At 35.4% G+C, this 144,179-nt stretch overlaps 3 protein-coding genes across 4 annotated transcripts; 2 read left to right on the forward strand and 1 right to left on the reverse strand.

The window, feature by feature from the left end:
• The first annotated feature begins 1,559 nt into the window (after positions 1-1,559).
• On the forward strand, positions 1,560-6,868 carry LOC132550089 (translation initiation factor eIF-2B subunit alpha-like). The gene is made up of 9 exons (XM_060214102.1): positions 1,560-1,633; positions 2,234-2,335; positions 2,763-2,902; positions 3,251-3,367; positions 3,620-3,732; positions 4,137-4,205; positions 5,008-5,083; positions 5,869-5,994; positions 6,512-6,868. Exons 1-9 carry the CDS (start codon positions 1,621-1,623, stop codon positions 6,665-6,667), a joined length of 912 nt encoding a protein of 303 aa, XP_060070085.1. The 5' UTR covers positions 1,560-1,620; the 3' UTR covers positions 6,668-6,868.
• A 3,990-nt stretch (positions 6,869-10,858) lies between these two features.
• On the reverse strand, positions 10,859-44,303 carry LOC132550138 (DNA excision repair protein ERCC-6-like). The gene is made up of 22 exons (XM_060214155.1): positions 44,186-44,303; positions 43,600-43,790; positions 41,587-41,786; positions 40,740-40,865; positions 40,181-40,346; positions 38,821-38,946; positions 37,665-37,757; positions 37,233-37,417; positions 36,674-36,779; positions 35,996-36,114; positions 35,554-35,767; positions 34,265-34,378; positions 33,795-33,843; positions 31,831-32,020; positions 18,279-18,427; positions 17,811-17,941; positions 16,738-16,918; positions 16,387-16,547; positions 13,927-14,141; positions 12,629-13,821; positions 11,802-11,862; positions 10,859-11,188 (listed from the first exon to the last, which is right to left on the reverse strand). Exons 1-22 carry the CDS (start codon positions 44,301-44,303, stop codon positions 11,065-11,067), a joined length of 4,212 nt encoding a protein of 1,403 aa, XP_060070138.1. The 3' UTR covers positions 10,859-11,064.
• Positions 44,304-45,587: 1,284 nt separating this feature from the next.
• Positions 45,588-61,877, forward strand: LOC132550087 (BRCA1-associated protein-like). Of its 2 annotated transcripts, XM_060214101.1 has the most exons (16): positions 45,588-45,714; positions 46,770-46,952; positions 47,455-47,902; positions 49,374-49,484; positions 50,097-50,175; positions 50,493-50,606; positions 52,077-52,142; positions 52,841-52,923; positions 55,480-55,494; positions 55,651-55,711; positions 56,290-56,357; positions 56,624-56,807; positions 57,154-57,243; positions 59,190-59,303; positions 59,586-59,732; positions 60,059-61,877. In XM_060214101.1, the coding sequence occupies exons 1-16, from the start codon at positions 45,633-45,635 to the stop codon at positions 60,236-60,238; spliced, it is 2,025 nt and encodes a 674-aa protein (XP_060070084.1). In that variant the 5' UTR covers positions 45,588-45,632; the 3' UTR covers positions 60,239-61,877. The 2 variants fall into 2 exon arrangements, with proteins under 2 accessions (XP_060070084.1, XP_060070083.1); XM_060214100.1 differs by lacking the exon at positions 55,480-55,494 and having other exon boundaries at positions 55,636-55,711.
• Positions 61,878-144,179: the final 82,302 nt, after the last annotated feature.

The following is a 144,179-nucleotide window of genomic DNA, read 5'->3' on the forward strand; positions in this document are numbered from 1 at the left end:
AAAAAAATACACAGTATTCCGTTTAGATCAACTCAAAACACTAGACTCCGTTGGTTACAATTCAGGATTAATCACTTTATATTAACAACCAACTTATATGCATACAAAATTGGTATTTCAAATAACCCTAACTGTAATTTTTGTAATAGAGATAGGGAGACAATTGTTCACATGTTATGGGAATGTAGTGAAGTTCAAAATTTTTTTGTCAGTTTTGAATCACTATTAGACGTTCTTACAATAGTGTTTCCTATAAATAAAGAATCTATCTTATTCGGTCTGGTAAATGATACCGGCATCTACAATCGAGTAGATAATGAAGTACTTCTTATTATCAAATCTTATATCTATAGAACCAGAACTGTACATAGGACATTATCGGTAATGGCTTTATTTAATGTTATAAAAGAAAACTATACTGTCCAAAAGTCCATTTCAACTGGTAAAGGTAATTCTTCCTTACAAATCTTTTCAAATGAATGGAGTAAATGGAAAAAACTAACAGATATTGCTTAAAACTCGGCAGTTTTCAGGCTGATGACTTCTTCATCTATCCCATTTTTTATATACATAAACTCAATACTGTTCCTTCCATATCATGCGTGTTCTAATTTCTCCTTTGTCGTTCTTCTCAATGCCTTCCTCTTGTCTTCTGCTCTTACACTTGTTACTACTAACGCATACTTCTCTTCTATTTTCTTTTTCTTTTTTTTTCTTTCTTGTATGCTTTGCAACACAGTTGTTTTGTTGTAGAAGTATTTGATTATTTCCATGGGTTGCGGAAGCCCTCCTCTTAGATAAATATCTCAGAATATATGATAATTACTTATTTTTTTCTCTCTTACTCTATTCTATTCTTTCACTTTCTTCTTCCTAAAAAAAAAAAAAAAAAACCCACAATGTACTGTAACACTTCTATACCTCCTCACAACAACATTTCTCTATGATAATATTATAAATGTAAGTATGCCGATATAGCTAATATGATTAACCACTTTAGAAGTGGTTTGCTGATTTTGATATTTATACACCTGTAATATATAGTTGTATACCTACACTGTATTTGATTTACAGGTGTGGTTGTAGGTACATGTACGTAAGCTTGTATGTGCGAGTATGTACATGATGCATATATATATTTATTATATTTGCTGTTAGGTGTACGGTGCACGTATGCTTTATGTGTACATATTATGTGTTTATATGCAAGTATTCTCTTGATGTACATCTGTATGTGTGTGGTCAAGTATACATGCAATCATGGAGGTGAAAATGTTTGTGTTGAGGAGTGTTTCTCACATGTATAACTGTATCAGTTCATTTCATTGAATAAAAAAAAATAATTATAAAAAAAAAAAATTAGGCCCTTGACATCACTGACGAGCCAGCTCTACAAGAACGAAACAACTGTATGTTGCAGTTTCATTAATTGTTTGACTCTACTGAATCTGATTGCAAATTTGTGTTAAACGACCATATTGTGTGTCTTTGAAGATATTATGGATACGTGCATGTAAAAATGTATCGGGCGTGAATTAGTACTACGTCTATTTTCAGAGTGAACTTCCGGTTCACGGAAACAAGCACCGGCCTTAGAGCATTTACCAACGTGCTGCCATCATGGACAGAGATGGTAATATAGATTTTAAAAATAGACAAAACATAACAGTATACAGTACAACGATTTTGTGGTCAGACATTAGATGTTGTTTGTAGGCAACTTGTGTTATCTTTAATTAACTCTAGTTTACAGCTGCTCAACGAATTGTCTCTTGCGGTGATATTTAAAAAAAATTAAACGAACCCGAATGATAATGATAATAATATGAATATATATATATAAGGTCATAGAAGTGTACGTTGATTTTTGCGGAGCTTACCTGTGTGTAGATTTGAGGGCTTGGTGCAAATTATTATGGTGGTCAGCTGAAACTGTAAACGAATAATATGTCAGATGAGTTAGATATTGCATCAGAAGTTGTAATTGTTCCATATCGTTTTGTGTTTTTTTTTATTCATAGCCGGTCAACATTAGCATTTAGGCGAATTGTTCTTTACATTTCGTAAATAAGTAAAATAAGTTCTGTTTTTTATTGAGGTGGGGAGGGGGGCAATAAAAAACTGTTTTAAGGGGAAGAATATCTTTATTTAATGACCATGTCTTTCCTTTGCTCCTTAGAAATACATACATCATGGTGTTTGGTCATGAGGAAATGATTTTCTTTTTCAACAGGTATACTGTCCTACTTCAGTAATCTGGTCCATGCAGACCCTGACATGTCTGCTGCAGTGGCTGCAATTAAGACGCTATTGCACTTCCTGGAGGTCAACAAAAGTAAGAGAACTTTAATATTCCTTACTTAACAGATTTTTTCTAAAACATTTCGCTGACTTAATGGTTATTTAAGAGTCAATGAACTGAAAAAGTGTAATAGCAATTCAGTAAATCATTTTCCTCCTTACTCTGAAAATATTTTTTCATGTTGAAAAGAATGATAAGAAATGCTAAACTTTTAGAACAAATTAGAAAAAAGAAAGCACTTCTTTCAAAAGCTGTCAATTTTATTGTCACGCTAACTTCATAAGACGGTCCAAAATGAAAGTCAATTGACATCATATTACACCTTCATAAATTTATAAGATGCAGCCTTCAGTATGAACTTGTGAGATATTGCAACAAAACGTTGATATTGTGTATCTACACCCCATAAATGAAATTGAGGTTAAGATTGAAGTGTGAAAGGATCTGTCTGTACTTACAGTGGATACTCTGTCAGAGATGCGTGACCGAATGAAGGATGCAATATTGACACTGACTGAAACAGACAGTAGTACCACATCTATTTCTTCTGCTGGTGAACTGTTTCTACGCTTCATTACACTTGCCACACTTGAACATTCAGTAAGGATTATTTCAATGCTGGAATTTGGAAAGCAGTCTATTTCCTTTATGTAGAAAAAAAAAAGAAAACATATATTTCATAAAAATACTTGTGGTCACAGTGCCTAAGTAGTCCATTTCAAATTAGTACAGCTGAAAATTACTATTGCCTTCATAGTGAAATTCTGATACCTCGACTAAATGCGTTTTGGCTTTGATTCTGTTAATTCTGAAGTTCTGTTGTATAATATTACCTAGTACCCATTTTGTTTACCCTTTAGGTATGAAAAGTGATTAATAAAGTCAATATGATAATCAAAATAATATGGAGCTGATGATAAACCTTGGTATATAAACTTCTTTTTCCAGACAATTCAGGAGTGCCAGAGAATTCTAGTCAAAAGAGGGAACTTATTTTTGCAGAAAGTTTCAGATTCTCGTCAGAAGATAGCCAGACAGGCTCATCCCTTCATACGGGATGGTGCAGTAAGTTTTTAGGAATTAAAAAAAAATAAGAAGTAAAAATTACATACATTTACACACAAAAGTCAGAAAGTTGTCATCAGTATCTTTTAAAGTTGAACATTTTAAAAATTCTTTTTGCTTCAATTATAGATTTTTTATGATTGTCTATAAATACAGTGTAGCTCACATGCAAATTAGGAAATATTAATGTAAAACATTAGTGACAGAATTGTAATATATGAAGCTTTATTACACATGATTCTTGTTTTGCAGACAATTCTGACCCATTCAAAATCAAGAGTAGTATTACAAGTGTTGAAGGAAGCAGCTGAAGCAAAGAAACGCTTCAATGTGTACATCACAGAATCTCTACCAGATAATTCAGGGTAAGGAAAATTGTCATCAAGAAATTTGTTAAGGCCATATGCTCCCTAAAGTAAGAGTAATCCCCCCTTAGAATAACAAGGACAGTTTTGACATTAGACTGGTGTGATAAGAGTTATGAAAATAAAAATTACATAATGATCTCATATTGCTTTATAGCCTGTCTTGACCTTTATCAACATGTAATATGCTGATACATGACTAGGGCAGTTTTGATTAATAGCAGTTCAGCATATGCATTAAACCCTTGTATCCAGAAAGTAAATTTTAAAGGCCCCACTTCCATGTCAGATTGTAACACTTCAATTTGATAAATATATGTGTTGTTTTCATCTCATTTATGTGTTATTTTTGCTGTAAGATGATACTTTAAGGAGGCTTCAAATACATTATTTTTCCCCAACAGCCGTGAGGTCTCTAAGGAATTGATAGATATGGGGATTCCAACAACGGTAGTCCTAGATGCTGCTGTTGGGTAAGTTTACAGTGATGTTTCAAAATATTTTCAATATAATGGCTTAAATCGTTTTTGTGTTGTTAAGAATAATACTCCAGTTTAGTGGAGTTATGGTCAAACTCATTTACCTGTTTTTCGAGGCTTTGATAATAAATCAAAGTATTTTTGCATTGTGTTTTGTAAATCTTGTCTCTCTATAGCTAAAAGTAGAACCAAAACCTTGAGTGGCAAGTTAATTTTCTTTTTGACATCCACATCAAAGTTTTGAAGTTGCATTATCTCAGTTTCTCAGAAAGTATCAGTAGACAGGTGAGAAGTTACATATAGTTTGTTAACAGGCTTTACAACTCAATTCAGGTCAAAAATAGATACCAGGTATTTGGAAATTGGATAAAATGTACATGTATGTTATGTTTGGAAGTTCACACAATTATTCTATCACAAATAAAGGACTAGAATAAAAACAACTGAACCATGTATATTAAATATAAACTTTATTTTTGTTTTACAACAATTTTGAAATAAGTTATTAGCCAACTTACATAAATTATACTTGTTGGCCTGATGTAAGTGCACAAAGGTTTTATTGTGGGAAGAAAGAGCAGTACTTAGGGAAATCCCACATGGTCAGACAAGTCTTCACAAGTTTTTTTCACAAAATAAAATCTTAGGCATCTACATGAAAGGCAAGTGAATTAACACTGCACCACATGACCACCCATACAGATGAATGTAAATCAATGAGTGAAGAAAGTTTAAGAATGTTATTATGTTTTAGGATAACACATTTACTCTGTGATATGTTTTATTTTGATGACAGATATGTGATGGAGAAGGTGGACATGGTTTTAGTTGGAGCGGAGGGTGTAGTAGAGAGTGGAGGGATCATTAACAAGGTAAACGATGCACTAGATAGTAGGTTGAGTCTTGATAAGATTTTGTCCAAACTTACATATTATTTTACTCATTCATCAAAATTACCAATGTGTCTTGGAATGTTTCATACTGATTGGGAATGTTTGTCTCTCTGAATACAGATTGATGTCCCTGTGTTTATTAATGATAAGTGTTTTGATGAATTAAAATATGAACAAAGACTTAGGTTATAGAAATACAAACTAAAGGTGAAATAGGACCATCTTGTGCTAATTCCTTAAACTGATGATATAAAGTATCTGTTCATTTTAATTCATCTACCAATAAGTTTTCATAAAAGTATAATTATATTATCTTGATAGTGCAAACAATTGTATTACACAGAAATTTTACATGTTTGCAGTGGTAAGTCAGTGTGGAGTGAAAGGTGAATGCTATTTAAAGAAAATATATATCTGTTTCTTGAAAGACACAGGAAAAATATCATCAAGGGAGATAATTTTACTACAAAAGCAAGTAGAATATGTTGAGATTAAAGTGTTTAATTGGGACATCATGTGATTCAAATACACCATCCAAATATGGACTATTTCGTTATTTGAAATGTTTCCCTGATGAATTATCAATTTCTATTTGACTCAATAGCTATATATTTTGTTCTTATTTGACAATAAATGAAATTTTTATTACTAGGGTAAATAAAATGACATGAATATGTTTTATGATTAATTTCACATCTTATTTATCAGAAGTCATGGATTCAATTCTGAGGAAATTTTGATTATTTTTTATCATTCATTTCCAGATTGGTACATACACATTAGCAATTTCAGCTAAGGCTATGAATAAGCCAGTTTATGTTGTTGCTGAGAGTTTCAAATTCACCCGTCTTTTTCCACTTAACCAACAAGATGTACCTAATCAGTTTAAGGTTGGTTTTGTTGATTGTTTCCCATGATTGTAAAGCAATAAATGTATACTTAAATATATTACCCAGGTGTTGTATTTCGATATAGATTACATATATAAATGTATCATTGAGATAACTTTCTGTACAAAGTAAAAAATACAATGTTTTAACTAATTGAACATTGATTGTTTTTGGGAGAAACAGATCAGTTACATTTGGTGCAGTTATAAATTTATTAGCATTCTTAACATACTTGATTAGATGAAGAAAATATGACATCTGATTGTGTAGTTTCATAAATCACATTTGACTCGGATACAAATATATCCTTTTCGTAGAATAATGATTGAAAAAAACAATTTTAATCACATAATCTTGGTTCCATTTTGACAAGCTCTATCTTTGAGTTTAAAGTTATTAAATCTTAACTCCATGTTGCTTAGCCCTGCTATGATACCACATAATTCAATGTCTCTATCAGCATTAAACCATCTGATGTTTAAAATTCATTGATAAGTTGTTCTTGTGTATATTCCAGTATCATGCAAGCACACTACGTACGACGACGGACCTATCCAAGGAGCATCCCCTGGTAGACTATACTCCTCCGTCTTATATCACACTTCTCTTCACAGACCTCGGTGTACTCACACCCTCCGCCATCTCAGACGAGCTAATCAAACTCTATTGCTGACATCCATTAAAGCATCCAGGATGTTTGTTTGTCCAGGTTATTCAACAAGTGATAAACTCTATAAAGATTATGATTTTTGACCTTGGTACACTTATTAAGAGAAATAAAAAAAATGAAATACAAACACACTTAAGAATTTGCATATTTATTGTTGTCAATAATTGTATGACCAAAAGTAATAAAGTGACAAGTTTCATTGTTGATATTGGTTTCATTTGATTTTTTTCACAGTTAAACAAGAATCCTAAAACTTGGTGTATACATTGGTAATACTAAGAAGATGTGCATTTACCAAATTCAGGCCCACAACCTCTCACTGAGTTATTGCCCTTTGTTAGAATTTCATATCTGGAGCATAATTTGCTTACATTTAAACCATGATAATGAAACTTGACCTCTTTGACACCTGTGACCTTGAAAGTAAGTCAAGGTAATTAATTTTAACAAAACTGATAGCCCTTCATCCCAGTATGCTAATGGCCAAACTTAAGAACCCTGAGCCTTTTGGTTATTGAGAAGAAGTGGTTTGAATTGAAAGTTTATGCACAGTGGATTGCAGACGGTGGATGATGACGGATGAAACACAATGGCTGTAGGTCATCCTGACTCTTCAGGTCAGTTGACCTAACAAGAGGGCCATGGCCCTGAATGGTCATGGTGGTCTGACAAATCTTATGAATTAATTTGAACATTCCTTGAAAGTATCAGAAATCAGTGGTAGGTTCTGTGCATGAAAAACAGTTGCACAATCATGTTACAAAATAGTTTCTGTGATTACCATGTTCTTTCCTTTAAAAGAAATCCAAATCCAAATATTATTTTCATTGGTGTGAATGAAACATGAGAAGAAGTTCAGACTATTTGTTCTAGTTGAGTTATGTTTAATTTTTGACCAAAGTGTAAAACTAAGATTTAGTCAGGACAATCTCAGGATCACTTCATGCATGTTTGATATCATTGGCACTCCCTGATAATGTTTCAGGCCAAGTTTGATTGGAATCTACCTAGGCACTAAGAAGGAGTTGCATTTTGAAATGAAATATTGTCTAACCTCCCCTTTTGCAGTCCCTCAGGGTCAAATAGACTTTCTAAATTTAAGCAATGGTTCTTATCCCAAAATGATGTTATGTACCACACTTGAGGCCCACCCCCCAAAAAGTGCCTAGGGGTGGAATCAATTTTCTGAATTTAAGAATTATTTGCCAACCCCTTCTGATGTTATGGACAAAATTTGAATGAAATGCATTCAAGCATTAAGAAAAAGTACCATTTTAAAGCAAAATATTGACTTTACCATTTAGGTCCCTAGCTTTCAAATCAGCCTTCTGAATTTGAGAAATGATAAACCACCTACAATAATGTTTCACACAAAAGTTGGTTGAAATCTACCCAGGCATTACACAGGATTAGAGGTTTAAAGCAAAGTATTGTATAACTTCCCTTTTGGGACTCCATTCCCAGGTCCCTAGGGGTCAAATCAAACTTCTGAATTAAAGAAATGATCCCCCACTCTCAATGACAGAATTTGGTTTAAATCTGCCGAGGCACAAGGCAGAACTAGTGTTTTAAATGAAAAGTTTACCAACGCATACAGTGGCACACAACAGCAATAGGTCATATTGACCTTAAAAATGAAAGGGTGTGGGAGTGGGCTTTGATAGTTTATATTGTACACTGGCACATGATCATCATTTTTAATTGATCAAATTAGGTACAAGTAACTGAGTCATTATAAAACTATAAAATTCCATTTAATTGGAAAAACGACAAACACACAAGTAAATTATTTCATCAGTTTATTTTTAACAGCATACATGTACCTGATATGAAATTTGTAGCATGATATCCATTACATTTATTTGTAACTCAAATATGTCACATTATTACAATATAAACAAAAAGAATTACAACAATTATATCTTATTGTGAACACACTGCTGCTTTACACTGTGAAAATTTCTTAGCAATGCTGCTACAGCAAAACCTGCTCTGGAGGATTTTTTCTTTGTTTGCATGTATTTATTGGAGTGGTAAAAGCAAATGAATGTAGCAGTGATGCCAGCTTGTTGAAATCGTGAAAATAATACATCCACCTGATATTTCTTTACTTATGACCTTTATTTGAAAGTTCCAATTTCAGTTTTGGATTATATATAGTTAAGTAATGTTCATATATCCCGTTGCGATAACTAACATATTCAAAAGAGTAGATTAAAAGGTCCTTTCACTGGATGACCCTTTAAAACATCCTGTCACCCTTGAATTTGAAAGCCATGACCAGATAATATTTGACAAGTGTTTGGTGATGCTGATGTATACTGCAGCTGTACTTTGGTACTGATAAACATAAATAAAACAACTTAATAATTATCGTGTCATTCCAGATGACAGATATATCCTGATTTGTGTAAAACATGCAATTATGAAATTTACATTGTACCAAATATAAACATACTAATGTACATTAAAACGAAACAATTATAACACACTGCTTATCAAAACTAACTTGTATATTGAGATCTAGGTCATACCAAACTTTAGCCCTCTATAAAACATGATATTTGAAATATAATGAGTAATGAAGAGCAAATTACAATCTCACCTTTATTTATAGTAACATTGACCTAAATACTGATCTGACTTGTGACTACCGTGAACTGTATTTGAGGCACATACTTTTGCTGCCTGGTCATATTTCTGACTGAGAACATAAATGTTGAAAAGGTTTACAATCAAATGTATGATTACTATACATATTTATGGGGAAACATTTGCCTGGAGTTTTTTCTCTCCTATAATGGCTGTTTTTCCCTAAGACAACCAGGACATCAGTTATCTCCCATTCTGTTGGTAGTTTTTTTTTATTTTCTCATTAGAATCTTAGATCTGTATAATTATGGTATTTTTTTATTCTCACTTGACAGAAGTCACACATCACTGACTACAATAGATACATTGTAAGATTGACTTTAAATATTGGATCAAAACAAGATAACAGGATGTTTACACCATATTTAATATCAACAAAACTGTTCAGACAATTAACAATTGTTTCACATGCAGACTTCAGACATCCATTTCCATGTGGATAGAGAACAGGAGAGCTAGCCTCAATAGTTCACAAACCATCTGAATAACTTGTTCGTAGGCAGACTTCACATATCCATTGCCCTGTGAATGGTGAGTGCGAGAGCTTGTGTTGAAGGTTCAGAACAGATCTCAAGGGCTAGTTTACATACAGATTTCACACATTCATTGCCATGTGGATGGTGAGTGCAAGAGCTTGTGTTGATGGTTCAGGACAGATCTCAAGGGCTAGTTCACATACAGATTTCACACATCCATTGCCCTGTGAATGGTGAGCGCGAGAGCTTGTGTTGAAGGTTCAGGACAGATCTCAAGGGCTAGTTCACATACAGATTTCACACATCCATTGCCCTGTGAATGGTGAGCGCGAGAGCTTGTGTTGAAGGTTCAGGACAGATCTCAAGGGCTAGTTCACATACAGATTTCACACATCCATTGCCCTGTGAATGGTGAGCGCGAGAGCTTGTGTTGAAGGTTCAGGACAGATCTCAAGGGCTAGTTCACATACAGATTTCACACATCCATTGCCCTGTGAATGGTGAGCGCGAGAGCTTGTGTTGAAGGTTCAGGACAGATCTCAAGGGCTAGTTTACATAGATTTCACACATCCATTGCCCTGTGAATGGTGAGCGCGAGAGCTTGTGTTGAAGGTTCAGGACAGATCTCAAGGGCTAGTTCACATACAGATTTCACACATCCATTGCCCTGTGAATGGTGAGCGCGAGAGCTTGTGTTGAAGGTTCAGGACAGATCTCAAGGGCTAGTTTACATAGATTTCACACATCCATTGCCCTGTGAATGGTGAGCGTGAGAGCTTGTGTTGAAGGTTCAGGACAGATCTCAAGGGCTAGTTTACATACAGATTTCACACATCCATTGCCCTGTGAATGGTGAGCGCGAGAGCTTGTGTTGAAGGTTCAGGACAGATCTCAAGGGCTAGTTCACATACAGATTTCACACATCCATTGCCCTGTGAATGGTGAGCGCGAGAGCTTGTGTTGAAGGTTCAGGACAGATCTCAAGGGCTAGTTTACATACAGATTTCACACATCCATTGCCCTGTGAATGGTGAGTGCGAGAGCTTGTGTTGAAGGTTCAGGACAGATCTCAAGGGCTAGTTTACATACAGATTTCACACATCCATTTCCCTGTGAATGGTGAGCGCGAGAGCTTGTGTTGAAGGTTCAGGACAGATCTCAAGGGCTAGTTTACATACAGATTTCACACATCCATTGCCCTGTGAATGGTGAGCGCGAGAGCTTGTGTTGAAGGTTCAGGACAGATCTCAAGGGCTAGTTTACATACAGATTTCACACATCCATTGCCCTGTGAATGGTGAGCGCGAGAGCTTGTGTTGAAGGTTCAGGACAGATCTCAATTGCTTGTAGTACATTTGCCAAAGCCTCTTCATATTTACCAGATTTCAAAAGTGATCTAGAAAAAAAATTATCAGGTAATGATATTAAAGATATTTTTCAAAGTAATTTAAGATTGGCTTACAATCATATACTGTATATAAAATATTAGTGGGTAGATTCTCTAACTAACACACTCTTTCAACAGTAGAAAATCATGTGGACACCACATGACTATATGCATTATTCTCCCCTCTGAAGTGTTGTGTTGCAGCATACTGATGTGGTTTGTCTACAGTTACAGAGATAACAACAGATTTTATGTAGCAGGCATTTCATATTCAAAACAGCACTATAAAAGTGATCACTTTATCAATTATGGTACCTGATGATTTTAGCAACCAAGAGACAATGAAGTCCTTGGATTGTATAACTGTATATATCCTCCAATAATCACAGGATGCCCACATGTACCCACTGACACAAAGTAGGACAGTGGTATAGTATAAATGTAACAAATATATGAATTTACAAAATCCATTTCTGCTAAAAAGTCCTGTTAATTTTTAATTATTTATCATTTTGAACACAACAGAATTTGTGAACTGAGCTTTCCCCACAAAATCAATTAAAAAAAAAAAAAAAAAATGACTTTCCAATAGTGAGACTGCCTACATCAACTATGTACTCACCTGCCCGAGTTGATAAGCTCTTTATACATTGTCTTCATATCTTCTGGAAGTCTGTCAAACTCTGAAACATGATGTTGATGGTAAACTTAAATGTTCTGGTATTTTAAATAAACACTATGTTAACAAGTCATACAACATGTTCATCTAGTCTAAAAAAAAGTTTTTGAGCCTGAATAACTTGACGTAAATACTTGGCCTGACATTGACATCTGACTAACCTGACCTTGACATTTGACTAACCTGACCTTGACATTTGACTAACCTGACCTTGACATTTGACTAGTCTGACCTTGACATTTGACTAGTCTGACTTTGTCCTTTTAAGCATGACATTGACATATGACTTACATTGCCAAGGTTTTTCTTATCTGATTATGACACAATTAATAATGTGATTTTGTTTGATTTTATTTCTAAACTTTTGCCTCATTAAAGTAGATCATTTTTCCTTTCAACCCCTGGCATTTTACACGATCTAACCCATATTCACTTTGTCTAACCAAATCTTTAAACTTCCATGTAACCTGACTCAGATATTTTATCATTTTAGTCTAATTTAGCTTCTGATATCTGAAGTAATACAGCCCTCAACTTAATAAACACAGTCCCTAAAATTACATCTAATCTGACACCAGTACTTTGTTCTGATTTAACCTCTGACCTACAACATTATCTGAATCCATTATTTCAATCTAATTTAAGCTCTGGTCTTCTATCTAAACCCAATCCATTATTTCTGTCTAATTTAACCTCTGACCTACAACTAATTAAACCCTAAACATTTGTATGTCCTCTTTTGAGATAAAGCCCTGTATCCTATGATTTACCTGACTTCTGAGACTTTGTACTTCTGTCCTCCTCTTCTTCACTTGTCTCAACTTCCTCACTGTAGTCACTTTCATCTCCACTTTCCTCTTCTTCATCATTGATAAAACCACTTAAGTCGGAGTCCTCTGCTTCACTTTCATCAGTTTCTTCATCTTCATTCCATTTAACAGACTTTTTATGTTGTGTTTCTGTATTTTCATCATCAGAGCTTTCATCCCTTAAGACATCATGGATTTCCTTTGGTTCTCTACTTGAGGTATAATTTTCTTCAGATAAGCTATCATCTTCACGATCCTCAACATTTTCATCTTCATCTGAACTTTCAATCACTTTTTTTGTAGAATGTTTGTTTGAAGTCTCTCTAGCGTCAATATCACCTGAATCTTCCGAATATTTCTCATCAGTCCTTTCTTCATCAGAACTTTCTATCACAGCTTTTCGCACCTTTTTCTGTCTTGTCATCGTTGGTAAGGGACTTTCTGTAGAAATGTTGTGATCAGAGTCATCCTTGTCTGACTCCACCACTACTGCTGCCTGACCTAGATAGGAATTTTCTATAGAGTTTCTTAGATCTGGTGTGTCATCTATAGACAACTCCTGTTCATCCTCACTAGAATTCACCACAACTGCTGTGTGTAAGTTTGACTTTGTGGGTTTCTGATCCACCGGAGAATCTCCAACAAAAGTCATGTAAAGATCATTCTTCCCTCCCTTATCTAGACTTGATAATTTGGGTGATGTTCCTTGATCAGATGAACTTGAACTATAAGAATTATTCTGTACATCAGGACTCTCTGTGGAGAAAGCCGAGAAGATGGTGGTATTTAGTGATATTTGTTTACGTACTTTCGGGGTGTTTGGATCTGATGTGTTTCTAAATAATGAAGACAAGGGTTTTGGCTCCACCTTAACAATGGGGCGTGATGCATCTGGCGATATGAATATCTCCTCGTCGACAACTGGACTATATTTACTTGACTTTGGTGTCCGTGACAACCAGGGACTGTGTGATACGCTCTTTCTCTTGTTATTTTTTCCTTTGGGTGTTGTCATTGCCATAGTTACAGGGGTTTTCTTTTTTAAACTACTAGGGGTTGTGCTACCATGATTGTTGGGAGTTATTGTCTCTCTCATTCCATTTTTATCCAAAGATTTTTCACTAGGTGTTTGTGTTACAGAATCATCCATTAAACTGGAGTCGTTTTTCACAGGTGATTTACTTTGTATGTTATCATTTTCTTCTATTTCACAATTAGAGTTATCTCCCTTGTATATTGAGCTCTCTAAACTTTCTGACTTGATGCTGCTGCTTTGTTGTATGTGGGTGTTGTCTGATATGTCAACTTCCTGTTTAATATCTACTTCCTCCTTAACAGCTATATAACTGTCCTTGTTTCTATCTCCTGACCATTTCTCATTATCTGAATAATTTCCATTCTGAATGGCTGGATTCTCTTCATCATCCGAATCAATCTCCACCACTTCATGTTCCTCCTCTGGAGGCTCAGTAATCTAAACATATGACATGAAGTAAGTATTTGTTAAGTATGGGGTGTTATATGTTAAAAGAATAAATGTAAGGAATAACCCAAATAACATATACTGCTTGAAAAACGACTCCTATAATTTATGGCTACTCCCACCTACACCACCTACACCCCACCTGATCTGTGACAGGACTTTGTTTTGAACATCCCACCTGATCTGTGACAGGACTTTGTTTTGAACACCCCACCTGATCTGTGACAGGACTTTGTTTTGAACACCCCACCTGATCTGTGACAGGACTTTGTTTTGAACACCCCACCTGATCTGTGACAGGACTTTGTTTTGAACACCCCACCTGATCTGTGATAGGACTTTGTTTTGAACACCCCACCTGATCTGTGACAGGACTTTGTTTTGAAGTGACATATAATGTACAGGTAAATAAGTATTTAAGGACATTTGATAAAGACTTTTGCATTTGTGTATCTCAATTTGGTTTCAAAGGCTTACTTCTGGAGAAATATAGGTTTACTTCTGGAGAAATATAGGTTTACTTCTGGAGAAATATAGGTTTGGAATATGTAGAATATAGGTTTGGGATATGTAGAATATAGGTTTGGGATATGTAGAATATAGGTTTGGGATATGTACTGGAGAAATATAGGTTTTTCTTCTGGAGAAATATAGGTTTACTTCTGGAGAAATATAGGTTTGAATATGTAGAATATAGGTGTGGGATATGTAGAATATAGGTTTGGGATATGTAGAATATAGGTTTGGGATATGTAGAATATAAGTTTACGATATGTAGAATATAGGTTTGGGATATGTAGAATATAGGTTTGGGATATGTAGAATATAGGTTTGAGATATTTACTGGAGAAATATAGGTTTACTTCTGGAGAAATATATGTTTACTTCTGGAGAAATATAGGTTTGAATATGTAGAATATAGGTGTGGGATATGTAGAATATAGGTTTGGGATATGTAGAATATAGGTTTGGGATATGTAGAATATAAGTTTACGATATGTAGAATATAGGTTTGGGATATGTAGAATATAGGTTTGAGATATTTACTGGAGAAATATAGGTTTACTTCTGGAGAAATATATGTTTGGGATATGTAGAAATATAGGTTTGGGATATGTAGAAATATAGGTTTGGGATATGTACTGGAGAAATATAGATTTGGAATATATAGAATATAGGTTTGGGATATGTAGAATATAAGTTTACGATATGTAGAATATAGGTTTGGGATATGTACTGGAGAATTATAGGTTTGGGTATATGTATAATATAGGTTTGGAATATGTAGAATATAGGTTTGGGATATGTACTGGAGAAATATAGGTTTGGGATATGTAGAATGTAGGTTTGGGATATGTACTTGAGAAATATAGGTTTACTTCTGGAGAAATATAGGTTTAGAATATGTAGAAATATAGGTTTGGAATATGTACTGGAGAAATATAGGTTTGGGATATGTGGAATATAGGTTTGGGATATGTACTGGAGAAATATAGGTTTGGAATATGTAGAATATAGGTTTGGGATATGTACTGGAGAATTATAGGTTTGGGATATGTAGAATGTAGGTTTGGGCTATGTACTGGAGACATATAGGTTTACTTCTGGAGAAATATAGGTTTGGAATATGTAGAAATATAGGTTTGGGATATGTACTGGAGAAATATAGGTTTACTTCTGGAGAAATATAGGTTTGGAATATGTAGAAATAAAGGTTTGGAACATGTAGAAATATAGGTTTGGAATATGTACTGGAGAAATATAGGTTTGGGATATGTAGAATATAGGTTTGGGATATGTTACATAGGAATATAGGTTTGTGTTGTGTTATATAGGAATATAGGTTGAGGATAGGTTATATAGGAATATAGGTTTGGGATATGTTATATAGGAATATAGGTTTGGGATATGTTATATAGGTTTAGGATATGTTATATAGGAATATAGGTTTGGTATATGTTATATAGGAAAATAGGTTTGGGATATGTTATATAGTAATATAGGTTTGGGATATGTTATATAGGAATATAGGTTTAGGATATGTTATATAGGAATATAGGTTTGGTATATGTTATATAGTAATATAGGTTTGGGATATGTTATATAGGAATATAGGTTTAGGATATGTGGAATATAGGTTTAGTATATGTTATATAGGAATATAGGGTTGTTTACTGGAGGAATTCAGTTTCAGGGTATAAAAGAAAAGTTTTTTTTTCAAATGTTTATGTACTACCTGTATAGATAAGTCAGCTATCTTCTCTTCAATGTCCTTGACCTCAGGGTCATCAGCAGAAGTATCCAAGATGATAGGGTCATCACTATCACCACCACTACCACCTGACTGATCATGTGACTCAACTGTTGTCAACTCAACACTCTCAGGCTCCACTTTATCTAAAATATTTTGTAATGAAAATCTTAATCCAGATCAAAGCTTGTACTCCGAGATATTAATGACAGTTAACACTTATTAATAGTAAGGCAGGCCCTTAAACCTTACCATAAGAAATCTTGAAATCAGGCTTTAAATCAAAATCCAGTTTGTGTAACACTATTAAGAACTTTTGTCTTATCATGTACTTACACTTTCTCTCAGGTGCCTCCTCTTCTGGCAAGGGAAAGGCTGGTATTTCACTTGGTCCAAACTTAAACTCGGGCAGTTCTCTGCTTGTTGCAGGTCTTGGATATTTTGAGAAACGTTCCTCAAGAGTTGATCCCTCTCCAAGCTCTGACTCCATTTGCAACAGCTGTTGTGCTTTCTGAACCTACAAGGAAAGTGTCAATAAATCTCCTGAAGTTTTATAAAGCATATATGTGCTTATTTTAGAAACAGAGAATTGAAACCCTATTCTTCCTCCTTGACCTATGCAGTTGTCCCCCCTTATCTTGTAATGTATGTAGTTATCTTCCCTTGTCCTATATTGTATGTATGAGTCTGATATTTTCCTCTATCCTTGTGTTGTTGTCTGCCCCTTATCCTGTAACATGTTTTTGCCTGTTTACCCTATACATGTTATTGTACCCTCTTATCCTGTGCTGTATGTAGTTGTCTCCCCTTACAATATATTGTATGTGGTTGTGTTACCTTACTCTTGTGTTTCCCTTACCCTGTGTTGTACATAGTAGTCTATCATTATCCTGTGTTTTATGTAGTTCTCCTCTATTATCTCTCATTGTATATAGCTGACTCCCTTTACCCTGTGTTATATGTTGTCTTCTCTTACCCTTTACTTCCCTTACTGTGTTGAGTGTAGTTATCTCCCTTTACCTTGTGTTGTATATAGTTTCACTCTTTACTCTGTGTTGTATATAATTGCCTCCCCTTACTCTGTGCTGTATATAGTTATCTCCCTTTACCCTGTGTTGTAAATAGTTGCCTCCCTTTACCCTGTGTTGTATAGAGTTGCCTCCCTTTACCCTGTATTGTATATAGTTTTCCCCCTTTACCCTGTGTTGTATATAGTTATCTCCCTTCACCCTGTGTTGTATAGACTTGCCTCCTTTTACCCTGTATTGTATATAGTTGCCTCCCTTTACCCTGTATTGTATATAGTTGCCTTCCTTTACCCTGTGTTGTATAGAGTTGCCTTCCTTTACGCTGTGTTGTATATAGTTGTCCCCCTTTACCCTGTGTTGTTAATAGTTGTCTCCCCTTACTCTGTGCTGTATATAGTCATTCCCTCCCAGGTGAGCCTTTGACACTGGTTCCTCCTGGTCTTCCAGCTGGTCATCCATAGATTCACTCTCCTTATTAAACATCAGGTCATGGTCACTGAGTCCAAACAGATCTACAACCAAATTAAGAAGCATGAAGCAGTTCATATCATTGTGCATATGATATCCCAGCATGGAATTCAGCCTAAATTTTTATTTGGGTGATTAATGATTTCTGATAAACTGACTGTATTACCTCTCCTATGCCTATCTATTTTAGTGAAATGTTAATTGATCTCCATTTCTTAAGAAACAAATTTTATTGTTAAACATTCGAGAACAGTTGACCAACTTCATTAATCTGAGGTAAGATATAACTAAGACATTAAATTTCAGTCACAGGAAGCAATAACAATGATTGCAGATGTTAACAGGGTAAATTAATCCATTTTTCACTTGAAAACAACTCACCAAGAGAGTGAAGGAATGCAATGTGAGCATCTAGAGAGGTGTCAGAGATACGACTTCCACGGTGCATCTCCTGTAACTGGACCTGGGTCTTAGAGTGACGAGGATTGTCCAGGATAAACAGTTCCCTTAACTCCTGCTTTGTGAAGTATCTGAAATAAATCACAATTACATACTTACATTTCCTTACTCTACTTTTACACAATTTGATTTTACGGTTATTATCATACTACTGGAATTACATATCAAGTTTTTTAAATCTTCAAACAGGTGGTTGATTTTAAGGCCCAACTTCTGATTCAAATTGTTTTGGAACCTAATAATTTAACATTATGACCTAAACTTGTTGTTTACTTCTGAAAATTTCCCTCACAAAAGGCTGTTTCTTTCAAAAATAAGATAATTAAAACAGCAGCTCTGATAGATATATCCCCACTACAAGATCTTTTTATTTTTAACTAAATCTGTTCATGAAAGGTTGATGACACATCTTGTACAAAAGCTGGAAAAGTTCAAACTTTGACCCTGATGACCACTAAATTCTGATCAATTGTGATGGTATGAATATGAAATCAATCTGTCTATAGGACTGACCATGACTTTGTTACTGTATTTATGAATATTTTAGAGATATTTCATATTTTTTCATTTGTTTGATCGCATTTCAGTCTGGATCATTTTTAAATCAATCATTTATTGGCCTAATGACCTTTCCTACTTTTCAAGGCTGATCAGACTAAGTAATGATAATAGTATCCATAATGTATTCTTAAGTTACCTTTAGCCACCCTACATCATCTTGAACCATGCTATGCCACATTGTATTACCCTGTTCCGTCTGGTACCACTCTATGCTACCCCGTGTCACCCTATGCCATCTGACACCACTCTATGCTACCTGGTGTCACCCTATTTCATCTGGTACCACTCTATGATACCTGGTGTCACCCTATGCTGTCTGGTATAACTCTATGCTACCTGGTGTCACCCTATTCTGTCTGGTACCATTCTATGCTACCTGGTGTCACCCTATTCTGTCTGGTACCATTCTATGCTACCTGGTGTCACTCTATTCCATCTGGCACAATTCTATGCTACCTGGTGTCACCCTATGCCATTTGGTACCACTCTATGCTACCTGGTGGCACCCTATGCTATCTGGTACCACTCTATGCTCCCTGATGTCACCCTATTCCATCTGGTACCACTATATGCTACCTGGTGGCACCTTATGCCATCTGGTACCACTCTATGCTATCTGGTGTCACCCTATGCCATCTGGCACCACTCTATGCTACCTGGTGTCACTCTATGCCATCTGTCACCACTATATGCTACCTGGTGTCACTCTATGCCATCTGTCACCACTATATGCTACCTGGTGTCACCATATTTCATCTGGCACCACTCTATGCTACTTGTTGTCACCCAATTCCATCTGGTACCACTCTATGCTACCTGGTGTCACCCTTTGCTGTCTGGTACCACTCTATGCTACCTGGTGTCACCCTATTCCGTCTGGTACCACTCTATGCTACCTGGCGTCACTCTATTCCATCTGGCACAACTCTATGCTACCTGATGTCACCATATTTCATCTGGCACCACTCTATGCTACCTGATGTCACCATATTTCATCTGGCACCACTCTATGCTTCTTGTTGTCACCCAATTCCATCTGGTACCACTCTATGCTACCTGGTGTCACCCTATGCTGTCTGGTATAACTCTATGCTACCTGGTGTCACCCTATTCCGTCTGGTACCACTCTATGCTACCTGGTGTCGTTCTATTCCATCTGACACAACTCTATGCTACCTGGTGTCACCCTATGCCATCTGGTACCACTCTATGCTACCTGATGTCACCCTATTCCATCTGGTACCACTATATGCTACCTGGTGGCACCTTATGCCATCTGGTACCACTCTATGCTACCTGGTGTCACCCTATGCCATCTGGCACCACTCTATGCTACCTGGTGTCACCCTATGCCATCTGACACCACTCTGTGCTACTTTGTGCCTTCCTACACCATCATGCTCCATTTGCCAATCTACCCAACCATATATAGAGGACCACTAATGTCTTGATTCAACCCATCTCTAATGATTTATAGTAAGAATGCATGTTCAGATTCAACTGTGGAACAATATCGTTCCCACAATTTATAGACATGATGGTTGTCTTATTTCCTTATCATTTTGTATTTACATATTTCCAATGGTTCATAATATATCTTGTATACTGCCAGTGCTTTAGGTGTACACACTCATGGACAAGACTTATTGACATATAAGCTGGAGCATAACGTATTGTCCCTCTACTGCAAAGAGGTAAAAAGAGAGTCTTAACATACTGTAAGTGCTTCAGCCTGTGCTTATTCATTCTTATATACTAGAACACTAACAATCCACCCTACTATCATTATAAAGGATTTTGTATTGTCCAAGACAGACTCTTTCTCCTAATCCATGTGTTAGCTACAAACTACAAACAGATGGTATATTATCCTGGCTTGGCTTACACATGGTCAGCATGCCAGCCAGCCAATCACTGTAGGCCCTCATCACCTGGGCAGCTAATTAACATATCATTAATACATGTCACTAATTAGATAAACTATTGATAGCAATTAACTGCATGGTGAGTAGCTTTAATAAAGCATGTTGTCTTTGTTACCACAGCAAGTCTTGTGATTCTATGTTCACAGTAATAAAAGCCAATTGGTATTTTAAGACAAAAATAAAATTACTTATAAGCTGTTAAAAGTATTGAGATACATGCATTTGAACTTGTAAAATTCAGAACATACAAGTATTGTACTTCAGGGATTCACAGCACTTAGTTTTATCAGCCTTATCAATTCTTTAAGATTGAAATTATTTTCATTGCTTCATTCGGAACAGAGCTAGTGGCAACTTAGAAAAACAATACCATTCTTCCATGTTAAATTATCAAGGATATTACATCTGTATCTTGGTTCATAATCATCAATTTAGACCATATATTGATATCTAAAATTGTCTTTCAAATTTGAGATATATTTTCTAGCAAATGGAAATATATAACACTGTTGCTGTGCATGTCAGAAATTGTAACCTTAATAGCTTATAAACTACCTGTTCAAATATTCTAAAACGTTGAACATGCCTGGTTTTTTTCAAAGATTGTCAAAAAAAGATTGGAATACATAACACAATGATAGATAATAGTAACATGCATATATACAACTAGGTTTCCGCAACATAAATGAATATTAGAATACTTGTATGTTTGTTATGCTTCAGAAGTACAAGTGAATAAAATTATGAGTAATTGTATGTTTGGTCTTTTGCTTCATTGTTGGCGAGATGAATTTAAGCAAACTGATGTGTTTGCTGGGTTTATTGACCTATGAAAAGTCAGGGTTTCTTTGTACTAGCTGGTAGCATCCTCACTGAACAATTTATGGGAGGCCCATTACATGTCATTAAAGGACACAACCACAACAGCAGATTGGTTCATTTCTCAGCTTCCTGAGAGACATAAATCACTGCAAGTACAAGAGAAGAAACAACATACCCCAGAAGTTCATCTAGGGTTATATAGGCAAAACCCTAACATATAATCATCATAGATATGTGTAGTCATGTTTAAATATTATTGTGCATAAAATGCCAACATCGTCAATTCATTCATTCGAAAAATTTTATTGAATTTGATATTATCACTTCAATATATCACTCTTACTGACGTGGTACAATACCCGTTTTTCAATATTATTATAATTCTGAAAAAAAATTAAACAAGCCCATATTGATTTTGTAGTAGTTCCTCATAATATCTGGTTTTCATCCAAAATACTCACAAAAAAAAAAAAAAAAACACCAAAAAAAATCTTTGGTAAGTTCATATATAATTAAATGCAATGTATTATTTTTTTTTTGTAAGTTTTGATTGGATTACCACTTGCACTCAGTGAGAAACTGAAATAAACACAAAAATACATATTTTGTAAAGGATGCATGTGGCAATTATATGACCTAAATATTAACCAAGTTGGACTTTCATATCAACAGATCTTGATGTATAATCTAAAGTGAAAGGTATGCTGACAGAACAAGGACTACAGTAAACCACACATATTTCAAGAGATATTGATTTTTGTGTTAATATGTGAGGAAAGTAAATAAAAAAATTCAAATCCCGAGAGATTAATTTTTACAAAAGATAACATGAATGAATGATATCCATGGTTATTTTGTCATTGATATCAGAGTCTTGTAGTGTCCATGCCTCTAATGGCTTCAAATCTGTGAATTCGAAATAATTTCTAAATCAGCATTAGCAAAATCATTATCGGAAGATGTCTAAAGAGGTACAAGAGTTTGCAAAATAAATCATTGATGAAAAATTATTAGTGTTCTATATGTCAATATTACATTGGTATTGTTTTGTGCTGGTATATATATTTCTACTCTAAAAGGATAAGCTGTAAGGGAATAAAATACTTGAAATTAATGAGACAAATCCTCGCAATACCTGGTAGGTTAAGATACATGATCAGAAAACATGAAACAGAAACAACCAGGGTTGCAATATCTCAGGCATTCTTTATACATTCAGTTTGAGAAAGAAGGTGAAAATGTATGCTTAATTCTATATGGTTGCAACCATATCAGTTCACTCCGAGCGAATAAAAAACAGCTCAATATCTTTTATTTTCTGATAGAAATTACCTTGACTTCTCTTTAAAACATCCCAAAAATATTACAATAAATAAATACGATAATTTTTTAAATGAACTTTTACATCATGTTATGATGTATATAAGTAAGTCAGTTACAGTCTACACCTGGTTTGATTTCTTTATCTACACATTCATGGGGTTCATACATGTACAGGGGCAGGGCTAATTGTAATCTATTACATAACAAGGTATTTACAGGTAAGTTAATCTCTTTAACTTAAGACCAGATTATCTAACATTGGACAAGACATTTAATTGAAGCATTCTGATATTGTGTAACTTGACAAACACACCTCGGTACATGTATATTTCTGTTTTAGAAAACAAAATTATTCAAAATTGAATATTGCTACATACAAAATTCTGTTTAACAAATTATGAACTATATTCACTTTGTTTAGGAATACAAAATGTTTGTTAAATAAAGAAACATACAAATTTATTTCAATTTTTCAAACATGTAATGAATCCGTTTTTTTCATGTACATGCAGTGATAAAAATTTTCATTAAATATGAATTATTTGTGTGTATCATCACAATAATGACCATATATGGAAGAAGGGATTTTTTTTTCTTTAAATCAGAAATGGAGAGGATGATTGTACATAAACTACTTTAGATAATATAATATGTATGAATCTTTTTTTTATACATCGAGTGGCAAATAAACACTATTTAATAACATCATGATAAGCACTTCATTCTAAACTGAAAAGTTTTCATGTGAACACCTCTTCAAGAAGCAAGTCCAAATCCAATTCCTAACATGAGTTCATACCATTCTGGGGAAATCATGAAAGCAATAGTTAACAGGACAGCAATGATGACCAGTGACTGGTGAGACAATTTTAATCAGTAGATTTATTTAGACTGGAAACAAGCAGACAAGAAAAGGAAAGCAACATGATAGAAAGGTCACCATGTAGAGATTGGAACTTTGTTGTAGATCAACTACAGAATAATTGTATGTATGATCTTTATATGATGACAGAATCAAGACAGAGACGTTAAAAATAAGAAAAAAGTGTTGAAATCTGTGCAAAAAAAAAAAAAAAAAGAATCAAGACAGGGAAAAAACAAAAAAGGAGAAAATGTTAAAATTCTTACTCCATAAAAGTTTCTTATACTTCCAACAATAGAATATTGATAGGTAAATAAATTTTCAGGTCATTTCAATGTTGGTATAGTAAGAGAGAGTAACACACCCTGGGTGGTGATATGAATAACATTAAAACAAAACAAAATATAGAACAATTCTGACTTGACAAAAGATACCTATCTGATGACTAGAAGATATTTATGCAGTTCAGTTGTCAGTGGGATTTTGTGGTCAGTTCACATGTCATTTTTTAATCTGACAAATTTTATAAGATGACACCAGTTGATGTATACTAGAACAAGAAATGGTAATACATATATTTACCAAGGCAGCCATTGTATGAGGATGACTAACCTGGGTACCATAGCAAAATGAGGTGACAAAGGGGGAAACAGTAAAAGAAATTAAAAATGAAACATGAAAAATACAATTTAGATAAATATAATATCAAATGAAAAGTACAAAAACAAATTTTGAGTCTGTAGATTAAATAAGAACATGTCAAGAAACATCTTATACAGTTCAATTGTTGATGATAAACAATTACCCTGTATGTTGCCTCAAAACCTCATATACTAGACATGCTCTTGTTTTGACTGTCTTGCTAATAGCTGTAGGGGGTCACTAGTGTATGCATAGAAACTGACCCCTAATAACATGTCCAGCTTGACCAATAACAAACACCCTAGGATTACAAGCAGGGGTGGCCCAAGCCAGCAGGCTGGCACTTCTTACACTCTAAGCTAACAAGAACCTTGCTGGCCTGACTGGTGCCCTAATCAGTACCATTGTTTCGAGGTTCCCTTTCACTGGCCTAGCTGTTAAGGTTTTAGGGTAGGGTGAAAAAGGGATCAGAATACAGGAGCTAAGAAGACATTGTTCTTGGCATTCTCCGAATACAATAAGACTAATTTACCAAGTTAAGAAGATAAAAAAGTTGCTTGGACTTGTATATGGCAGAAAGACCAAAGAGAAGAAAACAGGGAGCCAGCCAAACCTCTCCACACAGTCCTTGGACACCTGTGGTTGGACACACTAGCAACACTGAACAGAAAGGTCAGAATATCCATTTTTCTCTCTCTTTGTAATCTGCAACTAGGTAAGTAAGATTTTTCTTATTATTATGCACAACTATAACAATGTAAAAATATATGCACATCATGTTATCTAAAATGTGTACCAGGGCATATTATGTATTATATGTTCCAACTGTCATTAAACAGTGAAAAGTTTGTAAAGTTTAAAAAATTTGCAAACAAACTCGATCAAGTACCTTAGAATTGTACATGTAGCTTTAATTTCTAAATATTTAGTATTTTCCAATTTAATCATGCCTTACTTATTTCAATTTTCTGGAGGTTTGTAACCATCTAACAATATCACATTATTTTACGGACAAATGTAAGCCACTTACTACAGGGTTTTTAAAAATTTTGTATTTGAAATAGAGAGGTGAGAGTGAAAACTATTACACCTATACTTTACTAAGAAAGAACTTTATGTGATGCATTTTTCTACAATATTGATTTCATTTTATTTACATTTGTTGATAGATGATTTGTTGTAAATGACTTCAATATCTAAATCTCAATAGGTAAAAGAATGGGCATTATGGGTGGGCAGTTATATCTGTTATTATCAGAAAGAACCGAAAAACTTACTTTGTATTTTCTTGTATTAATTAATCATAAATATATATCAAGGGTGTATGATTACCTTACATTAACATTTTTTCTGAATAAAATTTACCAGACTTTATTCTGTTGTACAGAAATTGTAAATTTTGAGGTTATTGCAATAAGGTGTAAAAGTTTGTGATTTGTTGTGGGTTTTTTGTATTATTCTTCAATAAGAATTATTCTAAAGTCAGCATAAGCACAAAAATTCCAAGAATTTGTATCAGTTGATCTACAAGTTAATGTTAGCAGACATGTATAACTAGGGGCTGTTGTATTGTCTGTTGTAAGGCAAAATTGATCTTTTCATGTAGGAACATGTGAAAGCCCTGGGGCCCCTACTAAAGTGACATGCCTGTGATGTCTTTGTTACCCGTTGGCCCCTTTCAGTCCCAAAGAAAACACCTGTATACCTGTTATTTACCTGTATTATGTAATAACCCTTGCCCTTTGAGTGTGGGAACTGGCGAAGCATAATGTGGAAATATTTTTGTGACATGGATTTTTTTTGAGGATTTTTTTTTATCCAGAACATGAATGGACATACTGTATATATGTTAACATGAAAAATGAACAAAAAGACAAAATATTTTCATTAAAAAAAAAAAAAAATATCCTGATTCTTCTTTTTTTATGAATGCCATGTTAAATTAAATCATGATCTCCTTTCTATTCTGAAGTAAAAGAGTACAATCTGCAACATGTATATATTTGAGACTATGGATTAGAGGTTAGCTGGGATCAAGTTGATGACTGATATATAATGGCTCTGCACCAACTTGATGCCAGGCTGACCTCTGGTTTGCTACAACATATGCAGTATCAAGGTAATAAATCTGTGGTTATCTCCCTTGTGGGGCCCCATGTCAGGACAGAGAGGACAAAGGTGATTGTGTAACTTATCTGCAAGTACAAAAGTAATTGGTAGTCATAGTAACAGACAGAGAGGTAAACAACTGACCAAATCACACCTTTTAAAGGTGAAACAAATTACAAGCCATGTATGACTGGAGGGGAGACAACTGCCTGCAGGAAAAAACAAGTTTAGGGACAAAAGATCAAGATACAAAGTGATAACTAAATTAATGGTAAACCTGCATACCTGGTCCACTCTTTGTTAATTATGTATAGGTATGCCACACCTGGACTGACTCTTTTATTGCCAAAACAACAGAGATAAGTTTTACAGGTGTGCTACAAGAAAATCCTATCCCAGACAAATTCCTGGTCTTTGTTGCCATGTCAATTAAGTAGTAAATTTGCAGGACAAAGCAGGGATTTACAAAAGACCCTCTTAGTAAAATCTCAACAATCCAAACTCCTGGATTTCTGAAAACAGGATTTGCTAGGATCACATGGTTTTCACAACTTGTATTGTGTGAGCATGTGTAAACAACTCTAACCTAACCCAAGTCTGACCACACAAAACTTTGGAATACAGGTAGGCTCTACATGATTTCTCAAATTACTGAGATTCTCTATTTTGATTTATTTTACTTTCTTATACACGATTCTTGAAAGCTTCTGGTTTAATAAGATCTAAACCAACCTATATTGTGTTTTGTTGCTAAATAATGAAATGAAAATATCCTGAAAGTCTCTGTATTACATTTGGTGAAGGTTATAATTTGAAAACTGCACCAATGTGATGCCGGAGGGCTGTCATGGTAACACAACAACAGACTTCTTTATTTCAGTATAATACTAAAATTTCAATTAGATTTGAAGAATTTTTGTTCAATTTGATATTTGACCATCTGAGACTTAATTGAAGTTATAAAGGTATAGTTTGCATTTTCTATAAAATTCTGAATTGTGAATGTCACTTAAGATCCTTGGGATCTAATTGTGTGCTGATCATATTATACAATCTGCACCAATAAGATGCCAGGTGATGTTGTGTGGTAAATCTGGAGTCACACAAGTGAATAGAGCATAAAGGAAGTATCTTCCACATGTTTCTATCCCTTTGGAATAAAATGCTTTAATCAAGATAATGAAAATGTGTTTGAAATTGAGTGTGTAGTACTTTCACCAATAACATACAGAGGTTTAACAGGTAATAAGAAATAAAAGTGCTGACACCTTGTATCTGTAATGTGCATGTTGTTACACAAAGCAAGCACTTACAAATGCTGGGGGTCAACATCGAACTCCTGACTGACTTTTCCAGTGTAACTTGCTAGACAGATGACGATGAAATATATCAAATAAATTTCTTTTGTGATTTTTTTACAATCTTTAGATGCATGCTTTATAAACAAAACATTGTATTCCAGTTGATCAATGATTTTTGAGTTCTTGTTTGATTTCAGTTTTGCAAATATTTGATAATGATGTGCTATTTTCGAAGACCAAACTGCCCAGTGTTTCCCATTATTTGTAGAGTGATAGTGTGTTAACAAAACTAGCACTTACAAATGCTGGGGAATACTGCCAGTTATACTTCTGGTATATAACAGACTAGCCCATTGGTTTAAAGAATTCAGCTTTTCCGATTTTCTCGATGGCTGTTAAAGCTGTCTTAAGTTTTATATATAAAATAAGAATAAAACATTTCTATTAAATTAATTAATTTAGATAACAATGGTGTTGATTTTGTACTGTTTAATAATAATACAGAATAAATCTAGAAAGTTACTAATTAACATTTATTTTTCATTAATTTTCATAGTTTTTCCAGAAAAAAGTCTTTTCGTTATTTCTTCACAAATACATAATATCTAGAAATGAAAAAAGATATGAAAAAACAAATTACGGCTTTTCTCTATGAAAGATTTGGTTAAGGTATGGAACATGCTGGAAAGATTACACAACCTATAGTCAATGTGATAATGGTAGCTAATGCTGGTAGAAGGACCTGGGGTGTTCAGTAATTAATTCACAGGGGTTCTCTAGCCAACACTTACATGGCTGCGAGATAAGATTACAGCCTATAGACAGATCACAGTCACAATAGATCCCTGCTGGTCCCTAGCATCAGATTTGGGCTTGTGTATCCTAGCAACAAGCACTTACTGATGCTGGGGTCAGACTGAGGAATATTCTACATGGCTGTCAGTCTAGACTCTTAATCATACCATTACCACTGATAAAAGACTAATTCTTAAATCATAACCTTGCTTGCTATTTTAAGAAATATACCATTTTTGAAAAAAAAAGACCCAAAAATCTGCAGAATTAATCCTGATTATAGAATGGAATAAATTTCTTGTATAAAGATTCCTATATGCCTTATTCACCTTACTTGGTATGTTTAAAGCGTATTTTCAACACAAAGTTTTTTCATTGTGATATTAAAACTCTTTTCAGAATCAGAATTAAAAATCTATATTTTATAGGGACATTTTCATCAGGGTTGATTTTTTTTGATATGCTGTATTGTGCAGGGAAATTCAGTATAAAAATAGAGTGTTATAAAAACTAACAAACTACACATGTGGTCAGTCTTAGATGGCAATTAAGTAATCACTTGACCTACAAAAGTCCTCTTAAAGCATTTATTTACAAATAAAAACATACTAAAAGGTAAAAAAAAAAAATGCAATTTTCACAAACATTTATCTTAAGAATTTGAAACCAGTAATGTGAACATCACGTTTTAAAATAAAGGTTTTGACCAATCAGGGTAAAGGGCTTTATGATTTCCTGTTCATATGATCAGTTGGTGGTTGGGGAAGTACATGAACTCTACTGCAATGGCAATGGTGATTTCAAATAATTGAAAGCATTTTGGCCTTAAAAAAATATGACTGTTATATGTGATTTTGTCTTTTAATACAAGATAATGTCCAGTTTTCTACAAATACTGTTTGAGATGTGTGATATGTAATCATAATAATGGTAAGACAGTGAGCCGACACATCCAGCACACTGAAGCATATACAGTAAATCTTAAACTTTTATCTCGGTGATAAGACAAAAATGGATGAAAGAAGCTGCAGGGAACAGGAAACCCACCACCTTCCCAGGATATGTGATGTGCTGGTGAGATTATGAATACTAGCACTTACATATGCTGGGGATATAATGGGTGCTTAGCAACAAGACTTATACTGACACTACAGGGCTTCTAGTGTCTCTATGACTACTAGGCTTCTACTGCCTCTACAACTACAGGGCTTCAACTGTCTCTACAACTACAGGGCTTCTAGTGTCTCTACAACTACAGGGCTTCTAGTGTCTCTACAACTTAAGGGCTTCAACTGTCTCGACTAACTAGAGGTTTTCTAGTGTCTCTACAACTACATGGCTTCTACTGTCTACAACTACAGGGCTTCTAGTGTCTCAACAACTACAGGGCTTCTACTGTCTACAACTACTGGGCTTTAACTGTCTCCCAACTTTTTGACTTCTACTGCCTCTACAACTACAGGGCTTCAACTGTCTCTACAACTACAGGGCTTCTAGTGTCTCTACAACTACAGGGCTTCTAGTGTCTCTACAAACACAGGATGTCTACTGTCTAGGGCAAAGTCAGCAAAAAAGAAAAGAATACAAAAAACATAATCTAAAACAATAGATGTCATAGTGTTAGCTTAAACTACAAATTGTGTATCAACTTCTTTAACATAAGAGACTGATGGTCAGCAGATTTATTATCCGAAATTATTGAACCATTGTTTCTTGATCTTCATGTATTTATACTGGAAACAATTTATATTTTTCATGGATTTGTGGAGAGATGTATTCATTTTATCCATTGAATAATTAACTGATTTAAACTACCAAACTTTCAAAAAATAAGAGTCTGCATCCGGTAAGTGTAAGTCACTGATTCACCTTCATAAAATATGATATATTTGAGGTATTTTTTGGCTAGCTGTTTGGTATTTAATCTGATTGGGCATGTGGAATTTGCATTTGAGCTAGTAAAATTTTAGACCCCTGTAAAGGTATTTTTAAAATCTGTCCTGAATGGGTACTTAGTGTTGATTTTAGTCACTTAGGCTGCTTTTGTGAAACCCAGTTGAAACAGTTGGGGTGGTCTGGAATTATTCTATGATACACGAAAATGCACATGTACTAATGTTGGAACTGATATATGTAAAGTTCAAAATGCACAATTTCAGAATTTCCTGTCAAGTATAAAACAATGAACCAAAAATAAAATACCAACCAGTTTAAGTCATACTTAATAACATAATGCTTCTGGAAATATGTGTGTGCACCAACCCTGCTTCAAGGCAAAAATCTGAAAACTTACAATATTCAGCAAAGCTGTTTCAGACAGGTATCTCTGAACCCTTAAAGTTGCAAGTGCCAAACATTCAACAATCCATCCTTGATTCCGACCTCTACCTTGTTTCATGCATGTTCAACTGTTCCCACCATTTCAACTGCTTATTAAAAGCCACCCTTTTACATTTTTTACTGATGTCTTGTAAATTAACTGTAAAAGTTTTTGATATTGCCCTGTGTCAGTGCTTGATGTTGCCCTTTAATTACCTGTATGGGTTTTTGATGTTGCCCTGTATTGGTACTTGATGTTGCCCTGTATCAGTGCTTGATGTTGCCCTTTAATTACCTGTATGGGTTTTTGATGTTGCCCTGTATTGGTACTTGATGTTGCCCTGTATCAGTGCTTGATGTTGCCCTTTAGTTACCTGTATGGGTTTTTGATGTTGCCCTGTATTGGTATTTGATGTTGCCCTGTATCAGTGCTTAATGTTGCCCTTTAATTACCTGTATGGGTTTTTGGTGTTGCCCTGTATTGGTATTTGATGTTGCCCTGCATCAGTACTTGGTGTTGTCCTGTATTGGTACTTGATGTTGCCCTGTATCAGTACTTGGTTTTGCCCTGTATCGGTACTTGATGTTGCCCTTTAATTACCTGTATCAGTACTTGATGTTGCCCTGTATCAGTACTTGATGTTGCCCTGTATCGGTACTTGATATTGCCCTGTGTCAGTACTTGATGTTGCCCTTTAATTACCTGTATGGAATTTTGTTGTTGCCCTGTATCGGTACTTGATGTTGCCCTTTAATTACCTGTATGGAATTTTGGTGTTGCCCTGTATTGGTACTTGATGTTGCCGTTTATTTACCTGTATGGGTTTTTGGTGTTGCCTGTTGTCTGGCGTGTGATGGAATCTTTGAACACCTGTCGTCTATAGATTTTCTCCTCCACTGTACCACATGTAATGAGGCGATAGATGACCACATTTTTGTCCTGACCAATACGGAATACCCTGTCTACAGCCTGAGCATCTGTTGCCGGATTCCAACTTGGATCAACTGATAAAACAAGAAAACACATTAAAATGGACCAGGTTGTATGTATGGGGTAAATATTTCAAGTAATGTGTGTGATTCACCCTCTCATTGGCCTTCTTATAGAATCTAACCCATAAAATACATAGAGAATACATGGCCAGTATCTTAAAATATCAGCTGTATTTTGGTGAGGGAGAAGAGACAAAAGTGGTGAGCCATGGCAAGCTACTTTTGTCTTTCTGTCCTGAACCAAAATACAGCTTATATTTTCAGACACTGACCATGTGTTCTCTTTATCCTGCAGCATTGATTGAAAATCAGACTATTGAAACAAACAGATTTGTTGTTTAATCTGTTTTTACCTGATGTTGACGTTGCAATGAATTGTGTGGAAATATAGTTCCAAACGTCATCAGACATAAAAGCGATTTATGAATTTTAATAAATCAGTATGTTCATTACAACTTGTAAAATCACCTATTTCGACAACTATTCATATTTCTAAACATAATATTTAAGTAAATTCAGACAGTAATTATGTGGAATTACCACACATGCTGAAATATAGCTGTTTCTGTCACTGCTGAATACAGTAAAAATATATGTGGCAGGTCTATTCCGACAACACCAGTGCCAGTTGCAAGATAAAGAGATACATCTGAGATTGAATAAGTGAAAATTGCTTTAAATGAACCAAAATTCTTGAATGGGTTATTTCTAATTTTCAAACTTTATGAAAATTTCATATTTCACCTACTATTTCCAATATTTGAATCACTACTAGAATGTTTATCATAGTTTGGGTTGTACAACTTTTGATCCAGCTATATAGGAAGTGTGACAGCTGTTATGTAATTACTCTTCTGCAGTACCTGAGCTACAGGCATATACATTCAGTCTCTAAATTGGGAGAAAACAAAATAAAATATTTGTCTTGTTTTTTGCTTCTGATGACGAGACAATCATATAGTATTTCTCTAATTTTTAATTTGTTAATTTTATTCAGATTTTTAAATCTCTGCACACCCATATCTGATGACAAGACGTCAAGGAAGATAGAGATATTTCTGAAGGGTACAGGTATATAATTAGTCCATTTCACAATAAGAGTGCTGTGGACACAATATACGTCGCCACAAAATATAAAGATCAAGATTGGTCCTTTTAATTATCGCTTTTAACATGTCTGTATACATAAGCTCACAAAGAAGTCCACTAAGAGCAAGCTACAGATACAAAGTTGAAAATGGCATAACTCTTACAAAAATCAACGAACAAAAAAATTGCCCCTTTATACACACCTACCTATTGTAGTTGTGACATTGAGCAAGTTTCATGAAAATCTGATGATTATTTTAGGAGGAGTTGTGTTCACAAGAAATGGGCGTACGGACGAACGGAGAGACGGAGAAGATGACGCCAATATACTACCACCTACAGCGGCGTTTAAAAATTGCAAAATAAGTTATTCCCACTAATATCAATCATTCTTATTATCCCAGATAGAAGCACAAAAGCAGTCTTATTGTGGGAGAAAAACAGAGGACCAAGGAAAAAAACATGTAGGCAGGCCTGTGACTCCATACATTTTAATGTTTGGGAAATTGAACCCTAGGAACTTTGGTAAAACGAGACGGCTTTACCACCGTGCCACCTGACCGTACATCTTTCGGTATTGTAAGCCATCTCTTATTTCAAGTAAGGCTATATATAATGTTAAAAATGTCCCTTGGATATGTGATGTCATTATAGGAAATTAGATATGTATCATAAACAATGATTTGTCAGTACTTACAGATGATCACACGATCTGCTGCTGTTAGCGTCAGTCCCACACCACCGACCTGAAATAATTTAGTAGTAATGAATGAACCACATGCATAAGTGTTCAAAAATTAGGAGTATCAACATTCTAGATTTGTAATTCTTAGCAGAATTATACTGAAGTCTTGCTGATTCTGTTTTGATATGCAAAAATGACATTTAAAGACAGAAAAAAAGAAAATTTCAGTAGTCCATTTCAAAATTTTGAAGGGATTTTTGTCACGTCTCAAAATCTACCAAAACTTCCTGTTTGTCATCTAAAATAGAACCATAATAATCCAAATTTCTTTTGCCCTGGTTGGAGTAATTCATCTTAATATGCAACTATCAGGTATTCACAAATCTGGTTGCTGCTGTACATGCAATTTCAGAGCACTTTTTCCCAAATGTTGGGTTGAAAAATTCCTTTTGGAATTGACCGAGTATCACTGTATATCAAACCTGTGTGGTAAGTAAGAAAAGTGTGTAACTGGTATCAGTCTGGAACTTGTGTATCCTCTGGTCTCGCTCACTTATGTGAATCACTGTGCCGTCTAATCTCATCACCTTATGACCCTGTCATTAATAGAATTAAGTCTAATTTAAACTTGTGTAGGTTAAACTTCAAAGTATTTAAAAAAAAGTCATATTTTAACAATATTTGAAACACAAACCCAGATAAAATTATTCCATCACATTCTTTCATTTCAGATATTTTCAACCCACTCTCCTTTAAAACCTAACAACATGATGAATAACAGGTAATGCTAAAAACCCAGGACCAAATTAATAGTTCATTTTGAAACACATTTTGTAATATATATGTAATACATGTATGGGGTGAATAGGATTTTTAACAAAAAAATAATTCAAATCCTTGATTGCTTGAAAACTTACAGTCAGTTGCACTTTAGATTTTGCCTTAATTAACAGTGGTCATAAAAACAAAAGGTACCAGATTTTTAAAAACAAAAACCAACAATATTCCAAAGTATAAGATTTTGAACATGCTAAAGTCATTTGGATTTACTCTGTAAATATACTTTTTTGGTTTAATTTACAATAAATGGTGTATGAACAACATGCAAAAACTGCATTTAGCATAATCATGTGTTAGCGCAACATCTTAAACCACTAAAACATATGCATTTACTGTTTGATTGCTAAAATTTACGTATATAGAGACATGTGTAATTACCAGAGATTATGTCACCTTTCAATATATAGATATGATTAAGAAAAAGTCACTAAATGAAATTTATTCTGATTTGCTAAATCCCAAAGAGTTGGATAAATCACCTGTGACATTTTGGATTAGTTCAGTGTAACTTCCTGAAACTAATCCTTCTACTACCAACCACATCTTGATACTGAACGAAATGGTAAAGATTTTATTTATTACAGTAATGGAAAACCTCCCAAAACAGATCGTTCTTAATCCTGAATACCAAACCAACTTTGTGTACAAAATGATATAATGTATGGGGTGAATCCTGAATACCAAACCAACTTTGTGTACAAAATGATATAATGTATGGGGTGAATCCTGAATACCAAACCAACTTTGTGTACAAAATGATATAATGATAAAAGAATACACCAGATCATCCTATATCGCGGTAAACAATCCAGAAGAACAGAAACATGGATATTGGATTTACGAAAAATGCATAATCCCATCAAATCAAATATAGCTGTTTTCCAACATGTCCTATCAATGACAAGTTTCCAAATTAAACCTTGGTCCCTACCCTGTTTGTGGTGACTTTTTCTATGATGTCTAGTATCTTTCGTGACTGCGAGAAGATAAGGGTGCGGTGTCCCTCTGCTTTAAGCTGGGTAAGCAGCTGGATGATAAAGATGAGTTTACCGGACTCATTGATGAGTGTACTGTCATCGATGTTGTGGATCTCTGTGGCAGCACTGCTCAATCCTTCCTCTGACTCCAAAAGAGAGTTATCCATCCTGTATGGGAAAAAATCTCGATATCAGAAATCACGATTTTCCCATAATAACAATAATTGCATGTAAAATATGGAAAATGAAACCACTGTGTAATACTACTCATAAAATCACCTGGTATAAGAACTCCAAACTCATATTTCACAAATTTGTCAATGTACAATTTTTTAAGAAAGGAAAATTTAGCTTTTTCCAACTCATAGACAAAATTTTGTTTTCATGTAAACTTACGCATCCTCTCCATCCAGTCCAAGCTGGGCACATGCTCTTTTTGTTAGAAGACGAGGGTGATCAGTTATCTTTTTCAGTACAGTCAGTGCTACCAGGGGTGATTTCTTCGTCATAAGCAGCTTAAATAGCATGAGAGAATAGTTTCAAAAGTTATCATACATAAAGTATGCAATGTGCAAGTAAATATTCAGGTAAAAGGTAATTCAACTTAAGGCATCACAAGTGATACAAATATCTGTACAATTACATCTTGACTGATGATGCACCTACAGATCTGAAATGCTATCTGAAGCAAGCACTTTCACTAGGTGAAGATTATATGATCAGCTGTTTGTCTAAAGGTGAAAGGTCAAAATGGAAAATGGAAACTCAATTTCCAAACAATAATTTTATCAGCTCAATGGGAATCCAAATTATAGTGTAGAAACTGATTTTCAAATTTTTCAGTTTTAGCAATTTTGACCTTTCATCTTCAGATGTAAACACTTTTAGTAAACTTGGGTTTGATTGGCCTTCTTATAAATATATATATATATAGATACATACATATTAGACCTAAAATCACAAGCAACCACTATCATGGAGGAAGCACTGTATAAAGCTCAAGACTGATCAGCTCAACAGGACGAAGTTATTGAATGGAAACCTTAATCTAATGACACTGGGGTAGTGACTCACCTCCTTGACAGAGTCCAGTGACAGGAAGTCTTGGTATATCTGCTGCTGAGTCCGGGTAAGGAACAGCCACACAATGAAGTCATTCTTCCTTGTCATCGTAGGCATCCTAAATCAAAATACAGTCAAACCTGTCTTAAAGGTCACCTTTATAAACAGACCACATGTGTATAAAGTCCATTTTCTCTGTTCCCTTGAGTGCCCTTTATAGACAGGTTTGAATGTGTAGCTACATATATGGTTTACAATATCTATAACATTAAAGAAACATCACAAGTTATAATACAAATCTGACCATCACAGCGACATGTAATTGTAACATGAAATCTAGCCAATCATTTTGAAGTTTCATTGATAAAATTATGTCCTTTAAGGAGATAAAGTAAACAGAAACTGAACTGTTCTCCATTTCTTTTGAAAAATTTATCTTTATTTTGCAGATTTTTTTCACTGCTTTTCATTCAAACTAAAATGTACTATGCTTTAAAACAATGGACTAACGCAATAACATGTGGAATCATATATTTTGGTATATAGTTTTACTTAAGCTTGACTTCCATACTTGATTTGTTTCTGTTCCTGGCCATTTTCTTCCCCTTCGACCGTGTTATCATCAAGGTTTCGTTCCTTTTTAGCCACTTCAGCCTTCGTTCGTCGCAGAAAATATGGTGCAATTATATTTTTCAAGCTGTCTGCCATCATCATCCCTAGATGTCTTTCACCTGCTGTAGCATCTCGCTCTCTTGCCTGAACAAATTGACAGCAATTTAAATTTCCTAAAGGTGGTGAATATTGTTCATCTACAGGTGGCTGTTATCGTTAAATTTTGTTTGTTACGACTACTTTAACTTTAGATTGGCTGTTACAGCAAACTTTTCTGGTACATGAAAAAATATTAAAACAGAAACAAAGTTTTAAATCATTACTGAGATAGACTGAAATCTTTATCTGATACAAATTTTCACTCAGCCTGATTTCATACTCTGACACATACCCTTGTAATGGGAGTATCATACTCCATTTTGAAGGTTCTTGCTGTTCCCAACAATGCCCCCTTGTGGACAAAATCAAACAGGGCCCACAACTCCTAAATTAACAGAAAATAAATATTTTAGAATACAGTAGAAATCATCACAAAGAGTTATGTACAGACTATAAATTAAACCTGGTTAAGAAATGTTTTTAGAAGATTTTTTCAGCAGGTTGTAGTTCAACAGAGATGTATGAATTATGGAATATTTTGATTTTTTCCCGAAGTCGTCTATATCAATGCAGCAACTCTCTGTTTTTAGAGTAAAATCTTCATGTAACCTTGTTAGATTGTTTTACAGAAACATCAATGAAGCCACCTTCTTACAATATATGACAAGGACACACAGAATTATTATCAAAGGCCTGAAAGGCCTGTAGGTCGAACAGATTGACGTTCATAAAAATGCTACATAAACCAAGAAACTAGAACTTGAGATCCATTATGATAATTTTACTGAAATACTTTTCATCTTATCTCCAGATAGAAATAAATTTAAACGCATTCCTGTCACAGTTCAGTTCAGTAAAATGATGCAAAATTATCAAAAGATCATGAAATAACATGAGCGTGTAATAAAGTTCCATGTGATATGTCATCTGCTTGTTCATAGCGTCTTCATCCTCAGGAAATATTATCATCTGGAGATGACACATCAGTTTTGATTTAAAGAATTGTGTGATAAGGGGCTGATTTTTCATCAATTCATTTTGGACAACCCTCTATTCTGATGTGGTGCAGCACTAGACTGCTGTTGTTAACATTAAATGCCATTCCAATGAATTGTGCACACACATTGGTCTGTAAACTAGCGTAGAATGTTATCTGAAAGTGCCTAATAGATATTACTGTATTTTCAGAGAAAAGACTAAGGATCACTTGACCAAACACCAGTAAAAAAACCCATTGTGTAATCTGATTAAAATGTTAATACATTATTATGACACTCAGAATTTTGTTCAAAGCTTGTCATCAATATAAAAAGTTGACTTCATTATATCCACGTGCTGAACGGTCATAAATAATTATCAATTTGAGGTGAAACAGTGATGTGTAAATGACACAACTCCACTTCCACTTTTTTTACTGGAAAAAGGCCTGTAGAGGGAGTTTGAATTACCTTCAGGTTGTTCTGTACAGGAGTCCCTGTCAGTACAATCCGGTTCTTGGCACCAATAGCATGAACTCCCTTTGTGGTTTTAGTAGGATTCTTGATCTTATGACCTTCATCCAATATCATATAATCCTAAAATAGAACAGACTGAAATTTGAAAAATATTCCAGTACTTATCATGGTAATTATTGAAAAATTAATTTTATAATTAAGTGACACCTAGGTAACACTACACAGTTTCAAATGTGTGTATTTTCTTCAGAGCATTTTTTCTAGTTTTGTTGAATGCCATTCTGATTTCCACAGCACAATGTAAATGGTGAAGCATTTCAGAATATTTTTGTGTTTTTTTTTCTGTCTGAACATATTCAATGGGTCCCTTGTTTATCATTCATTTTAAGTTAGAATTAATAACACTAATGGTATTCACTAATTTTTTCTTCATAAAAAAAATTGAAACTTTCAATGTCCTCAGCATTTTTTCAACTAAATTTCATTAAATTTTGCTTAAAAACAAAATTGGTTCATCATTCGCGTACTTTCTTCAAAGAATGAGATTTTAAGTATTCATATTCCAAGAAAACTTGTGGGGCAACGCCAAAGGTATTCAATTGAACAAGCACTGTATTTATTGTATGTATTTGTTTGAAATTATTTTTTATCTTTGCTAGATTTGCAAATTAAAAGCAAGCATACAGAGTATTGCTTAAGCATGTCCTCTACTGGCCCTTGAAAAGAATAATATTGTAATGATTTATAAAGATGGTATTTTTGGTGTTTATTTGGGAAAAAATAGTATATACACGTAATTTGTTTGTAACTGATCATCACCCTGAAACTGAGATGTTATGGTTGTTTGTAAGTGTGTAAGATCAAAATCTGGTAAGGAATGAAGCAGTGTGAATACTGATAATGATTTTCTAAAAATAGCAACAGTAACCTTGACCTTAACTCAACAACCATGAAACAAAAACTTTTTCAAGACATTTAAGTGTTTTAAAAGTGTGAGGAAAATTCCTCATGGAGTAAATCACAAGAGCACTGAAAATTATTTTCTAAAAAATTGAATAATGACCTTGACCCAATATCCCTGAAACTCAGAGAAGTCCAAAATATTTTGATGTATATGAAGTTTATGAGACTTTCACAAGGAATAAAGATATCAGAGCTCTGACAAACAATGGTATCACATATGTATATATATATATATAGACAGACAGAGAGGAAAACTATAGTTCCCAACAGTTTCACAGGTAGATGACTAATAATGAAATTAGTGTTATTTTCATCAAAAGAATTCAAAACACAGTGAAAGAAATTTTCTGTAAAACCAGAAATGAAAGTGGAAAAAAAGTGTAAAACTTACCCATTCAAAATCCCGACCTTCCTTCTGACTGAGCTGCTCAAAGCTGGTGACCACTAGACCATATGATGTGAGACACACCCCTCCACGCCGCTGAACCTTAGTCAGGGCACGCTCCTTCTCTCGTTTACTACTGCCATGGAACAGTGTCACTCTTATACCAGGGGCCCTGTGAGGTAACATCCAAAATATCTTAAGATTTGATGTATTCTGTTACTGATAAGTGTATTTATCATTCTGTGATGCAGTTGATAGAGACATTTTCCAAGTTCTCAAAAATAGGAATGAAATATGGGATTTACATATGACCCATTAATTCTGGCTGACCAAAGGACACCCTATTCGTAAATGCTTCATTAATTACAATAACCTTATATCTTTCTTTTTTTTATCATGTCCAAGTTTTCTTTTTAAATGTGTTTCCCAACACACATTTTACTAAAACAGCTGTAACACATAACTTTTAAAAAAAGAAAAGTCAAAACACTAGCAAGTTATGTACATGATAATACTGGCAGTGCAAGACACAGCAATTATCATACAAAGTGGTTATATATCTTACCATTTCTTAAATTCCTTCTCCCAGTTACTTATTAGGGACACTGGCATCACAATGAGAACAGAGTGGACTTTGTCCATATCAAATAGTCCTGACAGGAATGCTATCACCTGTATAGTCTTACCCAAGCTGAAAAAAACATGATACTACCTATTGTAAAGCTTTTTCAGGATTCTTTCAGGATTATCATTAAGAAAAAACACCGGGTAAAATTCTGTCTTTGTCAGAAAAATTCCCTGCATACAGTAATGAAATGCTTATTCATGCAACAAAATACCTCTATACTTTAAGGTACAATAATTTTCTGATCTATTTTCTTACATAAGGCAGTTATACTATTAATCATAAGAAGAAAAATACAACATCAAAAATGTTAATAGAAAAATTAGCTTGAAAATGTCAGTAAGAAATTAATTTCCCTGCCTCCATGTTCAAAAGTATCAATGTTTGATAAATTTCTGTAAGAAATGATGGTGACCTTGACCTTAGAACCATGAAACATGAACTTTTCTGAAGTTATTGCCATAGTTAACCTTTACATACAGGCCTTTATGAAATGAAATTGATGACATTAAATAAGATTTTGACTATTGAAATCAATATGTAAGTGGTCAGCAAAGGCACCGAGCAAATTAACTTCATCTTAATACAGTTTAACCTTGAATACTTACATCTGAGTAATGTCTCAATATTCTTTATAGTGTAAATAAATATGTATATTTTGTCCCCTACTGATAGTGTCTCAATAACTGAAAGCAGGTGCTTGTGTGAAATATGTGAAGTAGCAGGAGGTTAATACACATAAATCATAAAGTACCCTTGATTCATAAAACAGGTCATGTGATCTTACCCCATGTCATCACCAAGGATACCACCCTTGCGTTTCTTATTTAGTGACCACAGCCACAGTACGCCCGCTTTCTGGTGGTCGTACAGTTTATTGTACAAGTCTTTGTACAAGTAGAACTCATTCCCTACTAGGACCATCCCATTATCCTCTTCTTCTGAAGATTCCTCCTCTTCTTCATCACCATACTCCTCAAGGTATGCCTACGATCATGTTGAATTGTTCATTTAGGATTAATTAGTAGAGTTCTGGTATAACTCAGATCTCAGAACAAGAGATCCCAGAGGGATCTTGGCGCCCACCATTTGAGGATCTGTTTTCAGTTCTTGAAGATTTGTTTATTTTTTTTTGTTTGTTACAGGTGTTGTAAATGTTCATGAACTGGTCTTCATTGAATGTACTCAATGATGGCACAAGATATTTTTATCAAGCACCTATTAGCAAATATCATTTGAAAAAGATCCCAAAGTATTATTAGATAGCAGTCAGTTACAGGTGGATAATGGACAATATGCTTGTGCTGTATTACTGTCGACATCCAAGATGGCTGCCTGTGGGCCACCTTGATTTCAAATCAGTCCAAAAAAGGTACAATGCACAATTAGGGACCAAGGGAAACCAATATCTATGAAATATCAGTAACAAGATTTTACTCTCAACATCCAAGATGGCTGCCTGTCAGCCATCTTGATTTCTGATCAGTCCAAAAAGGTATAATGCACAACTTCCTCAGATATAGCAGTAACAAACTTTTACATCCAAAATCCAAGATGGCCACCTGTCGGCCATCTTGAATTCGAATCAGTCCAAAAAGGTACAATGCACATCTAGGGACCAAGGGGAACCTGCATATGAAATTTGAGAAAGATCCATCCAGTACTTTCCAAGAAATAGCAGTAACAAACTTTTACATCCAAAATCCAAGATGGCCACCTGTCGGCCATCTTGAATTCGAATCAGTCCAAAAAGGTACAATGCACATCTAGGGACCAAGGGGAACCTGCATATGAAATTTGAGAAAGATCCATCCAGTACTTTCCAAGAAATAGCAGTAACAAACTTTTACTTCCAAAATCCAAGATGGCTGCCTGTCGGCCATCTTGAATTCGAATCAATCCAAAAAAGGTACAATGCACAACTAGGGACTAAGGGGAAACTGCATATGAAATTTGAGAAAGATCCATCCAGTACTTTCCAAGAAATAGCAGTAACAAACTTTTACTTCCAAAATCCAAGATGGCTGCCTGTCGGCCATCTTGAATGCGAATCAGTTCAAAAAAGGTACAATGCACAACTAGGGACCAAGGGGAACCTGCATATGAAATTTGAGAAAGATCCATCCAGTACTTTTCCAGAAATAGCGGTAACAAGGATTGTTTACGGACGGGCGGACGGACCACGGACGCAGGGCGATTTGAATAACCCACCATCTATTAGATGGTGGGCTAAAAAAGACCAGAGATTTCCTATGTTAATTTGCTCATTCAGATATACATTTACATTTACAACAAGCAGCCTTGAAAGCTTCTAATAAACAATATAAAAAAATTAAAATCTCTTCAATGCAAGAAACAAAAGGTATTTTGCAATTAATGTATGAAACCAATTAAAACTGATTGGTAATTATCAATTTAGAAAATGGAACCGATTCACTTCACCAGTTACTGGTAATATGTTCATTGATTTTTATTCAATAACATATTTTATTACTCTGCAATAAACCCATTTTTGGGTGTATGTGTTGGCCACCTGGGCTTGTTACAGGATAGACATGAGAAGACATACAGTCAATACCATACTGCTGCTTTTGTCAATGTTCATACCATGTTGATACCAAAATTGAGATAAACAGACTTTGTATTCACAAAGACAAAGTAATTACAATATCCAATCCTAACACAATAACAAAACAAAAATTAGTACTGTCCAGTTTTATATCTATTACAAACTCAGATATATCGGAAACATTCTAAGCATCAGTATTTTGGCTATCAGTCTAATTTATGTGTATTTTACCTCCATCTTTTGTATACGCCGAACTAGTTTGTCTTTATGGTGTATCTTCAGAGCCCGCTTGTTAAGTTCCAGGGCCATCCTCACCTGACCATCTGCAGCCAGCTGAGATGCCTTAGTGACCAGGCGATTAAACTTAACTTGATCATCGTGTCCCAAGTCATCCTGACTTCCTTTACGGGGATTTACATTCTCTGTTCAAATAAAAAAAATAGAATACAAATTGTACCAGTATTTTAAAGAAAATCAACTGACAGGCACAGATATTATGAGCACAATATTTAAAACATTGGCGAACAACTTATATACATAACAATGATATATGATTCAACTAAGGTTAATGAGAATTATTCAAGTTTTATCAATATTACTCAAAGTAACTTAAAAAATTTACCTTATTTATATCATGAATCTTATTTTGGTATATGAAAATAATTTTTCATACTCAGGTTTTAACAAGATTGCTTTATTTATTCCATGAAATATATCCTATATATGCACCTTAATTTGCTTAATGAGAATGACTTCTCTATATTTAGGGTTTATTGATATTATTATCCTTATTTTCTAAAGCATCTAATTCCTGTACCTTTTGTGTCTGAAGTTTCTCCTTTCACACTAGAAGCCAGATCATTTTTCAAACCAGGCTCATCTTTAAGCTGGATGTTATTTAACTTGTCATAGGTTTCCTTTAGAGCAGTCTCCATCCCTTGCTGCTTGGTTTGACTTCAATAAAGACCTGTAATTGTACAGCAAATATAGTTAGACAATGTTAGCCCACTTTGCCAAAGATATGTAACATAAAACCTCTGGAATGAATATTCACTTGTGTTGTAAAATCATGTGCTACCTGTAGTACTGACCTGTACTTGTGTTAATTGTATGTTTATAGTGTTACCTGTGCAGGCTTATGTTGTATTAAGTGGGTTTACAGAAGTAATTATGTAGCACTGGTCTCACTTCCTTGGGACAGCAGACATGACAACTCTATAGGTAAGAGCTATAAATAAGACTGATGGTTAATCTAAAATGCTATCTCTTCTAATGATACCAAAGCAATCCTTATATTTTTTCACTTCACTCAGTCTTTAACAGCCTGATGGGATATAAATCATATTTTCCTTTGACATTGTTCAAGCCTATATGATGTTCAACATTAAAGTTTTTAAATCCAAGTCAAAATGATTGGCATAGCAGACTGTCAGCTCTCTCCATCTCACTCAAAAAATAAACATTTCTTTATTGAATTTGAAAAACATTGAAAAACATCATCCAAGAAAAAACAGGATAAACCAAATGTGAAAACTAAAACTAATAATAGTTTCTGAGAGACATGACGTGTATTAAAACTACACATGCTAAATATCCCTCAGTCAAGTCATATACCCAGTGTATTTCTTGCAGGTTCAGTTTCTATGAATGATCAACAGAAAAATGATCAAAGAAAGTCTCACCACTAGCACTGAATCGAATTGGTTCCTACCAAACACCGGTATGTGGCAGTATATAATTTCGATTAGTATTTTATTATTTAGGAAGTGACCACGAAGTGTTAAAATGAGATGTCAATGACTATTTGGCAATCGTTAAATAAATATCAATTGAAAATGTCTATTTTCATTACCAAAACCCCGCGCAGCTGAACTGCCATATTGTCTCCACATTCTGCACAATTTTTGTTTTAATCGTTCACGACAATATCAATTTATCATAACGTACCACTGTTTCCCGACCAGATCAGTTGCTATACTACCGATTGTAGGATGAAGTGATTTTTCCCTTTGAAAATTCCGCCACTTTCCTTATGATGTCATTGAGAAGTTTTCTCATCAAAGCGCTTAGCATGAATAGATTCTTACAATTCAAACGTCTTTGTGATCTGATGAAGTATCGGAGCTCTCCTACAGGAAGTTAGCATTAGTCAACGGATGAAAATAAAAAAAGAAATGATTGCTGAGAAAATTCTATAAATTTGAAGTATTCAGGTGACATTTACTACACGAACTACTTATGGTGTTTTTAACAAATGGTATCCCATGTCCCAGTCAATTTACCTCGTTTGGTTGAGATTTGAGATAAAAGAGTCCAAACAGGGCTTGGAACACCTCGAGTATTCTGGTGAGTTCTGCTAGTCTGTCATGATCAGGTAATCTAGTAATACTAATAGCAGAGTAATGGTGAACAAGACGCAAAATGCAACGAGGCTGTCATTCGTAATAGATTTTCTATGTGTAAGTTTTGTGATAAGAGGGGAAATATATGCCACTAAAATCAACAAGTCCACATCAGCTGATTATGGTCGCAAATAAATGTTACAATTCATGATCAGTGTGGCCACATTATCTGTTAAAGAAATATCATCTCATAATTCACATAATTATCCGTTTGATTGACATTCGTTTCCGTTTTCATCTCTTGGAAAATATAAACCTTTCTCTGAGTTTCTTCTATACACTTAGAAAGTATGAAAGATATAAATTGTAGACATACAGTATATTTTCATGTTTTAAACAGATAAAAACGTAGCTTATCAATTTATATCAGGATGCTATTCATGCGTGTGCAAGACAATCTTAAATCGCCAATCAGGGGATAAAAAAAATCCAAACATGTCACATATTGTAGCACATGATAATCAACACACAGCTGGTATATATAGTCTGTGTTATATATATTCTGATATATATTCATAATTTTCTGTAATGGATGACAGTCACAGTCAAATGTGGTATGTATCTATATCTAGTTAACCAGTACTTGGAAAAGTCTGATGATGTTAATGTTTTTTTTTTAATTTATGATGCTAAAAAGTAAATAGGAACCCTAAGATAGCCAATATGATGCAGGGCAGCCAATAACAATATCAAAATAATTTCTCCTAGACCCTGTAAGTTATGGTTGGTTCCTCAATTCTTTACTGGTATTATCAAGTTTATTTCAGTAGACACAATTGAATGCTCTCACAGGATTTATATTGTATGTATGTACAATGTAACATTCATACTCTTTTAAAGCATAAAATCCATGGCTTACAATTTTCATAAGATATAATATTGGAATAGAAAGGAAGTAAAAACACCAGGAAACATTATTTTTCAGTCCATGGTAATATGACAGAAATCAATGTTGTAAAGGCAATACTGATGTTCTCTAAAAATCTGTTTTTTATCTAGCTCCAGGTTATTCGCTGAATGAGGAGTTGCAACAAAAGTCTAAGAAAACTTATGCTGAATCCTTATCTGGCTCCTCTTCATCACAAGAGAGAGAGGACAACCCACAGACAAAGGAAGACCTGGTGAAGGAGTGCCAAGGAAACAGAAAGTTCTCTGACATTACAATAGAGACATATTACTATGGTACAGGGTTCATTGTAATATTACTGAATAATATTTTTTTAAATGTGGAGAGACAAGAAAAAAATTTTGGAATTTTCTTTGTCTTATTCTCTTCTCAATGTCTGTGTATGTCATTTCATGGTGAAGTGTATATAAGTGTGTAGTGTTGTGTCATTATTTTCTGTTTAAGTACAGAGTAGTAGGTTGATAATGACTTAGTTATAAATATAGTTCTGACATATTAAACTAGGGGTGTCAGTTTTCCATAGCACAAAGCATGTGTATATGATTATTTTATGAACCCCTCAACAGATACACTTCATACTCACATCATAGTATCATAAAGTTTAACACCTAATAGACTTTGATGGTCATCTGTCAAGCATCAAAGATTGTTCACAATAGCTTTTGAAATGAAAACGTCAGGGTATGTGGTTATATCTATGTAAGCCCTGTCCTTTTTGTTTGGTTGATGAAGATATAATAGAATGACAATGCTGAGATATTTAAGAATTTGTTACAGAAAATATGGAGGAAAACAAAGAAGAAAAATACGATTTGCATCTAAATAGAGTCAATCAAGGCTCAGAATCACCAACTGATGTAGTACCTAAGCAATTTGACAGGAAATCTAGTTCTAGGGAACCAGAACTGACCAGATCCAGAGAGGGATCAGAGTCTTCAACAGCTTCCTTGGGTGGTGCTAACAAGATGGGGCCAAAGGAGGCTTACTTTCGACCCATCCGATCTTACATGGATGAAGGCCCAGGACCAGCACCCTCTCCACCACGGTCCTATGGAGATGAAGGTCCAGGACCAGCACCTTCTCCAACCAATGGAGCCTCCTCTCGGCCTGGCAGCGGAAGGAAAAGTCACAGTCCTTCTGCTCGGTACCCAGCCACTATTCACTTTTACTCAGGAAATCCTGCAGTTGAATGCATCCAGGGTGTGCTGCATCTGTATAAGGACAAGTGAGTTTATTTTGTGTATTGATAAGTTCCTATATTAGCAAGTCAGCTCTTCTTAGATTTGGTAATGACTGGCATATACAAGATAAAATGCTCATGAAAATCATACAGTGGATTAAACAAATATATAGTATTCAAATGGGGTTTTGGGAAATTTTTATTACTATATAATTGTATAATCATTTTTTTTTTTTTTTTGGTTGAGCTAAGACATTTAACATGTGTTCTATTCTGAAAATGTAAACACTTTTATGTCATGTCATTTCAATTAAGATTAATGAAACTGTGCTTGTGCAAAAAATGTTAATATTTTTAGCTCACCTGATGACCCATGATGTCAAAGTTGGCCCTGGGAACATGGATATGTCTTTGAATTAGTTGAAATCCCCACCCCATAATCATATATAGCATTGCAGGAGGTCAAGAGACAAACATTATCATGATGTAAAAATTAGCCCTGAGGCCTGGCCCATTCCCAGTGACTTAGTTTCCTTGGTAATATCTTTGAAGCAGTGAAGATCTCCACCCCATTACCATTTGTAGCAAAGTTGTTGATAAGAGATAAACACAATCATGGTGTGAGAATTGGCCCTTAAGACTGGCCCATACCTGCGAGACATAGCTTCTTGGCTGTATCTTTGAAACAGTCAGCTGAGATCCCCACCCCATAACCATAGAAAATTATGCTTGGCATCAAAAGATAAACATTATTATGATGCATGAATTGACCCTGGGGCCTGACCCCACTCTTAGGGACTCAGTTTCTTGGTAATATCTTTGAAACAGTAGAGATCCCTGCCCCTAAACCATAAATAGTAATGCTAGGCATCAAGAGATTATCACATTAATTATGTAAGAACTGTGTAATTTCTGGGTTTTATCTTTGAATCAGTTGAAATCCCCACCCAATAACCATATATAGAATTGCCTTGCATCAAGAGATAAACACATTCCTGATTTAAGAATTGAATCTTGGGCATGGCACATCAAGGAGCTTAATTTCTGAGTCATATTTTTAACACAGTTGAGACACCAACAAAACAACCATATAAACTTTTACTGGGCATCAAAAGAGAAAGACAGTCATGATGTAAGAAATTACCCATTGGTCTTGTGCAACCAAAGAGCTTAAGTGACTGAGCTGTAATTTGGAAATGCTCATACTATTGGCATGTATACCATTGCAAGGCTTTAAGGTCCAGACGAGCAATACAGGCCCTATGAGCCTTTTGAAAATGTGTTGGCCCAAGCAGAGCCTTAGTGAACACTCACATAATCTACTACAACTAGCATACTTTTGTTTGTTTATTTGCAATGTGTATATGTAGAAAATTGCTTTAACAAAAAATAAATCATGTTTCAGTAAATACTGTGATGAAGCAATGTAAAATTTTCAATGTTTGATAACAAGTTTTTATCTAATACAAAGAAATATTTATCAAGTACTTGGATCACATGGTCTGAATGCTTACAGTAAGCCGACACCTGTAAAGGGAGACCACCTACGTAGTGAGTTGATCTGTATGCTGTCTGTTCCTGGGGCATACACTGTCCATGATCTCCTCAAGTTTACTGCCCCAGTCAGGTATACAACTGAAGCTTTATTTATGTCCTGATGCTGTAAATAGATCAAAATTAACGATAAAATCAGAAAATTGTAATGCTTCCTAAGTGTTCCTTTTGAATTTCTGAGTAGAGATTTATGGAAAAGCAACCTTTCCATAGCTATTCAATTTCAAATTATGTTAGAGTTGTTGAATTTGTATGAGTGTCTACCAATATTGCTGTTTTGGTTGATAAGAAATGAGTGCAATTTTGATATGTATACCATATGTATCGTCAACTTACTGTTATCGTACTTGAAACTTATTCTTTGTGAGTTGGTAACAAGTTTCTGTCCAGTTTTTCTTTGAAATCTTTCCACTTCAAATTTACTCTAGCAACTGAATAATAAAATGGTCTTTCATTAACAATTTCTTATTGGCATTCATGGCTTTGTGAATTCTTCTTCTTGTCTTATTACAAATCTGTGAATGGTATTCAATGTATAGTTATTATGATTCTACAGCCCTTTTAAATTTCCTTCATATCTTTCATGCAAATATGGGAAAAGTCTTATGGTAGTGTTTTCCTTTTCTTTCTTTCTTTTTCTTTTTTGTAAATGAGATGAAAAAATGGAATGATTTATTATTTGCAGTGAAGGAATTGAGTACATGAGGATTATAAGAGATCCAAGTCCTAACCAGTTTATGGTACTTGTCAAGTTCAGGAGTCAGGTTTGTAGCACATAAACAGTAGTGTAACACATAAACAGTAGAACTTTAATATTATTTAATAATACTGTATAAATATATGTTAGAAAACATTTAATCCATTAAGTGTAATGCCTAAATCTGTGATTCTTTAACTGCTAGTCAAGGTTCTGCTTACTTAAGTAATACTTTCAGTCCTCATTTCTGTTAAAAAAACAAACCCATTGTCCAGCAAAACTTTCTACTTCTCAGCTTAGCATTTTTAAAGGGAAATATTTTGAATTGTTTTCTGTTCTGAGTAAGATGATAAAACCGAGGTTATGATATGTTTGTTTTGTTAGGATCAAGCAGATGAATTCTTCACCACCTACAACAACTCACCTTACAATTCCATAGAACCAGACATCTGCCACCTCATCTATGTCGCCAGGGTCGAAACCATGAAAGACATTGAAGTAAGACTGATATCAATTGTATATGTTTCCATTGTGAGGGGCATGAAAGTTCAGTCAGTTAGGGGGTTGGACAACATAACCTCAGGTGAAAATCCGAGGTGCATGTGCATGGTATAAAGCTTCCTTTCCATGTTGTTATATGTCTTTGAGGAAGCTAAGAAATGGATTGACCTGTGCTGATGTAGTGGTGTCCTTGGTTAAGACACTTTACCCTAATTATTCTTGATTGTATGCCACATGCCTGCTGTATGTTAATCAGTGAGATAACCGCCAGTTTCTACAAGGATATTGTGTCTCAGAATGACCCTGGCTATTCATTGGGTGATCAACCCTGCAATCAGACAAAAAGTTCCAGTAAGATACCCCACCCCTTAAACCACAGCACTTTGAAAGAGGCATTCATGCAGTGGTTGTCATATCTGTCTGTCTGATATAACAATAATCCTCAGTTATTCAATTTTACTTTGACCCATATTATCATGACATTGAAGTTGTTTCAAGGTCATTTATGACACACAGTCATCAAACTTTACATTGTAAATGGTCACATAGAAGTATTATCATATTTTATCTTAGAAAAGTGAAAGAATGAGAATACTTTCAGTTTCTGTTTATTTCTTTTTTATCGTATCTGTTTTGGGCTCGTCTGTTCACAGCTGTGATATCATGTAAAGACTGTGAAACTTCAGTCTCAGATAAAGATCTGAGGTGTATAGTTTGATGGTCCCTCCTCAGTGTGGTTTGTGTTTCTCAGAAAGCTGAGATCATGAATGTCCTGTGCTGTATTGATTGTATCATTTTAAAGACACTCTATCCCAGTTGCTTTGGATAGTATGCAACAGGCCACATAGGTGTAGCCAACAGCTACAGAAAGTAGACCCTGTCTCAAAATCAACTTAGCTGTGAAGGGGGCTTTACATTTGTCAAACCAGTGATGTTTTACAAACATTTACAGGGTAGAAGGTGAATCAGGTGTAATCACAACATAACAAAACATCTTTATACATTTTCCTAAGAGGTCTGTGTTTACTATAAACATGTACACTACACAAGCCCTTGCATGACTTATCCCTCATTCTACCTGTGGTATGACATCACACATGTAGCTTGTGTGACATAGCACTTGACCTGTATAACACTCCTATTCCAAATATGCAAGGTTTTTCCATGATGGCGTTTGGAACTTCATATATCATGGGTTTATATTTTCAGTGGTACCCACTTTCACTATTTTTTAATTGTTTTGATATCACCTCCAACGGTTTATAAATAGACTCCAATCAACTTAAGTATGTTTTAATGTTATCTTTGCATAATTATCAAGTTTTCCTAGAAACTTTCTGAATCATGTAAAATTTGCCAAATGATACGTACATATTGGGGTTTTCAACTTGACTAAACTGTGTTATAAGGCTTAGATTTCTATCATTTGTTACTGTATTGTAAAATTTTGAAATTTCATTATAACAGGGTGCCTGTCTGCCTACCCCGGGAGTTACAGAGTTGCCCTGTTGTCCTGTGTGCCTGGAGAGAATGGTATGTATAATATTGTATAAAAGATGGAATTGAAGTACTTAACTTGTAAAATTCAAGCTTATTACATGTCCATCTTATACTTGATCATGTCTTGATGCTAAAGAAACAGTGTTATATATATTGAGCTGTCTAAATGGTAATTTGATACATCAGTATCCAGTTATCAATCAAAGACAAAAAAAAGAACATTATTTGTAACTGAAGTTAATGATTTGTGCCTTTTTAAAAGGTTTGTATGAAAGGATCAATTTACAACACCCTTTTATCTTTTCAAGAAAACAGTTTATAAATACATATTTAGTAAAATAATTTAAATAGAAACTATTTCTATTACATAACACTGTATGTCTTTATCATACATGTATAAACTGTGATAAATAACCAGGACCTTAACTGTACAACTCTTTGTTGTCGCTTGACATGTTAGAGTGCGGTAGTTTTATCTGGCTCCAGGATCATGAAATGATCTTGTATCTAATACTGTCCTTAGGTCAACATGCTTATCACTGAAGATGTCATGAAAAGAGATGTCAAATGTGATTTGTTAAACATAACTACAATTAAAGATTATTTGATGATCCTCAGACTAGAACACTAAAGATGCTGTATTGTTTTGTAAGACGTGTCTATAGATGACCTTCACATGTTAGAGTTAGGTAGTTTTATCAGGACACTAAAGATGTTGTGTTGTTTTGTAGGACGAGTCTGTTGATGGTATCCTGACCATTCTATGTAACCATGCCTTTCATACTAACTGTCTGGAACAGTGGGGAGACACCAGGTATAAACTACACTACAAACTCTCGTCACATCTATATAGTAAAACATGTACTATTATACTGTGTGGAACAGTGGGGAGACACCAGGTATAAACTACACTACAAACTCTCGTCACATCTATATAGTAAAACATGTACTATTATACTGTGTGGAACAGTGGGGAGACACCAGGTATAAACTACAGTGGTGATACACCAGGTATAAACTACACTACAAACTCTCGTCACATCTATATAGTAAAACATGTACTATTATACTGTGTGGAACAGTGGGGAGACACCAGGTATAAACTACACTACAAACTCTCGTCACATCTATATAGTAAAACATGTACTATTATACGGTGTGGAACAGTGGGGAGACACCAGGTATAAACTACAAACTCTCGTCACATCTATATAGTTAAACATTTACTATTATACTGTGTGGAACAGTGGGGAGACACCAGGTATAAACTACACTACAAACTCTCGTCACATCTATATAGTAAAACATGTACTATTATATTGTGTGGAACAGTTGGGAGACACCAGGTATAAACTACAAACTCTCGTCACATCTATATAGTTAAACATTTACTATTATACTGTGTGGAACAATGGGGAGACACCAGGTATATCCTACACTACAAACTCTCGTCACATCTTTATAGTAAAACATGTACTATTATACTGTGTGGAACAGTTGGGAGACACCAGGTATAAACTACACTACAAACTCTCGTCACATCTATAGAGTAAAACATGTATTATTATACTGTGTGGAACAGTGGGGAGACACCAGGTATAAACTACACTACAAACTCTCGTCACATCTTTATAGTAAAACATGTACTATTAAACTATGTGGAAAAGTGGGGAGACACCAGGTATAAACTACACTACAAAATCTCATCACATCTATATAGTAAAGCATGTACTATTATACTGTGTGGAACAGTGGGGAGACACCAGGTATAAACTACAGTGGGGAGACACCAGGTATAAACTACACTACAAACTCTCGTCACATCTTTATAGTAAAACATGTACTATTAAACTATGTGGAACAGTGGGGAGACACCAGGTATAAACTACACTACAAAATCTCATCACATCTATATAGTAAAGCATGTACTATTATACTGTGTGGAACAGTGGGGAGACACCAGGTATAAACTACACTACAAACTCTCATCACATCTATATAGTAAAGCATGTACTATTATACTGTGTGGAACAGTGGGGAGACACCAGGTATAAAACAGTACACTACAAAATCTCGTCACATCTTTATAGTAAAACATGTACTATTATACTGTGTGGAACAGTGGGGAGACACCAGGTATAAACTACACTACAAACTCTCATCACATCTATATAGTAAAATATGTACTATTATACTGTTTGGAACAGTGGGGCGACACCAGGTATAAACTACAAACTCTCGTCACATCTTTATAGTAAAACATGTACTATTATACTGTGTGGAACAGTGGGGAGACACCAGGTATAAACTACAGTGGGGAGACACCAGGTATAAACTACAAACTCTCGTCACATCTATATAGTTAAACATTTACTATTATACAGTGTGGAACAGTGGGGAGACACCAGGTATAAACTACACTACAAACTCTCGTCACATCTATATAGTACAACATGTATTATTATACTGTGTGGAACAGTGGGGAGACACCAGGTATAAACTACAAACTCTCGTCACATCTATATAGTTAAACATTTACTATTATACTGTGTGGAACAGTGGGGAGACACCAGGTATAAACTACACTACAAACTCTCGTCACATCTTTATAGTAAAACATGTACTATTATATTGTGTGGAACAGTGGGGAGACACCAGGTATAAACTACAAACTCTTGTCACATCTGTATAGTTAAACATTTACTATTATACTGTGTGGAACAGTGGGGAGACACCAGGTATAAACTACACTACAAACTCTCGTCACATCTCTATAGTAAAACATTTACTATTATGCTTCAGAAATATCTGGCGACTGTAGAAATGTAGGCAGGAAGAGAAGAATGGAAAATTCATCAAAAGTTACCCCTTTTAGCACAAAATACCCAAAATAATGATTTTGTTAATGACAAATCTGTGTAATGTACTATTTTCTATATTTCTTTAACAAAACACCGCATTGTAATGATATTTTAAGTTGAATCTCCTACATAACTTGTATTTTCATGGAAATGCTGTAACAGAAAGTTTATTTGAGGGTGTTTTTTCCTTCAGGATAGTGAAAAATTTATAAATTGAGAATGCAGTTAGTGAAATAGAAAAAATATTATTAATCCATTACTTTTGTGAAAGATGCACCCCTTTTGCTTCAATCTTTGGAAAAATGCATATAATTCAAGTTATCATTAGAAAAAATGACTATATAGTATGTTGAGTCACAAGGATATTTTTGTGCTGTGAAATTTTTTGTGAAAATCTCCAAAATTTACCTTTTGCAATTTTTGTTGATTACTTTTTTTACATGTAGGTACAGTCAGTCTTGTATCTGTTATTGATAACAGAGTTATATTATGGATGTTATATTTTCCAGCTGTCCTGTATGTAGGTACAGTCAGACTTAGGTCTGTAATTGATAATAGAGGTATATTATGGATGTTATATTTTCCAGCTGTCCTGTATGTAGGTACAGTCAGACTTAGGTCTGTAATTGATAATAGAGGTATATTATGGATGTTATATTTTCCAGCTGTCCTGTGTGTAGGTACAGTCAGACTCCAGAAGAGTCAGCCAATCACAGATGTATGAAATGTTCTTCACAGGAAGTGAGTAACATCACCATTACTACTGTGTTATTCCTGAAACAAACCAAAAAAGACAATATAGTAGTTATGACTTAACCAGTGTTGCTTATTGTTGGATGTTAAACCATATATCATATCATACACGATTTAAGTAATGACTGTATAAGTTGTTGTGTCAGAAACTCTACCATGTCTATACTGTTGATACAAAATTATTTCAGATCTATTGTGAAGGCATAGATGATGTAGACTTGTATTTGTGATCTGTCAACTGACAATACAGTCCTTTGATGAAACTATGATAATAGTGTTAATTCAACAGCCTTGATCAATGTATGTTGATCTCTGCCCTTTATATTACATCCTTAACATTGTACATAATAACTTTGAACTTGTGTGTTACCTCCTTGACCTTGTATGTAATAACTTTGACCTTGTTTTAACATCATCTTATACCATTGTATATTACAATCTTAACCTTGTATATTACAACCTAGGTCATAGTATGTAACAGACTTAACCTTTACAGTTACATCATTCACCATTGCGTATCACAGCCTTGACCTTGTATGTTACAGCCTTGACCTTGTATGTTTCAGAGTTTATGGATATGTTTGATTTGTGGTCACATCGGATGTGGACGTTACGTTGGTCTGCATGCTTACAAGTCAGTATAACTTTAAGTAAATTTTAGAAATAAAGTTTTCCTTGTCTTAACATTGATATTGACCATCATCATTGACTTTCAGAATAAGATATATTTATGAATAAGTGTATAACAGAATTTATATACATAACCATTATAAAAAAGAAGTTATGTTAACTGTAAGTTATCAAACTTTTTAGGATCTTTTAATCAGAACAATAAAAAAACTCATGAAATTTATGATATATCCTTATAGAATGACCTTGATTTTCACCTTAAACTTTCAGGCATTTTCAAGAGACCCAGCATACATACTCCATGCAGTTGGGTCACAACCAGGTGTGGGATTATGCTGGGGACAACTATGTCCATCGTTTAGTTCAGAGTAAGGGTGACGGAAAACTTGTACAGGTTGGAGAAGGTGGCAGTAGTCAGGTCCAGGGAGAGAAACTTGACTCCCTGAGTTTAGAGGTGGGTAAATTGTTTACAAGTGAGAAAGTTAACTCACTTGAGTAGATTTGGGTAATTTGACACATTGAGTCTAGAAGTGGGTAATTTCACTCCCTGGAACTAGAGGTCGATTAATTGACTAATTGAGTCCTTGGATAATTTAACCGCTTGAACCTAGAGGTTGTTAATTTGGCTCCGGGAGTCAAGAGGTGGATAAGTCCTCTCAATGAGCCTGGAGGTGAATTTAATTGTTATAAGAAGATGTTGGAATACTCAGGGATTATACAGAGCTCTTAATACTATTCTGCTTCAATTTCATATTATTGATATTTCCCAATAGTTGCGTATGTTTTTGTTTATCTTGCAGTATACATACCTACTTACAAGTCAGTTGGAGTCCCAGCGTTTCTATTTTGAAGAGAAGATGAACTTTGTAGAACAAGAGGCTTTAGAAAGGGTAAGATTGAAGGAAATTCTTTAATGTTTGATATTAAGTTAGGGGCCGCAGTGGTAGAGTTGTTAAGGCATCTGGCCATCTGGATCATGAGCCCTCCTCCTCTGGGTGGCAGGTTTGAGGTCGACATGTGGCAGTCACCAGGTATTGGCCGCAGGTCAGTGGTTTTTCTCTGGGAACGCTTGATTTCATCCACCATCCAAATCTGGCATGTTGGTTGTTTATAATACATAAAGCAAAAATAAACTATATATTTAGTATGCTCAGGGTTCCTCATCACAAGAATTTTTTTCTTATTTTTGCCTGGTGTTACGTTTGTCCTAAAAACACCAAAATTATACCTTTCTTTTTTTTACATTTAATTGACCAAGACAAGACATACATAACATTATAAATGTATCCTCACACGGGATGGCTCTCATACTAACACACATCATTCACACTTCTCATATTCCAGAATATGAAATACTTGTACACACATATACACACATACTTTAAGTCTTTTGTTCAACTGAATAATGAATTACAATCATTTTCTTGATCAGGATTCAACTACAATACATTTCCTAGCACAGTAAACTGTGTTTTTGTAAGACACACACACAAACACACAAAAAAGATAGGAAAAAAAGGTAAAACAAAATCTTAGCACAACATAACACTCACTTCTGTAGAATTTTATCCTGATATTAATTATCCCTATTCAAACTGTATTACCATTGTCATTTAACGTACATCACTTTACCTTGCATACAAGATACATTCCTACTTTTTACACATACATACACATATATATGTAGTGTCTAAACTCTGTGTGACGGGATATCCTGGGGAGCTTGGTCAGAAGGCAAGACCAGACTGTGTCATCTCTGCTAATATGTATTGCATTTTCACATACTTGGTAATTGAAAAGCGAGTATGATTATTGTAAGAGGAGGGGAACAAGATTTCTCTATGTTCAATGCATCCTTAAAACATCACCATTTTGTTTGAAAAATTGTTTTTATTATTTTTTATGGCTAGCCATTTTTCAATTCTCATTGTCTTACTGAATAAAATTTTACAATTATCAAAGTTTGGTACACACTCTTTCTTTCGACAATAATAAATGTGATGTTTAAATATTAAAAAAATGATTTAAACAAGGCCAAAACTTTGGATTTCTAACAAAAAGTCTACATCTTAAAAGGATAAAAAATTAAATTGATTTTTGTATGGTCTGTACCAAGCAGTAAATTATTCAATAAGTTGGACTATGAAATAACACTCTGTAAAGACGTGTCCCACTGTTTCGGGTTCTCTTTCACAAAAGGTACAAAGTTGACTAGTTATATTTATTATATATATTATATATATATATATATTATATTAAAGTATATTATATTATATTATATTATATTATATTAAAGTATATTATATTACATTATATTATATTATATTATATCAAAGTATATATATTATATTATATATATTATAATTTTCATGTTAAAATACCTCAAACTTTGTCAGACTTTTTATTTTCACCCAATTACTAAAAAGTCGAAAATTCAACTATAGCACTAAAGTTTCCTTGTAGTACATGTGAAGAAGATAAACCTAAAAAAACAATAGAGATAAAGTCTGTTATTGTTATACTGGAATATATCGGTCTATCAAGGCTTAAAATCGGGTCTGTGTCCAGAACCAAATACCAAACTAAAATTCAGACCTTATTTTGCTGACATTTTGCATGTTGGAAGAAAACATGTTCAACAAAATTATTTATTTAGCATCATGTTTTCTGTAAGTTGATTGTATGACCAGAATGTCTGCTGTTAGTTAGATTTAAGTGTTTTGCCCTGTTTCCATCATCTATATTGCTAATTGGTGACGGTTTCAGAGATAATCACCTTAATGAAACAGTGGTCAGACAAAATGGTGACTTTTCAATGTGTTTTTTTTTATGGCAGATACAACAGCTTGAAAAGCGACACCAAGAAAATTTTAATGAATATCAACAGGTTCAGCAAATGTTAGCAGAGACCCGCAAAGAAAAACAGGGACTGGAAAAAAAATCTTCTAATGTAAGTTTATGATTTATACAGACGAAAAAAGAAAAAAAAATTCCGAACTTCCGCATTCTTGGATTTTGAAGAAAAGTCATCGCTATTTTTTGGCTTTACCTCTCTAAATGGAATAGGTTTCTATTATTCACAGTTCAAATGAAAACATTGTTAATGTGAATAGATAAAGTTTATATCTAAAACATTGTAGTGTTTACCATGTTGGAATTAGGTGGGAAATTTAAGTGGACATTTTGTCATGGCGGGTAAGTGTAATACATGTGATTTTTTCCCCCACACCAGCTGCACAGTAGACTAACAAAGACACTTAAGGAGTTGCAAGAGGAGAAGGAAATGAATAAATGTTTACAGGAGAATCAAGGAGCCTGGCAGAAACGTGTGGAGATGCTTGAGGGTCAGGTTCGTACCCTGACTGTAGACAAGGAGAAGGTTAGTATTCATACAAATTTCTGATACCAGCTGTGAAGATTCTACCAAAATAAAAAAAAAACAAAGAAAAAAATAGATATTGATGTAAGAATATTTGGTATTGATCATTGAAATAGATTTCTGTATGTTTGATGTGCTTGGAAATATTGAATATGGTATATGAAACTAATATTTTTGCAATAGTTGTTCTTATATAAATACAGGAGAAAGTGTCATTGTCATAGTAATTGATATCTTGAAGATGTGAGAGCCTGACATGCACTTGTTGGAGTCTTTCACCATGTTTGGGTCATTAACCTTCTATTTATGGAATTAATTTTCATCAGGAGATCCAAGACCTTCAAGAACAATTAAGAGATGTGATGTTTTATCTGGAGGCACAGCAAAAACTGGCTTCCACAACAGCAGTGTCTCAGGCGGAAATACAAGAAGGTCATGTTGTTGTCGGGGCAACAGGATCAACTCCATCTCCTTCACACAAAAGAGGTAGAAAGAAGGACAGATAACTGTGATTTGGTACCTAATTGTGATATATATATTTCTATGATAATGGGAGAACTTTACTGCAATGTTTTGTTTTTTTGTTTGTTTAAATTATACACATTTCTCAGCTGCCAGAATTTTCCATAATATTGCTTTATTGATAACTGAAATGTGTTGAGGCATTATTTTAAAAGCATTTCACACCAAGTTGTCCATGATTAAAACTGAATTCTTGCAAAATATGTGTAAGTGTGTAACATTCTGAAATAAAAAGAAAAACAAGATAAGTGAATTTTTATGCTATAATGCGATGTCCATTACAGTATTCTGACATGTATTGTGTAGGCCAAAGATATCAGCAGATCTTGTCTTCAGTGGATAAATGTTTTTCCTTGCCATTGTTCATTTTCTAGAGAAACATTGTGATTAAATAGACATTGACAGAGAAAAGGCGGATGTTAATATTTTAGCAGAATATTACTTGTGTGTTGCTTGATTAGTTATTTCACTTTTTGTCTTTACTGCAAGCGGATAACTTATAAACAGTTTAAAAAGATATGTTCATGCATTTATTTTTGAGAATTATGATTTCAACTAGTGGGATTTGAAGGGGGAATGAGAGAAGGAAAGAATCTTAATTAAAAAATTTAAGAAAAGCTTCTTCTTTTTTTTTAAATAATTTTTTTAGCTCACTAGGCCCTAAGGGCATATTGAGCTTATGCTGTGGCGTGGTGTCCAGTGTCAGCGTTTTTTTTTTAAAAGAACCTACTCAAAATAACCAATGGACCAAATGTTTTGATATTTGGTTGGTATGTTTCTTGGATAAAGCATGATAAAGTTTTCAAAAAGAAGTGACCTTGGCATTTATTCAAGGTCACAGGGGTAAAATTTGCACAATTAGGCCAAAAGGCATGATATTTGGCTGGTAATATATACCAGGTGCTTGCTGCAGGCCCATTGGACCTCTTGTTTTTACCTTGTCTTAATTCTTCATTCTTCAGTGTTCAAGAAAAATATTGTGATGAAATAGACATTGGTTGAACAAAAGCAGTTAGTATTTTAGCAGAATATTATTTGTGTGTTGGCTGAACAGTTATTTCACTTTTGTTTTTGCTTTGGGCGACACCTCATAGGTTTTGTAGATGAATGAGAGAAGAGAAGAATCTTGATACAAAGAATGAGAAAACCTTGGTTTTTTATATGTATTTTTTTAATTGCAATGAAAAGATTCGGCAGTAATGAAAACTTGGACAAACAAGTAGGTTGCTCAATGTTATACATTCCTGATTTGTTTACAAGGCAATGATTGGCTGATTGTGTTTCATGCTATTATATAAAGATTGCTGTGCCCTGAAAATTTTTAATCCATAATCAGTGACAAAGTTTCTATGAAAGATATCTTATTGTAATTGTCTTAATGAAAATATCTAGTTTTACACACCATCAAAAGTAATTGACAGGGTATATTATAGTATGACATTGTCTGTTTTATTTGTCATGCAGTTTTCAACCAATCTTTCTCTAACATTGTAAACTCAAAACTCAAACACAGTAATATGATTCAACAATTTTTGATTGAGTTATTGCCCTTTGTTTTATTTCCTTGTTCCTGAGATTTTTTTTACCAATTTCTCTAAAACTTTGACAGCTTTATAACTATAACATGACATAAAAAATTGTTTTCCTTAATTGTATTCTGATTTACAATTTTAGGAAGAGTAATCACCTTTTTTTTTAAAAACATTTCAGTCTTGTCCAGATATCTCCCCTCAGTTTCTATCTAATTTAAGACACTTGGGAGGATTGAACACCACAGCATGTGATTGTGTTCCTGCAATTTCAGCATTTTCTTTTCATCATATTTAAAACAGTTATTGCCATTTTTTTTCGGTTTAGAGAAATTTTTCTTCCAATCTTTTAAAACTTGGTATGTTTTAATTTATCATTAAAATATATAGCGCTATTTTTCTGCTCGATAGTTTAACTAAATATTACCATTTCCATATTTGTATTTTCATTACAAAAAAATTCTGTCATGTGGTACTCTTGTTAATATATTTCAATAATGGTGAGCAGATTTACACAAGTTTAAAAAATCTGGGATTTCCTGGGGTAGATAATTAACATCGCATTTGTAATTGTTGGGTCAATGACGTCTGAAAATGGTACAGTCCTGTCAAATTCCAGCTAATTTTATAGTGTTTTAAACTGAATTAAGTTAGCCAGTTTTAGTTTTGAAGTCATTTGTCAAAGAGCAAGGATCAAAATTTCTTCTCTTCTCTCATATCATAAAGATTTGTCCATTTTCCTTGAAACTGATCATGATGATAACCTTTGTTTATTTTACAACAAGTGCGAAGCAAGTGTTTCCAACTTATATTAATCACTCTTGTTGGCTCGGATGGAAGCGTGTGAGGGGTCTTAATGTGGGAGGAAACAGGAGTACCCGGGGGAAACCCACATGGTCAGGCAGGTGACCCCATACCTTTTCACGTCCGTTCCGGGAATCAAACCCTGGATGGCTAGGTGAAAAGGCGAGTGTGTTACCACTTCGCCACCCACCATCTGAAACTGATTTAAAGAAAAAAAAGAACAAGTATATTCAGCTCTGAGTGGGTGGTGTATTTGTGTAGTGTGATTTATTGTGTGGAAGATACAAAAGTGATATTGAAAATATTAATCCTGTTTTTTTTTCATTACATATCACTGTAATACGGGAACATTATCTTTGCTTGTCGATATTAACATCTAGCTTGATTTCATTTACAAGAATATTTGCATGATATTAGATATTGTGAATAATGTTTTCAAAATTTAAGACAGAAATGTATTTTTTTTTTAAATATGCAGTACCAAATTTGGACATAGATGTTTGCTGCAATTGCTCTTGTATCACTTTCCAAAAAAACATCTGTATCTGGGAATGAATGACTGTCAGATCATTGATAGGAAGGTGTAAATCCATAGTGGATCTGTTGGTTAATTAATAAGTCATTTAAGGATCTGTTGTTCTTAATAAGAAGTTTATGTTTGGTTAGTCTTTCAGAATGAATATGGCCATGAATGATAAGTGAAGTTGTTGACTAAATCATTCTGCACAACAGAATCAGTTATGTCTACAGTGATCTGTTGTTCAGAATGAATAAATCCAAGGGTGATCTCTTGTTCACAATGAAAAGGTTACATGTGATCTGTTGTTCAGAATGATCAAGTGTGGGTGATCTCTTTTTCACAATGAATAGGTTAAGTGTGATCTGTTGTTCAGAATGAAGAGGTTACATGTGATCTGTTGTTCAGAATGAGCAAGCGTGTGGGTGATCTCTTTTTCAGGATGAAAAAGTCATGTGTGATCTCTACTGTGGAATGAGTCCATGGTTAATCTGGTGATTAGAATGAGTAACAAGAATGGATATCATTGCTATATTTTCATACATGTTCTCCTTGTTATGTTGTATATAAGACTGACTGTAACCTTACCACAGACTGACTCCCTGTACGGCCATTCCTTTATAGTGATAAAGTTAATCTGGTGCTTGTTGATAGTTCTAGTGAAAATTGTAATGGAGTTTTTTTTCAAACTGAATAGTAATCATACTTGAAATAAAACTTTTCTATGCATTGAAAAAAAAATTGTTATTTCATTGGATTCTGGATGAAATATGAGCGTGTATTTTTTGGTAGTGAAGCATAGAGACAACAGAACATTCTTTCTTGACATAGTTTTTGTGAGGTCTTAGAACTTTTCTTTAATGGATCAGAAATGTGCTACTTTACCTTATTAACCCTGCGTGGATCCAGGCTTTCGGGTTAGAGGGGGTGCACATTTTCTAAACTGGAAAATCTACCATCCATTCTTTTTCGTTTAAAGTCCATCTCTAATTCTACTGTTTTCCAGGATTTTGTTTGTTTTGGATGAAGTGATGTCCAATGTATGGAGGAGAGACAAAGTTCAAATTAGGGACACAGGGTCCAGGGGGCAATGCTCCGGTAAGGGGTTTAGGGGCAAAAGACATAGGAATGATGTGGCAAATATTGCTATTTCTTATAAAGAGCTTTAGAGATCATTCTCTTTCAAAGACAGATTTCCCTTGTTCATGGCTGTGGAATTCATGCACAATTAATAAGATAAAAAATTGCCCCATGAATTTTGACCGAAAATGCTTCTTGTTGCTATTTCTGAAGAAATGGAAGAATCAATTTTGGCTTTCATTGGTCTCTAGTATTCGATGTTCAATTTTGGGTATAGTTGGGAAAAGAATGGTCTACAAAAGAAAATGTATCTTGGAGTTTGATAAATTATCGAAGCGAATCTATGTTTTGTTGATGCTTTCTTATCCATATTTAGCTTTGAGATTGATTTGAAAGGCAGCTTGCTGTTGCTATTTCATATTCTAAATTACAGAAAAAATAAAGGGAATAATATGATACCTTTCCCTTTGGGTCATTCATACGTACTTAATGACAATAAAAGATAAAAAAAACAAGCTATATTTAGGAAGTAAAATACTTCTAAAGAACTTGTTAATGAAATATTACACATTGGTAACAAATTCTGAGAGTATGGTTGGAGGGCTTTGCTCGAATTTTTTTATGACTTACCAATAATGTCTCCAGTCCAGCATACATGATGATAAAAATCTCAAGTTATCGTTTTTGGAAATAATGGTCATTTTGGTCAATTTTAGGGTGTATGTAAAGATCAGGGGGGAGGGGGCAATTTCCTCAGTATCCCACTGTGCTTACTCTCTAGTCAGTAATATTTTCAAGGGATTTGATTTTTTAAATTTCATTACATTCGTGGTCATTAAAGAAAGCACACTAGTTTCAAAGGGCATACTGATATAGTGTTAAACATGCTCATTTGTCCTGTCAAGTTCCAAGTTGATGTCATCTTTGTGAGCCTCTTAACAGATACTTATAAGTATGAATGATTTTGGCGGGGCAGTAATTTTCTTCCTTCTCATTCATTATCAAACTAACCACACATTAGCCCATAGTCAGATGGAATCTGACTATCTGTATGCAACTCTCATGGTGACCTCTCCTTATACCCTTTATCCGGCATCGTGCGTAGTAAACAATTTAACACTTTTGACTTCTTCTCAAAAACCCCTGATCCAATTTCAGTGACATTTCTCAGAAACCTTCCCTGGCCTAAGATGAACCAAAATTGTGGATTATACAGTCCCCACCCACCAGAAGCCTGAAGGGCGGGGTCAAAAGGGGTCAAATTGACTCAGATTTCAAAAATCTTCTTCTGAAGACCCAGATATGGTAGAATCAAATACTTACCCCCAAGGTCTTGCATATTCGCATAGGGAGGGGGTAAAGTTTACTATAGTTTATATTGGAAAATAGGTTTTTGAGCATAATTTATTAAATTTCCATTGGAAATATTTCAAACTTGGTAAGAATTGTGAAGAGTGAAGAATGAAGGCTTGATAGTATGCCCATTTTGATCCTGACTGACCCCCAGGGGCTGATGGGCAAGGCCAAAAGGGGTCAAATTGACTTCAACTTCAAAAATCTTCTCAAGACCCAGATATGGTATAATCATGAATGGAAGCATCTCAAGGTGCTTTAAATACCAAAATGAGTCACACATTTCTTCCTTGGGAGGACTACTTATTTTAAACTCTTGTAATTTTCATAGAAAAATTGTATTTTTGAGCATAACGTTGGTTATGAATTATCAGTGTAGAATGACAGTTTTGATGGTATGCATGTCTTGACACTGTTTATGTTCAGTGGCAGAATTTCTGTTTCATGACACTTGATAACTATCCTTTAACCTTTACATTCAGTATTGCTTATCTCAGGTGACCGTCAAGGCCGCCGGGCCCCTTGTATTGTCTTGGTCGCGATTCCTAGTCAGAACCTTTCGACTTATTAGTCCAGGGCTATTCTGTGTCGGTGGTTGTGTGACGAAATGCCTATTAGTTGTATCAGTGTTGCGATTCTGGAACAGTGGTTTCAGTGTTGTCATTTCGCTTGTTGTTGAACGAAACAAAATGCACATTTGAAAGTCTTTGTAGGGGAAACAGTCGCTACACGTGCGTTGTTTGATAGGAGACGTCTCTAGTTTGGGAGAGATATATGGTATTCTGAAGATAAGTTGTAAAGTATGAGATGTCACTTCATTGATGTCTTTGATTCTGTTACATTTAGTGTTTAAATTTTATAAAATAAATGTAAAAAATAATTTGATGTAGTTGTTTTCATTGACCATCTGACACCAGTTGTTGATTGGCCTGATCGCTATTACGTCAATGGTCACGTGACCGTGATGCAGTCAGTAACAGAAAGCATGCCAAAACCTTGAATCATCACAATTTTAACTCTCTGAATAGTGCTATCTAATTCAGGAAAGTTATTATTTACAGAAGTAGGGAACTTCATAGGGAACTTGAAGACTCCTTATCTATCCCCAAGCTTTCTAAGAAGTTATATGATATGGATTTGATAGCAATTAAACACTCCTATATTTGCAACTAGCTATAACATGTTGTCGAGATGAAACACCAACTCTAATTGATCAATTCAGAATCCATGGTTTAGAAAAAGACTTGCCTATCTAAAAGAAAAAAAAGAATGATCATGTTAGGGCTGCTTTCAAAACAACGTTACACGCAACAACTAAGTTCAGAAAAGAAAAAAATATTCGAATTACAAAAGGCTGGTGGCGTCGTCCGTCAATGCATTTCTTCTACATTTTGTATCTACAGACAAAGCTGGCGGAATTTTTAGATGAACCATCTAGATATGAATATTTACATAGTATTTACACGTAAGAATTAGCTACACGGAACTATTTACAATCTCTTGAAGTCGTGGACAAAATGTAAATGAAAGCAAAAATGCAGATGTAGGCATTGATGCAATATCGCAAGAAAGCTGATAGAAAAGTATTGAAAATGGACCAATACTAACTTTTAACAGGATTTACACAACGACGGAGGACAACGGTAAGTTATCAAGTTAAAACGGATAGAACATTTTTTTTCAGAAGTCAAGAGCTCCACAGGGGCAGTGTCCTTGGTCCAATACTCTTTCCAATTTACAAATTGGTGGAAGATATAAAGTGCCTTGTGGTCATACTATGGAATGTCGTTTTACTTTTTATTCCACTGAAGAGATGCTATGAAAAAATTAAAACATTAAAATAGCTTTGCATTATAACTTCCGAAACAGAGGAGACAGTATACTTTATTTAGATTTCATTTGTCATCGTACAAGCAAATGAAAAGCAGGAGCCATGCCGCGTCAATAATAATCTGAAATTTTCTTTACATGAAATAGCGGAATAGACCAATATTTACATGGCGGGTGTCGTCAATGAAGCTGAAGACGCTTGCTCTCCCGGAACACATTCTCTTATTTTCTGTCTACGATTTCAGGTGTTTCCGTGTGGGTTTGGATGATGATTAAATTCACGTATTGGCATTTTTCTTATTGATTTAGTGTTGATTGGTTGATTTTCTAAACGTATGTTCATCTGCGTTACTGTGCTGTAATGTTTGCGTAGCCGCCTGAGCATAGCTTCTCAATGACTGGGAAAATCGAACATCCAACAGAGTTGCCTCCCTTCCCATATGCAGTACTTTGAAATTTTATGAAGAGGCGAAACAGCTTGGTGACCGGGATTAGGGTTGCCTCGCTCTCCCTTATACAAACGCTCAACAGATGTTGCTGCGGTGTGACTCAATTGAATAATAAAAATAAAAATTGGAATATATATTTTATTCCTTTAAAGCATAGTTCTTGTTCAAACTAACAATAGTCTATGGGAATTTGTTAATTTGGAATAAATTTTTGACTATCTGATATTCTAGTTTCGGTAAATAACTACCGGGTAGATAAAATCTAAGCACTGATATTTTTTTTCTTTGATTGATAAAGAAATACTTAATATACATGGACAACACTACTTTAACATTGTACACGTTTTACATTAGAACATAAGTTATATATACTGTGATTGTTCGGAATCCGACGCTGACAAAAAAAAAAAAAAAAAACAACGTTAAAATGTCTCCAAAACAGTAAATGGTCTAAACTATTAGCCACATAAGAACAGTGTGTAGAATCTTAAATGAATGTCCATACCATCGATATTTCATGAAACGAATAATACAAGTTTTTAAAAAAAAGTAAAAATATGATGCATGACATTTTTTTCATTTTCATTATTCGTGACGTAATAGTCTAATTAATGATATCACAATATCGATTTATCTGATGCATGACATTTTTTTTTCATTTTCATTATTCGTGACGTAACATCACAGTTCAATTAATGACATCACATTATCGATTTATCTGATGCATGACATTTTTTTCATTTTCATTATTTGTGACGTCACAGTTCAATTAATGACATCACAATATCGATTTATAAGTGGCGCAGCCAGTGAAAAATGCTCCAGGGTATATTACACTGGTGACATCTTCTCAAAAAAAAAGGACAATTATGTGATAAATACACATTGTCTAGGATCTCACAATAGTTTCCGTTTGGTTCCCTTATGGAACGAGCTTGAGATATTTTTTAATTTAGAAAAAAAAATGCTTAACGATTTATAACTCCTTTGTCAAATGGAAACGAATTTAAGATCCAATTTATCACATAACCGACGTTAAAGCAATTATGGTATAAAAAGAACATTTCTATGTCATGCCCGCTCTAAATCTATGGTCTCCATTGCTACGTCGCTATTACAGGGATATTTTCACTAAAGAGCCAAGGCAACCATGTGATAAAAATTCATATGAGTTTCTCAAAATTCAGGAAGAGTATGTAGGCTCAACTGCACTGAAAAGTTTACACAAATGTGCAGAAGGTTTTGGAAGCCTGTTCTATGAATGAGTTCAAATCTAAAGCATTCATCTGCCGGAAAGACAACGGAATGACATTTAAACTAAGAAAGGTTTTGATCACCATACCTTTAATCTGTGTTATACATTTATTGAAATAAGAACTATATCATCACCAAGTTTTAGTACTGTAATACATGTAATACATATGAAGGAATATGGAATCTTGTAATAGTGTTGTGTAGTGTGCAAGGAGCCTGATACCAGTGGTGATAAGTCAAGGGTAAAAACAAGGATATCCGGAAGTCAATCGTCAAGTATATGTCATTATTTACTTCCTTCTTTTGATTTAATTCTTAAATACAGGCAACATTAATGTATGTTTGTAGATACAGTAAATTTATTGTTTAACGTCAAAATAAGAGCTAGGACCATTTATAGTCAGTCTATTTATAACTACAAGACGAAACATTGGATACACATCCATAACTGTAAGGTGGAACACTTGACACACACCAGTAACTGCAAAATGGAACATTGGACACACACCAGTGACTACAAGGTGGAACATCGGATACACACCAGTGACTACAAGGTGGAATATTAGATACACACCAGTGACTACAAGGTGGAATATTCAATACGCACCAGTGACTGCAAAGTGGAATATTATATACACACCAGTGACTACAAGGTGGAATATTAGATACACTCTAGTGACTACGAGGTGGAATATTAGATACACTCCAGTGACTACAAGGAGGAATATTAGATACACACCAGTGACTACAAGGTGGAATATTAGACACACACCAGTGACTGCAAGGTGGAACATTAGATACACACCACTGACTACAAGGTGGAATATTAGATACACACCAGTGACTACAAGGTGGAAAATCGGATACACACCAGTGACTACAAGGTGGAATATTAGATACATACCAGTGACTACAAGGTGGAATATTAGACACACACCAATGACTGCAAGGTGGAACATTAGATACACACCACTGACTACAAGGTGGAATAATAGATGCACACCAGTGACTACAAGGTGGAACATCGGATACACACCAGTGACTACAAGGTGGAATATTAGATACACACCAGTGACTACAAGGTGAAACATCGGATACACACCAGTGACTACAAGGTGGAATATTAGATACACACCAGTGACTGCAAGGTGGAACATTGGGTACTTAAACACAAAATGGAGACTTACATATCAGAACTACGTAATTAACAGCCTTCACGTGTAAACTAAATGGAGACTTGCATATCAGTACTGTGTAATTCACAACCTTCACGTGTAAACTAAATGGAGACTTAAATATCAGTACTGAACAATTCACAGTCTTCACGTGTAAACTAAATGGAGACTTACATATCAGTACTGTGTAATTCACAGCCTTCACGTGTAAACTAAATGGAGACTTAAATATCAGTACTGAACAATTCACAGTCTTCACGTGTAAACTAAATGGAGACTTACATATCAGTACTGTGTAATTCACAACCTTCACGTGTAAACTAAATGGAGACTTACATATCAGTACTGTGTAATTCACAACCTTCACGTGTAAACTAAATGGAGACTTACATATCAGTACTGTGTAATTCACAGTCTTCACGTGTAAACTAAATGGAGACTTACATATCAGTACTGTGTAATTCACAGCCTTCACGTGTAAACTAAATGGAGACTTACATATCAGTACTGTGTAATTCACAGCCTTCACGTGTAAACTAAATGGAGACTTAAATATCAGTACTGTGTAATTCACAGCCTTCACGTGTAAACTAAATGGAGACTTACATATCAGTACTGAACAATTCACAGTCTTCACGTGTAAACTAAATGGAGACTTACATATCAGTACTGTGTAATTAACAGCCTTCACGTGTAAACTAAATGGATACTTACATATCAGTACTGAACAATTCACAGTCTTCACGTGTAAACTAAATGGAGACTTGCATATCAATACTGTGTAATTAACAGCCTTCACGTGTAAACTAAATGGATACTTACATATCAGTACTGAACAATTCACAGTCTTCACGTGTAAACTAAATGGAGACTTACATATCAATACTGTGTAATTAACAGCCTTCACGTGTAAACTAAATGGAGACTTGCATATCAGTACTGTGTAATTCACAGCCTTCACGTGTAAACTAAATGGAGACTTACATATCAGTACTGTGTAATTCACAGTCTTCACGTGTAAACTAAATGAGACTTACATATCAGTACTGTGTAATTAACAGCCTTCACGTGTAAACTAAATGGAGACTTGCATATCAGTACAACCTTCACGTGTAAACTAAATGACTTGTATCAGTATTCACAGCCTTCACGTGTAAACTAAATGGAGACTTGCATATCAGTACTGTGTAATTCACAGCCTTCACGTGTAAACTAAATGGAGACTTGCATATCAGTACTGTGTAATTCACAGCCTTCACGTGTAAACTAAATGGAGACTTACATATCAGTACTGTGTAATTCACAGCCTTCACGTGTAAACTAAATGGAGTCTTAAATATCAGTACTGTGTAATTCACAGCCTTCACGAGTTCATGAAATGAGGACTCACATATCTTTTTTAAAAAAACACCCTCCATGTGATCGTACAAATTCCGGACAGCTCTAATTCAATATTTTTATGCTTGAATTCATGCGTCTTAGACACGTGATTTGACTTAAAGTACATTGACTGACCAATCTGATTAAAATCAGATCCTAATTCACCACATTGGTCTCCGTAGTGGACTGGTCAGCATCCTATTATGGTTTTCTCTTTGGACAGACAGAAAGAATCCGTTCAATATCGACTCATTTAAACGGAAACTTGGTGGTCTGTGTATGTGGTCGATTTTCATTAATTTACGACAAAATAGTTTACGGTATAATACGGTCATCGGTCACATACTGACCACATGTATTTAGCCCTCAGCTGGCTTCCAGCCTGCACGTGAAAGTACATGATAAGGTTCGGAATATCGAAACATAGGCTAACTAATTGGTTAGTGTATATCAGGGGATATCACAAACGTTTGTAGACTTATTTTTATTCTTTAGAATTCTTGCAGATTTCGACGAGTATAAAACTATTTACGCGTAAATCATGCCTTTAATAAACAAAACCATCATCTTCAGTAAATAGCTAAATGTAAACAGTCACGGATGTCCCACTGAAGTTGTCGTTTTTTGTATTGAGCAATGTCGATACTACAGCGAGTTTCAAATGAAAATAGTGAAGTATAGATCAGGATTGTCTCTTAAAGAAGAAAAAGAAAAAGAAGAAGAAGAAGAAGAAGAAGAAGAAGAAGAAGAAGAAGAAGAAGAAAAAGAAGAAGAGAAGAAGAAGAAGAAAAAGAGGAAGAAGAAAGACGTTGATATCAAGTACTTGGCTTGATTTATCGTAAATAATATGAGATGATAAACAAACATTTTTTCCTGTAGGCTTTATTATGGGGTTGTATGTTAGACAGATTCCAAATGACAGGTTGAGTTTTAAAAAAACTACAATAAAATCTCTTTTTAAACATTTCTCAAACATGTAAATTTTTAAAAGCAGACTTCAATGAAAGAGCACACGAGAGAATTTACATTACATGATGCAGACCTGTTTTGTCGATATCCATTTTACCAAACATGTCCAAGATAATTCCATTTCATTAAACACATCGTCCATGATAAATAAAGACAAAATGCTGTTGATAGCTAGATTCTGTTTTAATCTGAATATAATATGATAGCTCCCTAAAGCTTTTCAATAAAATTTCAAGTAATATTGATCCTTAGAGGAAAGTTTGTTTATCACCTACACTGATGACGTACCATTTAACCAGAAAATTGATTTATGTGCTAAATACGAAGAGATAAAACTTTGTGCAAGTGACGTGAGATGGGATGTAATGAAAATCATTGGCGCCACGACAATCTCACCGCTCTCCTCCCCAGTGTAATTACTTTTGTATCTCGTTTGTCGCATATCTACAGCTAGGAAGTAATGACATAGGTCTTTTTTTTTTTCTATACATAATGTTATAATTTAAATAGCATCTTCTTGAAATTACTAGGTGACGCCTACAAAGATTTATACACGGAGATCCCAACTATTCACTCCACTGTAAAGAACACAATTATATCTTTTAAAAATATGGGGAAAAATTTGGTGTTTTCGAAGGTTTTTGTTCTTCGCTGCTTTCGCGGATGAAATAAACTCACGAAAAATATAAAATATATGAAAAATAGCATCCTTTACAGCGTCATTCAACAAACAAAATTGATTTACATTTCCATAAATGGCATTTCCAAATAGGTATTGCTATTAAACATAACTGCCTAGTAAACATTTAACACATCAAAAATAGCTAAAGTGCTATAGTGGGTACTGTCTATTGTCTATTAATTGGTGAATTTCCCTTTATGACAATTTGTTTTTCAACAGTGACTAAGATTTCGTTGATATTGGTAACATCCTACACCACAAGTCTATGGAAAGTTTTTACATATACAAATGTACTGAAATAAATGATTAATTGTTTACATCGCAGTTTATATTGCTGCCAAACTTTCGATCTGTGGTTTTACACAATAGCAGTTGAACTTAGATGTCACATCGATATAAAGATACGAAGAAATTATGTCAGCAGTATCATGTGTACATCGGTCTGATATCAGCAACAATGTGAAACGACGAGAGAGTGACATACAAACATAAATTGTCGAGAGTTTGAACAAGAACCTGTCGCCAAACCTGACTAATATAGCCCTAAAATATAACTTCATTTTGTTATGACCTAGATCTCCTAACATAACATTTTGTGAAGTAATTTCCGTGAAGCCAATAGTGATTTTGTGTTGTAATTTACGTGATGTCAGTAGTCATTTTGTGTTGTACTTTCGGTGTGATGTCAATAACAATTTTGTGTTGTACTTTCGGTGTGATGTCAGTAGTCATTTTGTGTTGTAATTTCCGTGATATCAGTAGTGATTTTGTGTTGTAATTTCCGTGATGTCAATAGTGATTTTGTGTTGTATTTTCCGTGATGTCAGCAGTCATTTTGTGTTGTAATTTCCGTGATATCAGTAGTGATTTTGTGTTGTAATTTCCGTGATGTCAATAGTCATTTTGTGTTGTAATTTCAGTGATATCAGTAGTCATTTTGTGTTGTAATTTCCGTGATGTCAGTAGTCATTTTGTGTTGTAATTTCCGTGATATCAGTAGTCATTTTGTGTTGTAATTTCCGTGATGTCAATAGTCATTTTGTGTTGTAATTTCCGTGATATCAGTAGTCATTTTGTGTTGTAATTTCCGTGATGTCAATAGTCATTTTGTGTTGAAATTTCGGTGTGATGTCAGTAGTCATTTTGTGTTGTAATTTCGGTGTGATGTCAGTAGTCATTTTGTGTTGTACTTTCGGTGATGTCAGTAGTCATTTTGTGTTGTAATTTCCGTGATGTCAGTAGTCATTTTGTGTTGTAATTTCGGTGATGTCAATAGTACTTTTGTGTTGTAATTTCGGTGTGATGTCAGTAGTCATTTTGTGTTGTACTTTCGGTGCTGTCAGTAGTCATATTTTGTGTTGTAATTTCCGTGATGTCAATAGTGATTTTGTGTTGTAATTTCCGTGATGTCAATAGTGATTTTGTGTTGTAATTTCCTTGATGTCAATAGTCATTTTGTGTTGTAATTTCCGTGATGTCAGTAGTCATTTTGTGTTGTAATTTCCTTGATGTCAATAGTGATTTTGTGTTGTAATTTCCGTGATGTCAATAGTCATTTTGTGTTGTAATTTCCGTGATGTCAATAGTCATTTTGTGTTGTAATTTCCGTGATATCAGTAGTCATTTTGTGTTGTAATTTCCGTGATGTCAATAGTCATTTTGTGTTGTAATTTCGGTGATGTCAGTATTCATTTTGTGTTGTAATTTCGGCAATGTCAGTAGTCATTTTGTGTTGTAATTTCCGTGATGTCAGTAGTCATTTTGTGTTGTAATTTCGGTGTGATGTCAGTAGTCATTTTGTGTTGTAATTTCGGTGATGTCAGTAGTCATTTTGTGTTGTAATTTCGGTGTGATGTCAGTAGTCATTTTGTGTTGTGGTTTCGGTGTGATGTCAGTAGTCATTTTGTGTTGTGGTTTCGGTGCGATATCAATAGTACTTTTGAATGATTCAGACAATAACAATTAAGGGTTGATTAGGTTTCGTTGAAAACGATCAAGTGTCTTGCCTGAACAACAAGCCTGCACTAAAGGACAGCATCAACTACAACAGAGTAATTACCTTTATAATCATCTTTTTGCTTAGTGGCACTGGTGGCTAATTTTGCTCATAAGCCACCAAGTACACGATCAAAGAAAATGTGTGCCTGGTGGGTATGGGACAAAGTTCACCATTTCATGACTTTCACCTGCTTACCTTAGCTACAGCTTGAATGCTTTTACACAAGGAGTGATACTACCATCTGATTGATTCTTTAATGATGCACAGAATGCCGCTTTGATATACGTTTCATATTTTATAAAACAAGAGCAAGTACAGGCCATGTGAGCCTTTTCTGTTTATAATCAAATGAGGCAAAATGTGATTCAATATTAATTTCAATTAAGGTCACAAAGAAATAATGAGTGAAATTGAAATAAACAAATATCTGGATAAAAAACACTCTGTGTAAAATGTCAGAAATAAAAGCAGCTTCCTGATTCTGTCATTACAAGAAAATCTGTACCTGGAACAATTTTACCGGTCCTAGAATTCGATAATTCTTCAGTATTTTAAGTACATATATTTCACCAAAAATGTAAATATTTTAGGTGAACAGCAACTGTAAGTTTGTTCAATTGTTTACCAAAAACTTGACTTTTTATGAAAAACTATGATATTTGTCCCAGTTAAACTTCCGTAACTATTTTTATTTGTAATGTCAAACTTTATATTTGAGTTCAAAACATGCAGCAGACTTTGAAGAAGAATATTTGACCCTATTTCTTGATTTATTATACGGTTTAAGAGAAGATGTGTACCTTTGCTCACACCCATGACAAGGATCATAAAAAAAAGTCATAATACAGGCCATAGGTGACTTTTGGATTACTGGGATACTACAAATAACACACAATAAAGATTAAATTGGGATGTGGACAAAATTACATGTTCCATGAAACAGGTCCTTTGAAATGATACGATAACACAGCTACTGTGATATGTGAGAACGAGTACGTCCTTGGTGTGTCTGTGTATTTTGACGTATATTTTTAGGCTTAGTATGTTGTTACAGAAAAACGAACTGAAAAGTGAATTCCTACCGTAATATTAATTGTAATTACTTTCCGGAATGTCTATTTGGTTTATAATGTTACTATTTTATGTCTTTATTTCATTTTTCTGTTTTATTTACAGTCGCGTTTCTCATGACAACCACACAAATGATACCGTTATTACAGTTTTTAATCTTCTGGCACGCTTATATTCTCATGTCTCTGATGTATCATTTACTTAAAGTAGAAATTAGATTTCAATGACAAAAGATCTAATAACATTTCCATTAGAATGTCCATGTCTGGCTGTAAACATCCTGGCTCGTGTAAAAATGGAAATCGTAAAAATGGTTTGTACCCAATTTCAATAAATATTTTTATTCGTCTTTGTGACAAAATATCAATCATAACGAAAAATCTTGTTAGAAGGTAGTTCCGAACACCATTGATTTCTCGTCTATTTACTCGTAACATCGTTGATTTATCGTCTGTTTTCATGTATTAACCTGTCATTTGCTGACTCAGAACACAACAGCTGTTTATCTGTCGTCCTCTTCCTCAGAACATCATTTATCTGTCGTCCTCTTCCTCAGAACATCATTTATCTGTCGTCCTCTTCCTCAGAACATCATTTATCTGTCGTCCTCTTCCTCAGAACATCATTTATCTGTCGTCCTCTTCCTCAGAACATCATTTATCTGTCGTCCTTTTCCTCAGAACACCATTTACCTGTCGTCCATTTCCTCAAACACCATTTATCTGTCGTCCGATTCCTCCGAACATCATTTATCTGTCGTCCACTTCCTCAGAACATCATTTATCTGTCGTCCACTTTCTCAGAACACCATTTATCTGTCGTCCACTTCCTCTGAACACCATTTATCTGTCGTCCATTTCCTCAAACACCATTTATCTGTCGTCCGATTCCTCAGAACATCATTTATCTGTCGTCCACTTCCTCAGAACACCATTGATCTGTCGTCCACTTCCTCTGAACACCATTTTTCTGTCGTCCGATTCTTCAGAACATCATTGAACTGTCGTCCGATTCCTCAGAACACCATTTTTCTGTCGTCCGATTCCTCAGAACATCATTTATCTGTCGTCCATTTCCTCAAACACCATTTATCTGTAGACCGATTCCTCAGAACATCATTTATCTGTCGTCCACTTCCTCAGAACATCATTGATCTGTCGTCCACTTCCTCAGAACACCATTTAGCTGTCGTCCACTTCCTCCGAACATCATTTATCTATCGTCCACTTCCTCAGAACACCATTTATCTGTCGTCCACTTCCTCAGAACACCTTTTATCTGTCGTCCGATTCCTCAGAACACCATTTATCTGTCGTCCACTTCCTCAGAACACCTTTTATCTGTCGTCCGATTCCTCAGAACACCTTTTATCTGTCGTCCGATTCCTCAGAACATCATTTATCTGTCGTCCTCTTCCTCAGAACATCATTGATCTGTCGTCCTCTTCCTCAGAACACCTTTTATCTGTCGTCCGATTCCTCAGAACATCATTTATCTGTCGTCCTCTTCCTCAGAACATCATTGATCTGTCGTCCTCTTCCTCAGAACACCTTTTATCTGTCGTCCGATTCCTCAGAACATCATTTATCTGTCGTCCGATTCCTCAGAACATCATTTATCTGTCGTCCTCTTCCTCAGAACATCATTGATCTGTCGTCTTCTTCCTCAGAACACCTTTTATCTGTCGTCCGATTCCTCAGAACATCATTTATCTTTCGTCCACTTCCTCAGAACATCATTGATCTGTCGTCCACTTCCTCAGAACACCATTTATCTGTCGTCCACTTCCTCAGAACATCATTGATCTGTCGTCCTCTTCCTCAGAACATCATTTATCTGTCGTCCTCTTCCTCAGAACACCATTGATCTGTCGTCCACTTCCTCTGAACACCATTTATCTATCGTCCACTTCCTCAGAATATCACTGAACTGTCGTCCGATTCCTCGGAACATCATTTATCTGTCGTCCACTTCCTCAGAACACCATTTATCTGTCGTCCACTTCCTCAGAACATCATTTATCTGTCGTCCTCTTCCTCAGAACACCTTTTATCTGTCGTCCGATTCCTCAGAATATCACTGAACTGTCGTCCGATTCCTCGGAACATCATTTATCTGTCGTCCACTTCCTCAGAACACCATTTATCTGTCGTCCACTTCCTCAGAACACCTTTTATCTGTCGTCCGATTCCTCAGAACACCTTTTATCTGTCGTCCGATTCCTCAGAACATCATTTATCTGTCGTCCTCTTCCTCAGAACATCATTGATCTGTCGTCCTCTTCCTCAGAACACCTTTTATCTGTCGTCCGATTCCTCAGAACATCATTTATCTGTCGTCCTCTTCCTCAGAACATCATTGATCTGTCGTCCTCTTCCTCAGAACACCTTTTATCTGTCGTCCGATTCCTCAGAACATCATTTATCTGTCGTCCTCTTCCTCAGAACATCATTTATCTGTCGTCCGATTCCTCAGAACATCATTTATCTTTCGTCCACTTCCTCAGAACATCATTGATCTGTCGTCCACTTCCTCAGAACACCATTTATCTGTCGTCCACTTCCTCAGAACATCATTGATCTGTCGTCCTCTTCCTCAGAACATCATTTATCTGTCGTCCTCTTCCTCAGAACACCATTGATCTGTCGTCCACTTCCTCTGAACACCATTTATCTATCGTCCACTTCCTCAGAATATCACTGAACTGTCGTCCGATTCCTCGGAACATCATTTATCTGTCGTCCACTTCCTCAGAACACCATTTATCTGTCGTCCACTTCCTCAGAACATCATTTATCTGTCGTCCTCTTCCTCAGAACACCTTTTATCTGTCGTCCGATTCCTCAGAACATCATTTATCTGTCGTCCTCTTCCTCAGAACACCTTTTATCTGTCGTCCGATTCCTCAGAACATCATTTATCTGTCGTCCTCTTCCTCAGAACATCATTGATCTGTCGTCCTCTTCCTCAGAACACCTTTTATCTGTCGTCCGATTCCTCAGAACATCATTGATCTGTCGTCCACTTCCTCAGAACATCATTGATCTGTCGTCCTCTTCCTCAGAACACCTTTTATCTGTCGTCCGATTCCTCAGAACATCATTTAACTGTCGTCCGATTCCTCAGAACATCATTTATCTGTCGTCCTCTTCCTCAGAACATCATTGATCTGTCGTCTTCTTCCTCAGAACACCTTTTATCTGTCGTCCGATTCCTCAGAACATCATTTATCTTTCGTCCACTTCCTCAGAACATCATTGATCTGTCGTCCACTTCCTCAGAACACCATTTATCTATCGTCCACTTCCTCAGAACATCATTGATCTGTCGTCCACTTCCTCAGAACACCATTTGTCTGTCGTCCACTTCCTCAGAACATCATTTATCTGTCGTCCTCTTCCTCAGAACACCTTTTATCTGTCGTCCACTTCCTCAGAACATCATTTATCTGTCGTCCTCTTCCTCTGAACACCATTGAACTGTCGTCCGATTCTTCAGAACATCATTGAACTGTCGTCCGATTCCTCAGAACACCATTTTTCTGTCGTCCGATTCCTCAGAACATCATCTATCTGTCGTCCGATTCCTCAAAACATCATTTATCTGTCGTCCATTTCCTCAAACACCATTTATCTGTCGTCCGATTCCTCAGAACATCATTTATCTGTCGTCCACGTCCTCAGAACATCATTGATATGTCGTCCTCTTCCTCAGAACATCATTTATCTGTCGTCCACTTCCTCAGAACACCATTTTTCTGTCGTCCGATTCCTCAGAACATCATCTATCTGTCGTCCGATTCCTCAAAACATCATTTATCTGTCGTCCATTTCCTCAAACACCATTTATCTGTCGTCCGATTCCTCAGAACATCATTTATCTGTCGTCCACGTCCTCAGAACATCATTGTTATGTCGTCCTCTTCCTCAGAACATCATTTATCTGTCGTCCACTTACTCAGAACACCATTTACCTGTCGTCCACGTCCTCAGAACACCATTTATCTGTCGTCCACTTCCTCAGAACATCATTGATCTGTCGTCCTCTTCCTCAGAACATCATTTATCTGTCGTCCTCTTCCTCAGAACACCATTGATCTGTCGTCCACTTCCTCTGAACACCATTTATCTATCGTCCACTTCCTCAGAATATCACTGAACTGTCGTCCGATTCCTCGGAACATCATTTATCTGTCGTCCACTTCCTCAGAACACCATTTATCTGTCGTCCACTTCCTCAGAACATCATTTATCTGTCGTCCTCTTCCTCAGAACACCTTTTATCTGTCGTCCGATTCCTCAGAACATCATTTATCTGTCGTCCTCTTCCTCAGAACACCTTTTATCTGTCGTCCGATTCCTCAGAACATCATTTATCTGTCGTCCTCTTCCTCAGAACATCATTGATCTGTCGTCCTCTTCCTCAGAACACCTTTTATCTGTCGTCCGATTCCTCAGAACATCATTGATCTGTCGTCCACTTCCTCAGAACATCATTGATCTGTCGTCCTCTTCCTCAGAACACCTTTTATCTGTCGTCCGATTCCTCAGAACATCATTTAACTGTCGTCCGATTCCTCAGAACATCATTTATCTGTCGTCCTCTTCCTCAGAACATCATTGATCTGTCGTCTTCTTCCTCAGAACACCTTTTATCTGTCGTCCGATTCCTCAGAACACCTTTTATCTGTCGTCCGATTCCTCAGAACATCATTTATCTTTCGTCCACTTCCTCAGAACATCATTGATCTGTCGTCCACTTCCTCAGAACACCATTTATCTATCGTCCACTTCCTCAGAACATCATTGATCTGTCGTCCACTTCCTCAGAACACCATTTGTCTGTCGTCCACTTCCTCAGAACATCATTTATCTGTCGTCCTCTTCCTCAGAACACCTTTTATCTGTCGTCCACTTCCTCAGAACATCATTTATCTGTCGTCCTCTTCCTCTGAACACCATTGAACTGTCGTCCGATTCTTCAGAACATCATTGAACTGTCGTCCGATTCCTCAGAACACCATTTTTCTGTCGTCCGATTCCTCAGAACATCATCTATCTGTCGTCCGATTCCTCAAAACATCATTTATCTGTCGTCCATTTCCTCAAACACCATTTATCTGTCGTCCGATTCCTCAGAACATCATTTATCTGTCGTCCACGTCCTCAGAACATCATTGATATGTCGTCCTCTTCCTCAGAACATCATTTATCTGTCGTCCACTTCCTCAGAACACCATTTTTCTGTCGTCCGATTCCTCAGAACATCATCTATCTGTCGTCCGATTCCTCAAAACATCATTTATCTGTCGTCCATTTCCTCAAACACCATTTATCTGTCGTCCGATTCCTCAGAACATCATTTATCTGTCGTCCACGTCCTCAGAACATCATTGATATGTCGTCCTCTTCCTCAGAACATCATTTATCTGTCGTCCACTTACTCAGAACACCATTTTCCTGTCGTCCACGTCCTCAGAACACCATTTATCTGTCGTCCGATTCCTCAGAACATCGTTTATCTGTCGTCCACGTCCTCAGAACATCATTGATCTGTCGTCCGATTCCTCAGAACATCATTTATCTGTCGTCCACTTCCTCAGAACACCATTGATCTGTCGTCCACTTCCTCAGAACATCATTTATCTGTCGTCCACTTCCTCAGAACACCATTGAACTGTCGTCCACTTCCTCAGAACATCATTGATCTGTCGTCCACTTCCTCAGAACACCATTTATCTGTCGTCCACTTCCTTAGAACATCATTTATCTGTCGTCCTCTTCCTCAGAACACCATTTATCTGTCGTCCTTTTCCTCAGAACATCATTGATCTGTCGTCCACTTCCTCAGAACACCATTTATCTGTCGTCCACTTCCTCAGAACACCATTGATCTGTCGTCCACTTCCTCAGAACACCATTGATCTGTCGTCCTTTTCCTCAGAACACCATTGATCTGTCGTCCGATTCCTCAGAACACCATTTATCTGTCGTCCACTTCCTCAGAACACCATTGATCTGTCGTCCTTTTCCTCAGAACACCATTGATCTGTCGTCCGATTCCTCAGAACACCATTTATCACATAACCGACCCGTTTTCCTATGTCATACGCCCATGTCATAATAATGGTAATACACATGTGTAATAAAGGTTTGGGGTCTGCTGATTGGTCAAAATCGTGTGAACGTATTCATACGCCCGCGCGAGTACTGCTTTTATTTACTACGACAACAAACTGTAGTAAAATTTGGCAGACCAGATCAACATTGGCGACACAGTTTTTTTTATTGATAAGCAGGGGACTGGTGTGGTGAAGGAGAAAATCCCACGGGGGTTTGCTGTATTTTATAATGTTGAATTGTGTGGGATTGACTTTCAATCGCTTGAGCGCGATCGTATTGAAAAGGTGGTAGATCCCTCCCAACAGCAGACGACCGCTCCGGATGGCGGTCATGTTGCCCATGAATCAAGTCGTTTCGTTTCAATCAGAGAAAATGAGGTAGGAAGTTTATACAGGATCAATCAAACAAGAATACGTTGAGCAAAACTTTGTATGACATGAAACTTTTGTATATATTTTTTGAGTTACCAGAAATAAATGAAAAGCTATCATTGAAAGTGACAGTGACTCGCAGCAACTGGAGTAGTTAGGCCGAACCTAATGACACGTGATGACGAGGCGAGTGACGTCATGTTACCAATATCAAGTGAATTTCCAAAAGATTTTTTTTTTTGTGTGATTTTTAAAAGTTATTTTGGCATTTAACAGAATTTAAATGCTTTACTTTGTCGATATCATTTTGGAACATCACAATCTCTTATTCAATCATTGAAAAAAGGTACTATTTGCAACACGGATGGATAAAACTATGATTACTGTGCGTTGGTTTTGACCTATATAGAAACAGCTGATTGCATAGTGGAAGTAAATCGTAGTTTTCTGGCGATTTTTCCATTTTAATTGGTTATGTGATAAATAGAATCTTACACTCGTGTCAATGAATTATGGAATTTATTAAACTCGTTCAATAAATTGATATGCCACGAGCCGAGTTTAATAAATTCCATAATACATTGACACTCATGTAAGATCCTCTATCTATTTGTCGTCCGATTCTTCAGAACATCATTGATCTGTCGTCCACTTCCTCAGAACATCATAGAACTGTCGTCCGATTCCTCAAAACATCATGGAACTGTCGTCCACTTCCTCAGAACATCATGGAACTGTCGTCCACTTCCTCAGAACATCGTTCATTTGTCGTCTGTTTACTCACAACGCATGCTCCAAATGTTACACGAGTTGTCAAGCCAAAGTCGTAGGGACGAAAAGAACACAAAAATGAAAGACACCAGGAGCTAATGGGACTCTTAGAGAAACAATAAAAAATACGTAATAAAAACCCTTAGTTGATACCAAACTTTTCAGCACACCAAAAGCACCAGCAAAACAGACGTTTTCAATGTAACAAAACCAAGATTTATCAATGCTACAAAATCCTCTAGTCTTTTGCAATAAGTGTAAAAATTTTTTTGTTTCCAAGGTTTGTAAATTGTAAAATTGTACCTTGTCAACCGTAAAATCCAAAAATCTTGGACGAGTCGGGAGACTCAACACATTTATTCTTACTTAATTAACGAAAACAGCAGAAACTAAAAGTGTTTGTTCATTCTTGATAACGGAATTCTCTATGACGTATCGGATATTTTATGCTCCACGTCGACCTAAAAACTGCCACGATTGATTTCCTGACTTATACTAACAAATCCAGCTAGAACTGGTTTCCGCCTACTGAAAGGTAGGTTTACCTAAGGTCACCTGTCTTTCATTGTTTTTTTTTCAAGACAATTAGTTTCCATAGTTTACGTCACACATAAAAATAACATCGCGAGTCCATTACATTGGCCTGGTAAACCCACATGTTTTTATTTTCTATTTCTGATTATGATGTTGAAGTGCCTACGCCATTGTGATGAGGAGAAAGTTTAATTGTCGTATCGATACGAAACAATTAGTAAGGTATGTACGGTTACTAACATCTTGTACATTATTGGCTCAAATAGTCGTCATTAGGTAAAAATCAATCTCGGTATTCAGGATATTTCCATTTCAGTTTCCTACAAAACAACCCATGATTGTTTTTAGGGCGTGATCAATATTTTTTGATATGAGAAACCTCGAACTAATTGCTGATTTTACCGGTTTTTTATTTAGTAGTATAGAATACACTTCCGGTATGGTAACTTAATGTTTAAAACAAAAGAGCTATTAACTAGTTGTCTTGCCTTTGTGTGGCAAGCGCGTTCCAATTACAGAGTTCTGATTTTTTTTCTGTTTGAATTTAGATTGCTACGCAAAATTTAGCTAATTATGTGTGTGTATCCTATTACTGTTGAGTAAGGAAACTGTAGAACAAATTACAGAACACGAATAAGTTGCTGTAAACAAAACTCAGGAAGGTTTTATCAAACTAAGAATCGTTCATTATACAGTTCGGTACATTTGCAATAGAATATATCTCCAAATACGATACGCAGTTGTCACCTTTCCGTACAACATGATAAAATCATTCATAGTTTTGTTATAAATGTGCAAAAATTTAATTTGAAAATTTAAGTTATTGAGTCTAACAAATATTTTCGCCTTCGAGAGCTAAGATCTAATCGATATTTGTTTTACCATATAAAGCATTTGTGTGTTATCTAAGAACAGCTACTGCAATGCTTTACTTGACGTACATAATATACAATTCCATTATCCCTTCAACATATTGTCCAAGGAGAGTATCTACGGTAATCTTAAATTGATCCGTCTTTTAAGTAATTCAATTAAATCTATCACCCGATATCACCAGACGGACATATACTCTAAAGCAGATTGACATTACAGATTGTTTCATTTCGATATTTTTAATGCAAACGCTCGTCTGCTTGTTTACAAGTGGCACCATGGGAAAAGATATCGTCATTGATGTGCTCATCATATTTTTAAAAAGGTATTTGGATTCTGTTCATAGCCAGTGCTTGAAGCTGTCTGATACAGTGAAGCGTACTCCCTTGGCAAATTGAATACAAGACGATATGATAAAGTTTCTACAGTTGTGTTCATCGCCCGCCAACGATAAACTACGGGGTCGTTTTGGTATAGCTTGTAACTGATATAAAATTCTTACATTTCTGGCGTTTCTGGAGAATGGAAGATAAGAAATATTATGTTTTTATTACTGTTGTGGATTTGTGATTTCTGTTCAAGGTTTGGCCACTGACTCCAAAAAACTAAGAAAAAACATACACAATGACATAGCTGTAACACAAATAGAAAACTGAAATTTTACTAATATTGTCGTTAATCCTAACCATTGCAACTCTTAATTCACTTTCAACTGATTAAATTCACTTTTAATTTTCCACAACAAATCGACAACAAAAACGAAATCATCAGGTCTATGGTCTGAGGTATAACGTCTCAGGCATTGCCTTACGTCAGCTGTTGACAGCCTCGTTTCGTTTATCGGTTTGACCATCTGAATTAGGCGTTTTCGTTTAAGAAATAAGGACGGATCCTTTGATCTTATTGTGCTCAGAGACGATCTTCAACTTAGCATTTCGTAGTTTGTATTGATTTTCATAGGACTATCCAGATTTACAACTGAAATGTTATATTTTAAGTGTCAACGAACCGGTTTGTCTGTGTAAACGAAACGGATCAAATGATTCATCTCGAGAACAACGAAGTGTAGAATGTTACAGAGGGTCAGGCGAGATAGTTATTCGTTTATCGTCAGTGATCTGTCAATATTATTTTTAAGAAGGTGTCTCCTTGAAGTAGTAAGTGGTTAACGTTACATTGAACACAATACGGAAGAGACCAGTCACCTGCCATCTAGAGGCCTTGTCTAAGGACACGACAACAGCCACACAGGATGGTCGGTTATTTCAAATTCATGAAAATCATTGGGTTCGAAAAAAAAATTGGTATTGAACTAACGACTTACCTGCCACGGCCAATCACGAGAGGGACTATAACTATAACGGTTAGAGAGGTGTTCAACCAATGAAAAAAATCCTCATATGCAGAATAAAGCTGAAACTTTTGATGGTCAAGAATAACATATTCCAATTGTACAATAAGATTATTATGACCGTTTTCGTTTCAATGAATATTCATACTGAGTGTTTATATGTGTCTCTGGGTATGATACTACGACCAAACTTCAAATATATGGAGTAAATCATAGCTAACCTCTACCTACACCTCACCTATACATATCGACTCGCCTTTCATCAAGACGGCAACCCATTAACGTGATGAAGCATTTAATCACACAAATCACTAAATCACATCCTCTTGTCCTTATGATCTCCCAACAGGCATTGCCAAAACTGTTAAATAAGACATAAAGTACTCTCCTACCATTGATAAAAGGTAACCCAGCACACGCTGACATTCTAAAGTGTGTTACAAGAGTCGATGTTGTCGCAAACTGTAATCGTTAAGTTGGAGACGAGTACTAGAACGGACAATCTAAAGCTTATTTTGTCCCGGAGGGAAATAAACATGTCTTACTGTGGAGGGTACCCCGAATTGTTAAAAGAAAACTCACGTGTTCGGGCAGGTGAACCCGTTTATTGCCCACTAGAGATTCGAACTAGGACCATATTAACACACGGCAAGTGCGCTTTCATTTGGATCACCTCCTTCATTAGATTTTATCGAAATCAAATGCATTTCAGTTAGTCCTCCCCTCCTCGCCCATTCCTACCATTTGTAAGAAAATGTCATATATAAAATTCCAGCGAAGTAGTGCACCTGCTTAAATACAGCCATTTTCCGTCTTTCTTGTGAACAAGAATGTAGTGAATCGTCTACTGGCTGTGGGCTATACTTATATACAAATGTATATTTAAACAGGAAGACCTCAAATTAAAGGTGAAATTGACCAGAAAGAAAAACATAAGGATAAGTATTGTTAAAACGTTTCATGATGGTGTCATTTTCCGTATTTTACATTACGAAATAATGAAAGTCACAAAATATATTGTATTGACCAATATTTATATATGTGTATATCAATCAGTGTGATCTACAGCCAAAAAGCCAAACATTGAACCATGTCAAAAGATCATTAGGTAAGTCAGGGATATATTTAGAAACTGACATAGGGTGTATAGTATAAATATGCTTCATTCTTAGATTTTTGTACAATTTTGGGGAGGTATTAGGAAGCGTTACAAATTAGCACAGCTGCGTCCAGCCGGATTCTTGTGCCCCAAATTCAGATTTTATACGAAACTAGCGTATCGTGCTTGTAGCAGTTGGCCATTGTGAGATATCTTACAAGTTCCCATTATTTCATGTGTTTTCCAGTCTGTGTCCTCTATCTCTGTGATATTAAACGGTTGACTGAAAGCGAAGAACACATTTATCGTTTAGATACTGTATACACAATTCACAAAAACGCAACGGCTCGTGACAATATTAACTGGAAATACCTGATTATATATCATTACGATTACGTAACGGACCAAACCTTCTGCACCTGTTCTATGTCTGTAACCTGTCGTAATTAGATTTAATCCTGTAATACAATTAGGAACCTATTGCTATCGTTATCGTTAAAATTGGTTGTGAAACTTTCATTCCTCAAGGAATCCCTCTACACTCTAAACCGTAGTAAGGATTTCCTCCGCTTACGTGTGGAACTAGACTTGAAATCGGCGACATTTAATGGAATCAAATTGTATTTAGAAAATGGGACGTAGGCGTGAATTTATAACGTTTTTTTTCTGGGAAAGTCTTCTTGTCAGATGCGATCATTCATTATTTCCTGCCGCGTGCCCTTTTGACTTACACCATGTTTTAAATGACTTGTTACTAACAAATGATTCCGCGAAAAAAATAATCCGACGGATAAAAACCTTTTTGAAATAACCATAGAAATACCAAGCAGGTCATATTAAATGCTAGAAAACTAAAATATTGCATCTTTGATTTAAAAGCATAATGTGACCAATGCATATCTCATACATAGGGTATGTATGCATTTCCATTAATATTTGTGCATTTTTTTCAAATGAAATAACTCTAAAGCCTTCCTGCGACAACGACTTGTACTAATTAATGTTGATATTTTATGATGTCGGTTTAGGCTTCCTGTTTAGTAGAACACGTGACCTTGAGAATTGTGTTTGGTAAGAAAATTGAACTAAAAGAATACAAGAAATAGCATAGATGTTTATTATTTTTCAATGTTTAAGAAAAACCTGAAAGTCTCGTAAACATGTAATTATGGAAAACGTGATTTTCATCTCATGAGCCTAACTTAATATTTTAATTTCCCGAAGAATATTGCAGCCAATGAACCTGGTTGTACATAATAATCCTACTTCCAAGAAACAAAACAAAAACGATTCTAAATTTGTCTGTTCTTCAGGTTTCTGGTTACAGAAATTACCTTATAAAATAATGTATTGATATAAAATGTTCCATCTTAAATCCGATACACTTCAAATTGTCAGGAAATATTGTGAAACAAAATAACACCTGCGTGGTTTTAAGAGATATGGAAAGATCGTGTAGCGGTTTATTTCCTGTTAGGGCCATGATTATATATCTAATATTTAGGATTGCCAGTCCTCCGCCGTGTTGCCATGGAAATACGATATAATGAGAATAGGTAGATACTTTGGTGTTTTTACGTCATTATATATCTTTAAATTCAGATGATGACTACTGAAGTCTATAATTTCAAAATTATTTTGTTATTTACATGTTTATTTGATTGTAAGAAACATTTATTTTTACAACAACCTATATCCACGAACCGCGAACATGTCAAATTCGCTAACTCTCAACTTTTTGTAATTTATCTAACTTATTCTAACTTAAACTAGATAAAGCGAGCGAAAATCACGAACCAACGAAACATTAACACTGGAATCAAGGAATAAAAGCAAAAACACAAATGTTCCGAAAGCGCATTCTCCATCACCGACGGCGTCAACCACGAGAACCGCGTTAAACACATAATAATTTTATTTCAATATAACACCAATAGTTACCCAAAGGTCTAAAGCGTTGTTTTTGTAAAAAAAAAATATCAAAATTGTTAGATGTGTTTTATTCCGTGTAGATCCTTGGATAAAAAAACCTATTTTCTACGTGTCTCTCTATTACTATTGTCCAGCTGGGCACAAACTGGTATACTGATGATGTCTTGTCATTTAATAATAGAAAATGTAGCAGACCTTGTCCATCGTATTTACCAACCAGAAATATAAATCAAACTTTCCACCAAGATGTACGACCACCGTGATGATTCTTTGGTCGTCAAAATAATTTCCTTGAGACATATTATATCATCATTCGATATGAGGCTGGCCGTCTTTGATACTCGTTAGTATGCCTGGATATTCTGCTGTTGTATACATTGTTCTCATTTCGGAACGTGATATTATTTACTTGGATTGAGCAAGATTTACATGGCGGGTGTCACCGATTAAAGACGCTTACCCTTCCACATCTCCTGGTCTTATTCTCATTGTACTTTTCTCTCCGTGTAAATATTTTATTATTTTGCCTCATTCTCATTTATATATATTTATATATATATATATGGGCAAGAATTCGCTAATGAAATTTTAGTGTCAAAGTAGTTTATCCAATAAAAAAACAAACAAAATCATGCAAGTATGGAGAATAAACATTGTTTAAATATTAAAGTTGATTTATTTTTATCGTCATATGAAAAAACAAATTGATCTAATTGATTAGATAACAAGGAAGCAGCACAAGTTGTACGCCGCCAGTGGATACATTATAGGCAAAAAGTCTGACATTTCTGCAGTAGAGTCGTATTTATTAAATGCCTGAAGAATTGTGGTGCTGTTAAAGTTGTTAATCAACTGCAAAACGATCGGTCTATCGATAAAAACGCTTGTTTTGTACAGGATTTGATTAATGTTTTAATAGCATTTTTGGCATGCTTTTTGATTCATATTTTTTGTGTCCATGTTACATGCAACATATGTGTAACTACTTGATTACTGAAATGAGATGGTTGCAAATAATTTGGATAGAATTTTCTTTATACGATAGTAACACAATGAAAAAATACTTTTCTTGTTTATCAAGAACATAATTCTGATTATATTTATCACTTAATAATTGCATGTAACATTGACAGAACAATAAGTGGAAACCTGTTTTCATAGAATTTCTGAAATACATGATACATTTCAAAATTGCAATTTTCTGAGTCGAGATGATGGACAATGTTTTGAGATAAACAAACCTAATACTAAACTTTGAACAGGTCAAAGAACCATCAATCTCAGTTTGGGAATAGTGTCTATGTTACATACTCTAAATTCATTAATTCTCTTTGTTCTTAACTGAAGTAAGTTTCAAAATGAATTTTTTGTTACACATAGAAATACACCATTTACAGTTATACTTCTAACAACATTTGTGGGCTGATGAATATTTTTGTTTTTTTTTTCTTGCAATGTCACACTTAGGGTCACATTAGCTAATTCTTGCCCACATACATTGCGATCCAAGTGTTGATATCTCATAATAGATTATTCGCCACTTTGACCATGTCAAGAATTTCCAGCTGTTTATCAATGCAACTTCCAAGCATCTATTTGTTTGGATGTCGGGGTGGTGGAGTTTGTGAGGCATTTGTCGAATTTCCTGGCTACACGATTTGGTTCTCTAGATCGTGAGTTGGAGGCCCGAATAGGGCACGAATAAAAAAATTTCCGTCGTCAATTGTGTTATCATCTTCAAATATATATGTGTATACGTATTGCTTGATTATGTAATGGACATGCTGGTTTTCTTCCTACTTACATCGTTCTTTCATATAATAAACGTGACATAAAAAATAAATCGTTTCTAGGAACTGATGAACAGTGTACATTGTTTGAATCTTCGCCCTGTCGCGGCCGTATCTATCGACTCAGCTGACTGCTGTTTTAACAATAGTATATTATTCCCCGTGGTCTCTGTGATACATGCACGCCTTGTTGGAGTCATTCATATTTCTCCAGGCCGTAAAGAATTACTTTTCTAAGGTTCAGAAATTGATTAGCTGACGGGTTCTCTCAAGTGGTGAGTTAAACTCGACCGGAAGTTATGACCGGAAATCGTCGTAATCAATCCTTGTCAAAAATGATAAATGCCGTCGAAGAGAAATAGCGTTATTCTGTTTGATTGGCTGCTTAAGTTGTTTTTTGTCTATAAGGTTTGTCATTACCTGACATGGACATGTTTATTTTATCAATCGTATACTGATACAGTGAAGACGACCTATAATTATCTTCCTGGTTTAATGTATATGTTATGACATCTCCAATTAATTACGCTTAAACAGGTATATATTTTTCTGTTAGACTTCAGCACTTTTAACCCCTAGCATCAGTCGTCTCTAATGAGTCCTAGAAGGATTAAACGGCCGTATGATCTACTTTATTCCTGTTTATTCTGCATGTATATAATTAGTGCTATTCCTTTTTATTCTGCCAGGGGGCGTGGTGGTCTGATGGGCGTCTGACCGTCGTTATCTCTAGCCATCCACCTCTGGGTCGAGTCCTAAGTAGGACAGTCGCCAGGTACTGGCCGCAGGTCGGTGGTTTGCCCCCGGGAACTTCGTCTTTCTTCCACCAACAAAACCTGTCACGTCCTGAAATGACCCTGGCTGTTAATAGGACGTAAAGCAATAGTAAACAAACCTTTATTCCGCCAAGTTTAGCTTAAACATTTGAAAGACATGTTACAAATTACTGCAATGGTTACTTGCGTAAATACTCCCCTTTGCTCAATCAGGTTTTAATGCGAAACAGCTTTCGTTAGATTTAAAGATTAATGAACATATCAACACAAAGCCGAGAACCTCAGATTTCAACATATTGTTACAGGTGTACCACATTTATCCATTTCGCCCTCTGCTAATCATTATATACATAAAATGTATCATATTATTATTTTTTATTATATTATATACTGAACATTTTAATGTCGTGATGTTTACATATCACTCGACTACAATGCAACGTATTGTTACTGGTGGCCCACAGGGGACATTTTGCCCCCTTGATATACAAAGATTAGCAAAACTTAAAAAAAAAAAAACAGAATTGTTCAGACAAACCTATATTGATATCCTCGTAGAAATGGTTACCGAATTAAACATTAGAAAATGAAATAGAATATATTGGTATAGTAGTGTAACAGTTGCTTTATGGAATAGCTTCCAATAATACCAATAGTTTAATAACACTATTATGAAGTAAATACAGTCAAGCCTGCATGAAGATCTTGTGTTCTAGAGACCCCATACCGAGATACTTTGAATCTCTTATATTTCGCGAGGGATTTATTTTCGTATTTATACGCGAGTCAATCGCGAATTCAAATCCTTCGCGAATATTTGTTGGAAAATTGATCATGTTGATACTGATACCGATATCGAACGTTTGAGGTGTACTGGTCTCGAACAGTTTGTCATTCACGAATTTAAAGTCATTTGTAGATTGGCGGTCGCGAAATAAAGTTTTCACGAATATGTTTGTACAGATAAGTTCGCGAAATAAAGCATTCGCGAAATCGAAGTGATTTACATTAATGCAAAAGTAATTTAGTTACTCTGTGGATGTCATATGAATTCTGTATCGAGTTAAATAAAACAATATAAACTAACATTGTTCATCAATGTTTGGTATAGCAGTTTAAGTTAAAACAGACTCAATACAAATTCCAAAGCTTATATACGTGTATACATATCTGCAAGATCATTCTGATTTGTGTGTGATATACTCCACTGAAAAATAGACTCGCAGCCTTGGTTAATAGCCACTAACCCACCTTACAAATAACATGTCACTCACTTATACACTGAAATCCGGTCATTTGAATGACTGTGACATTTCCTGGCAGATCGTCGCAACTTTAGTATTAAAAAAAAAAAAAAAACAGATATGTTTGACCACAGAGACGTCACCAAGGAACAATGAATCAACCGACATTGTGATGTTGATACCAAAACGTAAGTAGATCACTTCAACAATCGATCCAAACATCTCAGGATCATATTTACAATGTAGTCGTGTGCCAACTCAACACATTGATATTGCGGCACGTCGTGTAAAATCGGAGTCAAAAACATCCCTGATCGATTCCGGAATATTATATCGAACTAGCAACATAAGCGATAAGCCAAGAACTAAACACAGCTATCAATATATGTAAGTGTGTATTGGTGTTACTGGAGAGGACTGGGTAAAAGGCCCCGTAGAGCGATGTTGAACCTTCCGAATTATCAATAATGTCTTAATGGTAGCCATCACTCAAAATGCCCATCCATTACGGAAAGTGCTCTGGGCAGCTTGAAGGTCATTCACTCGTAACATCAGAATGCCATATGTGATTCTATGTATGTTTTCCTATGAGTTCCGTAAACAATGTTTTGATTTTTAACATAAACAATATTAAGAATGTTCTATATTTTGAGAAAAAAATCTTGATTGCAAAATATTTTTCATTATTTCGAAATTAATTAAAACGTGGCAAACAGGAAAAATACACCAAGATCAATGTTTTGACATCTAGCCAATGGTCCTTGATGAATATATTGTTGATCGTGACAAAAGTTTAGATATGAACATAGGTTTGACTCTCACATAGGAACACTAACACCTACCCACCCACAAAGAGAGAGAGAGAGAGAGAGAGAGAGAGAGAGAGAGAGAGAGAGAGAGAGAGAGAGAGAGAGAGAGAGAGAGAGAGAGAGAGAGACGCTTCTTCTGTTATGCAATAATTTATATTGGGCATCTGTTAGGCTTCATTAAATAAATAGATAAAGCAACTTTACTTTAAAATGTCTCCAGCTTTAAAGATGAATAATTACATTCCATGTGGTGGCTCGCTTACTTCCTATGCCATTGTTGCTTGTTAGAGAATTGAATACATATGATATATATATATATGAAAAAGAGAATTTGACCTTATGTACTCGGTGTCATAGACACACTTTTCATATATTGATGTTCATTTCGACTAGGTTTGATTGTCCTCAGTTACCTCATAGGATTGAAAATTTAGGCCCTTAGCATCACTGACGTGTCCTAGAAAGACGAAGCACATGATGTAGTTAAATCATTTTTTTGTCTCTGCTGCTTCCAATTATAAATCTATTGAAAGCTTTCTTTGTCTTCTGCTTTTTGAGGTGTATGTTATCATGTGATAACTTGGCTGTCAATGCCGTGATTTGAGAGAGCCCGGAGAAAAATAATGCTGTGTGCAGGTGTTGCGTGGACAAGTATTCATCTTGGAAGCATTCTTGTCTTATTGATGGGGATGTCCTTGCTTCTAAGTACACAGGCAATGCAGGTATTCGTTATGTGGAAATGCTTACTGTCGTAGCAATGGAACGTATACTTTAAGAAAATACATGCCGAGTTTCAAGTACAAGGAAAAATCAGAATTTAACAAAAAATAAAAAATTATTGAATTATAGGGCTACTGCATAATATGGTAGGCGATTCCTTGTGACCTCTTTTAACGCGTCCTTTCCAATCTGTCATGAACGACATGTTGTTAGGAGGTTTTGCTTTATTACATCGGTTGCAGTTGTATGAAAACATTGATCTGTTTTCGTTTTGTTGCTCTTTTTTTATTTAAGACTTATTCTTGTTATTGATTTCTTGTTAGTTTAAAAAAAATACAATTAATCAACTAGAAACGTTACATGTGTTTTACAGTGCAGGACATTGGAGACTCCTAGTATACCCATGTGGTCTGGCAGGTGTCTTCTTCTTCTTCCATCACAATCCAGTTTTCACTGACACAGCCAATGAAAAACGCCCCAGGGTATATACCACTCGTGATATATATATATATCACAAGTGTTAAACAACACACACACAGGCGAATTCTCCAGATAACAGACGGATTATGCGATAGATAACATTTGTTATATTTCTTACATGTGCGAATAAATTTTTACTGTCTTTGTGATAAAACAGCTTATCAGCAGTATTGACATTTTGAAAGTTACTAACTTATCACCAGTAGCCATCATTAGCGATTGTAACTGTTATATGTAACCTGCATTAAAAACATAATTTATTAAACGATTAAGATAACTTAGAACATTAATTGGCGACTTGCGGACAATTTCGTGTGAGAGGAATCTGCCAATTTACATACGAACAAAGCGAAATAAGCAGCAAATTTGCATTGATTCATCTTTTTAAAGATAGATTGAACTTGCTTTCACTAAACTAGTACTGATTTGAAACACGACCAACATGAATTTAGACGGACATAAAACCGACACTGGCATCCCTATTCCTATTCACATTTAATTGCTGTCATTAAGTAGAGAAGCAAGTGCAAAAGAAAATAACAACTTTTCAACGATGATGTTAAACAGTTGCAGAAACATGCACTTATGAGATCAGGAAGCAATCGATTTCATGTCTGACTTAACACAAACCTTAATTATAAACGCAGCACATCCGAATTTTAAGGTAGCTGACACACCTTTTTTGTCATGTTAACTGTTGAACAATTAGCGGCAACTGTATGCTGTGCAGCGAAGCAGATGAATTCGATTAATACTGCCAATTGAAACAAATCATCGCTGTGGATTTATCATTTGATAATGTCCACTGAAAGAAAGCATTCCATCGAATCAGACACAATTAACAAGTCTGGACAGGCGTGCTGATATGGTATTATAGTCTATGTTCTAGGGTTTTACAGCAGACCATGATATTCAACACGATCTGTGAAGTGGTCAGCGCTGAAAACGTAATGGCATGCTTTTAATCCCAAGGGGAAAGATGTCTGATAGATCATTTTCTTTCTCGTCACTTCATATTTTATCTTTATTCTCTTTCTGTTCACGTGAATTTGATGTATGTAACGTACGTATTCTGTATATATTTAATTTCCGAGTGGTTCGAAGTCATTACTTACAAAATATATGATAAATTACAAATCGACCTTGATACATCAGAGGATGATTTCTGTTCTCTGTTGTACCTTGATTACAGACTATTAGTTAAGACACTATCTGTTTTACACATCTCGGTTCTTGTCAACTTCGAACGACTTTTTACACAACAACAAAGTATTTTCCGTATGTCCGCGGCAGATAATGGTCTGCTTGGTTTATCTAAGACAGTCAATTAGTGTGATGAAGTACCCTGCACCCGAATTCGCGTTAGGTACCCCTTCTCCTTGACAAGGTAAGTCATCATCGTCATCTCGGTACCACAAACCCAGAACTGACATTCCTCAACTCCCATTTTTAACAGGCAATTTTATAGATTCCTCTCGTGAAGTCAGAAAATAGGGATTCATTTATTATTCGAGTTGCGCCGTTTTGCTCCAACCGGACAATGCGATGCTGGTCGTGGATATAACGGGAAAGAAAGCCGGTTCAAATAAAAGACCAAAAAGACATATTCCAATATTCTAAAGCCAAGACTGCAAAGTAGAACCACCCTCCATTTCACATGTTATGGGTACATTGTATTTCAAAGAGATGTGGCTATGGAAGACTTTTAATCAATTTCGTTTTGAATTCCTACCAAACAAGAGCTTAATGAAGGGAGGTAAGATATTTTTGGAATGAATTAACTTCATATTTGTATATATTTTGATTACTTGGGTTAAAAGAACTTGATTCAACATGTAAATTCACAGACTGAATTCTACTTACATTTTCATTTGCAAATATTTAAAATTAGTTTTAAGTTGTTTATAAGGCTATCATCTGAATCGGATGTTTGAATTGTGTTGTTGTTATTTCAGTTGTTTTTCTTAACAGTAACATAGCAATCAAACCTTTTATAAAACTTGAATATCAACTTCAATTTAGACAAAGCATATTATATACGACCTTTTATAATTAAGACACATTTGTCTTCATAGACTGATACCAAGTACATTAAATAGATTAATTAATCAATCAAAAATTGATTGATTTAATTGCTGTGCTTTGATGTTGACGTAAAGTAGATTAATGAAAAGAAGCATTTATTTTATTGAGAATCGAAGGCTATTTCTGAGTATAAATGTGGTTATGTTTATGGTTCTGGTTTAACTTTCGGGTTTTATGATGTTTTCAAATAAAATTCATTTCAAGAACGGCTACAGAAGCTGCGAATCAAATATCGGGAGACAGATTTCAAATGATTGTTAGGTATTTTGGAAAAAACAACAGGTGCATATTTCCCAATCATATTGACAAAACACTCGATCATTTGAGGTCATCAATTTACAAATATTATTTTTTAAATCAGACATATAACAGAACATTTTAATTCATTTGAGAATGATATTGATTATATATCTAAAGGAAATAGCAAAACTATTAACTGGCATGATAAGGCAATAAAGGAAATAAAAGTCCTCATAATAAAAAATAGCAAACTTTTCAAATAGGAATCCTCCCTCGAGACATGTGAACATTTCCTTTTTGTCTATAATGTTTACATCAAATATTGTATCATAAGATGCATCATGAAAACACAAGACACAAAAAAGAAAAAAAACCCACTAGACACAACAAACAATAGACACAGAAAATATAAGACAAAAAATACTAGACACAGAAAATTCTAGACACAAAAATACAAGACACAAAAAACACAAGACACAAAAAATACTAGCCACAGAAAATACTAGACACAGAAAATTCTAGACATAGAAAACACTCGACATAGAAAACACTAGACACAGAAAACTCCGGACACAGAAAACACTAGACACAGAAAACTCTAGACACAGAAAACACTGGACACAGAAAACATAAGACACAGCTTCATCTATGAGATTTTATTTGTTATCAATTCAGCTCACAATAGGACTATATGATACGAAACGAGATGTCACGTGACGATCAGTAGCCTTGACCTTTATCATACAAAAACGACTTTCTAATCCATTTTTCCATTTTAGTCTCTCTGAGACCATTTTTTTCAAATTCGTGTCGTTTTATGTCGTCTGAAGTTGGTGATTGATAAATAGTTCTGTTTCAGTTTTTCCTTTTATAAAAAATAAAAGTTACAAAAAAGAAAAAAAAATGAAAATTAAATAAAAACCAATATTTTTCATCGTGATAGTTTTTACTCCTAATTACCAGTAAGATGGCAGTCGGATATTAACACAGCGAGAGATGTGTGCATTATTCTTCTTTGCAGCGAATCGCGTTCGTGATCAAAAACCATCAAAATAATTGTGTTTTGTTTAATGCAGGGAGTTAATTTTTTGTTTATCTCGTTTGCACACATTTTTTTGTAAAGATAAAACAAAATATTTATTTTGGAACAGGAATATTCTTTGGATATCTGTCCTTGAGATTTAATCATATGTTACAAATGTGTTTATTTTTGCTTTTGATGTCTGATTCCTGTTCCGGGTTCTAAGCATTTTGAGTGAAGATAGAAATGTAATTTAATACTTTGTTCTGATGACTGTGTTGTTATACGACTTTAGTGTGTATCACATAGGGTTTTTTGTTCATTCATTTATTTGCTTTTCTACAGAGAAATGTTATACGAAAGACTCACAAGATGATAACACTATTCTATACAGTATAATCAAATCAAGAATAACACTTCGTCTACAATTGTTTTGCCTCGTAAGCGAGGCGAGAAGTCCAAATCATTGAAGCCAATTACACAGTGTATCACCAGCACTGTGCGGCGGACCGGATATATCCACTACAGATGAGATGAGAAGTAACACCAGGTACATAATTTCCTATAATTACTTGACAAAGACCTTTCATAAGTTCAAACCTTGAACACTTGTTTCCAAAACGTTTACAGACACTAAAATATATCACGTTTCACATATTAATATTATGTAACTTCTATCGAGTACTTTGAACACAGATCAGAAACGAAGATATATTTACACATTTAAAACAAAGATCACGTTGCAAATGGTTCAACCATGCATTGAAATGTTGTCTAGAACCCCATTACATTGATCTAGTCCTGATGACAGACACCGTTTGTGGTTTTTATATGGTTTACAGTGTAAAGAAACCATGTGTACAGCTTTTAGATTGGTAGCACCAGCGAAGATAGCACACCTATAGCCTGTTATAGTGTTGAATAATCCTTCATATTTATCGCTGGAAATATGTACTAGATAGTATGTTCTCCTCCAATGTACAAAAATAGCAATTCCATCAACATGTATCGGGGACAGGTTTTGTGACAATGCCAATATATAGAATGTTTATATCTACGACCCGCTTTATCTGTATTTCTGTGGACACTGTTGAAACAATCGTGCAAAGTTTGGACAGCTCTATGGCAAGTAGTTACAGAAAGACTCCTAACTTGTGCTTTCGTCATCTTTTCTTGCCGAATGCGGAGTACAAAAAAGGTTGAGAGCATGAATAGACTGGTCGTTTAATTGTAATGGGACCATTAGATAAACTACATTGCGCGCGTGTCCAGATATCAGATGTCACTTTAACCTAAACAATAAGAAGCCTCATCCCCAAAGAGTTCGTTGAATCTGTCTTTCATTTAGGAGCCATTCAATCCGTCTTTCATTTCTGTAGCAGTAGTAAAATTCGCGTTGTCTAATATAACCGTAGTAAGGAGACCATGTTTTTCCTGGAAAGGTCAATGTCTTCTGCCTCTCTAAACCAAGTGACGTCACAATCAGAAAGAAAAAGATATATGTACAAACATTGGTTTATCTCATGGAGGTGAGAAAATAGTGGTTCACATGTTTGTTGTTAAAACTGTTGTTTTGAATGTAACAAACACTCTAAATACCCATGGTGAGCATTCAATTTTTTTTTTGTTATAAAAATCGACAAAAATATGTTTTGCATGTATCTGTCAGATCCGTTTCTATTGATAGTCTATAATCTTCTGACAATTTCTTATAAGCTGCTTATGCCGGGCCATTGGTTCAACCAACACGGTAGATTGATGGTGGCAGATGCTTTTGGAACTCTTCATTCATTGAAGGAGGTGAGTGTTCAGGATAAAATCACATTTAATCATTCGTAAGTCAGACTTTAACAAAAGCTGAATAAGAGAGGCAGACCAAAAGCCTTCGCTGTGTACACAACTCGACAGACTATGTCCTAGGCTTGGAAACATCGAAGGCGCTGTTATTTAATAAATATAAATATGTCTGGCTGTGTTATTTGATAAATATTTACGTCCAATGTGTTGTATAGAACTGACATTGATGTTACTTCTTGGTAGTTATATGGAAAATGTATATTTTGTCCAGTGACTGTGTCATTCCGTTTAGATATTTATAAAACGTTCTTGGAAAATACACACCATTTTTTGAAGCCATGTGAACATCATTATTTGAACTCTACCCTCTGGCATGTTATGGTCTCGTCCATTGATGTGACTGGCGAAACCAGAAACCCAGACAAAATCTATGGGAGGCAAGTGATATTTTGGAAACATTATTCTACACGTTTCACGCTCTTTCTGATTAACTGTTGATGTGAACAATTAATCCTCTATGGTCAAAATACTTGTAACCAGCGCACTTAAAGTTATTGGAAAACGATCGAAAATTGATAATAAAACTGAAAGGGAAATAGAAGTTGGGATATCGCCCAATTTTCCTATTTCGAACACGTTTACAATGCTACATTTGGGTTTCTCTATTCCTGATTGGTTGGTAAATATTACGTTAGATATATGCAGGCCCTATTTTTTCTTTCCGATCAGTTGAATCTCTAGACGAATCCTTGTATATGTGTACTAGTGACTCTCAGTCCTTCTTCTCTATGTCACTGAGATATGTCGGAGGAAACGTTAATTAGTTATGATGATGTACTACAGGATTGTCATTGTCCCTTGGTAGGGGAGGTAATTGGTATCACGCGCTATTATTTTGCTCTAAAACCGGATGCGCGGTAACGAACGGTGGCACTTTTATTTTACATTCTTATCGCACCATAATTTCCCTATAATTAAAAAAAGAAAAACATTTTTACATTCTATTATATAGAACAATCTGTGCGGGCAAAAGTAATAAACTATCATGTTCAAAAAATCTTTCTTGGTGAAATAACACATTATTCTGCCCGCGCAGATTTGAGTTATTTTGTCTGGACAGGTAATGAGTTTGCCGTGATGGAATATCATTTTGACTGGGCAGATCGTTATTCTGCCTTCACAGTTTGTCATTTTGCCCTGGCATATTGTTATTTTGCCCTGGCAGATTGTTATTTTGCCCAGGCAGAATAAAAATATTTTTCAATCTTGTCCTAAATACACTTCCGGTATATAGGGAAAGTATCGGATGTGATTTTAAAAAAAAGCAAATCACAAACACGATCAGTAGATGATTTACGACACATGTAGCCTATAGGAAGAGACCTGATCTGACAGACTAGTTGTTCCGGCTGAAATGTACATGAGAGCTGTAAATTAAGGTTATGTTCATAAACGATTTTTGATGGTTTCTGTTTGAACGCCGTAAATATTCATCGTGTTTCACAAGATATTTCTTTGTTTCTTTATCAAAACAAAAAACAAGAACAAAAATTCAGCGAGAATAAGTATCGTTATATTTGATGTTACCATTTTGAACTGTTGTCGATACTTACCATGAAGACACTTAATTCCTAAAAAAAATTACTTGTATATAAAATCAGGGACTATCTCTCTTCCTGATTTCATTTTCCTCGTTTGGTTTTAATAGACCATTGTACTGTAAAGGTTTTTCGATGGTGCAAAATTTCGTGGTATTTCCAAAAGTGGGAAGGAAAAAGGATGCAGTTTTCGCGAGGATCTTGCAAAATGATTTTTCAGCATTTTCAGTTTAATCTTATTCTTGAAATTGGCAATAGATCACTTCGAAAATAACAAGTTTAAAAGTACATTGTGCCTTACATGTACTTAAAGGAAAACCACAAGCGTTATACTGACTCTTGTGTGTAATTTCTTGTCTTTATCACCATAAAGCTTGGAGACAATTATATCCTTACCACTTGTGTAATTGACAGGAACGGTTTATTTGAAACATTAAAAGTACGATCAGATCAATAAGATATGCATATAGCTGTTTCTAGATATACCTTAATGGTTGCTATGGGAACAGGAAATAAATTGCGAAAAGTATCTGAATGTGTCTGAGGGTAGATGGTTCCATTCTACTTCTACATTTTAATAAAAGCCTCCAACAATTTGAAGATGATGTTATTTGGAGTATTGTAAAACCTTCAAACAAATACTACATTATTGTGCCCAGAGCTTGCAACAGACTGACACATCGATTCGTTCAAACTCGAATGAGTTGATTGGTTAGATTTCAAATAATTTCTTATTTATAGATCACATATTTCAGCTGCATACGATGATCTTCTCCTACAATAAAACCTACAGGGAAAGGTGTCAATAAAGCTGTAAGAGCAATGATTTCAATTTTCGCTATTGTAAATTTTCCATTTATGGATGGGAACATGCTTGCATCACCAACAAGTCGCAGTTGATTCGGTATTCAATAATTTGTCTCCAATATCATAATTCTATGGTCGTCATAATGATTTCATTGGAAAATATTTCCTTATGCAATATAAAGTTGAAAGTGTTTGATGTCTGTTATAAGACCGAGTGGTTCCGTTGTTATTGACCTTGTTCTCGTTTGGGAACGTGACATTACTTACTTGGATAGACCAAGACGGTTGTATTCGAGGAAGCAGATGACGCTTAACCTTCCGGAGCACATTGTCCTATTCTCATTGTATTCTCAGTGGTCTTCGTATAAATCTTCTTTGTTCATATTTTCATGATTTAGTTGAAGTTGTGTTTGTCATGTCGGTATCTGCCTGATTTTCTAATATAGTTGCATTTCCACATCAATATTTGCATGTAATATTTTGTAGGTCAAAGCGATTTTAATTAAACTAGTTATGAAGTTCACAGTCTGTACTACGTCCAAAAGTTCCACCCAACTAGCCATAAATCGATTATTTCCTATATACAGTATGATGGATTCTACCTACTACGTTTTGAACTTGCACTCATGATATAATTGAACACTCCATAACCGAATATGGCATTTATCCCAATTCTAATGAGTTCATCATATATAAGTGCATACATTGCTACAACTTGCATAGCTTGTTAAGCAACAGTGGGACTTTTAAAGAATTTTGATATATGTCGGCATCCTTTTGGATAACAACAGGACAAAAAATCACCACGTGAGTGAGATCGTTGAGATAATTTCCGTCTTAGTAAGGCCCTGAGGACTTTACAGCCTGCACGCGCTCTACAACAACGTTAACTTGGCGTTAGACTCGAATGCCTTAATCACCATTTGATGGCTTCATTTCATCGTCGATTGGTCAGTAATTGAATGCAAGATAAAGAAATTAACGCGTGATACAAAAAAAAAAAAAAAAAAAGAAAAAAACTTCGTCATGAGATTTTTAAAATTCAGGATTGCAGCAAGGCCTCGATCTGGAAAATAGTTTACCATCAATACTTCACTTGGGAACATTTTCTTCGATTAAGATATATTGAAAAGATGTGCAGAGTTTCTTTGACTACAAAGTCGTATTCATTAGACAGCGTGAAGTATACTAGCACGGGAGTGTGAAATGTACGTGTTGATAACAAGATAAAAGGACTTTTCGTCTGCAGTATAATCTAACGTACACGAAGGTTTAAAGGAGTGTGACGAGATGGCGATCAGATTGTCGTAAAAAACAGGCCGAATAGGTAATATTCAGTGGCGTTTTATAAGCGACAATAGGAAAAGTGTCGATGAATTTCGCGCAGGAATCACTTTTACTATGATGGTTCTTAGAAAACTTTTAATATTTAAAAACCTATATTAATTGTATAGAATGTGTTTGTCATGAAAATAACAATACTTAAATCCAAAGAAATATGTTGGACGTACGAACGAGGAATGGCAACGAACCAAAATATGCTATTACTCTTTAGAGGATCAGGTGACTAAGTCAACAGCGTATATATATATATCTTGTCTAAATAAGGACACGCCGATTTCTATACAGTTAAGCATCACAAATCAGGTTAGTATGACTTATAAATGTCAAGTCAAGAATACATCGCGGTATAGGTAAAAGTACGGTAGTATTGTCGGCGTGAACCAAAGACTTTCACCGGAAATTACATGTAACAGTTCACTGGTTTTGTACTGGAATCGTGTCATGGGCTTATCCGATATGTGCCTAGTGTTAATGCTGGATCTACAGAAACTCTGTGGCTCTCTATCTTCTGCCTTTCGAGGCATCGCCGTTACATCCGGTAGAGCTGATCATTAACTTCATAAAACTATACTGCAAACTTTTATGCCCTCTTCATTGATACATCAAAGCTTCAATGTGATATAGTGATTGAAATTAATATCGGTAATAGTCATGCAAATGACAACACTTATCTCCTAGGAAACGTGTTCGACGTGCGAACGAGAAATGACAGCTGTGTTAACACGCTGTTCCGTTGAAGATGCTTATCCAATTGTAGGTGGCATCAGGAGGCAAGGCAACATCAAAACAAATTGTTCTTTGTAGCAGACATCTTCATGATCAAAATACAAAAAAAAAGTATTGAAATCACACATTTGTTGGCAATGAGTGTGTTTTTAAATTACGATGTGTTGCTCCCGTTGTCTTTGTAATTTAGGCATTCTGTATTAAAAATCTCTTAATATTTAGTTGTTTATTTATATCATATCAAATATAGATAAAACCAATAGTTGAAAACGATTTCCTAAATATCGACATACTTCGACAAGAATATAGAATACATTGCAGTTAACAATTACAAAGATCATACCTTGGTTAAAATATCGTACTGTTTAAACGTTCTGTTCTGGTGTGTGTGTGTGTTTGTGTGAGGGTGTGTGTAAGGGTGTGTGTGTGTGTGTGTGTGTGTGTGTGTGTGTGTGTGTGTGTGTGTGTGTGTGTGTGTGTGTGTGTGTGTGAGGGTGAGTGTGTGTGTTTGTGAGAGGTGGTGTGCGTGTGAATGTGTGTGGATGTGTGTCTTTAAAACAAAAAATGTGTTTTTTGTTGGGTTTTTTTTCGAGAAAATATGATTTTTTTCCACGTCACAATTAATTTATCATCATGAATGTAACGAACAATAAAATTTGCCTCTGTGTATTTTCAGAACAGAACATCGTCTCTCAGCTATTTTGTAACAAACATACGCTTGGATTACAACTGTACGCCAGAGGTTGGTGAAATGTCTAAAGTTACAAAACAGACCGTGTATAATATTACTTTTAATTTACGATAAATATTAGCCATAACATTTTAATACATAAGATGGAATGAACTGCAACTGTAAACACTCCTGTATGGTGTTATATAATGCCTAGCCAGTACATTATACACACGGGCCCTTATGGTAAAACAAATGTGCTTGAGAAGACAATAAACCTTGCTAACTGCAAGCCTTGTCTGCTAACACACACTCTCTCCTTATATCACCAGCCCTTAAATCGGTAGTTGAATGTATGGCGTGGCGAATTCGATTTGTAGGTACAGGTCTTTAGCTGTTTTGTATTGTACGTAAAAAGTGTTCGGATTATTTTGAGTTTGCTCCGGTTAACACAGAGAATATAATCGCATACTTTATCATTGTACCAGAAACATCATCATCATCATCATCATCATAATCATCATCATCATCATCATCATCATCATCAACGTCAACGAAGACGACGACGACAACAACATTAAAAACAACGGAATTTAAAATAAAAAATCAATGGCGAATATGAACAAAGGAAGAATTTGCAGCAAGGATACCGTTGAACTTACACAGAGAATAGAAATATTCAGATAATATTAAGATAATTAAGATAATTAAGATAATTAAGATAATCCAGAAATTGAGAATACATTTTCCCTGAGAACGTATTTACCAGTTTTTTCTTTATTTATTCCTGTATCCATTCAAATTGATATTTCAAGACTTACAATTGTGATGAACCACCAAGGTTTGTATAATATTTGATTGAAAGCTCAATAAAATCTCTTACTGTAGAAAGTTATACTACATCTTTCTACAACGTAAGACAATGTGATGGGATGACAAAGTAGTTCCTTATGGTGTAAGGAGAAGGCCTACAAGAGTTGTCAACCGGTCATATACACAATTGCTTAACAATATCATTCCGCCACTCAAAAATTTGTCAGGGTCAAGTTAGTTCACTTCTTTAAAAAAAGATCTTTTACTCCATCGTATCTTCCTACCGAGCATTTCATTATCTATATCTTTGTACGTTTGAAATACTTAGGTTTATGTATATAAAAAGAACAAGAATGACAACCATGTATTGTTGTTTAAGGTACGTAGCGATTCTATAGTTATCAATAGGAACTCTCCTGTTAACAGAGCGAGGTGGATTTTGATCCAATCAAACAGTAATATTTAACTGCATTGTGCCATTCAGAGAATAGATCGTATGTAACGGACGCTGTATTCATATATTGGAACAAACGATTTCAATAGATCATTCTTATTTCAGAGATTGGCTTGGATTGCAAATGAAGACCGACAATTTGAGCTAGGTCCGGCAATTAAGACAGGGAAACATCTTGAATTTGTACAATGAAAATGAGTATATAGGAAACGGGATTGGATTTACAGGATGCAGTTCAATATCTCATATAGATGTGTGTTCCCTATACCCACTTGCAATTATCCAGAGTATTTTCATTGGATGAAGGTCTCAGAGCCGTAAGCAGTCACTGAAAAACTTCCGTCGATACATTCAGCTCCTTGCTTCTGTTGTAATAGCTTTAGTGTTAGCTTCCTATGAATTGTGAAAACAATAAACAAAATTTCAAAAGAAAAGAGACGATTTATTTCATGGAAATCATGAAAAGAATTATCATATTCTTTATCAATATAATTTTTTCGTTGTATCTACATTTTCATGCCAGCTTTCCTTCTTTCTTGCAGTCGTCTCATGTCTCCTATATTTTTAACGTTATCTAGACCTTTTTCTGAATTGGAGATTTTATTCTGTTTACGATTGGTTTATCTGTTTTTGAGTCATATATAAACAAACAACTAACAAAATAAACAAAGTGATGACCATTGGGGATAAAAAACATTTTAAACTAATAATTAAGGAACAGGAAAGCGCTGTGATACATCATTGCGGAATAACAAATTACATTGTTAAAAATAGGTTTTTTAACTCATAGGATTATAGCTCAAACCTCTAATTAATTAATACAAAACTTGTAAGATTACGTGCATAACAACACATTACATAATTCAATGTCATTCGGAATCCTTTATGTTTCGCGAATAAAAACTTGTTATAGATTAATTTTAACAGAATACAGGGACAGGTTGTTCATCAATGTGGAAAAAAGTTAACGTTGTAATGAGTTATGGTTTCCAAATCCATGAAATCATTGGTTGTGTCGCCAACAGATAAAATTGACAGGAAATGTTTTACACTAACATTCGTAGTTATCCATCATAATTCAAATACCAATAACAATGTGTTATATTTTTGTCTTTGAAATAGAGCACATAATTAATTTGATTAAAGGTTATGCAGTGAAAAATTCTCCCCCATCTTCATACGTAAAATACAAATATCCCATATGGGGTACCCAGGTGAGATAACGCTTGCACTGTAAACTCTTTCCTCGATATAAAACTTTTTGTCTCACTCTAATGATTTCTTGTTTCAAAATGAATATTTTGTAACAGTTTTAAAGTTACAATAGTTGTAGAAAATACAGCCGAATCTCGTTATGCCGAACTCGGCGGAACCACGAAAAAACTTAGGGTAGGACCGACGAAATATTTTAAATCAAGCAGGTTCTCCGAGTTATACAAGTTTGAGATAACGAGATTAGACTGTAGTATAATTGTTAGAATACTACAGAATTGACCAGTTCAAAGTAACGCTGTTTTGTTCAATAAGCATGATGACCAAGATAATGTGCCAATTGCCACATTGTATATTACGTCAGAGTGTTGCTATTAAAACGATCGCTAAACAATTCAATCAGTTGAAACTATCTGATACATATATAAAAAATGTTAAATTTGGTTGATGTACAGGACTTTTGATTTGATTTTCTGCAGACATCACTGACGAGTCCTTGAGGGACGAAACAGATGTATAATGTAACATCACTAACGTGTCTTAGAGGGACGAAACAGATGTATGATGTAGCATCACTGACGAGTCCTAGAGGGACGAAACAGATGTATGATGTAGCATCACTGACGAGTCCTAGAGGGACGAAACAGCTGTGTGATGTAACATCACTGACGAGTCCTAGAGGGACGAAACAGCTGTATGATGTAGCATCACTGACGAGTCCTAGAGGGACGAAACAGCTGTATGATGTAGCATCACTGACGAGTCCTAGAGGGACGAAACAGATGTGTGATGTAACATCACTGACGAGTCCTAGAGGAGCGAAACAGATGTATGATGTAGCATCACTGACGAGTCCTAGAGGGACGAAACAGCTGTGTGATGGACGAAACAGCTGTGTGATGTAACATCACTGACGAGTCCTAGAGGAACGAAATTATAATCATAAATTATTTGGCTCTGATTCTGATTTTGTGAGGAAAGGTGCTATTGACATGTGTATTTTGAATAAACTCTGATGGTCATCGCGATTTTAAAGAGCGAATACATTACACTTGTCGTTTGGACAAATTTCTTTAAAACAACATGCTTTGTGTTTTGACTTCGGATGGCCAATCGGTAGCATTATTTCATTGCATCCTCGACACTCAAGGGGTACAATCACTTCCTGCACCCCTGGAACATGTCAGACACTGATCCATATCACAGGAAAAGACTGAGATAGAAATACACTGTTGTTTGGCTCTTTTAAAATGCAACAATAGTCACATTGAAGCAAAATTTATACGAAAGACAACAGCGTAATCTTTGAAAACTTCACAAATAGGAGAACAGAATAGTGCATAAGCTAGAACAGACACTAAGACAAAAAACATTAATAACTGGGGATACAGAAAATAAAGAAGAAAATAGTATGAGAGAACGCCAAAACGGAATGAACGAGGATTGTAACGTTAGAAACGGGAGCAAAGAGGAAGTACAACAGAATAGCTAGGTTCCAACTAAAACGAAAGATAATAGGAACTAAAACAATACTAGACCAGGTTTAGAGGTAATTTAAACATATATGAAAAAATAAACTATTTGAATTTTAATTTTCTGTTTTTATTTCAATGGTAAAAGATGAAAGACAAAGCTTGCCAGTGACCACACATCATATTAATGGCATTTTTACGCACTCTAATACAGTTGGCGACTCAAGGAAAGTCTCCGGTATGATTTAATATAACTACCACCAGGGCTTGTTGCGGACATCGCAGTAGTTATACCAATAAGCGGACACCCAAGGGAGCCATTCATGGGCTGTGAACATATTAAGAAACTGGGTCAATGTATTTTATCTCTGTCAATTTTGTTTGTTGATACATCCCTTGGTATCTCTGGGCATAATGTTATTATCGTTGTTTGTGCCCTTCCGTGTCTACTTAAGTGTGGCGACACTTTAGACTGTTGTAGAGTAACCGCATGCCAGTTACTGTCATCACTTGGTCTTCCCTGTTTGACAAATTATAGAGGATCAATTTGTTATTATAACTTCGTTGATGTATTACTGTAATGTTTACATCACTGTGACGCATCGTATAATGCTTATACTGACGGCATTTTGACGCAAAGCATAATCAATGTTAACGATCGATGTATTTTTACCTGACACCAAATTCATATTGATCAAAAGAATCATTTTAGATAAATTTCCTGTCGATATCATATTTTTTCTGAATTTCAAAAGGAAGTCTGATCTACGGTTTATACTAGATTGAATACTCTTCACACAGGATGCTTTAGACCAAATTTGGCAAAATCCTGACTTTGCTAACGAAGAAGAAGAATAAGATGAAGAACTTAATTTTGGGATCCACGTGCCCAACTCCTTAATCCCAATGAAGTTGGATGGACCAATAATAAATGTTAAATTGAGGATGCTTCTGACAAAATTTGATCAAATTGTCTCCACCCATAAAAGAGGAAAAAAGCTTTTCAATTTTATTCCTCAATTTTCCCTATCTTGTTCCGCCTCTCTGCCCTACCCCCTTCTCCGCTGGGATGTAGACTCACCGTTTATAGAAAATTGAGCCTCCTTCACCCAAGGACTCTTCAAACCAAACCGAAACAAAAGCCTGTTATGCCTACAGAATAGAATTTGAAGAATTTCCTAATTCACCTTATTTGGGGACCCCAAGGGGCCAATGGGTACTCCAACCCATTTTTTTTATGCAAAACTTTCTCCCTGCTGATACTAAATTGAACCCTCTTTCCCATGGATGCTTCAGACCAAATTTTGTTAAAATTCACTCAGTTGTTTATGACCAGTAGCAATTTGTAGAAAACAACTGACTGACTGACGGACGCGGTTCACTGCTTTCTGAGTGGCGTTTTTAATAATTTTCTATTTTTTAAAATAATAGAATTTCATTTCTGGAGTTATCCATACATAAATAGACATCATAAAATAACTTATATTGCTTTGTTATATCTAATGCTGAGACGATTTCGTGTATTCATATCAAACTTTTATGAGTCATAGCGATACGGAAATGTTTTCTTGAATACTACACCCGAAAAGTGAAGACGTTTCAATTTGTTAAAATGTTTGTGTTCAACTCCGAACAGCTTTTACGATGATTTCTGTTTGTCTGAATACATTATTCATATCCCGATTTACGCCCGTCTGATGCTGAGTAGATATGTCAGGTTTTGACTGATGGCATACCGTTTAGGAAGGTCTGGTGTAGATTTGATTATCCCGGATCTAGCACTGTCCCAATATATGCCGTCTCTACTGCCCGACATCAGCCGAAAGAACATTTTCTCTCATCTACATGCATAACCCAATCAGTGCAACTTACAACCTTCGAAATCATCGTTTACGTTTCTTTCAAGAAAAAGAGGTCGCGGCATTATTTCTGTGACGTGTCGATATTGGATTTCGTCCTGGGTTGAGCCGTAGCAAGGCCAACGTGTAGAAAATCGCCTAGAGAACGCAACAAATAGGTTATAGGTCACTCTAATTGATCTTCTCTGATTACTGTCAGATGGGGCCTCTCGGAAAAGTAAAAGGCCATCCCTCGCTGCCGCACAGAATCATCCATCGCTACGCCGCAATCCCGTGCTTCGATCCATTGGCGTCACTCTGTGGCGTAATTTGGGCAAGGATTACATGTGAACATCGACTTCTGATTGTACAAAATAATACTCTTCGATTACAGTTGAAATCTCAATAATTATACTGGACAATGTAAACGTTGAACCTATATAACTTTCATCAGCCGGAATTGTAAATTTAAATTGTCTGTTTCAAAAGTAAAAATACACGTGTATCCACGTAGATAGACTAAGTAGATCGCCGAAATATCACAAAAACAAGATAGTCGATTATCATCACAGGTATTGCGTGGGAAGGAAACCCGACACTGGTACCAATCATTGGTATACTCCATCATTTATATCTACCGAAAACAAATTCACTTCAAAGAACATTTGATTATCAAGAGGATAAATAAAACGGAGTTTTAACATCTACGTGACTGATTTCTTCTTATGCCAATATTTTTTCGTAAACAATGTTTTGAACAATTTGTAAAGAGTCTTACCAACCTTCGTAGGACTCGCTGTGAGTTCTCACGTTGCTAATTACAACAGCCGTGGTTGTTTGTGTCGTCTATTACGTTTAGTTTTATTGATATATATGTACAGCTGGTCTATTTATATTGTCTAGTCATTATCTCCTACTCTAAATGTTCACTTATAGTTCCCAGTCTGGGCCGTAATCTGTGTAGAGGACGTTAGAGATATGAGGGTTATTAACGGCCATTTCCAGGCCAAAGATAAATTGTTATAAGCCAGTCCTCATATGAATCTATAAGGAGCATTATTCCAAGACTTGTGTCAAGAAACATTCTCTACGTAGTCAGAAGAGTTACACTATTCAATACTTTGTGATCACTGACCCGTAGTCTTGTTAGAGATGGAGCGCTTTATTCTATTAAGGAAAACACAAATCACAAGTTATAGTGATAGAAATCACCAATTTAATTTAGTATAATGCATTATATAACAGTGCTTAACGATCCATATGATATCACTACATCACTTAAAGTAATAATTTATAAACTATGTGAGCCGTGATTTCAAAATATATCTATTGGATGATCAAATTACATTCCTACGGAAGCGTATTCCGGCCATGTTGTGTTTTATTTTAACTCGAAATTTCGAGTTAGTAACCCGAAATTTTAAGTTAGTAATCGGAAATTTTGAGATATTAACCCGAAATTTCTAGTTGCTATCTCAAAATTTCGGGTTAATATCTCAAAATTTCGGATTACTAACTCAAAATTTCGGATTACTAACTCAAAATTTCGGATTACTAACTCAAAATTTCGAGTTGCTATCTCGAAATTTCGAGATAAAATAAAACACAACGCGGCCGGAATACGCTTCCGTACATTCCTTACTGTGGTGTTGCTCACAAGTATGATAGACGAATTGCAATGATTGTCATAGACAAAGCTTTGTGTGATCCTAGAACCATTACACCGCCACAAAGCGGGTAGCGACAAAGGAAAGGTAAAAAAGCTAACCCAGGAATCCAACTTGGACATCGGAACTATCGACGGGTATTCTAACCAGCTAAGTACACAGCGATCGATCATTGTTGTTTTAACGAAATCCTCTATGCATCAGGCCTGCAAAATCGTATACCAACGTCTGTTCTAACCGGCCTAGCCCTATTCCACAACACGTGTAGGTCCACCACTTGAATGTTTAGTGGCTGCAGATGCCACACATCGTTAAATGTTTGTTTTCCTTCAGTAGACTTTAATGGACATACATCGTGATGCTGACACTGTGAAGGCCGATTTGAATGCCGATGGAAATGACCACCATGTCCTGGAGAATGAGTGTTAAGTGAATCATCAACTCTAAAAGTGGAACCAGAAAAACACAGAACAATGACCGTTTGTGGTACACAAAGCCCATTCCAATTTTTGTTTTATTTGAACATGACGTGTTTCGTGGAATTAAAGTAAGACAATACTATGCTTTTAAGTCTGTTGTCTGTCAAGCCGTCCGTCTCTAATCAATTCTACAAAATTGGAATATGTCTAATTTAAACTGGAAACGTTATTGGAGAGTGAACATCATGCAAATGAGACAGAGAAATGTCTGTATCGCTTTAAGTTAAATCTTCTCCTGAAATAATCTATGGATATTGTTCGTTTCTACCATATTTGGTTCGAAGCGTCCCCTGGAAAAACATTTAAACGTTGTCTGCCGCTCTTCCGTACTTTGTAATGTTCTTCGGAGGACTTGCATGTCATGTCGATAGCTTAGGTCTCACATACTTGTAAGTACAATAAAGCCTTATTCTCGTGAATATATACTTGAAATAGCAGTTAATAGTTTGTCTGACAGGTACCTACTTCAACCTTCCGCAGACGTTATATTAATCACAATCATTATGTTAATCAAATTTCGTGAAGATATTGTTGAATTATCGATAAATCAAAACAGAAATAATATTTGCTACTGGCCGGAAACATATAAATAGGTTTTTTTTTCTACAATTCATTTCAGAATTTAATATAAAAGCGGTTTTGTGACTGGTAAAACAATCGTTTAAAGTTTGATTTAGCCAGAAACAAAATATGAAACTAATATGGCGAATACTCCATCTCTTCAGATGAACAGCACAAAACAGCGCAGCATAAATCTCTGCAATATTTTGATTGGTGAGTTGACAAGCGTTAAATTAAAAAAAAAAATCGCAAACCATTCCAACCGTATCTAAATTACGGAAACTCACGTCATAACGAAGTCTCGCGAGAGTTTCAGAATCAGACAGATTTTACCTCTGTAAATATTCTATTGTCGCTCATAAGTACCATTAGGTATGAAATCATGACAATGAGCGGTGTTAAAGGAAAACAAGACATCAACGGAAGGCAAACATTTTCATGTGATTGTCAGCATTCCTGTTTATCATTAATGAACTCCCTATAGTTTGTGATAAAACGTTTTTGAATTGGAGCGAAGATTCATATCGATTTCCGGATAGTTTGGATAATGAAGCATTGTTAGCTTGATGAGAGCAATATTTACATATAGGAAACCAGGTATGCTTAGGTATACAGTTTAAGTACCAGTTACCAATACTGAAAGTCAGTCGTAAAAGACCGGATAAACAATATAATAAAACCGTGAAAAACAAGATTAATTTTTAACCAATACTTGTGCGTTTACTTAACACCATGACAGACAAATCTGTTTCAGCATGGGTCATCCAAATACCTGTTAACTGAGGCCACACGTTCCAACATGGGCCATCCAAATACCTCTTTATAAAGACCACACGCTTCAGCAAGGGTCATCAAATAGACCACACGTTTCAGCAAATGTAATAAAAATACCTGTCTATAAAGACCATACGTTTCAGCTCTCAATGTAATAAAATTTATAGTAAATAGAACAGCTATATCTATATAAACGTTTGTCTTTCTATGGCCTTTAGAGACAGATCTGATGTAAATTTGATATCAATGTCTTCCTGGCAATTTCCATGAACCGCAATTGAAGATTTGCCAGAAGGACATTTTGTAATTATATGCATATCGCTTATAATAATAGTTTTAAAAAAACCGTCATTATCTTTATCTACATGGCCAACAACTCTTGGACATTAATAATCAGGTATCTGGTTAAATTCAACGAAAATCTCATCTTATACGATGGAGTAAATCAAGTAAAGAGAACAGCCAAAACATGGAATGGCGGCGATTCAACAGATGATGACAGCTATCCTGTAAAATGGAAGGAAGTATGTTCAATTTATTTTACTAATTTTATCTCAGTTGATGAAGATAGCAGACGCTCTATATCAGAAGAATGTGTTAAAATCTTAAATCGGAACAACTTTGTAAAATATCCAGTGAGGAAATTGATGATGTAATTTAAAAATACCAGGCATTTATTTACTACACCTAGCAAGAAATCATTCGGGCGTAAAACTGTTTACAAAGTACATCGCTCACGCAAAAATGATAAAAACATCAAAGCATGGTTTACGGCAAATTGTAATAAATTTGTAATAAAGTGTTAACAAAGTACATCGCTCACGAAAAAAATGATAAATATATCAAAGCATGGTTTACGGCAAATTGTAATAAATTTGTTATAAACTGTTTACAAAGTACACCACTCACGAAAAAATGATATACATTTCAAAGCATAGTTTACGGCAAATTGTAATAAATTTGTTATAAACTGTTTACAAAGTACACCACTCACGAAAAAATGATAAATATATCAAAGCATGGTTTACGGCAAATTGTAATAAAACTAGTACAGAATTTCATTTAAAAAAGGAAAGTCGTCAATTTAAGAAAGTAGTGAACAAAGCATATAAAACCTAAAATGGAAAAGAAAATAAGAAGATCTGTGGAAGATAGCCAGAACTATCTCTGTGATATGTTTAATTGTCAGGTACATCAAAATCATACCACAGCAAAATAGCAATAGATGATTTTTACAACTTCAAGTATTTCAAAAAATGTAATCATTGCTACGTATGATTAAGATAATGTTAACGTGATTTTATCAGTTATCGATAATGAGGAGGATAAATCTAGTGGAATTGATGAAATACAAAATGAAGATATTTTTGAATGAAGAATTTGAATTAAGTGGACAAAATTTAAGTATGTATGTAAAACGCTTTGTTATATTATTTATGCGGTACTTATACAGGACGTATGGCTGAATCACCAGGATTACAGAGCGCTCTAAATGAATTTCAAAACGACGAATACACAAGAGTTTGGCAATTAAAATAGATAGTATAAAATATTGTTAACTTTATGTTCAATATCAAGAGTTAATATTTAATGTACAGCATACTTATACCTATCTCGGAATATTACTAAATTTAATGTTTTCTCACAAGCCAAAATTAAATTAACTGAGCAAGCAAGAGTTATGTGTGCTCTGTATACCAAGATAAGAAATGTTTCATTACCCATTGAGCTTCAGTTGAATTGTTTGTACAATTAATACAAATGTTATTATGTGCACGTGATATGGAATATTGGGGCTAAGGAAATACTGAAATTATATAAGAGAGAGAGAGAGAGAGAGAGAGAGAGAGAGAGAGAGAGAGAGAGACAGAGAGAGAGAGAGAGAGAGAGAGAGAGAGAGAGAGAGAGAGAGAGAGAGAGAGAGAGAGAGAGAGAGAGAGAGAGAAATATTTTGTGATTGAAGACGATGTAAGAATTATTAGATTGATATTCACAATTTCACTGCTCATCTCAAACAACCAACGATTTAACTGTTATGTAATGTTTTTCCTTTCAAAACAAATAGAAAAATAACATGTGGTTTCCATACAATAAATGAAGTAAAAACGACAGGAACATTCGATCTAAGAACTTTGCAGCTGATAGCAGGGATCTTGCCACTGTGTTACCGTTACGTTATTGTAGACCAATAAAATGTAGTAATTAAAATGGCAATGTTTCTTTCAAAACAGCAAATTGAACCCGTTTTGTCTGTTAAACTTATTATTTATGCATATAGAAATTAAAATGGAAGTTTAACACAAGGGGAAATCGTCCAGTGTCTTTCGATCACTTTACATTTGCCATAGTCGACTCTTAGCCTTCATAATTCAGGTCCTTAATATTACTGACGAGAGGAATAAGGCCGAAACTGTTGTAAGGAGCAGTTTAATTCACTATTTGGCTCTACTGTATGTAACCTTTCCTTATTTAAGGACACAATGACGTTAACGGTCTTCCTTTTGGAGCAGAGACAAGCCCACCATCCATCCTTTTGTATGTTTTTATGTATGTTCCATAAAATCGCCTGTGTGGGTATACACTCATTTTCATACATGGAACACGGTTTCACTTAAAATTCAATACAACTAATAAAACCTTATAAAACCAACCTGTCGAGAGGTATTCATGTTTAGAATAACAAATTATGTAGCAATATTTGCACTAAAATGCTCTGGACTTTCTGTATGCGACGTCCTTCCAGTGAGTGTTCAGTGAGGTAGTAACAAGGTGTTTTTTATGATGAGACCCCTTCTCAAAATAACCCAGGTTGTTCACAGGGCAAGAAACCCAGGCAACAAACCAACAAATACTGGATAATTCAATTTCTATCAACTACGCCTGCAAAAGGAAATGACCTGTACTTCACTTCCAGTATTTGACTTATAAAACTGTAGACTTAAAGAAGCTTTGGAGGAAGTGAGGGGGCGTCGAAGTAAAACCGGAGGTAGCATAATAAACAATGTGACGGTTCATGTGTCGCGTGACAACTAATCTGTAAAGGACCCGACCACGCGCACTTTGTCACAAGTTAATAGCTCTGTGACTTCTTAACGGTATAGCGATGTATTTCTGGTGGTCACGTGATCAGGGACTCTTGGGAACTTATTTTTACACGTGCGATGTCTATTCAAGTCTAACTCAACCGGAAAGACAGATTCAAATCAGCGTAAAATTGACACCAGCCATAACTCACAGTCTGACCACTCTTTATCTGTCGCATTCAATTCTTAATTTGCATTGAGTATAGTCGATCAACAATTTTCTCTCTTATCTGTTGATGTCCGAAAAGCATGCCCTGTCAGCAGTAAGCGACTACCTATCCGTCCGGAAATATTAAGATGGATGCGTCTTGTCATATTATATATACCTTTGAGGTTTCCTTTTATCGCCGTCCTCTATATAACGAGACACCGGGCACTAATTTGATAGTGAAAGAAACTCGATAGAGCAGAGACCGAAATACTAGAATGGTATCTCTGTCACATGGATTTCCGTGGGTGCCATATACTTTTAACGTTTGGTCAAGCACGCACGCGAAATATCATTGGAACCGGATGCTACTGATTCCAACAGTTGATAGAATGTCTTCCACTTATCAATAATCAGCCATTTCTTGACAGAATTTTGAACATTTACGTTAATAAATCGTTTAATATGACATTTGTACTCGATCCTTATATTGTAACTTCTTGGAATTTAAAGAAAATTACTCTTTGAAAATGTTACCCATAGACGCGTTGTGAAAAGGAGTTGCATTCAAAGGGATATCAACGCAAATGAATCGCCGTTATTTTGACTCTTCTCCAGGAATAACACCCCGTGTATCAGATTTATCGTAAGAGACAAGCATTTTATTACTGTTAAAGAAATTTCATTTGTAGTTATATTCATGCTAGTATCAAACTAGTTTATTCTCATAAGGTATGTAGTCCAATGCTGAGTGTTAAAAAAGTTCATCAGTTTATGCACATTACGTTTAAAAGTAAAATGAAATCAGGGAAAAGTTTACTATAGGTTCACTGACTAGTGTCCAGCATTCGTATTGTGAAAAAGATGATCAAAAATGGAAACGTTACCGTCAGTCATTTTGAACATCGTCGTCATGAAAAAACACTTCACGATGAGACTTGCTCATCACATTTTGTTGTGCTTCATTTCGAAGGTTCTTACCTAAGAATTGGTGCAAAAAAAAAATATATATATTTTATGAACTTTTGTTTTTTTCTATTGATTTTATTTTCGAAGCATCTTTTTTAGTCTGTGGCGATATTCGTAAATTGAGAAATTTTGAATCCCTCAAATGATTACAGTATTTGGTTGCTACGTTGCTGTAAGACCTTGGGAAGGGGCATTCAGGACTAACACAGAAACACACACTAGATTAAACACCATTAATTATCAGACAGATAGGATACTGTGGTCTCAATAGGCCTATTCTGATTCCTTATAACCATTTTTCAATAAGAACTAGATTGAATCTATGCACGTGAGTTGACCCCTGGTCAGATATTGATTGAATGATATGTATGAAGTGGACATGAAACTTGTTGAAAAGCTGATGTTCTCACTTTATTTTGAGTAAGGAATATCTGTAATATCTGAATACACATTTAAGTAAGAATGAAGACTTTTAAAAACAATGTATTTTATTTTTATCAAGTGCACGTTAAAAGAACATAATGACAACCATTTGATACTACATATAGGTGTGGTTTGGCACCGAATGTCCAGCAGTTTATAAGATTTAATGAAGAAAAACAAAACGTCAAAATGTGACTCAAACAATGTGATAAAAGGAGATAAACAAATTATTTTACAAAAATATTTATTTTGTCATAAGTAAGGATAAATCTGAGCCTAAAACCTAAGAAGCTACTTCGAATTTTACTCAAAAGGAAAGAAAAATCAATTAAAAAAATACCTCCTTTTAACAATGAAACTTGTAATGGTTATTCCAGTGATGATAGGATGTAAGTATGATACAATTACTACTAATAAACCCTCAGAAATGAGAACTGAATCAACAGTCTCTGACATCAGAACCACGCCCACTGCAATCCAAACATAACACGGAAGTTTAACTTTAGGTCCAGATGGAATTAGTCATAGAATATTGAAATTAACATCGGAAATACATCTCCTACTTATTAAAAGATATCCAGTTTTTCGTGTTTTCTTAGATAAATGGATATTTGCTAATTTTATGCTTAGCTTGGAAACAGTGTACCGTAACTGTATGTCTAATTATAGACCTGCTAAAGTGCATCACTCTTTAGTTGTATCAGGAAAATATTCAAAAGTTTTGTTTTATACTTAATATGAATTTCTAAATACAAACATACCGGTAATCTTATCTATAAATTCCAGTCTATATTCTAGCCTAACCATTCTTGTATCCACAAATTACTCGAAATGTTCGTTACCATTCTGTTTATAGAACCATTAACTAATCCAATTTGATTTTGTAAATTTTGGAAAGTTTTTTATATCGCGTGTTATGCTGGCCTCACGTGTTAATTAAAACAATAATGAATACAGGATAGTCATCCTAGCCGGATGTCTACCTTCCAGACATAACCTCGGGTTGTCTTTATCAATGACTGTCTCCTCCACTACAACTACTACTGCGAGAAGGGAGTTCCACAGGCATCAGTTTTGGCCCCTTATTATTTTCAACATATATCGTATGTTTGGCATTTGTCTGGCAATGTTTGCGATTTTCTAGTAAAACGGTCGAAGTGTATTTAGACCAATGGAAATTTCGCGATGTGGATGGAACATCTTATACACACTTGTCTCATCATTGCACCTTACTGTCACCTGTTATAACATGTTCATTATCTTCCTCTTAATATCACACCCTCCCACCCATCATCCTACTCCCCCTACCCTTCATACATCTTACTGTCACCTATTACAACATGTTCATTATCTTCCTCTTAATATCACATCCTCCCACCCATCATCCTACTCGCCCTACCCCCTATCCTTCATACATCTTACTGTCACCTGTTATAACATGTTCATTATCTTCCTCTTAATATCACATCCTCCTACCCATCATCCTACTCGCCCTACCCCCTACCCTTCATACATCTTACTGTCACCTGTTATAACATGTTCATTATCTTCCTCTTAATATCACATCCTTCCACCCATCATCCTACTCCCCCTACCCCTATCCTTCATACATCTTACTGTCACCTGTTATAACATGTTCATTATCTTCCTCTTAATATCACATCCTCCCACCCATCATCCTACTCGCCCTACCCCCTACCCTTCATACATCTTACTGTCACCTGTTATAACATGTTCATTATCTTCCTCTTAATATCACATCCTCCCACCCATCATCCTACTCCCCCTACCCTTCATACATCTTACTGTCACCTGTTATAACATGTTCATTATCTTCCTCTTAATATCACATCCTCCCACCCATCATCCTACTCGCCCTACCCCCTATCCTTCATACATCTTACTGTCACCTGTTATAACATGTTCATTATCTTCCTCTTAATATCACATCCTCCCACCCATCATCCTACTCCCCTACCCCCTATCCTTCATACATCTTACTGTCACCTGTTATAACATGTTCATTATCTTCCTCTTAATATCACATCCTCCCACACATCCTACTCGCCCTACCCCCTATCCTTCATACATCTTACTGTCACCTGTTATAACATGTTCATTATCTTCCTCTTAATATCACATCCTCCCACCCATCATCCTACTCGCCCTACCCCCTATCCTTCATACATCTTACTGTCACCTGTTATAACATGTTCATTATCTTCCTCTTAATATCACATCCTCCCACCCATCATCCTACTCGCCCTACCCCCTATCCTTCATACATCTTACTGTCACCTGTTATAACATGTTCATTATCTTCCTCTTAATATCACATCCTCCCACCCATCATCCTACTCGCCCTACCCCCTATCCTTCATACATCTTACTGTCACCTGTTATAACATGTTCATTATCTTCCTCTTAATATCACATCCTCCCACCCATCATCCTACTCGCCCTACCCCCTATCCTTCATACATCTTACTGTCACCTGTTATAACATGTTCATTATCTTCCTCTTAATATCACATCCTCCTACCCATCATCCTACTCCCCCTACCCCCTACCCTTCATACATCTGTTATAGCATGTTCATTATCTTCCTCTTAATATCACATCCTCCCACCCATCATCCTACTCGCCCTACCCCCTATCCTTCATACATCTTACTGTCACCTGTTATAACATGTTCATTATCTTCCTCTTAATATCAAATCCTCCCACACATCATCCTACTCACCCTACCCCTATCCTTCATACATCTTACTGTCACCTGTTATAACATGTTCATTATCTTCCTCTTAATATCACATCCTCCTACCCATCATCCTACTCCCCCTACCCCCTACCCTTCATACATCTGTTATAGCATGTTCATTATCTTCCTCTTAATATCACATCCTCCCACACATCATCCTACTCGCCCTGAAACCATACCCTTCATACATCTTACTGTCACCTATTATAACATGTTCAGTATCTTCCTCTTAATATCAAATCCTCCCACCCATCATCCTACACACCCTGCCTCCTACCCTTCATACATCTTACTGTCACCTGTTATAGCATGTTCATTATCTTCCTCTTAATATCACATCCTCCCACCCATCATCCTACTCGCCCTACCCCCTATCCTTCATACATCTTACTGTCACCTGTTATAACATGTTCATTATCTTCCTCTTAATATCACATCCTCCCACCCATCATCCTACTCGCCCTACCCCCTATCCTTCATACATCTTACTGTCACCTGTTATAACATGTTCATTATCTTCCTCTTAATATATCCCACCCATCATCCTACTCCCTACCCCCCCTGTTATAACATGTTCATTATCTTCCTCTTAATATCACATCCTCCCACCCATCATCCTACTCGCCCTACCCCCTATCCTTCATACATCTTACTGTCACCTGTTATAACATGTTCATTATATATTTCTCTCCTCCCACCCATCATCCTACTCGCCCTACCCCCTATCCTTCATACATCTTACTGTCACCTGTTATAACATGTTCATTATCTTCCTCTTAATATCACATCCTCCCACCCATCATCCTACTCGCCCTACCCCCTATCCTTCATACATCTTACTGTCACCTGTTATAACATGTTCATTATCTTCCTCTTAATATCACATCCTTCCACCCATCATCCTACTCCCCTACCCTTCATACATCTTACTGTCACCTGTTATAACATGTTCAATGTATTTCTCTTAATATCACATCCTTCCACACATCATCCTACTCCCCCTACCCCTACCCTTCATACATCTTACTGTCACCTGTTATAACATGTTCATTATCTTCCTCTTTGTTTCAAGTCCTCTCACCCACCCATCCTTTCTTCACTGAAATTATTGCTATTTTATAACAAGTATAACATATATATATATATGATGTCATGGAGCGCGGTTAATAATTAGGCAAAACTTGTGCCCAAATCTTACTGTAAGAACCTCTCAACAATAAAATTATGATTAAATAGATAATTCAAATAATTGATTTTCCGATTTGATACCGAATATCCAATCTTAGCTGAAAAGGGTTTTGTTAAAATGAAAATGGTACTTTGTACTATAAATACATATTCTTTCACGAGTTTTCTGATAAAAGCTGCCTTCATTTTAAGTTTTTACATAAAAATATTGGCGCATTTCCATAGAGACGAGCACAAGATTACAGCGCGAATGACAGACGCAAGCGATCTCCTTAATCAGTCGCGACCAGAATGGCTGCCGAGAGAAGATACGTTATAATGGGGATATTACATATAGCATCATTGTAACAGAACGTCATATTAATCAGGATCATAGCTACTTTACATGTATATGCATGTGTTTGTCCCAAAAGAGCTATGCCAGTAAAGAAATTGTTGTCTAGCATTCTATCTAACACCATCGCCACCACCACATCAACAATAGCAGCAGCAGCTTCAGCAACAACAAAAACAACAACTGCAGAAACAACAACAACAAAAACACCAACAGCAGCAGCAACAACAGCAACAACAACAACAGCAGCAGCAACTACAACAACAACAACAGCAGCAGCAGCAACAATAGCAGCAGCAACTACAACAACAGCAGCAGCAACTACAACAACAACAACAACAACAACAGCAGCAGCAACTACAACAACAACAACAACAGCAGCAGCAGCAACAACAGCAGCAGCAACTACAACAACAGCAGCAGCAACTACAACAACACCAACAACAGCAGCAGCAACTACAACAACAACAACAGCAGCAGCAGCAGCAACAGCAGCAACACCAATAACACCACCAACAACATCATTACAGCAGCAGCAGCACTAACTACAACAAAAACAGCAGTAGCAACAGCAACAATGGCAAAACAACACCAAAAACAATATTTCTCCATAAATTCTATCCATGTTATTTTATTTATCTGTCAACTTTCGCCTTCGGTTCATAATGTTTTATGAAGAAGTTGACGAGTTGACCAGATGGCAAAATACAAAGCTCGATTTTAATAGGAACAATAACTGATAACATAAACGGCAGAAATAGATATCACGTGACAATTGTACGCATGTCTTATTTCCTGACCGAAAAATAAAACCTTGAGAATCATAACTCGATAGATGTTACCATATGTTTTCCTGAAATTGAAAAGACACATAATGCAATCAATGTAAGTAGATAAACATACGCATAACAAGAGTGTGTGACGTTTATAGAGGCGCGTGGCTGGTACAGGATTCCTAGAAGAGGCTGGAACAAATCGCACCGGAAGTGAAACAGACCGGTTTATGAGTGTCGTTAAAAGTTTTGTATTTCGTGCTGGTTTTCATTCAGTGGGGAGATATTTACATTTCCTTTTAAGATTAAAACACAATCTGTCTCTCCCTCGGGATGACAAAAGGAAGTTGGTTACACGAATGCCCGACCTCATCCCCCGGGCTTCAAAGCAAAAGGTCGATACAAACACATGTTACGTATCGATCATGTTCAGGACATGATTGCATAACAACTGAGGTTTTAAAACTTATGCCTTTAATATTTCATTATGAAAATTTGAGTAAAATAAGGAACAGTTCACAAAAGGCTTTATCGTGGTTTGTCGAGATATTGGACCTAATTATTATCATTTAGGAAACACGATCATGTGTTTCTGAGAATAAATTTATTTTAAATGCTGTGATGTAAAACGGCTGTTGTCTTCGCTGTGCGCCATCTGTAAAATTTTCCAACCTAAATAATTCAAGCAGGTACCCAAGAGACATACTTCGTAACGTCAGACCTGAAGGAAAAAGGATTTTAAAATATCCAATATCCTCGAAAATTGCTCTCAAATAAATTAAACATGTTTCAACTTAGGGGTATTCTGTTTATGTTCAATCAATTGATCAAGTTTTGCAGTGATTACGGTTTATAAGATTGCGGACATTCGGTAACAGAGACAGAATGTTCCTATCGTATATACAGATATATTAAATCTATACAAACTACACTTTAGTCACCACCTTCTGATGTCGAGATGGTTCAATGGTATCGTTTAAGCTGACTTGGAACTGGTTTTATCATCGCTGTACTTTTCTACAGTTCTATTTGAAAATATTTTTCCTTATTTATATCCACTCCTCATTATTTCGATTTTCACTTTGAATAACGACATAGTTAGCATTTTGTTTGCTTCTTATGTCTGTACATTCAACATGTAGACTGTTGGAAATTATTTCACTTACAAAATTTCAGACGCGAAAAAATCGAATGAAATGGATAATTGATACTGAATTGGTCTGGTATTATTCTCCTTGTACTTTTGCAGGAATCTCTAAGTAAATCTTTCTGCTATATATTATAAATATAATTTTCTTTTTGCATGCAGATTAAATTGAATATCCAATTAAAAATAAATATCTGAAAAGCTTTCCTGTCGGCGGAGGCATTCGTTACCAATCGACACATCTAGGTTTTTTTTTCATATTTTGTCTAAGCTTTATTGAATTTGGGTCTGGATTATGATTATACTGACATGCTGGTAGTTCATTTTGCTTTCAAATCCAGTTATTGGTCACAAATGTCGTTACTCTGTTATTCCTAATGACAATCACATAGAACTTTGAACTTGTTTCAGAGTCAAGTTAAATTTTATCAGGCGTTTTATAGAGCTGAATCATCACTAAAGAGAATTGACGGCGGTCTGACATTTATATAGCAGCATCAGAGAATGTTATTTAACAATAGATAAATTATCCATTTCGTAACTGCTGTAATAAGAAATTATGTTTGTAAGAAGAAATAAACATCAGTGTAAGATTACTGTTTGATATAAACATCAAAATTCATCCCAATAGTAATTAAAACAATTCATTACTTTACTGAATATTCACGCGAACATTTAATGTAGTACGAACTTCCAAGCTAGCGATTGGTTATATGATATTTTGACCTTCAAATGACCTTTTGAGGTATTTAGTGGCAATACTTTGTATGATTAACGGTTAGAAATTGAGTGGCAAAGGAATATTCTGACCAATTACGGCCAAAGAACGCCAGTTTTTCTAATCACTTTCTGTTCGCTAGATTTCCAGTGTTAGACCATTGAAAATTTCGATATTTTGTTTGCTTCAAACTCGACCATTCTTATCTGAAATCGACGGAACGCTAACGACAGCACTCTCACATTTGGTGGTCACAATTTACGATACAGGTCATGCACCTTTAGCGATTCATTATTTTATTAAAGCTAAATGTGCACCCTATATATCATATCATATATCTTGACCCTGTTCTTGATTTTCTGTATTCATTAGTATGAGATAAGATGACTAGATTACGCTTGAATCGAAGACAAACTGGACTGTCTGCTCTAAACATCCTCAGTCAGTCGTACAAAATAATTTAATTCTAGGCTTGTACTTTCTATCCACGAGACCGAAAAGTGATGACTTGATCTAAATAACCCATTACTTACAAGCTTTATCATTGGTTATATGTGTCGATAGCGACACCGGTTGTGATGTGTAACTGTATGTAGGATCTCAGTTCGTAGAAAGCAAGCGTTTGGCTGACCAATGTATTCTCTGTTTTGTATCTATGAACCTACTAATTAATCAAACCGTTTAAAAATCTGTAGGTCTCCTCAGGTTTTGTTACATCTCGCTTATCATTATTATCCTTATTTCTCTCGGCCTCTGATGTCTATTTTAAGACCGTAAAACACACACAAGTGAACAGTACAATGAAAGTCAAGCATTATACAGCTATTTCGTCCTTCTAGGGACTGTCATGATACCAAGGGCCTGATTGTTGAAACCTAGGAAACGAGGGACACAGTTGACAAGAATTTCAATAAGTCGCCATTTCATTTAAAAAAATACGACAACAATATCGATATAACTTAATTGCAGATTAATGAGGAGAGTAGTGTATACAGGAGTCCGTTGTCCCGGACGCTCTTTGTTTACTAAGAAAAGTGACCGGAACTAGAGACCGGGACTATTCTACGTATTAGACGTATACAGATAAATAGGAACATCTCAAAATAGAAAAAAAATCTCGGAAATAGACATATAATTACAAATTTTGAAAAGGGCTTCAAGTCTTGTTGAAACCAAGGAGGAGGAAGTGAAACAATGGACTCTGAGTCATGAACTGTTAAACAGCAAACACGACGAGGAACTTAAAGCAGTGATAAAAATCTCATTCGGGCAATTGAGGTACGTTGTCTTATATGTAAATATAGTTAGGAATGGTTGAAACAATACATTGTGAAGACATAGATGTTTGTTTATTGTTTCTTATGATATAACTTTACAATAAAACCAATATGGGTTGAGAGTACACAGGTGAGACCACATATCTTATTTCAATATTATTAATAGATCGACTGATATATTTAAGTATGTACACACCATTGATTAAGATTCAGTTGGATGATTCCACAAAGAGATTACGGGTCTGATCGATCTAAAAGATATCTTTGAATCCAAAGTATAAGATACACGATACAGTCTCAGTAAGAATGCTTGTAAAGGTCAATTCCAGTCACACATCAGAATTTTGGGTCGGAGATAAGTGATCGCTTTCGTCAACTTGTGGGGTCAGTTGAAACCCCTAAAGGACGAAGCCAACGGGCCAGTCGTCACGGTCGAGGGTATTGTCAAAGTCGAAATCGACCTTATCGGAATGCCGTGACGCAGCACTTGTCCTTGTTGGCACTCCAGTCGGTCAACGCTATCGTTGTTTACTGAGACCGATTTTCTACTTCCTTTTCCTCCTCATCGAACGATACAGCTCCTCGGGACTTCGGAACGCCCCGGGGTTCGACCAGTCATATTATTCGCACGTCGTAATAGATACAATACCGAATCTGTTAACGTTGTAGTATGATGTTATCAATCGAAACCGAACAGAAATAAAGACATGAGATACGAAGCCGTGTTACATTCCTTGAAGCAATGTCACCGTCTAGGTGTTTATCAATATCAATATCAAGGTGAAGCGGTGTCGTCAGTACACGAACTTTAAGTAACGCTGTAGTAAGGTCCAATGTTACCACATTTTTATACATACTAGGTCATGTTCAAACACTTGTTGGTGATTAAAGGTTGTAAATGCAATCATACGAGTTTCTGTTGGAAAGGAACATTTTTCTCAGCTTTTCTTTAACTAAAAATATGAAAAGTTCTAAGGCTATTGCGTGACTATCTTAATTTGTATGTTTTTATTTGTTACGGAAAGGCCGTAAGCAAGTTGCTATAACTTTTGTAAAACCTGTTGTATTTTGTTTGCAATAAAAATTATTTAAACTAAGACTAACATCGAAAAAAACGCTTCTTCAGAATTAAAGTCCTTAAAACAGCGCGAAAGGAGACAATGTTCAATACCGTAACAGGATGATTACATTTGTTAAGGATACCTGTTGTCACTTTTATGGAGTATTTTGTTCATATTTCCCCGATAGTAAAGTGACTAAAGAACATTTTGGTAAGAAAACAGACAACTTTAGTACATTTGTGTATTGTGGCCTGTTTTGAAAACCGTACTTTTCCCGAGGCCTAAAAGCACAGGTGGAACATTCGTCGCGATGTTAAAGGGTATTGCACCATGCATCGTTGTCTAAAGGAATACACCCGTATTATAACAATACACACTCCCCAGATCTCGTATGGAAAGTACGACGAACAGAGGAATAATCCGAACTTTTTTCATTGGTCGATTCACTACATCTGACGTCACCAATTATGCAAATATATTTTACCGTTTCCATGCTTACAGTTTCATAGTTACTGAAATCACTAGTCATCAAACTGGCTGTACTGTGCGAACGGAAAAAATGGCGAATAATGGAAATGACAGAATCAAAAGACTATTAATTAAAAGGGAAGAAGGAAAAAAACCGTCAGAAAAGATTCGAAGCCAAGCAACTTAGAATATAAGAATTGGAACGTCAATAGACATAGGTTTGAGGTCAGAAACGAGGAAATTCTACTTTATAAACTTCTTAGTCTTCTTAACAAAAGTTCGCGTATATGTATCCAGCCAGAAGCGTCAGTATGCAGGAGTTATCGAATTAAATGGATAAAACACAAGATGTTTCCACTCACGGTTAATCTTACCATTCATTTGCAAGGGCCTATCACCCAGGAGGTGTCTGAAAAGGTTATTTCTGTTTAGAGTTTATAGACTCGTCTGAGAAACTGGGATACCTGTGCGTACCGCTATACAAACGTTTCTATAGCAGTCGTGTTTTAGAGGAAGAATGTGCTATTTACAAGGCGTTGCTAAATGACGGCTGTACTCATCAGAAGACGGTCAGGGAAATTAAATAATGGAGAGGTCAATCTGTAGAAATACTGCGAACCAGAAAGACCATGGGAGAGGGAGGGTTTGAAAACCTTTAAAGACAATTGTGTTTATTATAATATTCTCGATATGGCGCCGTTTCGTTACGCCGTGCAGAGATTACTCAACTGCTACTACTACAAGGAAGGTCGGGTTGATGTCTTTAAAACCACTATATCAGTTCCCGGTGTAACGAGTCAGCTTTTATTCCGATCGCCCGGGGGTAAAACACATTTTCCCTAATTTCATGAAAAAGACAAAGATATACATGATATATTACAAAAGAACATCGTCCGTCTATAGTTTTCAGTCGGCATCATTAAAAGGGTAAAACACGTATTAGCCGCGGGGAAAAGATCTTAGGATGTCTGGCAGAACCTATGCCGACAGGGTACTACTCTGTCAGGCGGGAGGAGAATTTTTTCCGCCAGGGATTTCAAATGGCTGGACTGGCTATCGAAAACAGTAAATTTCTAAATGAAATATGCTTTAAACTCAAACAAAAGTTTCGTTAATAATGTTACTGTAACTTGTGCCCAACCTTTTGCTTAACGGCAATAAAATATGTTTGAACTAAATGCGTTTCGTATCGGTCCGTATCGAGTGGACAGTCATTCTCAGTCAGTATATGAGTTCGATGGGTGTTTCTACCATCCGCGTGCCTGCGTGCGAAATCCGAACTCGGCATTGCAGCTAAAACGTAGAAGGCACCGCAATAAAATGCGACGTTTCATTACGTTGCTGAGTTATAAAATGCGTTGTATCTTGGAATGCGAGTTTGACAAAACGTCTCGAGATGATAGAGACTAAAAGCTCACTGCTACAGTTATCTGAGACAGAGTGAGAGGCCCAACAGTATGACTGCAGATCAGAAATGTACTTCAATATATACTACGTAGTGAGTTGTTCGGCGCAGTGGAAGTCGATATATCCATTCCGCGTCATCTATATGAAAAGTTCTCCGAAATGTCTCCGATATTTGGAAACATCGAGGTATCCTGCATGACATAGGTGAAAACATGGAAGATGTTACTAAATAGTAGGACATATACGAAAAACCACGGCGATTTCTTATCGGCGGTATGGCCGCGAGAGAATTGCTCAGAGCGACGCCGCAGTTCGAATATATACAATACCATTTCAAAGGCATATGTACAGTTTACGGCTAACATTTGTAATCATTGGTGTGAATATATACTCACCGATTCATTTACAGCAAATAAAACAATAATGACGAATCATATGAGCATTATTGAAGAAGTGTACAATGTATATACTATGTTGACGTTGATACTTACATGTACAATGTATATACTATGACGTTGATATTTACATGTACAATGTATATACTATGTTGACGTTGATACTTACATGTACAATGTATATACTATGTTGACGTTGATACTTACATGTACAATGTATATACTATGTTGACGTTGATACTTACATGTACAATCATTTTTAACGAGAAGTGTATGATGCAGACATGATTATAACCGAGACATTCATTCTTGATTTTGTTTAATCTTAGTTTAGAATTCTTTAAGGTACTTTCGGGAAATGTAAAGAGGTAGGACGAGACAATAATATGTATAAGGAATAAGGGTATCCGATTAGATTTTCAGAAAAATGGTGTACGGAAGTGATTACGTACAAGTCGCGGATAATTGCTTTGTCGTCTGTTTGCTTTGTTTTTTTTAATTGTTTCTAAGTCAATATCCATGTATCTATAACTAATTTGTATACCCAGCTCCGTGTCAATAACCATCGGACGAAGTGATCCTTAGGTAATGGCCGTAATGACAATGGTTGTACTGTGCAAGGTCATACAGAACATCTTCTCATTCGAAATGTATTCCATATTCCACTTTAATGAAGATACACACATTTGTACGTATACCCAGAGACGTATATATGTCTCTGGTATATCTATATAAATATGTTGGGAGATACTGAGTAACTACAGTAAGATCTTCTAAATTGACAAATTCATTATATACCATGGCTATTTATATCCCCTTCAATGAACACAGAGTAATTATTTTCTAACAATATTGCGCACAGCTCATATTTCAGATGATTGTCTACGCCTTCTCAAAATGGCACATGTACCACTTGGCTCTTCATGATTAAGTTCACCCTTGTCCAAGACATAGGTACTAATTGCTATGCGCCCCAGGGCAGTTAAGTTTCACACCTCGGCGCCTGGCCTTTTTTAATTCCCGCTCCACAGCCGTCCTATCAGAAATGAGTTGTCATCAAGAAGATGTTTTCTTCACAGAAAATATTGATGTATTTTTGAAAATGTATATTCTCTTGTATGTAGATCACACTGCAATTATATCTGAATCCGTCATAGGTTTACAGACGACTCAAAATATCTTTAATGATTATTGTCAAATCTGGAAGTTAAATGTTAATACACAAAAAAACTGAAATTAAAATATTTACGAAAATAAAAAATAGGAATCAAGCTAGATTTTTATTTTCTGACTAACAACATGAAATTATTGACTCCTATTCATACTTGAGAATATTATTTAACTAAAATGGTAACTTCTATAAGGCAAGACACATTTATCAGAGCTATTACAAAAGTCACTTATATAATAAAATGTGATGATTTTATTTAAAGTTATTGTTGACCTGAATCTGATTTTTATAATAATCATTGAAGGTGGTTATTTTTTGTTTGTTATTTTGTACATTGGTATTTATGCGATCACGGATTGAAGTTAAAAATGAGTTCGATATGTATCGTGCTATTACGGACTAGTTGATCTGTAATGTATAAGTAGTTCTCCGAGTCTAAGTCTGATAAAATCACTAATCCATGACTGACCCCATTCTTCCCGTGCGATCACATGCCTACGACTCGATTAGCGCTAAGGGGACGTAACCCATGGTATCCTGTAGAAATAAATACAGTTGTAAATGAACCAAATAGCTTCAAAATCTCACCATATTTCAGCTTTTTCGTGAAAATATTGCTACGTTATTTGTTATTTTAAACACGAATACCTCTCGACTGGTTGCTTTTATTAATTGCATTGAATTCTAAGTGAAACTGTGTACCATATATGCAAATAAAGGTGTACCCACATAGACGGCTTTATGGAACATATATAATAAATATACAAATGTTGAGCCTAGGCTTGGTTATAACTGAAATAAGGACGTTAAGCACCGAGAAAGAAAAGAAAGTGGATGGTGGGAGTGTCTCTGCTAAAAAACGGAAGCCTTCAAACAATTACATACAGTATTCCTCTACTCATTGACTAAACTTTTGAAGCCCAATATACGACTAAGACAAATGACACTTCACAATTGTCCCTTGTGTTAAACTGTCAGTGTATATTCTATTAACAAAAGTAATATATTTAAAAGACAAATAGGGTTCAATTTTCTTTCTTGAAAGAAACATTGCCATCTACAACAATTTATATGTCTAGAATCAATAACGTAACGGTAACACAGTGGTAAGACCCCTGCTCTCAGCTGCAAAGTTCTTGGATCGAATGCTCATGTCGTTTTTTTTCCTTTTATTGAAGGGAGATCACATGGTAATTTTCTATTTAGTTTCGAAGGGAAACAATTAAGTATGAAATGTATGTATGTATGTATGTATGTATGTATGTATGTATGTATGTATGTATGTATGTATGTATGTATGTATGTATGTATGTATGTATGTATGTATGTATGTATGTATGTATGTATGTATGTATGTATGTATGTAAAATAAACAAGATGCTATCGATATCGAATGTTATAACATAAATCAGGTGGGTTTCTTTTTATATATAACTGTGGCAGTGTTAAACTGTGTGATGCTATTTTAATGTCTTGTCCAACCAGTTCGTTCAGTTTGTCGTATTGTTATGTAAATGTCTTGTCACGTGTCTGTATTTTTGTCCGTGCACCTGTTTGTCTTGTATCGTCATTCCCGCACTGGACATCGATTTGCTCACATTGTGCTTACATATGGACAGCAGAGACGCATGACCAGAATAACCAGGCAGAATTAGTTTATGACTATTCGACCCCTGTCAGATTGATAGGGGTCTTCTGAACATTGTCAAATAAATGTGTAAATGGAAGAATGTGGAGTTAGTCTTCAGTTCTACGTTGCTATGAACCCGGCTACATAACTATCGATCTTTCTCCCTTTTCATCCCTACGTCTTAAAGGATAAGACTACGGGGGTCAAGGTTCGATGGTGGAGACTATGGGACTCAGGAGGGGCAAAGTCTTAATTAAGGAGACTACTGAAAAAGACTTCGGGGGAGGGTGTATCGGGTGCTTAGTTTCAATTAAAGAGCCTTACAAAAATACTGAGGGTCTTAGTCTCAATTAAAGAGGCTAATGAAAAATACTGGGGTTCGTCGTCTTATTTAAAGAGACTAACAAGAAAAAAAAAACTGAAGGGTTTAGTCTCAATAACGGAGACTAAGGGGCTTAGTCTCAAAGAGACTAATGAAAAAAAACTGAGGGCTTAATCTCAATTATGGAGACTAATGAAAAATGACCGAGGGGTTGATTCTCAATTAAGAAGACTGAAAGAGTGAGGGAGACTAATGTAAAAGTGTGGGTTGTTTAAAGATATTATAAAACAAACGACACAGATAGCGGAATCGACTGCTTTATTAGTTCATCCAATTCATTTCGCGTTCACTTGCAGGAGCATACGATACAATATATTTCACAATTTTTCTAACATTTTAGTCACTTCCGGTTTCCCCGTCTCAGGCTCTTTCCTCGCTCTTGTCGGTGGTCGTTTCTGCGCCTTGCCTATCACGGCATTGGCGCTTTGCGATATTCATTTCTTCTCGGTCTGGGACGCACCCATCTCGGCGATGGAATGGAGTTCACCAACAAGGACAAGTGCTACGTTACGGCATACTGCAGTCTGTTTGAAGTCTCCGATAAGGTCGATTTCGACTCGGACAATACCCTCGACCGTGACGACTGGCCCGTCGGCTTCGTCCTTTAGGGGTTTCAACTGACCCCACAAGTTGACGAAAGCGATCACTTATCTCCGTCCCAAAATGCTGGTGTGTGACTGGAATTGACCTTTTCCAGCTTTCTTACTGAGACTGTATCGTGTATCTTATACTCTGAATTCAAAGATATCTTTTAGATCGATCAGACCCGTAATCTCTTTGTGGAATCATCCAACTGAATCTTAATCAGTGGTGTGTACATACTTAAATATATCAGTCGATCTATTAATGATATTGAAATAATATATGTGCTCTCACCTGTGTACTCTCAACCTATATTAGTTTTATTGTAAAGTTATATAAAAAGAAACAATAAACACACATATATGTCTTCACAATGTGTTGTTTCAACCATTCCTAATTATATTTACATATAAGACATCAATTGTCCACGCGAGCAATGTACCTCAATTGCCCGAATGAGATTTTTATCACTGCTTTAAGTTCCTCGTTGTTTCAATGTTTCATTTCTTCCTCTTTAGTTTCATCCAAACTTGAAGCCTTTTCAAAATGTGTAAGTTTATGTCTATTTCCGAGATTTTTGATTTTGCCTCATCAAAATAATGTCTATCTTAGTATTCATATCGGACAGACAGCCATTGTCCATTTGTCGGATCTGAGAGGGGTGATCTGTCCTACACCCTGCACACTACTCTTGGGCTGCCGCGGGAGTTTCCCTTAAGATATCCCAGCATCTGCTTCCGGTCTCAGTCTGTTCACCTCCCAACTGTCTGTTGATAAGATAATCCCCTTTCTAAATTTTACCATTTGACGTGTTTTAAAGTCACAGAAAATCGTTTGATTGGATTTACCACTTTTTATCACCAACAAGTGTTTGAACATGCACTTAGTATGTATAAAAATGTGGTAACATTGGACCTTACTACAGCGTTACTTAAATTTGTCTTCGTGTACTGACGATACCGCTTCACCTTGTTTATAACCATTGATAAACACCTAGACGGTGACATTGCTTCAAGGAATGTAACACTGTTCCGTCCATTATCTCTACATTTCTGTTTGGTTTCGATAACATCACACTACACCGTTGGCAGATTCGGTGTAGTACCTATTACGCCGTACGACATTTAGCTAGGTTTTTCTATGAAACCAGTGATCCGTGTATAACCTAAATGCTGTACGTTGTTTAACTCGAAACAGTCTGCATTCGTTCGAAATTCTGATATCGAGGTGTTCCGATTTATTTGTATACGTCTAATATATAGAATAGTTCCGGTCACATGACTTTCCTTAGTAACCAAACAGCGTCCGGGACATCAGGCTCCTCTAAATCTACTACTGAGCAGTTTGACGAACTCGTTAGAAATATGATCAGAATATTTCATGAAAAGAAAATACGAAAGTAAATAAGTGTTTTTTGGTCACCTTAACTTCTATTTACTTCCAGCAAAACCTCCATATTTGAAGAGTACGAAATGCATATGCTTGCGCTGTACAAATATTATTTCTGTTACAGTAAACGTACACAATATAAATAAGTCTTCACCATAAACTCAATGACGTCATTCATAGTAGACAGAAGACTTGATAGTTTATGTTTATTAAGAAATGTAAATTCCTTGTGTATCTGCAAGAAGAATAAGATGAAATGTTGATAAAAGGTCAGATCACAGAGAGTAGAGCTTCACATCGGATGTAGGGAGTCTGTTCGAATCTCGATGGTTATTCATAACGTTAACACAGTGCTATGGTTACAATGAATTTTGGTCAGCGTGGCACGATTCAGATTATACACATGTACTTGACGTTCTTCTAACAATGTCAAGGAAATGAAAATTTATTGAATTTTTGGATTATTTCATTTCTTCATCTTGATTTTGACATTTCTTTTCGATCACTTTGGATTTTTTCTCCGTCGAGGTTGCGAATTTCTCACGGCGAAAGGAAATAAATTGTGTCAATAAATTTTTCAGACAAACAATGTCTTATAATTAAATTGTTTTCTACACACGACGTGATAAAGTATAACAACGATCTCATTGTGTTAAGTTATTTGGTATGGCAAATATAATTTGGTTAATTGAATTATCTCTTTTTTAGACAACGATAAGGAATTCGGTTAATTTATCAATCAAGTGATTATCAATTCAAAATACCAAAGTTGCAGCTGTTTCATTTCAAGTGACTAGTGTAGTTTCCGAAATAGGAGGATTTCTGCTGTGTATTGTGTTTAGGCGCGTGAGGGAACCCAAAATTCCTCTATTTACTACGACAGTACCTCATTTTCAACCGAAGTTGAAATCGGTGTGAAATACAAACAACGGATTTACAAGGAACTCATTGAAAAAGTACAAGCAGACCAAATCATGTGTTTCAAAAGGTATGCGTTTTCTACTTCCTCGACAGCGACCGTCATTCTAATCGAAATCAGATCACGGAAACATTGTATTTCCAAATGAGATCCGGATGACTTAATATATTCCAATAGTTTTAATCAACCTGCAATTCAAGTACCAATGTGTTTTCAGTTTATTTTTCAGTCAGCTGTCTACATTTGACACTGGAATCATGATAATTGGAAGTAGACATTTCATATGGCCTCTCTCACGAATTGTAAACATATCCGTTGGGGCAGAAACCTTATTACTTATGAATTGTGACGGTCCTCCCAGACTCCAATCTTCGTATAAACCTTACTCCTGCTTGGATGGGAAACCTTGAGAAAAATGCTTAATGTAACAATATTCTAATTGTAAATGAGGCGAGTCTTACAATCCTTAAACCAAATATCCCCCCCCATTTTGTCTTGCACTCTTTTCCTTTGTTCATCGGTATTTCACACTGTCTGATCGTTTGTCGAAATGTTTTGACTTGTGAATCTTCCTTTATGTATGAAGTATTGAGTAGTTGTAACGTGATTTTTTTTTTCAATATTTTTAAGAAATTAAGCGACATCTGGTCCATTTTATAACAGTTAATGAGTATGAATTAATTGCTACCTTAATGTATCTTTATTACTTAAAGAATGAAGGAAACATTGCTGATTGCTGATAGAATCGACCTTTCCAACCTGTCTTATCTTTTCACAAACATGTGATACCACGCCATTGATGCGCCTGGGGGTTACGATCACTTTCGCTCTCTGCACCACTGGAACATGTCTTGGCAAAGTTGAAGGCATAAGCAAAGTAATTTGATTGGTTCCAGGGGGGAAATCTGACAAATAACAGGCTGAGAGCGAAAGTGATTGGAACCCTCTGAAGTATCGAGGATGGTGATACCACGTTATACACACAATCAAGAACAAAGATCACACAAAATAACAAGAAATATATTAAGCAAGAGTTGTCTAAGATACCTGGATAAACAAATGTCAAAACAAAGTCTGCGAGAACCCGGATTCCAGTTACATAAGACGTTTTACGACTCACGGAGTGTATACAAATATGGTAAGAAAAGGACGCGATTGGTTAGTTTTAGTAAACAAAGCTCTAGTGCATTGCGTAATCATACAGCTTGGACCTTCTATACTTCAAATTCCTATTATAGTGCCATTTATAGAGAAATGCTCAAGCTACAGGGAAACACATAACTTCCGGTTTTAATGGCAAGCTTTAGAACACTTTGAGGCAATTACAGAATAGATTGATGTCGACGTTGATTATTCTGACACTCGGATCTGACAATTTCAAAATTTAGTGTCGCAATGTTTCAATAAAATGTAAAATTATCGAACAATTACCCAAATTCAATTTCAATTACACTTTATCGCTAATGAGTTCATGACATGATGAATTCACCGAATGAACACTTTATGTGAATGTACACTTGCAGTACAAGACTATGGCACGGAAGTATAGTGTTTAACAATTTTTCAGAGCAATTTTACAAATGTATTATTGTTACATTTCTAGATAAACAAAATTACATACATTGAAATATCACGAGTGACGAAGAAAGTCCTACCAAACCGAGGCTATATGATCTACATGAAACAGCACATCTCTTTCCCGTTGATACCGGATTGCTTGGAGAACTTGAGGAACGGGTATCAAAATGTGACAAAAGAGAAAAACAAAAGCTTTATCATAATCTAAGAAAATATTACATACTTCTAAATAGCTAATTCTAAAAATAGAGATAAACCTGACATCATAGAATAGAAATTTTTGTATCACAATTAATAAGACTGTTTATGCGTGAGGTTTCCATGACTTCAGTTTTATCTTTATCGTACTGCTGTGAAGAGCATTTGTGCACTGAGATGTACTAGATGGTCGGAGTTTTTCGGTTGTACTATAACATAATGCACACAAAACTGGAAAATATCTTGTCACAGATTTTAAAATGTCTACGGGTCCTTTGTTCCTGTTTCTCGCACACTGTATACCTCGGTGGAAATACGGAACACACCAGCTGTTCTTCTGTTGAAAGTGACATTGTATTCAGTGAAATGTCATAAAAAGACTTACTGATTGTGATATAGCAAGTCCTTTACAACAAAATATCTACTTACCAATCTGAAGAAAATGTTTTAAAAAACTGATTCAGAACATCAAATATGTAAATACCACAAAGAATTACAGTTTAAAATCGGATTTTGAATCACGGAAGATATGTAAAAATTAAGTATGAACAGAACAAAAAAAAAATCGATAAAATCTGTTCTAGATATAGATTACGATAATGTAAGACGAATTGGCAAAGACATTAACATCAGTGTACATGGTCTATTATGGTCAAATATATTTTCATAAAGATTGCTCCGTCACTGATTGGTCGCGACAAAATGGTATATGTTGTACTTACTAATTTGTTTTACAATAACGATAATGGAACCGCGTCCCATCACAAATCCCACGCGAGCCCTGGCCGACAAACATGTTGTACATGATGTAGACACACTGTCATTTGTAAGATAGTAAATCATTCCAGCAATTATACGAGGATTGTTATTACAATAATATACAGCTGTTATCTGTCGTAGAATTTACCATAGGCCTCAACATTAGGACGGCAAACTTGACCAGATAATATTCTTGTAAACATTTTCTTACCGTTTCGAGTAAATGTCTTATTTTATAGCACTCATTCTTGTTCTGGCTCACTGCAATTTCATTGTTTTATCAAAATCGAAGAAATTAAAGCAAAGGCGATCCGATGCTTTCAGCCCTTGCCCCTTTGTCCAATGCCCCCCCCCCCCTCCACCCCGCCCACCAATACTTGCCGCAGAACAATGATAGTGAAATGGCGCATGATTTACATCGAGAACCACAACAGATAAGACAAAAGATGGTGTGTTATATTGATATACGGGTTTCAGATTTTATTATGTAGAAACACTTCTGCCGAATTCCTTCGTCACAATAAAATAGATTTAAATCTATGTAAAAAAGAATTGATAAATTCGACCAGATTCAATGGATACGGTATGCCCCCGAGTAGATATTTTTTGAAAAGGATCTAAAAATCAACATTAGATAATATAGGATAATTTTTCACACAGAAAACTCGGCACGAATAATGACCTAACCATACAGTTAACACAGGAATAAGGAAGTGTAAGTATATCTGTAACTTGAATTCCACGTCGATGAAAAATAAATAAACACATTTAAAAAATGTGTTTTACAAGGGAGAACCGTTCGTGTTCCGAAAGGGTAAGCATCTCCTGCTTCAGAAACGACACCTGATATATCACTCTAGTATGAACTGACGGAGTGGTTAAGTTTGTTGATGTTACTCCTGAGGTTGTTGTACAGGTGTTTCCCGCCCTGAAATGTATCGAAAGTTGTATCGTCACTGTGAACGTGATTTTATAACTATACTTGATTAAAGATAATAATAATAATAATAACAGATGTAAGTAAACCAAGATGTTGCATACGGCTGCGGTCCGCTGACTTACCATTTCGCAGAATACTGTAAAATTTATTTCACAAAGAAATGTAGATAAAAGCTTTTATAAATCACTTTCGCTGACCTTGAGGGAAAATCGCAAAGGGTACCGGAGTGCCATGGGGGAAAGTCAACAGTCATCCTCATACCATTCTAATGGCGAGTATGTTACCACTGCGCCATCTGACCACTCAATTTCGAAGATAGGTGTCAGTTCTTATACCCCCCCCCCCCCACAAAACAAAACAAATAAATAAAATAAATTGCTTTCTCCTTTATTATATTTAATTTAGCATTTTCATTTTCAAACATCTTCATTTATCACATATTTGTTCAATTCTAGGATTCGTCGGAACTGTCATTTTGTGCTGTAGCTGTTTCCGTGTTCACAAATCCACACATTAATTTCCCATACCTTCTGAGAAATAGAAACAACACAATACAGCCTTGTGTTTCGACAATGATTTAATTAATTAATTAATTAATTTATTTATTCATTCATTCTTATGATGTATTTCGAAGTCAATCAATCATGTTTTGAAGCATTGTTTAGCATCATCTTGCAAATTGATTTATCTCGAGATACCTGTGTGCATTTCAATACATCAAAAAATTAAAAGTCTATTTCTTTATAACATTAATTTCAGATGTCATTCTAAAGGAACTTGTTTTTATTGGCTCGGTCTTGTAAACATAAGATGGTTAAAGGTGATGTAACACCAATAATTTGTTTTATGTCAAATATTTCCCCAATGAAAATCGAATTACATTTTTATGTAAAGTCTTAGTAATTCACAGTTGGGGGAATATTCTCGTCATGTTTTTTTTACTGAACAAGACGCGTGATCTTGCATGTCGTTAAGAAATGCCAATACATTAAGGAAAAGTAGTATGTATTCGTTTCAATAGAACAACAATTATTTAGAATGTTTTCACGCTTTTAAGCTTAACCCCAATTAATTCTTGTCAAATGTATTTCTTGTCAGAACGATTCAAACACTAATCAAATACGAACACGTAGGAAAAGACCGCTTTTTTTGTATAAAATGGATTGCCGAGACTACATACACCGGTCACTATTGTTCCGGTATTAGTAGCGGCGACTACTCTTTCTGATTAATACATTAACTTGTGTTCTGGCACAACGGACACATTTTTTTGTCATGGTATAGTCAACTCGATAAGGAAAAGCTCACAAATTTGTAAATTAAGTGTCTTCAGCTTCAGGCGTGTTTACAAGTGTATTGTCAAGTTGCAATACATGATATTACATATAGAAAGGAAATAACATGTTTTAAATAAAAAACACATGCTGAATGATATACTTTTGTACGCATTTCTACAAACGTATAATAATATTCAATATATATTACATCATATTCAATATATGTTTTATCAGAAGGAATATAGAATTTGGCAAACATACAAAAATAATTATTTTGATTGAATTTTGTTGAATTGCAAATTTATCGTTTTTCTGGGTTATGATAACAAACAGTAACTATAACTTAAATTTGATACAATTCGAATCAACAAAACTCTTTTCTGAATTCTCAAAAATCTTGATAACACTTGATTATCTATTAAATAAATTTATAGAATTCTGACATTAATTAAAGACATATACAGCATAAGTGGACCGTTCTGTAATGTGAATCGCCCAGGACTGAACATCGCGATTTGTTACATTTTTATGTCGTCATTAAAAATTGCAATTAGATCCAAATAAGGCGATGCAAATATCACACGTTTCAAATAGGAACCTTTCGGCACCTTCCGTGTAAGAGACAATGCATTTCCTGTTTATGGAAAGTGACGCAGGTTCGCGATCCTTGAACAGGAAACCAGTTGAATTGGAAATTACATGTCTTCTTATCTTCCGTGATCAAAATTGTGTTTTGAGAATATGTTTTGCAAATGCTTGTTATATCTAGTTTTATTATCTAAGACTTTCAGTAAATTTTTATTTGCACATGAAAGCTAAGGGTCGGAAGTTCTCATTATGTGCTGTGATCCAGTGACCAGCTGCTTACATTTGCAGTTAGCTGTATTTTTAACCACAATGAATTTCTATATACAATATCATAAGGCACTCGCTGCACTCGCTTTAAATAAAATCGCTTTAGTTTTTTCGGTAGATCATTAGCCTACATAACCATAATTGATATCTCAGGTTCGTGGTGCGGCGCTCCCTAGCCTGTCCGTGGAGATTTGTATTTCTTAGGAGTTGAAAAGACAGATCGTTCTGTTGTCGTTGTTGTGTTTGGGCAATACATTTTACCCTTATTTCCCTTGATGGCACGCGATGGGCTTCCAGTTTGTTGTTAGGTAAGGTAATCACCATCTTTGCATGGAGACCCACATTAAAAATGACCTTCGCTGGCAACGGGATGATGGTTCTATCTAACAAACAAACATCCTATATTGAATCTAACAATCTCTCTTGATGATTTAATTTAATAGAAGGTCCATATCATATCAGAATATTGTAATACATTCAAATTGACGTTCACATCCGTGTACGATCCTAACTTATCCCAATGATACTCTCACAGTAGCCTGTGGTATTTGTATCGACAATGCTTTGTCTAAACCCCAATCATTTAGGAATTAGTTCGGGATCCTGCATACTGTGTGTTCTATATAATCAACATGTACTTCTCTGTCCGACCTGATTGACTAATTAATCACTCCTGGGTTCACATCAATTATTCGTAGACATTAATTAAATCAGTAGTTTCTTCCGTACTGAAAAACAAGTTTATTTACATGTTTGTGTCTTTGATAAAATATCCATTATTTTAAACTACGCGTTGATAAGTTTTGTTATAAGTGTGAGTATTTGATATATATGTATTGAGAGTGTGTATGAAGAAATGTTATGTGTGTCTCATAGAAGTAAGCTAAATTCTATTTGTGTTGTAGAGATACCATAATTGAATTCAGATTGGGAATGACGTCATACCGCAAAGGGAGAGAGAAGAGGTTAAACAGCAGAGTTACGTATATAAGTTATTATTAAGAATTGTTTGTGTCGGGAACTTGACACTGGGGAACCATGTTATTAATTATAGTTTCACGCCGTATTGTATTGTAATGTATTGTCCTGCAGGCATGGTGAAAGAAATGCTGCCCCCAACGCTTGATCGAAGAGGCGGCTTAAGTTGGGATCTTTATAATTTCTTTCTTCTCACTTCTTGACACTTGGCCTTGAGTTGAGCGTTCGCCCCTTGTCAGGAATGTTATGGATTCTGTTCCCGGTCCGAGACATACCCAGGTCTTAAAGAACGGTAATTACTACCCCTTCATTAACGTTCAGTAAGTATTTTGGTTGGGTGATAACTGGTTTGCCCGTAAACATTATCATGTGACCGGGTGAGTGCCCCACTGAAGGCCTCCGGAAGTAAATGTCAGTGTGATAGCACTATAAAGCACCACAACATCACATGGAGGCTTACACACATACACTTACCTCACATACACCGGAAGTCCTTAAATGATCATAGCTATTGATAGGACGCTCCAAAGTATAGCCAAGCCGTCAATATATCCTCTTTCATAAGTCATGCCTTTTGATAATCTATGTCCTTG

Source organism: Ylistrum balloti, unplaced genomic scaffold (assembly GCF_031769215.1).
Source record: "Ylistrum balloti isolate Yb309-2 unplaced genomic scaffold, AGI_CSIRO_Ybal_v1 Utg370104, whole genome shotgun sequence".
Classification (NCBI taxonomy): domain Eukaryota; kingdom Metazoa; phylum Mollusca; class Bivalvia; order Pectinida; family Pectinidae; genus Ylistrum; species Ylistrum balloti.

Excerpts from the sequence above, each read along its gene's own strand:
- LOC132550089 (XM_060214102.1), top strand. Across the intron at positions 3,733-4,136 it reads TCTCTACCAGATAATTCAGG|CCGTGAGGTCTCTAAGGAAT; the intron begins GTAAGGAAAATT and ends TTTCCCCAACAG. Across the intron at positions 4,206-5,007 it reads GTCCTAGATGCTGCTGTTGG|ATATGTGATGGAGAAGGTGG; the intron begins GTAAGTTTACAG and ends TTTTGATGACAG.
- LOC132550138 (XM_060214155.1), bottom strand. The coding sequence starts at position 44,303 with ATGGAGACTGCTCTAAAGGAAACCTATGACAAGTTAAATAACATCCAG. Across the intron at positions 34,379-35,553 it reads AAAAAGTCACCACAAACAGG|GGTCATAAGGTGATGAGATT; the intron begins GTAGGGACCAAG and ends TATTAATGACAG. Across the intron at positions 11,189-11,801 it reads GAGCTTATCAACTCGGGCAG|ATCACTTTTGAAATCTGGTA; the intron begins GTGAGTACATAG and ends TTTTTTTTCTAG.
- LOC132550087 (XM_060214101.1), top strand. The coding sequence starts at position 45,633 with ATGTCCCAGTCAATTTACCTCGTTTGGTTGAGATTTGAGATAAAAGAG. Across the intron at positions 56,358-56,623 it reads GTTGGTCTGCATGCTTACAA|GCATTTTCAAGAGACCCAGC; the intron begins GTCAGTATAACT and ends TTAAACTTTCAG. Across the intron at positions 59,304-59,585 it reads TGGAAAAAAAATCTTCTAAT|CTGCACAGTAGACTAACAAA; the intron begins GTAAGTTTATGA and ends CCCCCACACCAG.